Source organism: Aristolochia californica, unplaced genomic scaffold (genome assembly GCF_029961685.1).
Source record: "Aristolochia californica isolate CCGP_79_NKW_82.1479 unplaced genomic scaffold, dmAriCali1.0.hap1 SCAF_11, whole genome shotgun sequence".
Lineage (NCBI taxonomy): Eukaryota > Viridiplantae > Streptophyta > Magnoliopsida > Piperales > Aristolochiaceae > Aristolochia > Aristolochia californica.
In genome coordinates, this window is record NW_027181782.1 from 12,042,350 (window position 1) to 12,186,528 (window position 144,179).

The window sequence follows — 144,179 nt, forward strand, 5'->3', positions numbered from 1 at the left end:
CAAGTCCTTCACCTTGTGAAGTTTCATCACTGGCTTTCTTCCTCTGATGAAAGCCTAATAGAGCACTTGTGATTTCCTCTAATTCAAGAGTTTCTTTTCCCCACATCAAAGTCGTAACCAAATTTTCATACGTAGGAGAATTCGATAGGGAATTCAGCAACATTAACGTTTTGTCTTCGTCTTCGAACTTCACATCAACCCGCCTCAAATCACTAATGAGCTGATTGAAAACGTTGATATGCTGGCTCAGATCCGAGCCCTTTGTCATCTTAAGACCGTACATTTTCTGGTTAAGATAGAGCTTGTTCGTCAACAACTTAGACATATACTGACTTTCCAGTTTCAACCAAACTACCGCCGGTGATTCCTTATCCATGACGTGATACATCACATCATCAGCCAAACAAAGCCTAATAGTCGCCACAACCTTCATTTCCATTTCTTTCCAATCCATGTCATTTATTCCTACCAGTTGTTTTCCGTACAGTGCATTCAACATGCCCTGCAATACTAACAGGTCTTTCACCTTCCTCTGCCATAATCCAAAATTCCCAATGCCGCTGAATTTTATCATATCAAACTTGGCAGAAAAAACCCCAGTCATCATAGCCTGACTTGTTCTCTACAAGTCGTCAAAGGTGCACAACGTGCAATTGCAACCCTCGAAATGCGCCAACACACCTCGTTAGAAAAAAATTCTGACATGCCAAATGTCAGGTTAGACGTGTCGTGCATCAGAGTCTAGTTTTCTCCTCCGCAACGAGAGCAATGAAAAAAAAAAAATTACGGTCGTCCCGCGCTATGACGACCGTCGTCGTTCGTTCGCAGCGAACTCACAACGGCCATGTGCCTCCCGTCGTCTCCAGCTGCCTGTCGCCTCCCATCGTCTGCGACAGCGATGACGGGAGGGAGTGGTTCACGGTCCCGTCACCGGCAGAAAGACCCATCTTCGACGATTTCTCACAGGCTGCTATCGGACTACGCTTTTTCATTGACGATTTCGCTCAGCAGACCCGCGTTCTCCGTCGCCGCCCGTCGTTTCCATCGTTGTCCCCGGTAGCGACTCCGTAGGGTTGTCCGTCGTCCTCCTGCGAAGCTTCTCCCTCTTCAGACGAATTCTCACCGACAACGGGATTAAGCCGAGAAATCGAAACGTGGTCGTCTCACTGCGACCCCGCCTTCTCTGCGACCTCGTATCACTGTCGCCCCGCCGTCTTCGTCGTTATTAGAATATTATTTTTTATTATTTTGTAATATTTATATTTTTACCCTTTTACCCTTAGTCATTGTATTTAACCCTAACTTGTAAAATGTAAAGTTAGGAAACAGATATCAAATTTGATTTTTCACTGTTCGTCTTCCCGACTTCGCGTTCCCGACGACAGAGCTCAACGGCTCTTTTCCGTTTGAGATTTCAATATGGTATCTGAGCGATCAATCCTCATTCTCTGATTATCTCCGGACGACGGACCTCTACTCGTCCCTTTCCCCAAAAAATTTGGCGACTGGCTTCGGCCATCGGTTTTCCAGCAGCGGCTCACTCCATTGGTTATTTTTCCGTCTGGTTTTCCAGCAGTGGCTCACTCCGTCTCTGATTTTTCTGTCCTCGTTACCGAGAGGACGGATTTCGGCGAAGATTTCCGGCCTTCGGCGATCTATTTTCGGCCTTCGGCATTCTGTAGCGGCTGATTTCTCCCTCCGTTGGCTCCATTGGTTATCTCCCGGCAAAAGAGGTTAGCTTTCACACCTCTTCTAATTTTTTTTCTCTTCGTTTGGTTCCGCTGCCGATTCGATTTCCTGTCTGGGCGTTTCCGTTCTTGAGGAGATACGGAACTGTTGGCAGTGGTACTGGTAGTGGTCGATTGAATTTTTTTGAGGCGCTACCTAATTGGCTGGGAAAATATTTGGTTGGATCTTTTAAAAAAAATTTCTGGCTGGTCGCGAAGGTCCTTTTCCGCGCAGCATTCACGGTTGGCCTTGGGAAAAATATTTGGTTGGATCTATTGGTTGGCCGATTTGTGTTAAGATTTTTGTTGGATTGGTGAATTTTGGTGGACTGCTTCGGTCAGCGCTCCATGGAGTCTTACTCATCGACGACTGCTCCTGATTCTGGTCGTCGAACCAGTGCGTCTCGTTCCATTTTTGAAGAACCATCGAACTCATATTATATTCACCACTCGGATAGCTCCAGGCAAGTTCTTGTCTCGCAGCTGCTCACCAGTGAAAATTACATCAGTTGGAGTCGTGTTGGAGTCGTGCGATGTTGATCGCCTTATCCGTGAAGAACAAAGTGGGTTTTGTGGATGGTTCCATACCTGAACCTCAAAGTGTTGATCCTATTTTGCTTAACTCTTGGACCCGGAATAATAACATGGTCCTCTCTTGGATCCTAAATTCGGTTTCCAAGGAAATCTCTGCGAGTGTTATCTTTGCTACTTCTGCCAGAGAAATTTGGCTCGACCTTCGGGATCATTTTCAACAGCGCAACGGCCCGCGTATTTTTCAGCTTAAACGAGAATTGGTGACCTTGTGTCAAGACAAGGATTCCGTTAGCACTTATTTCACCAAGCTGAAAACCATTTGGGAAGAACTAAGCAATTACTGCCCTAATTGTTCTTGTGGGACATGCTCGTGTGGTGGCGTTAAATATCTTACTGATTTCCACCATATGGAATATACTATGTCCTTCTTAATGGGACTTGATGACTCTTTCTCCCAAGTTCGTGGTCAGCTGCTCCTCATGGATCCGATGCCCCCTATTAATCGTGTTTTTTCTCTGGTTGTTCAAGAGGAACAACAAAGGAAGACATCTCAAGCCTCGGGTTCGCATACTCCCACTGACACGATGGCCTTTACAGTTAAATATGGGAAGCCAAACATTCATAAACCTGGCTCACAGTCCTCTTAGAGATTCCAATCCACTTACAGTGCCCCCCGGAATCCGAATTACAATGCTCCTCGGAATCAGACTTACAGTGCTCCCCGGACTCAGAACAAGGAAAAATATTTTTGTACCCATTGCAAGATTGCTGGTCATACTATCGCTCGTTGTGTCAAGCTTCATGGCTATCCGCCTGGCCCAGCAACCAAAACCCACCAAAATCCTCATGTTGCTGCTCATCAAGTTTCTATTGCTGATGATAGCCAAGGCACCCCTTCTGTTGGAAGCTTTGTTCAGAATCTGGACCCTACTCAATATCAGCAACTCATGTCAATGTTTTCTACACACTTGCATAGCTCAGTAACAGTCACTACTACTCCGACATCTTCTACATCAAACTGCTTGGCAGGTACTTGTTTTTTTGTAACTTTAAATCCTCTAATTTCTTCACCTCAGTCATGGATTGTAGACTCAGGAGCCCTAGACATATCTGCTCTCATGCTCATGTTTTTGTTTCCTTGCATGCTATCCCACACACTACTGTTACTTTGCCCAATAACTCTCAGTTTTTGGTCCACTTTGCTGGTGATATTAAATTGCATTCTCACCTTATGCTTAAAGACGTACTGTTTGTTCCTCAATTCAAATTCAACTTGATCTCTGTTAGTGTTTTAGTTACTAACTCTGGCCTCACAGTAAGTTTTCTTCCTGATTGTTTTGTTATCCAGGATCCTTCCACCCAGAGGACGATTGGCAAGGGTGACAAAATCCAAGATCTCTATGTCTTCCGTGCTCAGAATTTGAATTATGTTTCTCATGCTTTTGTTAACAATATTTCTGCCCATATTTGGCATAATAGGCTAGGACACATTTCTTTTTAGAGACTTGATTTTTTGAAGGATCAATTAAACTGTGATGTAACTAGATTACATAAATCCGATCCTTGTTATATATGTCCTCTCTCTAAATAACGTAGATTATCTTTTGAATCTCATAATCATTTGTCAGCATCTCCCTTTGATCTTGTGCACTGTGATATTTGGGGACCATATCAAACTGTTTCCTATACTGGTCATCGTTTTTTCTTAACTCTTGTCGATGATTTTACTAGATTTACTTGGATTTACCTATTGAAGACTAAATCTGGTGCTGTCTCTGTGATACCGCATTTTTTTAACATGGTTTCTATGCAATTTAATGCCAAAATTAAGGTTTTTCGATCTGATAATGCACCTGAGTTATCCTTTGTTGACTTTTTTCAAACTCATGGAGTTTTGCACCAGTTCTCATGTGTTGAAAGGCCTCAGCAAAACTCGATTGTTGAACGTAAACATCAACACCTTTTGAATGTGGCTCGATCGTTGTTTTTTCAATCCCGCATCTCTGTCGCTTTTTGGAATGAGTGTATTCTTAATGCGGCTTTCTTAATTAATCAAACTCCTTCTCCTCTCTTACGCCATAACACCCCCTTCCATTTGCTCTATAACACTTCTCCTGATTATTCCATCTTCCGCGTCTTTGGCTGTTTAGCCTTTGTTTCCACCTTAGCTGCTCATCGCACCAAGTTTCACCCTCGTGCTCAGGTTTGTGTGTTCCTTGGTTATCCAGCTGGTGTGAAAGGTTATAAATTCTATGATGTGGAAACCAAACAAGTTTTTCTTTCCAGAGATGTCGTGTTCCATGAGGAAGTTTTCCCTTTCCATACTATCACACGTTTAGATCAACTTAATGATCCCTTTCCTGATTTAGTTTTGCCTCACTCCTCCCTCCAAGCTCATCCTTTTCCCGACCTCAATTCTTCCCCTATTCCCGCTACCCCCGTTATTTCTGATATTCCAGTTGCTGGTCATCCACCTCACGATCTTCCCACACTTGTTCCTTCCTCATTCGCTGGTGCTCTTCTTCGCACATCTACTAGGAAGACTCATCCACCTCATTACTTACAGGATTATCACTGTAATTTATTTGTTGGTTCTCCTCCATCTGTTCCACTCTCTCAGCCTTATCCAATCTCTAACTCCATCTCTTACCATGCCCTTTCTGATTGCCACAAACACTTTGCACTCAGTCTCTCTTCTCAGGTTGAACCTCAATATTATCATCAAGCAGTGAAGTCTCCTGAATGGAGGTTGGCTATGCGTGACGAGTTGGCCGTTCTGGAAGCAAACCACACCTGGACCGTCACTCCTCTGCCCCCTGATAAACATACCATTGGATGCAAATGGATTTATAAAATCAAACTTAACTCTGATGGTTCTCTTGAGCGCCATAAGGCTCGTTTGGTAGCTAAAGGCTATACCCAACAAGAAGGTTTGGACTTTGTCGACACCTTTTCTTCAATAGCCAAATTAGTAACGGTGAAGGTTCTTCTTGCCCTTGCTGCTTCCCATGGTTGGCATCTTGCTCAACTTGATGTCAATAACGCATTTTTACATGGTGATCTTTTTGAAGAAATCTATATGGATCTCCCTCTTGGCTACCTTCGACAGGGGGAGTCCTCTTCCTCTCACAACAAACTGGTTTGCAAGCTTCACAAGTCCCTTTATGGTCTCAAATAGGCTTTGCGCCAATGGTACTCAAAATTTTCTCACGTTTTAATCACCTTTGGTTTTCTTCAATCAAAATCCGATTACTCTCTTTTCACCAAAGGACATGGCTCCTCCTTTGTCGCCCTCCTGGTTTATGTGGATGATATCATTCTTACTGGCCCTTCATCTAGTGCTATTACTGAGCTCAAACAATTTCTGCATACTCAGTTCAAGCTCAGGGATCTTGGTTGTCTTAAGCACTTCCTTGGTCTTGAAATTGCTCAATCCAAGGTCGGTATTGTGCTTTCTCAACGCCATTATACCTTAAAATTACTTGAAGACTCAGGTTACCTAGCTTGTAAACCCACTAGTATTCCCATGGATCCCAAGCTTCCTTTAACTGCCATTGACGGTGACCTGCTTCCTGATATAACCCACTGCGGCTTGTTGCTAAACTTCTTTACCTTACTTTATCTCGCCCCGACATTACTTTTGCCGTTCACAAGCTCACTCAATTTGTGGCCCAACCCCGCCTTCCTCATCTCTAGGCAGTTCATCACCTGTTTTGTTATCTCAAGACCAGTCCTGGTCAAGGTTTGTTGTTTTCTTCTACTTCTTCCTTGCAGGTACGCGCTTACTCTGATGCTGATTGGGATCATGCCTTGATTCTCGCCGATCTACTACAGGCTTTTGCATCTTCATTGGTGATTCTTTGGCCTCTTGGAAGGCCAAAAAGCAAACCACTGTCTCCCGCTCCGCTGTCGAAGCTGAATATCGAGTTCTTTCTTCCACTGCCAGTGAACTTATTTGGTTACAACAACTTCTTCAAGATTTTCAAGTCAAAGTTGACTCTCCTGCGCTGCTCTACTGCGACAATCAAACTGCAATTCACATTGATTCTAACCCTACATTTCATGAGCGCACCAAACATACTGAGATTGATTGTCATTTTGTTCGTGAACGTGTTACTTCAGGAGTCCTCAAGTTACTTTCCATTCGTTCTCAGTACCAGCTAGCCGACATGTTTGCTAAACCTCTCCCTTCTACCCACCTTTTTTCTTTGTTGTCCAAGATGGCTCTCAAGGACATTTACAAGCCACCTTGAGGGGGAGTATTAGAATATTATTTTTTATTATTTTGTAATATTTATGTTTTTACCCTTTTACCCTTAGTCATTGTATTTAACCCTAACTTGTAATTTTTAAAGTTAGGAAACAGAAATCAAATTTGATTTTTCACTGTTCGTCTTCCCGACTTCGCGTTCCCGACGACAGAGCTCAACGGCTCTTTTCTGTTTGAGATTTCAATAGTCGTCCTCCCCTACATCGTCGCCGAACGCCGAAAAGAAATTTCTCTGCGTCGTTGCCAACCAGAAAAATTTCTTTCGCGTTTCTAGAGTTCCAGAAACAGCAAGTTCACCCGGAAAACCTCCTGAAGCTTTGATACCAATTGTTGAATGAAGAACAAAATTAAGAACGGACGAGACAAAATTTATGATGGTTCGGCTGAGCCTACGTCCATTAGAGCGACATGGATAATTTTCACTAATGATAATCAGGGTTACATAATCTTTATATAATATTAAACCCTAGAGGTATGTGTGTTGAAAAGACACAAATACCCCTATACAATAATACCCCCCAACCTTATAATATATGAGTCATATGCTCAACGAGAAGAAATTTATATTCAACATATGGATTTGTGGTTGAGGAGGAATCGGTATGTCGATTGTGGAAATCATTATGTGGATTGAAATAGTCTCCTCGTGCATGGTTTGATAAATTTAGCCAAGCACTAAAACGGGTTGGGTTTCACCAATTCTCAGTAGATCACTTCATGTTTATTAAAAACACTCTCAAAGGGAAAGTACTTTTGGCAGTCTAGTTGATGATATTGTCTTAACTGCCAATGATTTTGATGGTATTCAGGAAACCAAAAAGAAGATATGTGAAGAATTCAAGTAAAAAAATCTTTGACTACTTAAAATACTTTCTGGGTATTGAGGTGTTATAGTCCAAACATGGGATTATACTATCTTAGAGAAAATATGTCCTTGATCTATTAGAGGAGATATGAATGATGGGGTGTAGACCCATGGATTCAAACACTAAATTATATACATAAGTCAGAGAATTGTGGGAAAACTTATTTATCTTTGTGTAACAAGACCGGATATCTCATATGTAGTAAGTGTAGTAAGTTAATACATGCACAAACCACAACTTACTCATTGGCAAGCATTGGAAATAATATTGCGATATTTGAAAGGAGCTTCAGGAAGAGGGTTTCTCTATAAAAACCATGGTTACTTCAACATAGAAGGGTTCTCAGATGCAGACTGGGCTAAATTGCCAGATGACAGAAAATCCACTTCGGGTTACTGTACAATGGTTGGAGAAAACTTGGTTACATGGAGAAGTGAGAAACAAAATGTGGTTGCAAGGTCCAGTGTAGAAGCATAATATAGGGCCATGGTACACACAGTCATTGAACTTTTATGGATCAGGTCCCTTCTCACTAAACTGCGATTCTATAATAGAACGTCTAGGGATCTATATTGCTATAATCAAGTGGCGATTCATATCACTTCAAATCCAGTCTTCCATGAAAGAAAAAAACACATTGAGGTGGATTGTCACTTTATAAAAAAAATTCCAGACTGGCATATTATCTCTCAAACATATATCCTCACAAGGATAAGTTGCAGACATCCTCGCTAAGCCAGTCACTCCCAAATTTTTGTTCACTATTTTTGTAATTTGAGCATTTAATATATGTTCTCATCCCCAACTTAAGGGGGAGTGTTAGATGATGGGCCCAAGCTCACATGAGTATGGAGAAGGCCCACGCGTCCAAGAGAGGTGGCATGATTATAAATAAGGTGTCATCACAAGGGTGTAATTAGTCAAGGTGAACATGTCTACTTATGTCTTTTCTCAAGTAAAGCTTGTAACCCTAAGGGCATTGTAGGCATTGTAAACTCCTCTAAGAAAACTATAAATAGAGGCCCTTGGCTTGGAGTCGAGCATCAAGCTCTCTCCTCTTCTCCCAATTCGTGGAATCTCTCTCTCCTACCCTAAAGGCTCTCCCTCTCTCTTTTCCTTTCTTTCTTCTCTACCAGAGTTCTGTCTTTGCTCTCCTCCTTTCTTCTCTTGTCTCTTCCTTCTCTTCTCCCTCTCTTGTTTTGCTCGAGGTTCTAATCATGGGGTCCAAAATTCAACAGCTTGGTAGGGTCAACCTACTTGGTTAAATGGGTTTCGACCCAATTCAAGTCTCACAAATGGACAACGGGGCTCGAGGTGGCCTGTTGAACAACTTGGCTGCAATGTGGATGATAAGTTCTAATTTTAGGATTCCATGATGATTAATGAAGAACAATCAATCTTAGGAGAAGAAGAAGTTGAGGAGGAAGACAGAATGGGAAGAGAGGAGAGAAGAAAGAGGGAAAGAGAAGGAAGGTGACGACCTAGAGAACAAGGAAGAGAAGAGTGGAGCTCGTTGAGGAGAGAAAAAGGGAAGAAGAATAGGGTTGTAGACTTTTCCAAACCCTCCCCCCTTAAGTTTTTTTTATAGATGTTGAAGGTACCAATATTACAAGTATACTCTTCACCCTAGTAAGATTGAATAAAAGACAAAAATCATAAACTAATTACATCAATGATACTCCCACTTATTAATATCTTTCAACACTCCTCCTCAAGTTGAGAGGTAATGGAAGTGATCCCACCTTGAAACAAATAACATAGATATAGTAATGATTTCTATTGAAAGATATGGACAAGCATAGGTGTCATTATTGTAAATATCTTATGTTTTTTTTCTTTTCTTCACTCTTTGTAGGGTGAAAGGTATACTTATAATTTATGTACTCTTGATATCTATATATAAAGGCTAAGGGGGAGGGTTGGATATCTTCCACAACCCTAATTCTCTCCATTTCTTCTCTCCTCCACGTGACCATTTGTTTTTCCCTCTTATCTTCTTCTGCTCTCCTTCTCTCCTCTTCTACTTCTTCCTTCTTCACTCCAACGTTATAGGTTAAAGATCTTGATAATATGGAATCCTGAAATCAACATTGTACCAGACCAGTTATTTCAGGAGTCCAGATTTTTTACTCAAATCATGATTCATGAAGGAATCGTTCAGCATGGAGAAGTTGCATGACTAAGATAAGTTTTTTATTATTGTTCCCGGATCTCTGAACAACTTAATACCCCATGGTTTCCTTTGGTCTTATAACAGTTTATTGCTGTTAAGCTGAATCCTTTGACAATGCTTTACTACGGCTAATTTGTTGTTAATCATACGTAGGTATACTTGTTGGTATCCTAGTATTATAATTTGTTGGATACGTTGATAAAGAACAACAATTGCTGCCTCTAAGACCACTGCTACTTTGCTAAATTTGGCTCTCTTTAAGTTGTTGGCTAGAATTTCTGGAACCAGCAGTTGCATGTAACCGAAAGACATCTTGAGCTTGAGGTTGGGAGACAGAAACCGATCCCGGAAGAATTTAGATACTTGCCCAACTATGATCTCATCACCGGCCTCGGCTCTAGGCGTCTTCAGTCCTTCTGGCGTATAAAAATTGCCAGTATTTTCTCGTTCAACCAACAAGCACCCAGAATATGAAAACTATAAGTTCCAATTCCTTAAGCTTCCGCTGAAACAGGAAGCTTGGCTCTGCTCTCACATACTGCTATCTCCCGGACCATCTGTTTCCCGATCGGATTAACATTGCCAGCTATTTTTTTAGCAGCAGCTTTCCGTTGCTGAAATCGGCCGGCCTTCTAAAACTCGCCATCAGAGGAAGAGTAAGAAAACAGCTATATAAGGGGTAGCGGAGACTCTCGGCGGAGTGGTTGCTTCAGCTCGCAAAATCATATGTGCTACAAATCCTCTTCAAGCTGAACCGAGAACCATCCAAGGAGATTTAGTTGTTCAAATAGGAAGGAATGTTGTGCACAGAACGGCCAGCGTGAAATATCCCTCTAGTTCAAAGAAGGTGGAGTGTGCCAGTGGACGCTAACCATTGGGTCTTGGCTCCTTGGTGACACTGTACGTTATTGGCGTTTGAACAGCAGGATACAAAATTTCTGTACGTGATTGGCATTTGCATCATCCCCAGCTTGGAAACGCTGGTATCTCAAAGTGATTGGCGTCGATAGCAGGATATAACAGCTGGAAGATTTATTTCTGGAAGAATGCAGTAGTTGTCCTTCATCATCTGATGGATTTTCTGATCATTCAGGATACAATAGCTTGATGATTTATTTTTGGAAGAATACAATAGCTGTCCTTCATTATCTGACGGATTTCCTTATCATTCAGGATACAACAATTGAAAGATTTATTTTTGGAAGAATACAATAGTTGTCCTTCATTTTCTGACGGATTTCCTGATCATTCCAAACCTGGTATCATTCTGTTAAGATAGCTCTGATATTTCATCAATCTGCTTAACTTGATATTCCGTCAATCTTGAGGTACGCTGTTTTCTGATTTAGTCGATGGTATTCTTAGTCAGATTTAGTCAACACCTTGCTATCCATAGCCACACTATTCCAGCAAACTAATTTGCTATCTCCCGAGCCTGGTATTCTAATATTTCTGGAAGATTTCAGATGACTTCCTTAATCTCAGCAAACTATCAACAGTCTATTTTGAACCAGCATTACTCTATATCACTCATTGTGTCTCATTACCCTTATTGCTGCATATTGGGTACTTTTAATCAAAGCATTTTTGTTGAAGAAGAAAATCCTCAGTTTAACTACATAGAATTATTACTTTCTGACTGGTGTCAACTTGCACTAGGATGGCTCTTAAAAACACCCAAGGCTAAAAAACTTTCTCTATCAAAGAATTTGCACTACTTCAGAAGATAAAGCGTTTGATGGCTTATTCAAACAGCCAAGTCACCTCCAACAAGATTTCTCCTATTGCTGCTACTTCAATAATAGGTATGGTTTTAGCTACTCATCCATCTTGGATCATTGACTCTGGGGCCTTTGAGCACTTGACTAGTAATGGTACCCTTCTAAATTCTATATCTCCTTGTTTACCTGAAAATTTTGCTTTTATAGGTGATGGATCCAAAACCAAGGTACTTGGGGTGGGGCCATATTTGCTACACCTACTCTTCATTTAAAAGATGTCATATTTTTTCCTAAGTTTCTGTTAAACCTTTTATCCGATAGTTAACTCACAAAAAAAAATTAATTGTTCCCTTACATTTTCTTCCACTTCTTGTGTTCTTTAGGATCTGAAGACAAAACAGATTATTGGTAGACATTGTGAAAGAGGGGAGCTCTACTATCTTGATTCACTAGCAGTAATAGCCAATGCTAGTGCTCAACATACAGCCCTTCAATGGCACAATAGGTTAGGACATTCATCCATTCAATCACTCAAACAGATTAATCCTACATTATAGTCCATTTCTAATATCAATTGTCAAGACTATCAAATAAGTAAACACCAGCGGAGTACTTGTTCTCCTCATAGTGAAACCAAAAGTGTTGCCCCATTTGCTTTAGTTTATATTGATATATGGGGCCCTATGAACATCTCAAATGTTTCCTGGTCCAAGTATTTCATTACCTTTGTAGATGATTTTTCTTGGGCTACAAGGTTGTTTTTATTAAAAGAGAGATAAGAAGTCTTACCTCTTTTAAATCTTTTTGTGTCATAGTGTCTACCCACTTCAACACTACCTTAAAGATTCTTCGCTTCGATAATGCTAATGAATATCTATTTATAGACTTCCAATCTTTTTGCTGAGACAAAGACATCATTCACCAAACTTCTTGTATCTACACACCATAACCAAATGGTGTGGCTGAATGAAAAAATAGACACCTTCTTGAGGTTGCTAGTGTTTTCCTCCATCATATGCACGTGCCTCATTTCTACTGGCCTCATGCTATCCTTCAACTTATCTTATTAACAGGTTACCTTCTTTAGTGCTTGGGAACTAGACACCGTATTCTCATTTTTTTTATTGGTGATAAGTTGTTCTCTCTTCCTTTGAGAGTTTTTGGGTGTACCTATTTTGTTCATAATACTTCCCCCCATAGTACTAAATTGGATCCCAGGGGCCAATTAAATGTATTTTTTTTGCGGTACTCTCATACTTAGAAAGGATATGTATGTTACAATTCGTCTCTTCAAAAATTGTTTGTTTCTAGTGATGTCACATTCTTCGAAGACCAACCCTTTTATCAATCCACTGGTGCACCACTTGGTTTTTTCTGCAGCCAATGAGTTTCCAAACCCTATTGTGTGATTGATGACTCAGCAACTCACAATTGTATTGATGAACCTGCACGCCCCGTGAAGCATTGGCCAATACTACACCTATGGAGTCTCCAGATTCCTCTGAGGTAAGCTCTCCTTCTCCTCCCCCTATTTTTGTTCCTCCAATCGATACCCAACCCAATGCTCTTCGGAAAGAACCTAGGGCCTGCACCCGATCTTCTACATCTCACCCCATTGCTCTCTTTTTTTCCACCCAATGGTTATCATCATCTTGTTGTCAGTTTCTCACCTCTATTTCTTCTATTGTTATTCCTCAGTCTTATAAAAAGGCCCTATAGAATCCAGGATAGAAAACAACCATGGATGAAGAGATGACAACCCTTTACGAGATTCAAATATGTCAACTTGTTTTCCAACCATTTTGAAAAATAACCGACAGGTTGTAAGTGGATCTTCACTATCAAACAAAATCCGGATGGCACAATGGCCCGCCTTTATGGTTAAAGTCTATACCCAATGTTATGGGATTAATTATGAGGAAATTTTTTCTCCTATCGCCAAGCTCAACTTAGTGCATCACTTATTATCTCTCCCTAATAATTCTTGATGGCCTGTCTTCATAGCTAGATGTAAAAAATTCTTTCCTCAATGGCGATATTAAGTAGGAAATTTATACGTAGCAACCACTTGGATATGTGGTTGAGGGGGAGTTAGTGTGCTGCCTTAAAAAATCATTATATGGTCTAAAGTAATCTCTGCTGGCCTGGTTTGAAAAGTTTAATCAAACAACGATTCGATTTGGGTTCACAAGGTGCTCTGTGGACCATTCTGTATTTGTCAAACATACTGAGAAATGAATCAATATACTTGTTGTATACATGGATTATTTTGACGGGTAATGATATCAAGAGTATCAGTTAAGTGAAAAATAAGATATGCAATGAATTCAAGAGGAAAGAGTTGGGACTCCTTAAGTACTTTCTCGGTATTGAGGTTTTTTAGTCCAGGCATGGTACTATCCTCTCATAGAGAAAAATATGTATTTGACTTGCTTGAAGCAACAGGAATGATGGGATGTCTCCCTCATGACACCCTATGGAGACAAATACAAAACTATGTGATGGCCTAGGAGAAGAAGTAGAAGCAGGCAAGTACCAAATGCTACTTGGCAAACTTATCTATCTCACTCTGACTAGACCAAATATTTCTTTTGCAGTCAATGTGGTCAGTCAGTAGATGACATAAACCCCAAATGTCTCATTGGCAGGCATTGGAGAGGATTATCAGGTACTTGAAAAAGCCACCAAGACAAGGGCTCTTATATAAGTGTCATGGTCATCTCAATATTGAAATTTTTGCCTGTGCGGATTGGGCCGGATCACCAGATGATAAAAAATCTACTTCAGAATATTGTTCTTTAGTTGGAGGCAACCTTGTTACATGGAAGAGTAAAAAACAAAATGTGGTGGCAAGGTCCAATGCCGAAGCAGAATACAAAGAGATGACACATGTGGTAAGTGGGCTTCTTTGGATTAAATCTCTTCTAACAGAATTGGGATTCCACAAAGAAGACCCTATGAAACTCTATTGTGATAATCAAGCAGAGAGCCACATTGCCTCCAACCCAAGTTTTCATGAGAGAACTAAGCATATCAAGGTGGATTGTCACTTTGTGAGAGAAAAGTTGCAAACAAGAATCATAAACCTTAAATATGTCTCAACTCATAAACAACTTGTTGATATGTTCACGAAGTCAGTCAACTTCTTCAAAGTTCTCTCCATTGCATGCACCAAGTTGGGGATATACGATGTTTTTTCACCACCAGTTTGAGGGGGAGTTTTGAAAGACATAGACAAGCTTAGTTCTCATTATTGTAAATATCTTATGTTTTTTTGTCTCTTCTTCACTCTCTCTAGGGTGAAGGGTATACTTGTAATTTATGTACTCTTGACATCTATAAATAAAGGCTAAGGGTAAGGGTTTGGATATATTCCAAAACCTTAATTCTCTCCAGTTCTTCTCTTCTCCTCGTGACCACTTCTTTTCTCCTCTTCTCTTCTTCTCTTCTTCTTATCTCCTCTTCTCCTTCTTCCTTCTTCTTTCTTCTCTTCAACATTCTAAGTTGAAGATCTTGATAGTATAGAATCCTGAAATCAACAATCTCCTCTATCACGTTGTCATAATGATAAGTACGAAATCTCAAAAAGGTAAAAATGGGGATAAAACATAAGTTGAAACCAACCATAAAGGATTTCAAACAAAAATAGTGATAATACTCACTAAAGTAGGTAATGTCTGTCATTCACAAAACGACGATAAAAAAATCTAAAGGTACCAATAAAAATCTCAATGGACAAATCATTATAATGCACCAAAGGATTAGCCAAAGGGGTAAACGAGAGTCAAATACAAGATGGTAGGAGAAAGGTTGTCAAATATTAAAAGGGTAATCGGTAATGAAAGGAAGATAAGGTGAAGAAGTTGGGGTCATCATGTGCTTTATTTTTTAAAGTAATTCAAATTCTTCATCATATGAAATAATGAACTAATGCGGACAACAATTAGCAAATAATGAACGCAAGGCAAGCAACCGAGGATTTATTCTTCAATAATAATGTCTCAATCAAAGAGACAATATCAATTGCAATAATGAGCCAATCCCAAATAATACATACCAAATATGTTGTTATATAGCAGTGGATAATTAGTAAATAATGAAAATCTTTAACAGTAATAAGAAAGATAATTTGTTGCAAGTCCATCATTGAATAAAGAAGACGTGCACCAAATAACAAGCTAAAATCGAGTAATACGCTACCAATAAATTGAACTGAGTGTTGTTAATCTTCTCAAAAAGAATAATTGAATTGGTTGTTGCTAGTTCCGAGAACAACTGCAAGGTATTCTCAAAAACAAAAAAATGAGTGAATAAAACAATAATGAATGTTGCTTCCACGCTTACTGCATCAATGATTAATTCAAACACCAAACGTAGAACTACCCATTCCATAGAACCAACTAATTAGCAACCAATGACATAAGTGTCTTATTTCTGAATATAGTTCACGCTTAGAGATGTAATTACATAATGATACCGATGTTCTTCTGCTGTAACGAACCATAACTCAAACCGAGTTCCTCTGCAAATATATCTTAAAAAATCAAAGGAAACCAAACTCTTAAGTTGAGCTCATGTCAGAATCATTGCAAGAGCCTTTTCACGAAGGGAGAACAAGACAAATTCAGGGAAGAAACTTCTCCTAATTAATATATTTTTTATTTTATTTTTTATAATATTTATTAAATGTCCTAACTGTTCAACAAATATTCAATTCAGATAGTCGGGTTTTAGAACATTTGCATTTTTAACAATGACATAACTTTTGATCGTCTTTTAATACGTACCAAAGTGTGACAAAATTCAGACGTTACGGCAAAAGCTTATCGAGAAGGAATTCGGGACATCCATCTTCCGATTACACACGCTCAGTTGATCGCGTAGGCTGCTGACGTCCCCTTATCGCATTCTGTACCTGCCGGTGGGGAAGCTTGAGTACTCCGAATGGCGTTTGCGCTTCCTCTGCAGACCATCTCATTGGCTCTATTTTCTCCAGTTAACCGTTCTTCGCAGCGTCTTTTTGTTTCGTTTTCATCAGTTACGAGAAGCCCATTTGTCCTTCTTTCCAGAGAGGCAAAGAGCTCGGTTTATGAAAAGTTCCCAAGGGCGACGGAGGAAGGTATATGATCTATTCATCTGTTGCAATTGTTTTTTGAAGATAGACTGAATAGTTGTCGCTAGATTCTGTGCCCAAAAGCTGCTTATGTCATCGCCGGTTATTAGTGATGTTGGTGGACATTAATCTCCTTAAGAATCATTTGTTTTGTGATGCGCTCGCCTGAAAGAGAAGCAAAGAGCGAAAAGTAGCATGTACACGGTATATTGCTGTACCTGGTGGTTGAGAATGGTTCCGTTTACCCAATTCTCGTCAATGTCAAGCAAAATTTCTGTTCGACCAATTTACGTCGTTCACTATACTCAGATGAGATGAGACGTGGGAAATATTATGAAGAGGATGTACTGTGTCTTAGTTGTTAAGATAGTTGTGTCGTGAAAGAGAATATCTGCGACAAGCCCAGTCATAAACGAATTTTCAAACCAAAACTTTCCATGGTGGTAACTGACCATCTCATGAAATCAGTCAATGGGCCTACTTACCCTTTGTTGTCCTAACCAAACTTTATCCTACCGCGCGTCTAGCAAGCGCATCTGCTCTGCAGTTGACGCCTTCATCTTCTCTGGAATTGACACTCTGCTGACATGGCTCATCCCACGTCCTTTCAAGCTACTCACTCGTGGAAGTTACATTCTCAAAACTAACCTTCACCATTCCACTGTCTTTCAGATACATTTTCTTAAAGTGGAGAAGGCAATTGTAGTTGATCTTCATAGATTTGCAATGGTTTTATTGATTATGGCAGAAGTATTTGTCCTAAGGGCCATGGTTCTGTTTGTGTTCTGGTAAATACGGTAGCTGAGAGACTTGTTGCAGGGCTTCCGACTGAGCTGGTTGAAGACTCAAAATTTGTTCCTTTGAATGCTGAGGATCCTAGATATGGCCCACCAGTAAGTTCTCGTCATGTTCAGGGTATGCTTGATATGAATGACAGTGCAATAATCCAATTTCACATCTTGATGTATTTGACATTTTCTCACTGCAAAATTTCCATTTTTCAAAACATGCAATCTTGTGAAGATTTCTTTTCTCACAACTAGTTTCATAATAGGCTTTGCTGCTGCTGGGGTTTGAACAAGAGGAGACAGCAAAGGTAGCTTTCATATTCAATTTTGTCTCTCCTTGATGGAATTTCATAAATGTTGGTTACCATCTTTTAGCTTTCATTCTGTTTTCAAGTTCTTGGTAGTCAAAGTTTCAAACAACCAGGATGAGTATTAATCTTATTATTTCTTTTTGGTCCAGATACAACAATTAATACAAGAATTGGATGGTGATTTTTTGAAGGTCAGTTTGTGATACTGCCTCTATGGTAGGGAAATACTTAAAGATAAGTCCTAGCATAATTAAATAACCTAATATAAATAGAAGACTAACATGACTAAAACACCTTTGAACTGAAACTCTTCTGTGAGACCTACTTCCATAATAATTTTGGCTCTGTAAGACTTTTTATTGTGTAGGACTCATCATGCCACCTCACGTGATCATGGTGGGTCCCACCAGCTCCTGTGATCATGGTGGGTCTATATCTTATAGGCTTGGGCCCATCTTCCAACAATTCTATTTAACAATTGTCTTCTTAGAGTGTTTTTGTCTGTACATTTGCTTTGCCAATTGTATATATAGAATTCTTACTCATCAAATAGAAGAGCAGTAGTGGAAAATAAAAGATAGTGAAGATTACTTGTTTGAAGATTACTTGTGCATGACTGATATTGCAAACAATTTTATTCACATTGAACCATACAAGCTCAACTTGTGTGGACTATAAGTGTCAACATGTAGAGGTCGATTTGTGTGATCACTAGCTGCATATTACCTAATTAGCCATTGGGATGTTGGATGATGATCTTGTCAATCATTCTATTATGAGTTTGTGCTTCTTGGTCCATTTCAATTAAGTTGCTTAGTAAATTGACAATCATATTCTGACCACCCGAAGAGACTTCTGAAATTTTCTATTTCTGGCAGGTTATTTACTGTACTGAAGACATGCTTACCCACTCACTGTGGGATGCAATGAATACAGAGCAGTCCGAACTAAAACCAATGAAGGTCAAATATTTTCACGTATCAAAGATCTCATTTACATATCTACTGTTTTTTCAATATTGCCCTCTCCTGTTTTGGTTAACGCTGTCCATGAAACCAAAATCTCTACATTGAAGAAGAAACTATTTTTTTTTAGAGGGGTGTGGCGCAATTCGAACTCGCAACCTGACGCACTTGATGTAAAAAGAATACCACTAGACCAAACGGCCTTAGGTCATTGAAGAAGAAACTGTTGATTGAAATGATAGAAATTTAAATAGCTTACTGTACATGTGGTCCATTTCTGGGGATATACCACCGGTTGAGAGGTCTCAAGGATTGGATACTGCCCAAATATTTTCTGTTAGCTAGATTTTTTTATATATAAATTTTATTGGAAAGTATTAATCCTTTGTCATAAAGATAAATGCAGGGTAGAGCAATGCTTCCCTTGTATTTGTGAAGTGGGAAGTTGGTACTAAGAAATGTAGAAAAAGTTGGGACATGATAAGAGAGGAATAGGGGTGTGCTATCATTACCTTCTGATAGGGCAGTTTCACTTTCTTATATAGATTGTTGGAAAATATGATGTAATTAGGGTGACACTAATGTGATTAGTTTACGTTTTTTGTTTCTTTATCACTCTTACTAGGGTGAAGGGTATACTTGTAATATTGATACTTTTAACATATATAAATAAAATTTAAGGGGGACGGCTAGAACAAATTCATTACCCTATTCTTCCTCCTCCTTTCTCCAAATTCGTCACTCTTTTTCTTCTCCTCCTAAAACCTTCTCTCCACAACTCTTCTTCTTCTTTTTCTTCTCGCCCCTTAATCTTCTTCTACTATGATTATACATCATGGAATCCTAAGTTTCAACATGGTATCACAGCAGTGATTTCAGGATTCCAATTTCTCCTTTTTTTTGCTCGAGTTATAAGATATGAAGAGTTGTTCGGTTTGAAGACATGGAGTTTGCATGGGCTGTTCGTTTTTTTTGAAGTAGCTGCCTAAGTTGGTTAAAAAAAAAGTTCTCTATTGGTATTTCTATCTTCGGTATCTGAAACAATAGAATTATCATGTTGTTCTTTGTTATCTCAAGATGAGGGAAGATTACTCTGATATTACTTATCTTCATGTCTTGTTGCATCTGGAATCAAAATCAGAAGTGTTTCTTCGTTTTTGTTTCTGGAAAACAGAATGAAACTGTGAAGAATTGTGAAATTTAGTACAAATCTTGAGAAGGTTTCTGAAATTAAAGCCCCTTGTGGCGTTGGAAGAAACCTTCCCTGGACAGCAGCAATGGGTCTATTATCTACTTTGGAAAATTTTCCATCTTGATCTCCTTAGATTAAAGAAACCTTGTGCTTGCATTTTTTGAGAAAGGAAAATACTCTGGCAAGCATTCTCCGGTTAGGAAGTTACCATTATAATCTTGGAAAGTTGCCAAGTTGATGTTATGGAAAGTTGTCAAGTTTAAAATCTTGAGCCGTTGCCTCTCTTGCATGCTGTCTTTCAGCTCTATTTCCAGCAACTTTCTTTAAATTGAATGAGATTTCTTGCAATGATTCTGATGTAGGCTTAGCTTCAGAGCTTGCTTTCTCTGGTTTCTCTATTCTGAGTATATTTACAGCAGAGATTATCTTCTCTGCTCGGTAAGTCTTCTCGTTCTGCTTCTCTTATACCAGATTTGCAGGCTAACCATGAAGTAATCGCAAAGAGAGGAGACGAGGGGGATTTAAGCATTTTGATTATTTGATCACCTGTAATGTTGCAGCAGATTTTTGGGTTTTGAAATCCAGAACTTTACCTGGACGTATGTTGTTGTCTTTTTTATCTTCCATAATTGAAGAACTTGTTCTCATCTCTGTTTTCTTTTGAGATGTAAGTGCTGATGAAGATGATATGAATCCATCTACATGCCTCTGCTGTTCTGCTGCCTACAACGTTTGTCCTCTGGAGACTCCATCACATTGCTGATTATTCATCTAAGTTCCAACAGTTGGAACTAATTACTTGTGGTTTGTTTTATCTAGCTGGTGAATCAGCAACATTTCAGGTTGCTAATCATGAATTGAATATGTTACGGGCCTACCTTGCTAATACTTCAGGTTATCAATCTCTTTGGTATCTCTAATTATGAATTAAATACGTTATGGGCCTGCCTTGCTACAGTCTAGTGTATTTCTTTGCAGCAATAATTTCAAGCAGAAATTTCTCTCATGTTATCTCAAGCAGCTGTTGATTTCTCTTGTGATATCATTGGCTGCTAATCAATTGAATTAATATGGCTAGTTCTTGGGTTCTAGCTCTCATTATTATGTCTTGGCTCAGTATATGTTTATGTTCTAGCTCTCGTGAGTTCTCATTGGATTCAGCCGATGTCATTGGTTAAGTCCTTGCACTGCCGAGGGGAAGTAGTAGACCTTTTAACACGATTTGAGTTCTTGATTACATCAGAAGAGTATTATCATTCTGTTAGCAGTTAGACATCTTACCTTCATATGAGAAGTCCTTTCAGTAACTCTCGGATCCAGCAACACTCGGTTCAACTTATTATTGGCAGTGTATTACTCGGATCGAGCTTATTACTTGGTGCATAGCCTATTGTTACTTGTTTGTCAAGGATGGACTCGCTGCAAGTTATCTTATGTGTCCTTATTACTCTTAAGGACTTTCACTATTTACCGGTTATCTACTGCTATATATCCACATATTTGGTATGTGTTATTTGGGCATTGGCGTATTACCGTTGCTGCTATTATGTCTCTTTGATTGAGACAATTATTGTTGAAGAAGAAATCCTCGATTACTTGCCTTGATTCATTATTTGCTGTCTGTTGTCGGTTTTGGTTATTATAATGAAGATTTGAATAAAGCACATGGTGGTCTCAACATCTTATCTTCCTTTGATTCTCATTACCCTCTTATTATTTAGCAGACTTGTTTGGCAGACTTTCTTCTGCCGTCCTTTATTTGACTCTCACTTACCCCTTTGGCCAAACCTTTTGGAGCATTGTTTTTGTTTGTCCTTTTTATATAGGTGTTTAAGTCCTTTGAGATTTTTTATTGGTACCCTTGGGTTTTTTATCGCCATCTTGTGAATGACAGCATTACCCACTTTAGTGATTATTATCATTATATTTGGTCGAAATCCTTTAAGGTTGGTTTCGACTTATATTTTATCACCTATTTATTCCCTTTGAGAGTTAGTGCCTGGTCACCATGATGGAGGAGTTTATTACTACATCTATAATATTTGTTTCAACCTGGGATCACTGCAATTACCTCCCAGCTTGAGGGGGAGTATTGGAAGACATGATGTAATTAGGGTGACACTGATATAATTAGTTTATGTTTTTTGTCTCTTCTTCGCTCTTGTTAGGATATACTTGTAATATTGGTACTTTTAACATCTATAAATAAAGCTTAAGGGGGAAGGCTAGAACAAATCTATTACCTTATTCTTCCTCCTCCTTTCTCCTCCTAAAACCTTCTCACCACAACTCTTCTTCTTCTTCTCACCCTTTAATCCTCTTCTACTATAATTATATGTCGTGGAATCCTAAGTTTCAAAATGGATGACCTTCAGATAAATTGTAACCAATGGTTAACTTACCCTATTGTTCAAATTTCCTAGGTCCATGCAGATTGGAACCAAATATCATTGACTTCCATTACTGGTATTGGTTATGCGTATGCATAAGGTTAGTTAAATCAAAATGGTGGACTCCTTAGCCCCTTCTCCTGAGTTGCTCGAGTTCAACCCAGTTCACAAATTTTAGGAATGGGTTGGACCATTACGATGTTATAATATTTTTTTGTATCCTACTAGAAAACTCCAGCTACCTAATGTTCTTTGAGGTTCTTACTACATCTGAAAAGATATTGCTGCAAACTCAACATCGAAATTTGAATTTTAAAGCAAGTGGTGTATGGGTCACTGAACAGGTGGGTTTGATGAGACTGGTCTAATGCTTGAACTCATTCAGTTGCCAGATCAGCTGTTTTTATGGGATAATGACTTTAGATAAGACCCATAAAGAACCCTAGTTCTGATTGAACCCAGCTGATCTTTTCCAGGCATGAATTAGTTAGTGAGGCATGAAAAGTTCCAGGCTTCTAGGTTCTATTTTCTTAGTTATAATGGACATCCTTTTGGTTCTTCCAATATATTAATTGACAGAAGCTATAACTATATTACTTTGATTTCCAACAACAGTAAACGTAGTTTTAATCTTTTTGTTGAAACTTTATGTTGTTTTGTGTTTTGTATGATGGCTTTACTTCATCTTGTTTCAAACTACCTCAAAAATGTTTGCCATGCTGTCTATGTCTTCTAATGAGTCTTAATATATCTGTTAGTTATGGATGTGATTATACCTTTTTTTAAATTGCACAGTTTTCAGTTTCCTTATGTGTTGAAGAATCAATATAGAATTGCATCAATTTGAGGGTTGATTCTCCATCTAAGATAACTTTATCAAAAAAATTAAACTGATAAGCTGAATGGATTTATGTCAATAAATATATTAAAGCAGTACTGATTTTTCCTGACAACATCAGAAAGCTCCCTTTTCCAGGTTGCTAAGTCTCTACCTCAGATATGTTTTTTGTCTGGCTTAACTGGGGAGGAGATGATGATGTTCATAGATGCATTTCCTGAAACCGGTACTTCCTTTTTCTTATTGACTAGAAATTATCTGATGAAGTTGTTTAGTATAACCAGACTTTTCTATAAGTGACAATTTTACATTTGGATTTATAAGTCCTTGTTTGTCTAGATTGTTACTTCTGCTGCTCAAGGGTAAAAGTGTCAAATAAAGTGGCATCTACTTTAAACAACCCTATTTGATAGTTGAGGAAAAGAAGGCGGGATGAGGTCCAGCCAGAGTTGGCGCACCTAGCTTTTATTGTTTTTTTGAGTAATTATCTAGAAAGTCATGATATTTACAAGATTGAAGCTAACTATATGGTATTCACCAATGGTTTTTTTTTTTTTTTTTTTGAAAAGGTATAAAAATTCTAATATTAGCATTCTATAATCTTCTGGAACATACTAATATTTTTATTTGCCACTCTATCGGGGGTTTCCCTTCGGGAAAATTGGAATTTGATCGCTCAAATGTCTAGCCCCAGCAGAACTCCAAGTATGGCCATCTGGGATCCTCCCCCTTGCAATTTCATTCAGCTGAATTTTGATGGTAGTGCTATTGGATGTTCTAGGTCAGATGGAGCAGGTGGTGTGTTCAAAGGTCACAATGGAAACCCTATTCTTTCTTATGCTGGTCTAGTGGGCATTGCCGATTCTAATACTACTGAAGTTAATGCTTTATTGTTCGGCCTCCAAATCATCAGGGATCGTCTCCATGGCAAGTTAATCATTGAAGGCCACTCGAAGACAGTTATTAGTTGGTGTTCCAAAGACAGCTTCCCCCCTTGGCGCCACTGGCCCAATCACTGATAGTATTGCTGACATTATATCTTCTACTCATTGTAATTGGAATCTCATTCCTAGATCAACCAACTCTTTGGCTGATAAATTGGCAAAATTTGAAACTTCCCAACAATATCTCATTGTTTGGGAAGGCTTCCTTCCTTTGTAAATTGCTCTTTTGAGCTTTTGTCTTAATAAAAATCAGCATAATTAGTGCTCTGTTGTTCGGCTCCAAGTCTTTAGGGATCGTCTCCATGGCAAGTTAATCATTGAAGGCGACTCAAAGACGGTTATTAGTTGGTGTTCTAAAGACAACTTCCCCCCTTGGCGCCACAGGCCCATCACTGATAATATTGCTAACATTGTATCTTCTACTCATTGTAATTGGAATCTCATTCCTAGATCAGCCAACTTTTTGGCTGATAAATTAGCAAAATTCGGAACTTCCCAGCAATCTTTCATTGTTTGGGAAGACTTCTCTCCTTTGTAAATTGCTCTTTTGAGTTTTTGTCTTAATAAAAATCAACATCATTAAAAAAATCAACATAATTGAAAAAAAAATATATTTTTATCTTATTATTTAAAAGTGAGACAACATAGAAATGACCTTGAAAGGAACAATTCAATTAAGTCATCTGTATAGAATTTGATAACCAAATTAGAATATTTTGAAGGTATGAATAGGTTTAAGGACCTAATTTTTCATGTTATATCAAATTTGGAGAATTAGGGGTATTAACTAAGTATTAACATGTGATTTCAGAGTAAGCATCACATCTTATTTTCAAATATTAGAGGTGGTAAAATATGAAAAGGGCTACATGGTGCTAGAGTGCAAGTCATCTCAAAGGTGGAAGGGCAACCTGATCTTGCGTGAAAGCTGCCATAGAGTGAGCTTCTATGGATGTCGGCACGGAAACATGGTTAATAGTAAGATCTAGTGAAACCCAACCTAGGGTATAAACATTGGGGTGGACCAGTGAGAATGGCATCAGTGCCTGCTGCAAGTTGCCTGAGAGGGATCGAATCTTCTGGGGAGGAGTAGAGACCGGAGATGCTACTCCCATCACGTTGACAGGCTATGGAGGGGCATCTCGAGTCTCAACTGTGGTGGTAGAGACCACGCCTCTGAAGTCCTCCATGGCGTTGATGTCAATCCGGATCCAGAACTGGGCATTATCAACCATAATGCATCTGAAATGTTGTCCTTCACAAGGGCGAAGAGGATTGATGAGAATCTGGGCCTCATCAAAACGGTGCCAATGTTCTATGAGTGGGTCTAGGGCAATGATGGATCCAAACTCAGAGATGATTCTCGAGAACACTGCATTCTTCCAGAGCTCTGCAGGAAGGCCAGTGATGGTAGTCCATTGGCCGTACTAGTTGGAAGGTGTCGAGGGGAGCCACACCGAGATTCTAGTGATGCCCAAGGGGGTGTGGGGTGTGAGAGCAAGAGCTGCAGAAGACTGTTGTTGGGTTCCAAAGTGAACAAGCCATGTTTGTGTGTTGAGGTAGGAGATTCTAGGTGTGTAAGGGAGATGGAGTTCGTCAATCAGCCATTGAAGAATGCTAGATTTGATGATGTTGGGGGTTGTGCGGACTACGATGGAACACGCCAAGATTTTCCATCCATCGCGGAGGAGGTTTGGGGGGATTTGGATGTTTTCAAAGGTTTCTGTATGAGGGGGGGATTTGGTGGCAGTGAGGTTCAAAAAGGAGGGGTGGGAAGACCTGCGGGCATTCCAGTATAAGATGATCATTTATCAAAGGACTAAATACTATAGGACTAATTACAAATATGCCACCCTTGTCTTCTAACATACCTAAGACTTTCCTAAAAAAAATTCTCCTAATGATGATTGTAGATAAACTAGGAAACTAATGAAAGTGGAAACATGCTGATTTTTCCCATGTACAAAATACAGTATATTCCTAAAACAGTAACTTCCCAAAAATAGAAACAACTGTATTTTTTTGTTTCATCTTTCTTTTTCTTCTTCCTTATTTTATGTCTTCAATTTTTCTGGATGACTTTCTCCTTCCACAAGTGAGCCATGTACTATATCAGATCACTATAGGATAGCTCAGATTTTTAATAGATGTTTGGCCTTGAAATCGTCATGACGGGCCCTTGAAGGTTCAGTTATGCTTCTACCTATTACATAAATGCCCTTTAACCTGTGGGCTGTAAATAAGGACTAATACTATAGGACTAATTACAAATATGCCACCCTAGTCTTCTAACATACCAAAGACTTTCCTAAAAAAATTCTCCTAATGATGATTGTTGATAAACTAGGAAACTAATGAAAGTGGAAACATGCTGATTTTTCCCATATACAAAATACAGTATATACCTAAAACAGTAACTTTCCAAAAATGGAAACAACTGGATTTTTTGTTTCTTCTTTCCTTTTCTTCTTCCTTATTTTATGTCTTCAATTTTTCTGGATGACTTTCTCCTTCCACAAGTGCCATGTACTATATCAGACCACTATGGGATAGCTCAGATTTTTAATAGATGTTTGGCCTTGAAATCGTCATGACAGGCCCTTGAAGGTTCAGTTATGCTTCTACCTATTACATAAATGCCCTTTAACCTGTGGGCTGTAAATAAGGACTAATACTATAGGACTAATTACAAATATGCCACCCTTGTCTTCTAACATACCAAAGACTTTCCTAAAAAAATTATCCTAATGATGATTGTTGATAAACTAGGAAACTATTGAAAGTGGAAACATGCTGTTTTGTCCATATACAAAATACAGTATATTCCTAAAACAGTAACTTCCCAAAAATAGAAACAACTGAATTTTTGGTTTCTTCTTCCTTATTTTATGTCTTCAATTTTTCTGGATGACTTTCTTCTTCCACAAGTGAGCCATGTACTATATCAGATCACTATAGGATGGCTCAGATTTTTTATAGATGTTTGGACTTGAAATCATCATGATGGGCCCTTGAAGGTTCAGTTATGCTTCTACCTATGATGAGATATTGTGAGCTTCTGCATATAAAGGCTATCATCTTAAAGTAGTAGTTGGATTATGCATTAAGAATTGAACTGTTATTGTAAAACTCTTGTACATGGCTCCTGAAAGGCCCTTAAAGCTCCTGGTACTCCTTTGCAGGCCTTGAGCCAGCAATTTTTGCAGCTCTTGTACCTAACAGTGCAAACAAACCGTTAAGAGAGGTGATGGAAGAAATTTTGGGGGATCATGAAATGCTTGTGAGTGGTTTGTTTGGCCCAAATCTGGTTTAATTTCTTCTTATTTCATTGCCTTAGCTGTGTGCTAACTTCTTTGCAGTCCTCAAAACAGTCTAGCACATCATAATACCAGATGCATGGGAATGCTGCCAAGTATATTAAGTTGTAGATTGATACAGATTAAAAAAAAAAAAAAAAACTAAACAGAGAAAAAGGAGAAAGTGAGAGGAAATAAACTAGAGGAAAAGATGGAGACACAGCAAGTTGAGCTGTGGAGACAGGATGAAGCATTTCTCTTTCCCTTCTTATTTATCATAAATGAAAAGATGAAATTGCCCCTACATCACTTAAACATAACAGAATTACATCAATTTTCAACTTTGATTAGTATTTTGATTTATCAGAGTTTGCCGTCAGATCCTCCTAAAAGTTATTTGGCAGAATTTAATGGCTGTTAAAGTAGATCAGATATTAACTCTCGCTCATGTAGGGGTGGGCATCAGGTAGGGTTTTACGGGAACCCGACCTCCTGACCTAAAAAGCCGGGTTTGGGTTTCTGATTTCAGCCTGCCTGGGATGGGGTGGACAAAAAAAACTGCTGGGTTTCGGGTCGGGGACAGATTTTTCCAAACCCGACTCCAACTTGACCCGAACCTAATCCATAGACGAGATAAAGATATAAACCAGGGTTGAGATGAGTCGGGTTTATGGGAACGGGGCGGGGACGGGTCGGATTTAAATAGGGTGTATGAGAATGGGGCAGGGACGGGGTTACAAGGACGGTGATTGGGTTTGGTGATTCAAGTTTTTTCTAGGTTAAGGTTTGGGGTTTGGTAAACCCACCCTGACCCAACCCATGCCCATTCCTATTCTAATGGACATGTGGATTGGCACTGGATGCCTGATATTAAACTGGTTTATCTTAGATTTTGTTGTGCACTTTGCTGTGTGAACCCTTCTTTCCACAAAAAAAGTTTTGTTACCTTCACAAAGTAAGACCATGATGTGGTTGAATCATCCAAGAAACTCAAAGTAAGAATGTTCCGTGCAACATTATACTGCTTTCGGATTCTGCATCTGATTTTTTTTTTTTTTCATGTTCCATTATGGATATGGGCAATAATATGGCTTCTAGGGTTTATCAACGGTCTTTCATGTGAAACTTTTGAGACTTGTGGTTGCTGGAGTATTGGTTTTATCGCTGTGGCTCACCCTTCAATATTGCAAGCTATTTCTTCCGATAAGAACACTCTTCTCCATTTAGACAGAATTTGTGTTGTAAAATGAAGTATCAAGATTATAAATGACATTTAAAAAATGAACACGTCGAGCTGTGGAAAAAGAGAAGCGAAGAAGAAAGCTAGACTCCAGTCATATGACTCAAGAATTTTATTTGTATTCATTCAAGAATCTTATGTTCTGGTAACCACGTAAGTTTGGTAGTTTCCCTTGCTTGAACAAGGTGAATCTCTCTTGGAGTTCTGGTTACGTTATTTAGTATTTTCTAAATTTCATTTTAAACTTTGGAACTTCTCAAAAGGCTTGAAACATAGCCAGAAATGAACTTCATCTATATGGAAACTGGAAATGAGCTAGTAAGAGATATAAGGTGGCTTACATAAATGTAGGAATGAGAAATTTTAAGTCCAGCTGCGAGGTGATTTATGGGTCCTGTACACATCGCCCGTCACACCCTAGGAATTGGTTTCACCAGAAGCATCAGACCACTAGTGCCACAAAGGCTTTTGGTGGTCTTATTGGCGTATGTCTTCAACTGGGGTGAAGTCGTATTGTCATCTAACTTTGGTAGTCTTCACATAGAATTTCAGGTTCAGGTCCCATTTTTGAGTTGTAACACCATGCTTGTGTGCTCAATTTGAAGTACATAAGCGACATTGTCCGATGCATGAGCCAACTTGTACTGTGTGTAGCTTTTCAAGTTTTATTGGGTAAATATTCATGTGAGATAAGAAAAATGGTATGCGACTCGTGTTGGATACCTAATGCCTGTGTGTAGGGGTGGCTTTGAACCGACCCAGCTCATGAGCGGCTCGAGTTTGGCTCACTTCGATTCGGTATCTCTCGAGTTCAAGATCTGAAATCGGCTCATTTGAGTTAACGAGCTGAGCTCGACCGAATCAAGGTTCAGCTTGAAAGCTTGCGAGCCGGCTCGTTAACAGCCGAGTCGCGGGATCGGCTGGTTAATAGGGGGGGGGGGGGGGCGGGGAGGGAATGCCAGGCCCCTCTCGTCCGTCTCTCTGGCCTCTTCTGTCGTCGTCGACAGCTCCTCATCGGCCCCTACATCCCCTTCCCTCTGATTTTTTTCTCTTCCTCCGATTTCTTCACCTCCTTTGTTTCCGTCGTCGTCGGCATCGCACCTTCGCTCTGTGTCGTCTCGACGAAAAACCAAAGTGCAGAGAGATACCTAAGTTGGGAGAAAATAATTTCTCCCACCCCATCGTGAAGTCGATTTCGCACATGTGAAAGTCACACGTGCAAGATCATAAACCAATGAAACCCTGCACTAGACGATTTCGCACATGTGAAAGTCACACGTGCGAGATCATAAACAAGTAAAAAAAAAAAAAAAACTCTTTGTCCCTTCGTCATGGCTCTTGAAGAAATTGAAAAGACATTTTATTATAAATACGTTTCTAGAGATTATTAGTGGTTTTTTCAATAAATGTTGAAAAGACATTTTTAGTAGAAATATAGGGACCATTAGTGCCTCATGTTTTTTGGAAACATTTTTCTAATTAGAAATTTTTATTAAAAAATCATATAATTTTCTAAGTAAGATTTTCTTGCCAAGATGGGGTAGAAAACTGTATAGAAATTTTTTGAATAAGTATTTGCAGTTGATGTTATAATACTTTTAGTATGAGGCAAATTTTCATAGCAATTTTGTGTATGACATTTTATTTGATTAAAAATTTATCAATAAGTATAGTAATATATTAGATTGATTATTAATTTTTATTTATTTCCCTAGAAGTGGCAATAAGAGGTCCATTTAACTTTCCTAAGAAAATTTTAAAATATTTCTTGTAATTTTCTAGGAAGTCTCTAATAGTAATAAGATTTTATTTAAAGATTTTTTTTTTGGAAATGTGTATCCTAGGAAAAACATTTCCTATAATATAAATTTTCAATTAGGGCACTAAGGAGGCCATAGTAGATTTATGGCTAGATTCAAAAATTACAAAATAAGTTAGACAACATTTTGGGTAAAAAAGATTAGTATTGGTGGTTCTAATCTATTATCGAGATTCAATCCCGAACCTTCCCTATCATTCTTTTTTTAAAAATGTATGCATAATTTTATAGATAATTTATTTAACATATATTTTATGTAGAGTATTAAATGTAGGTTAACCTCAAACTTGGTTAGAGCTTGAGCTCGAACTTGAACTCGGTTAAAATTATTAGGCTCGAGCTCGATTACAATTTTAGACTCGAGGCTAGGTCGGCTTGAGCTCGAGTTCGAAATCTTTAAATCAAGCTCGGCTTGAACATAGGAAGGTTCAAACTCAGTTGGATTCGATGCTACCCTTATGCTCAATTTTAGTAGAGGTCATGCCCTATTTTATGTAGAGGTCATACCCAATTTTATGTAAAATATATGCCCTATTTTATGTAGAGGTCATACCCAATTTTATGTAAAATATATGCCCAATTTTATGTAAAATATATTTATAATTTTATATACAATTATTTGACACGTATTTTTTGAAAAGTTTTAAATATATGTTGGAGTTCGAACTCGAGACATGTAATTTTTAAAAGTTTTAAATGAATGTTGAAGCTCGAGCTCGGCTCGAACTCGGTTAAAATTATTGGGCTCGAACTCGATAACAATTTTAGGCTCAAGGCTAGGCTCGGCTCGAGTTCGAGTTCGAAATATTTAAATCAAGCTCGGCTCGGATCGATGCCACCCCTACCTGTGTGGTTGGATGTGGACTAACCCAACCAGTTAAATCAAATTTAGTGGAAAAAGATGTTTAAGACACCTATATGTACCTGATTTTGATGTAACAAACTCAACTATTTTATATTAACTTGAATGAGAATTTTGAAGAAAAGAAAGAGCCACCAATTTTAATTAAAAAGGATTCAAATCCATGCATGGATTCAAACCCATAAGCATGAAGAAAAGACAAAAAAAGGAGTCGAACGCCACTTACAATAAGTTTTAGAATTAATAGTAGCATTGAACCCACCATAGAACTTTAACCCATGAGGGAGCTGAAATTCAAATCCAAGGATTGGAGAAGTTATGACAAGAAGAAAGAATTCTACCCAACGGAAAGGAGTCAAACCTTTAAGATTTGTTTGGAATCCCTAGAAAAGAAACTTAGAATTTGACCATTATTATTCCCAAAAATAGCTAGTAAAAATTAGATAATGATCAAATTCTTCTTTTCACCAATTATTTTTAGGAATAATAATAGTCAAATTCTCATTTTCTTTTCTTTTATTTTCCGTGGGGTTCCTAACAGACCCTTAAGGCTAGTAGAAAAGAAAAAGGAGTTGAACCCTAGTTATAGAAGCTTTTGTAATTAAAAGTGTATTTGACCCTTATACTAAAGAAACACACTCTGGGAGTTGAACTCATGAGAGGATTTGACCTTATTTGTGAGAAAAACAACAAAAAAGGATATGAACCCAGCTAACAGAAATTTTTGGCACAAATAAAGAATTCGACTCCTATAGGAAGTAGAAGCATAGGATCATACAATTGGAAGAACATGGAGTTGAACCCATGACACAAAATACAAATTAATGTCGCAAAAATTCAAATTTTCAGAATGTTAGACCCAGATCTAGATGCTATATGTCTTCAAATTTTGTAAGTGACCTACTTATATGTTCAACAGTGAAAATAGGATTTATCTATCATTTTTTGTAATTTTGGACTTTTTTATATTTTTGAAAAAATGCTAAAAACAACCTTATTCATTCATAACGACTAATTTTTAGAATGTTGATAATCGTGTTATTTTTATAATGTTGATAATCATGCTATATATATATATATATATATATATATATATATATATATATATATCAAACTTGTCTAAGATCTTTAGATATCCTAGCCTATATGAATTCTAAAGCTTCTAAGTGCTCCCATAGTGATTAACAAGTCCTAGGATGCTCACCAGGAAGTGCTTTTGACAGAGTTTTCACTCAAAGCTAAGTATTTTTGTGTATTGATTTTAATTCTAGTTTAGAATACTTGGGTTTCGATTGGTGTAAGATTGGTCATGAATTTTTACATAACCATAGGCCTTAATTTTCATACTAGTTGTCTAATTCGAAAAACTTCCTACATTACCAACTTGAGCAGAATTGTTTTGTATGCATTTTTTTATAAGATATAAAACCTTAAGAGTTTCTAAATTGCTGGTAAATTCACCTCAAGATTGAATCTAATTTTAATTTTGATTTTGATTGTAATATCTGCCTATCAAGAGGCTCTATTAGCTGATTGCGAGTTATTGAAAATCCTTTAATTGGATTTAGGTGCTTGTACCCAGTAGTTGATCGCTATAAGTCCTAAGTGTTAGGTAGGTGTTGTAAACCCTTAGTGGGGTTTTTTGCTATAGATGTTGTTTGACTAATTATTAGTGGATAATTTACTCCATGGCAATGGCTCCTAGGGAGTAGAGTAGCAATATGAAATATTGATTGTGAACCACTAAAAAAATTTGTAGTGTAGCGGTGGATGATTGAATTTGTTGTTAACTTGAATGATTGTTGGTTAGATAGAAAAGAAGATTAAAACTTTGATAGACCTATTCAAATTCTCTAGGTTTATCCTTGTGGGACCTTACAAGTGGTATCTTAGCAAGTATATTCTTGAGCTTGGTCTAAACATTGATTGAGTATCAAAGATCTAGAATGGGTAGCCACAACTCTTCCCAATCCTTTGCCACAAGCATTTTTGTAATAAAACCTCTTTTGTTTGATGAGAATAACTATTTTCATTGGAAATAGTATGAAATGTTTTCTTTTAGGATATGAGTTTGGTCTATGGGAAATCACTACTCGAGGCCTTTCTGTTCCTATGAAATAGGAAGGTGACAAGGGAGTAGAAAAACTTCCAAGAGGATAGTCAAATGTAGAGAAAAAATAAAGTATTTCTAAATCACAAAGCATTGAACTTTTGTGTTCTCTTAGTGCTATAAAGCACTCCAGGGTTATTGGTGCATCCCATGCCAAGGAAGGATAAGACAAACTTGAACCCATGAGGATACCTTTCAAGTGAAAGAAGCCAAACTAAACATTCTACAAAAGAATATGAAAACTTTAAAATGAAGCTCAGTGAATTTATTGAGAAAGTGAGTGAAAGATTCAATAAAATCTTTAGCAAATTAGTACCATTAGACACTACATTCACCAATAAACAAAAAGTAGATAAAATTCTTAAAAGTCTACCTAAGGAATGGATGCCCACAGTTACAACTACTAATGAAACTAGAGCTAGAAAATCAGTGACCATTGATGAACTGATTGGGAATCTTCTTACATATGCGATGAACCTCAAAGAATTTGAAAAGGATGCTGAAAACAAAAGAAAATAACAAATACCTTATTGATAAATGCCATTGATGAGTCTGATTGTGAATTTGGCATATATGATGAAGCAACAACATTATTTGATAGAAAATTCAAAAGATTTTGCAAGTATATGAAGGGCACAAGTTACCATTGAAAGAAAAGACAAACAAGCCATAAAGACAATATCAAGTGTTTCAGAGTGGAGGAAAGGTCACTTTATAGCTGATTGCCCACTCAAGAAGAAAGAAGCCAAGAATGGAAAAATTAATATGGTGAAGTCTTATAGGAGTCTCATGGGAGGAAGTCTCACAAAAGTGTTATTATTTAGAAGAACTTTGGTTATTTTATTTTTTGACTTATATTATTTATTTAATTATTCTAAGAGTTATCTTTAGGAGTTTGACTTGGGTGTAATCGGAACTTGGATAGTTTAATTTCATTATGATTCTATGTATTTCTTCTATTGTAAATAGAAGACTAGTGTACTAAAATGACAATGACTAAATGTATTATTTTCTTTTCCAGAATTCAACTTCAGAGTAGATTATTTTAGTTCTGTTAATTTGCCTCACATCAATTTACAGAGACGATGTGTTTCTCCCTCAAAAATTTCTTACAAATTAATTTTATTTTTGTCTTTCTAGTAATTACCCTTTAGAACCTTTTTTTTTTTTAATTTGAAAAGTTGTTTTGTTTTTTTTTTCCTTCCTTTGAAAGTCTAGTAGCCATTAGATATCCTTCCTTTGTTCTATCATTAGTTTCCAGACACAAAGCATCAATCTAGATGCCATCTCAACTTTCTCGTAGAGACACAGGTTAAACGAGGAAGTCCCAACTTCTACTTCGATGAGTTGTAAGAATTCTTAAGAAGATTGATAATAGGTTAGAAGATTTTTTTGAGAAAAAAACGATGTTGCCATGAATAGGGAAGATGCAAGTAGGTATTAGCATCAACTTCTTGTTCCTAAAATACTAATTATGAGTAATGTTCACCATGTTGACAGCCATACCATACCTCTATGCACCTGCAATAAGTCCTTCAAGAGATCGATAGCGATAACCCCGTAGAGCATAGAAAAAGAAGTCATAATTGGAAAGAGGAGAGAGAACAAAGCACCAATTCCTCAACAACAAAAAAGTTGTTATGAAAATCTTACAACATTGACAAAACACCTAATGATACCCTTGATGGAGATGAAGAGGGAGTGTAGTGGGTCAAGTTCAGTTCTTAAAAAACTACTTGATTGTCTTACCTAAACAATCATAATAGAGTGTAGTTGACAACGGCTAGCCAATACAACCCAACAGACCGATCTGTTAGGTGCGGAAAACTATCGCCTACAAGAGTGGACGAAACCACTCTGACACCCACCCCGCCCATTCTCTACCACCTCTCACGGGATTCGATCGCGGGACGTGGCGTGCCCAGCTTTGATACCATGACAACGGATAGCGAATACTACCCAACAGACCAATCTGTTAGGTGCGGAAAGCTACTGCCTACCAGAGTGGACGGAACCACACTGACAGTAGTAACAATTTCAATCCTAAGAAAATGTAACAAATTCAATAATAAAACAATTTTAGTATGCAATATAATAGAATTACCTCAACCACAAAGTTATTGGCAACAACTTCGATGAGAAGAGGTGCGCAAATGAAAATACCCAAGTTGCCAAAATTATAAAATTTAACAACCAACCTAATAATGCAAACCATAGGAAGAATATTGTCAGCAAAAGAAAAGAAAAGCAAAGAAGAGTAAGCAGAGGGCTTTGCATTTGAATTGGGGCAACTTTAAACATAAACCAAGGTTCACAGGCCAACTGCAGCAACAATTTCTTAACTGTTGGCAGATCCCAATTTTCAAACTCTATAGTCAAGCAATTATCAAATATTACTGAAGATGATAATTGTGCCAAATATAATCTCTTATATATTCCAACACTTTGTACTGTACCAAGTAAGCATTTCAAAAAACATTTAAGGAAAAACAAGATGCACACAAAATTTCTTGAAAGTAGGACACATTTCAAGAAAATACAAATACCCAAAAAAAGATACAAGGAGTTCAATCTCACACAAAATAATCTTCTTGGTTGTGAAACCAATGAAACTGAGATCATAAATGGATGAGAATTAGAGACATGGAACAACTCTAATACAATGAACACATGTAAACACAAGTATTAACTTTCAAGGCAGGGTGAGATTAAAATAGGTTGGATTTGCAACATAAGGTGAACTCTCACTTGCCCTATAATCACAAGGGGAGGGTGTATGAAACAATTCGATCTCCAATATGATAATGATGTATAGTATTAAAGAGTAAGAACGAGATTGGAAATTTCTTCACAACTCACAGAAAGGGAGAAATGGTGAATGGAGAAATTTTTGAACATAACACTTTTTTCCCTTTTGCCATTTCCCTCTTCGCTAATCATGGAGAAATTGCACTTTTTGAGCAGATCACAAAACTTCTAAAAATTTTGCAATTCGCATCTAACATTAAAGTAGAAATTATGAACACCAACAACAAAAATTTGAAAAAAAAACGAGCAGAGAATAAGGATAAAAGGAATCAACCTAGGAAATATGACTAACCTGTGGTTGTGGTCTATTACGTGGCTTCCATCGACAACACACCAAACTTTCTGGTTGTTGTTGAGAGAAGATCACATTCCATATTAGAATCACCTACTCTTTAGTCTTGACGAAACGACTCTCCACGATATGCTCGAAGTCGAAAAGCCTGCAAATTCTGGATACTAGAGAGGTTTCGTCCTCCCATCTCGACTCCTGACCCATATTTCCAAAGAAATACTTTAGACTAGTTCAAGTAAACGAGCCGGTTTGCGAGCTTGTGAATCGAATCGCCACTCGTTCGAGTTCGAATCATTTACTTAAACAAGTTGGAAACCTGGTCTCGAATATAATTCGAGATCGGGTTTATTCGAACTAAACCGTGTCGAGCTCAAGCTATTTGTGAACCAATTCGGTTCGATGCCACCCCTACTTATGAGGCCTTAGGGAAGATGGATTTTTAGTCTCTACTACCAATATGGAAGAATGTACTCGTTGATCCAAGGGATGACAACAGGAGGTTCCTAACTTGCTTGTTCTGCTAAATGTGGAGATATGGTTGTTATTTGACACTGCAAGGTGAGGATGGGTAAAGTTTAATGACCTTGGGGTTCAAGCTTTGGGTAGGAACGTTGTCTTCATTTCCATTATATATATTTTACAATAATACCCTAAAAAGTTTTTAATTAATTTTTTTTAAATTTATTTAGTTTGTAAAATTTTAAATCCACTATTATGGGATGGATAAAATTATAAAATAAGATAAGATTGAAAAGTAAACCTCTTTTTAATAGGGATGGAGTTAAAAAAAATACAACCATTGGATCGAGCGAGGATGGGGTTATGATGTAGAGAACTTAAACAAGTTGGAAACTGGATCTCAAATATAATTCGAGATAGGGTTTATTCGAACTGAACCGAGCCAGATCCAAGATGAACTCGAGATATTTGTGAACCGGTTCGGTTCGATGCCACCCCTACTCATGAGGCTTTAAGGAAGATGAATCTTTAGTCTCTGACAAATGGAGGTTCCTAACTTGGTTATTCTACTAAATGTGGAGATATGGTCGCTATTTGACCCTGCAAGGTGAGGATGGGTAAAGTTTAATGACCCAAGTAAGCTTTGGGTGGGGATGCTGTCTCTCTTTCCATAATATATATTTTACAATAATACCCTAAAAAGTTTTTAATTAAATATTTTTAAATATTTAATTTATAAAATTTTAAATCCACTATTATGAGATGGATAAAATTATAAAATAAGATAGGATTGAAAAATAAACCTTGTTCTATTAGGGATGGAGTTAAAAATACAACCGTAGGATCGAGCGGGGATGTTGTTATGATGTAGAGTTTTTTAAAACAATCCGAACTCACTGCCGCCATGTATCGATTCAACAAATGATTAAAACCAATTAAATGGGGTTCAACAAAACCTGGTTACAGACCCAGTGGGTCGCGAAGTACGATATCAAATGGGTTGGGTCAGCAAGTCATTTTTATCTCTCGTAAGGATGTTTTGCTCACTCAAGATAAACCCAAATCAGAGTAGTTCCCGTTATTACTTTCTGAGAAGCCTCGGTTGCAGACAAAATGCAGGAAGTCTCCCTCCCTTTCCGACCACCCACACGGAAAAATCTCATCCTGGTTGAAAAGCACTTCGCATATTCATATACATAGCACCAAACTATAAAAAATCCAGCCCTCCAATTTATCTCTTCTTCCGTTGATTTCAGAATCTGTTTTATATCCTCATTTTTTTCATCTTTAGAAAGGATTGATGGAGATCGATGAAGCAGTGAAGCAGACCAGAAATCGAAGGCTTCGAACCAAATACGACAACGCAATTTACGTAATTCAGAGAGCCCTTGCTCTATACGCGTAAGCAATTGATTTGCCATTAGTTGCAAGCTTGGGAATCATTTGAATATCTTTCCATTCTGATAATCATTTACTTATCCTGGTGTTTAACGACTTACAGTTACGTTTATATAAACTAGACGAATTAGAAACTGAAATCAATTTATTGGTCATGTGGACTTCATGTATTGAGCAATGACATGTATATGCAGCTAAAAAGCCATATTCGGATCTTGTAACTTTTTGAGAGGTCAGTATATACTTAAAAGTTTAACTTCTTCACACTGTTTCAAAAAAATACAAAACGGACCAGTATTCTACAAACTGTAAGGCCAAGATCATTTTAAGAGTTTTAGCTGGTACCTGGATATCCTCTCATCTTTCGACTCAGAGCCAGGTCGGAGTGGTAGATGGTGCCTCTTTCAACATCTTGTGGCTCTTTTTCCATTTCTTTGCGAGAGAATAGAACATGTTACTGAAGCAATTCAGTCCCTCTTTTTGGAACGTTAAATCTTCATGTTGACTGAACCTTTTGAGAGAGAAGAGTGGGAGGTATTGGGTTTCTTTGATTGATTTCTACATATATGCTTTAAATTTATAATCTGTTTTCATAATATCATAATCCACTATTAAAGCCCTTTATATGCTGATGGATAAGCCCCAGTTATTCAATACGCATAATCTTTCTCTCCCTTGTGGGCTGAAGTTACCATCTTCATCTGATATGCAGCCTTATACAGGATTCTAATATCTGACTGTTAGATGAAATAGAACCTAAAATCCTAGATGTAGTACCCACAAAAGTACTCGAAAGCATAATGTGTTTTTCTTCATTGCAATTTCATACTTCAGATTTTAAGCCAGTAATTGTTTAAATTTTTCATGAGCTGGTTTTCCCCTCATTGGGAGATTTCTTTGTATCATTTTGTTCCTTTCTTTTTTACGCGTTAAATTCGGAGTTTGATGCCATAGAAGAGCTTCTCTTCTGGCAACGCTATCGAATTCTGGAGCTAGAATGGAAAAAAGGAGGATAATTAGAAGGAAGTCCTGCTAATTGATTTCATTTTTTTATAATGCTGGGACTAAGAATTCTTTAAGGAATCTCTCTGAGGAGGAAATATATCATGATGAGTAATGTACAACATATTTTCTAGGACAACAAGCTAAAAATAGGAAAACAGAAACAATCATAAAAGAAGAGAGGCGCCAACTATTAGATGTTGCTGGGTGGTGCCCCCCAAGTTAGTATGGTATTTGTTTCTTTTGATCATTGTGTCATAAGAAGCTAAAACCGTAAAAGATGATTGGTTGGCTGCTTTATTTTGGCAAACCCCAAAATCTAAGATTTAATGAAAGCTCTAATGGTGAGCTGGCCAAAAGCTTTTTGTTTTGAGAAAAGGTACAATTTTATTAAGCCTGAAGACAGAAACCACAATAAGTGGCGTCCCTAACAATGAGGGATTGAACAGAGACCCTCTCTTTTGCAAGGGAGGCAGCCAAGCTATTGGCTGCTCCAGGTACATGGCTCCAAGTACAAACAATAGATTTAGCTAGGTCCAGAATTTCAAAATAGCCAGACCAGTGCTGCCAGGGAGGTTCCTTCCCAGCACCAATTGGTCACACAATTGGAGTCACCCTTGACATGAAGGGGCTGCAGAATTTTTCTTTAAAGACCAGGATGCAATATCGTAAGGCTTGAAGCTCTGCTGTTGTAGAGTAAGCAATTTTAGGGGACCCACACAAGTGAGCTGGCCAGAAGATAGAACACGTAACCTACTAATTAAACTGAATTGAGTAATAAAGTTGTAGTAAAATGTGCATTTTCATATTAATACACAACCGGGTACAATTTTAGGACTCGGACACTATTTATGATCATATCTACTATTATTCATTATGGTTCTAAATTACTGAACTGTATACTGTAATTATTTTTATTTGACCTAAATTTGGGTGAGGAAAGTGCTTTAACGTAGGTGCTGTGAAGTATATCTACATTTATTTATCTATAAATACATAGATATGTATTTATCCATTTACCTATCTGTCTAGGCATATATATTATATTGAAATCTGTAGGTATTTTATTTTCTTCCTTGTTTACTTTAACAATGACCTGTATTTGGAATAATCCTGTTTTTTAATGGTTGTTTTATTTTTTATGTTTTAACAGGTTTGAGGAGGTTGCCTTCAGCTTTAATGGAGGAAAAGATTCAACTGTAATCTCTTTTATATCTTCTTAAATCAAATGTTGTCTATATCGTGTAGTTTTCTTTTTAATTGAATAATATCTTCTTAAATTTTGGGCTCAGAAAAGAATAAAAGGAGGAATGGAGGTGGTCAAGGAAGTCTTTTGAAAGAATATATTGTAATAAAAATTCGAGATGGAGGAATTTTCTAGCTGTTTGTTTTTAAGGAAGAAAATGAGGAGGTAGTATAACTTTTTATTTTATTTGCATGGAAAGATGGAAAATAGAATAAAAAATATTGCTCTTAGGTTTTTGCCTTTTAAAATTGAAAAAATAAAGAAACAAGAAGTACTTGCCTTAGACTTGAGCTGTGCCTCCAACCTTGAGTGGTTGGATATGGCAATTGAAGTCATGCAACTGAATTGGACAATGAATTCTATGTTGGTTGTCCATCTGTCTCTATTATTCCTTATGATAATTGGGACAGACTATGTTCACTAGTGCTTCTTACTGTCCTATTTTTTATTTTTTATTTTTATGAATGGTGCGTATATTGATAAAAAAGAAGAAAAAAAATTACAAACCTAGGTCCAGGGGCCTGACTCCACAACAAATTGTTGGAGAGAAATGCCCGCCTTGGCTTGGGTGTCTGCCAGGTGATTAGCAAAGCGAGGAATGTGATTCCATTTACAGCTTAAATGGGAAAATAAATTACATATTTCATTGTACAGATCCCAATGACGCCATGGGGGTCTAACGGAGTTTGCACACCAATTGAATTGATAACCACTTTTGTCAATGATTCCTTTTGCACTTATTGCATAGTTAGTTCTGATGAACATTAGTGAAGTTGGTTCTATGCTATCATGTGATATAAAGTTAAATATTTGGGGTGACAGTTAGGTGGGTTAGAAGGAAACCTACATATGTCGAGGAAAGGAGTAGAGCAACATGTCTGGGAAAAAGCACTTGCAAGAATTCTATGTTTATTTGTTGGTAAACATTCTCCTAACTTTGGCTAGTTTTTTGAGTGGAATAAACCCAACTTGTAGATAGTTTGAGCCAGTCCAGATCCATCGTTATATCTGTTTTGTGATCTATGTCTATGTTTTGCATGTCTTGGGTTGGGTGGGTTGTTTAGGCTTGGACATGAGGAGTGTTAGTAGATAATAGTGCCACTAGTTTTTTTCATACCATGTCTGAGGTTGGTAGTTTGGTTATGAGAGGAATTACTGTTAGGGGATACTCCTACTTTAGTTCGGTCTTTGAAGGTCTTAAGCTTAGTTGTTGGAAACCTATTTTGACTTTGGTTAGTCATTTAAGGAGGAACATGCCTGACTTCTACATTTCGAAAGAAAGTGGGTAATGGAAATAGCTTTTGAATACTTCAAAACGGGTAATAGAACTCCCTTTGCTCATTTTGTCTACATCATGTTCCCATCCATAAGCAAGAACTTGATTGAAAGTATATATGATTTATTTTCTTCTTTTTCTATTATCACTTCTCAATTTTTGTCTTTTACTTATTTATGATCAAGCTGGGGCCAAGCCCATTCTAAAATGACCAGTGGAAGTTATAAGGTCTTGTTTCAACTAATAACTGCAAATTTTTTCCTAACATTTGTTGAATTTATGGAAAAGAGAAATATTTCATTGACTTCATTATCTTATTATAATCAGAGTACATGAACCTCTATTTATAATTGAGGAAGGTAGTAGAGTCCAATTACAATAAAACTACCTTTGTCCCAATTACACCCAAACTCTAACACAAGGATAAACCTTAGCATAATTAAATAACTCAATATAAATAGAAGACAAACATAACTCAAACTAGAACTCTTCTATGATGTGACCATAAGATAAAGATGCTAGCTCGTGGTTATCTTTGTGAGTCCTTCTTTATCTTCCAACTTATGTGATAAGGATGCCAACTCGTGGTAATCATGGTGGTCCTACTTCTTATGTGCTTGGGCCCATCTTGTAGGCCTTCCTTGGTCATGTGGCCCATCTTATAATTTTTTTTTGAAATGATGCTGATTTTTATTAAGACAAAAGCTCAAAAGAGCAAATTACAAAGGAGGGAATCCTTCCCATACAATGAGAGATTGTTGGGAAGTTCCAAATTTAGCCAATTTATCAGCCAGAGAGTTGGCTGATCTAGGAATGAGATTCTAATTACAATGCAAAGAAGATACAATGTCAGCAATACTATCAGTGATGAGCCAGTGGCGCCAAGGGGGGAGGCTGTCTTTGGAACACCAACTAATAACCGTCTTCGAGTCGCCTTCAATGATTAACTTGCCATGGAGACGATCTCTGAAGATTTGGAGGCCAAACAACAGAGCATTAACTTCAGTAGTATTAGAATCGGCAATGCCAACCGGGCCCGCATAAGAAAGAATGGGGTCTCCATTTTGACGTCTGAATATACCACCTGCTCCTGCTAGACCAGGACATCCAATAGCACTACCATCAAAATTCAGCTTTATGCAGTCACTGGGGGGAGGATCCCAGATAACCATTCTAGGAGCTCTACTAGGGCCAGACATGTGAGCGATCAAATTCCAATTTTCCCGAAGAGAAACCCCTGAAAGAGTGGCAAAATCCTTCTTTGTATGAAGCCAACTCGAGATGAGGCCGACGGCATGAGAAACCGTGTTGTCTGGGGTACTAGCTTTGGAGTTGAATCTTCGGTTGTTCTGCTCGAGCCAAATGCACCATGGAACATGAGCAAGACTGGCTGAAAGAATTAACTTGCCCAGCCGAGGAAGGAGAATCCCTCGAACCATCTTAAAGGTGCCAAAGAGATCCTGATGTAGCCCCAGTTGGAGTCTGATTTTCTGAAATATCTTCATCTAAACTTGCCACAAAAATCCACAGTGTAAGAGGACATGCTGGACTGTCTCTTCACACTCACCGCATAGGGGACAAGAAAGATCGGGGGCAGTGAAGCCTCTTCTGTGAAGGTTGTCTGAAGTAAGAATCTGTTCTCTGATAGCTGACCACATGGAGAACTTGATTTTGCTTGGCGCTGAGAGTTTCCAAGCCAGATTTGCCTTGTGCTCATGAGGACTATAGTCTTGCTTTCTGATATGAGAGTAAGCCGAAGTGACAGTGAATCGACCATTATTACTAGGCTTCCAAATCATCTTATCAATTGAGTGCTCTTGAAGAATAGTACTGCTGAGTTTAGTAAGGAGAAAACAAAAAGCCAACGATTCTTCATCATTTAATCCCCGACGAAATTGAAGACTCCACGAGTGATTACTCCATGAATCGGCCACAGAGCAAGAGAGGTTGTTTGCCACCCTATGCAGCTCCGAAAAGTCCTCTGAGAGAGAACGGGGGCCACACCATTCGTCCGACCAGAAGAGAAGGGTCCTTCCGTTGCCCATGCGAAATGCGGTAGCATCTCTAAATACTGGAAGGAGCTTGAAAACTGATTTCCATATCGGGGATAGGAGGCGAGCAGCGCCACGCTCTCTCCACCATGCACCCAAACACTGAAGGTAGAATTTCACCATATTCTTCCATAAACTGTTGTGCTTGTTGTTAAAATTCCAAATCCATTTGAGCATAAGAGCTTTGTTCATTTCTTTTGTAGGCTGGATGCCCAAACCTCCCCTATTATGGGGCATGCAAATATCCTTCCAATTGACCAGATGGTATCTAAAGGTATCTTCTGAACCCCTCCACAGAAATCGTCGACGGATGGCATCAATTTTGGAGCAAACGGAGGCTGGACAGTGCATGAATGATAACAGATAATTTGGAAGCCCCGCCAGATAAGACTTGAGGGAGTGAGACGCCCCGCCGTTGATAAGAGTTTACCCCTCCAAGTGGCAAACCTCTTTTCAAATTTCTCAATGAGGGGGGACCATAGTGAAGCCGAAGGCCGAGAATAAAAAAGTGGGAGCCCAAGATACGTTGTTGACATATTTCCCACAGAGCATCCCAGATAGTCCGCCATATTCTGAAGTTCAGCTGGATCAATATGATAGCCAAAGAGAGTGGTTTTTTCCTCACTTTATTCTCTGACCAAAAGCCAATTCAAATAATCCCAGCGCGACACGTAATTTTTTGATCTGATCCATAGTACCAACCCCGGAGCAAATAGTGTCATCTGCAAACTGGAGAATCGGAATATCGAAAGCTGTGCAGTCCGTCGTGGGTAGGAGCCATCCCATGTTCTTGGCTGAGTAGATCAAGGAGGATAGGTATTCTGCCACCACATTGAAGAGCAGGGGCGAGAGGTGGTCTCCCTGTTTGATTCCTCTGGTTTCCTTAAAATACCGGCAAGTTGTGCCATTGAGAAGGATGGAGTAGCTTGCAGAGGAAATGCAGCTTTGTATCCAGAAGCGCCATTTTTCTCCAAATCCCATCTTCCCCAGGAGGGTATCTAGAAACTTCCAGTTAACTTTGTCAAATGACTTTTCGAAGTCAAGCTTGAGGATGAATCTGGGGAGCTTTCGGACCTTGAAATGATGACTAAGTTCATGACATGCCATGGCTGAATCAAGAATGTTTCTTCCTTTAATAAAGGCACTCTAACCATGGTGAATGGCAATAGGGAGGATTGCCTTGAGATGACTAGCAAGGAGGCGCGCAATCACCTTATATGCACTGGTAGTGAGACTGATCGCCCGGAAGTCGGATGGGAGTTCAACCCCCTCTTTTTTAGGGATGAGGGCGATGAAAGAGGCTCCGATACTCCTATATCTGGTGCCATGCTGATAAAAGGAGTCGGCCATGCTGGAAATGTCTTCTCTAATAAAGGGCCAACAACGACGATAAAATTCCCCGTTGAATCCATCCGGGCCAGGAGCACGATCCAAAGGAAGACCAAAGGCTGCAATTTCAATTTCCCGCGTAGAGAAGGGAGCTCGATGAGACTGGCTGCAGCTGATGGAATAACCTGAAGGTTAACCCCTTGGAAGAAGGGCCGAAGTGGTTGGTGATTATAAATATGCAAAAAAATTCACCAGTGAAACAAAAATAATGGCTCGGTCCGAGGTGGCCTCACCGTTGACGCTGAGCATGGCAATGCGGTTGGCCCTTCTTCGTGCAGAGGCAACTGCATGAAAGAATTTTGTATTAGCATCCCCATCGGAGAGCCATTTGAATCTTGCACGTTGCTTCTAGTGCATTAACTCGCTGTGGGCGAAGAACTGCAATTGCCCTTGAAGGGCGTACCTTTGTGAGACTTCCGGAGAAGAGAGACCTCTGACTTCCTCCTCCGAGTCGAGAACGGCTATCTGAGCAAGGGCATCGGTTCTCGCAATTGAGGAGGAGGCCTTCTTTTCAGAAGCCCAAGACCTCAGTAGCGGCTTTAGCATCTTAAGCTTGATTGGGAAGGCCCGCCCTCTTGGTCCTACAACGGTCATATTCTCCCAAAAGGATTGGAGAGATAGATCAAAAGAGGGGTCCGCCATCCAATTATTGTTGAACCTGAAAGGGGGGGGGGGCAACTGCCAAAATGGGTATCAATCATAATCAGCCAGTGATCAGAGACGACTCTATTGAGCACTTTTCCGGAGACGTTACTGTAGAGCTGAAGCCAATCATTGCTGGCTAAGAAACGGCCCAGCTTTGAGAGGACAGGGGGTTGCCTGCCATTTGACCAAGTGAAGGTCTTCCCAGATAGGGCAATCTTGTCCAGGTCCCAGCTGCCAATAAAATCAGTAAATAGCTTCATGGAGGTAGTGATTCTCCGGGACGGCGGGGATTTCTCGTGGCAGAAGCGAGTGACATTGAAGTCACCCACAAACATCAGAGGAATAGGCCACTTCTGACAAGTCCTCGATAGATCCTCCCAAAATAAGTGGCGCTCATGGTGTCTAGTAGGGCCGTAGACACCAACTAGGCACCAAACCTTTGTCTCGCAGCTTGATGTCAAGGGAGTAAGAGCCATTGCAACGGTCAAACACCTCAGTTATACTGGTGTCTCACATCAGTAGGATACCGCCTGCCGATCCCACTGCATCCACTGAAGCCCAACCGGGCTCCTTTAGCTGCCACAACTCACGGATGTATCCAAGGGGTAGAGAAGCCACCTTGGTTTCTTGAAGAACAACAACATTTGCCTTGGTAGAGGCAAGGAGGTCCCAGATGGAGGCGCGGTGACGCAAGGACCCAATCCACGAGCATTCCATGAGAGAATAATCATTGATCTTTTTTCATCTTTTTTGACTTCTCAGATGAGTGGTTATCTCCCAGGAGAGGCTCCGCGAAGACGGTGCCCATCACTTTGGCAAGTTCCACTATCTGGGCCCAAGTTTTTGGGTCGTATTTCTGTTGATATGACTGAAGAGTTTCCACAAGCACCTGAGCTCGTTCACCCGGCTCTGGAGTGATGAAATCCCCTGCCTCTGGGTTGCAGGGGTATCGAATGGTGGCACTTGGTCCTCCCTGTAGAAGTTGTCTCTGCTGCCCTCTAGCTCGACGTTGGTAGGTTACAATGGGAGGGGGAGAATTGTTTTTCTTGTGGGCACGAGGAGCGCATTCACTGCTTCCAGACTCTGCGTCGGAGAGGTAATTTCCAGGGTGGGGATTCCAATATCTGGGGGGATGTTAGTGGAGTGGGGGTTATGGGGAAGATTTGTAGGGTCTATGAGGGTTTCTATGGGGGGGGGGGGGGGCGCATTGTTGTTAAGGGTATTTCTGGAGTTAGGACAAAGGTGTGTACAACATCTGGATCTAGGCCAATGGCTTTTTTTTTAGGAGATTGGGTTGAGAGGGTGGGTGGTTATGTGTTGGATAAGTGGGGGAGGGGGGGGGGAGGGAATGCCTGGGGGTCAGCGAGTATAGTTCCCATGCCAACTATAAGGCTGCCTGGAGGGGATCACAACTGCAGAGAGGGGGCAGAGTTGAGAGATGCATTTCTTAGCTCATTAGGTGGCTGTGTGATTTCCCGAGGTTTGATAGTGCTTTCAGGGACCACATCTCTAAAATCATCCACCGCAGCGATGCTGATACAGATCTAGTAGCGCTCTTTATCCACCATAACACATCTGAAATATTGCCCTTCACATGGGTGAAGGGGATTGATGAGGATCCGGGCCTCATCCAGACGGTGCCAGTGCTCCGTGAATGGGTCCAGAGCAATGATAGTGCCGAACTCAGATATGACTCTTGAAAAGACCGCATTTTGCCATAGCTCAGTAGGAAGCCCTGTAACTGTGACCCATTGCCCGTATTGGCTGGAGGGTGCCAAGGGGAGCCATTCCGATAATGCCAGAGCTGATGTGGGGTATGATGGCTAGAGCCGCAGAAGACTCCTGCTGGGTTCCGAAATGAACAAGCCAAGTTTGGGGACGGAGATAGGAGATTCTAGGAGTGTAAGGGAGGTGAAGTGCGTCGATCAGCCATTGAAGAATGCTGGATTTGATGACTTCGGGGGATGTTCGGACGAGAATGGAGTGAGTCAAAATTTTGCGCCCATCATGGGGAAGGTTTGGTGGGATTTGAATGATTTCGGGTGTTTCTGTGGGAGTAGGGGGGATTGATGCATGGTTTTGGGGCAATACATGAATTTTTGGGGAGGGGGTGCTGATATGAGTAGGAGGGGATGTCGGGACGGTGTTTTGGTGGCATTGGGTTGCTGGGAAGAGAGGTGGAAATCTTACTCTGGCATCACTGAGGCGTATTGGCTCTTCTGTTGTGGCTAGTGCTGGGGAGAGGCTCTGGAGTGCATCGGCTAGCTCATTCCAGCCAAAACCCGAGTTTGTGGCCTCAGGTATGAGTAGCCTGGCTAAAATGGAGGTTCCTCTTCTATGGGTGTTCCTACATTCCCGGCGACCACGGAAGACAGTCACAGAGAAGAAGAACATCGAGTCCCGTGACCAGAGTTCACAGGATTTTTCAGTTTTCGAGGTAGCTCTCTGGAACTGAATCCTGAAGTTGTGAATCGCTTCCACTGGGACACAGATGAATGAAAGCTTTGATCCGTCGGCTGAGGAGATACGGGTCACCGGACCTGATTTCCGAACGACTCTCTCGACTGTAACTCTGCATTTTCCGTAACTGAAGCGGAAAATACTATTTCTTTTTTTCCGGTGAGAGACCGTCATCCAGCGAGCGTCGTATTCCTCCATCGGAGCCTCAGAAAGGTCGCCAGAGCGGTGGCTGGACGGATCCGACCATCTGTGATTTTTCCTTCCTCGTCATGGGGGGACATTTTCTCCATTTCTACTCGTCGCAGCATCGTCGAGCCCTCTGTCGGTGTCAGAAAGGCTCGTCGTAGCCTTGCCTGAGTATCGGTGGTCGACGGGAGTAGTCCGGTCGCCGGCCGTAGGGACGGCAGCCGTCGGGAGATTCTCTCTCTCATTTGAGGGTATTGGCGTACGTTAGCAATTTCGAACCAGCCGGCACACGATTGATTACTAACGGCGCACGTTAGCAATCGGCGAAATTTTGCCCGAAATCTCCCAAAATCACCCAAAATTGCCCTCTCGCTCGCTCAACTTTCCATTATAAAAAGGGTGGTGGTCTAGGTGAGTCGGATAAGCAGGGCGATTATGGACCGACTCGCATCAACTAGTTATCCTTCCACTGTCGACAGATGGAGGTTATCGCTGCTCTGTGAAACCAGCCTCACGCTGTGCCCTCCGATCTAAGAACAAAGTCACCCAAGCTTTCGCCAGGGAAACACGGCTCAACTGCGCGGCTTGGAATGGGCGAGTCGCATTGTTCACGCCAGCCCAAACCTTGTCCAACCAACCAATTATCCACACTATCTCATGGCCCCCACTTGGGTTATAAGCTCACGTTACTGCAGACAACAATATAATACTCTTAGATATATAGGTCTTCCTTGGTCGTGTAGGCTGGAGCCCTTTTTCCAACATTCCCCCTCAAGCTTGGGGTGAGAGAACATCATGAACTCCCAACTTGTTGCAAATGATGTATATAATATTTTTGTATAAAATGGCAGTCCTCTCATCTTCCAATGCTCCCCCTCACGCTGGTGCTCTCTTCCATGAGGCCCAACTGGAAAATTCAGAGGGGTATAACATAGATGTAATAATAAGTTTCTCCATCATGGTTTCCCAACCGTAATATTTTTTGACAGGGTATCCTCCGTCATGGTTTCCTAACTGTGATATTTTTTGACAGGGTATCCTCCGTCATGGTTTCCCAACCGTGATATATTTTTTTTTGACAGGGCTCGTCATGGTTTCCTAATCGTGATATTTTTTGACGGGGTATTAACTTCCTCCGTCATGGTTTCCCAACCGTGATGTTTTTTGACAGGGTATTAAATTCATCCGTCATGGTTTCCCAACTGTGATATTTTTTTTACGGGGTCAAATAAATGATGTATGAGAAAGGATACCGAGGCCACCACTTCTTCAATAATAATGTCCCCAAGAGACATAATAGCTATAACTGAATATAACACGACCATCTTCCAACACATATAACATGAATCAAAATAATAAACCTTGTAGGACCCATGAAATAATCATAATCTGATATAAATATTTTTTCTTAGATGCAAAAACTTCATCTTTTATACTCTCCCTTTCTTGAATATTTTGGTCACATAAACTTATCCACAACATATGGAATAAAATACCTCTTTCTTGTTCTTCTTGTACTTCTCCCCCTCAAGCTGGGATGTAATGGCAGTGATCCTAGCTTGAACCAAATATCATAAATGTAATAATAAGCCCAAATAACATAGATGTAGTAATAAGCCTTTAAACCAGGGAAAAGTGAGATATTTTCCTGATATAACAACTCAAACAGTGACGCAAAACAATCGGCTTAAATTCGAATTTTTCAATGCAACAGGATACCAGCATGACCTTTGATTCTTCCAATGCGAATATATCTTAAAATATAGATCATATTGACATGAAATTTTCTCCTTCTGAAACTAGATTTAAATACCTTTCATCCAAGTATAACTTCTCTTCATAAAATATAATTATTAGAAGATAAATAATCTGATATATTTTGGTCTCTGTCATCTGGCCAAACTAAGCATTGTTTCTCCTTTTTTTCTAGCATGACCATTGATTCTTCCAAGATCAATATCTCCTTATAAAAAACTTAGATCGAGAATTGGTTGAATAGGTAAGAAAATAGACTTATAGATCTTTCTTTTGATATATAATTCTCCATATAAAGTCTCATTCTTGATAGCATAAAAAACCTCAGAAGTTGAAGCTTTCAGCAGCTGTTTGAACCTCTTTTTTTCAATCTGACCTTCGCACTTCAAATATCGATTTCTTTTTGTAGATAAATCCGATTGAAAATTGGTTGAATATGTAAGAGAATAGACTTACAAATCTTTCTTTTGATATATATATCTCCATATAAAGTATCGTTCTTGTTAGCATAAAATACCTCAGAAGTTTAAGCTTTCTGCTGCTGCTCGAGCGTCTTTTGCAATCTGACCTTCGCTCATTCAAATATCGATTTCTCTATGTAGATAACTCCGATTGGAAAAACTCGTTTTTCCTTGGAAAGTAGTTTCAAATATCTTTCCGTCAATATATAATTTGCAATATGAAAATCTCAATATAGAGGTGCAAAGTAAACTATGGGTATAGGGACTGAAAAAAAAAACTACGAACCTAGACTTAGGGTTTAGGGTTTAGAGAAAAGGATCTCATTATCTCTGTGGGTTGACTAAGTCAACTCACAGAACCTGCTTTGATACCATGTTGAGTTTATGGAAAAGAGAAATACTTCATTGACTTCATTAACTTATTATAATTAGAGTAAATGAACCTCTATTTATAATAAAGGAAGGTAGTAGAGTCCAATTACAATAAAACTACCTTTGTCCCAATTATACCCAAACTCTAACACTTAAGGATAAGCCTTAGCATAATTAAATAACTCAATATAAATAGAAGACAAACATAACTCAAACTAGAACTCTTCTATGACGTGACCATAAGATAAAGATGCCAGCTCGTGGTTATCTTTGTGAGTCCTTCTTGATCTTCCAACCAGCTTGTGGTTATCTTTGTGAGTCCTTCTTGATCTTCCAACTTATGTGATAAGGATGCCAGCTCGTGATAATCATGGTGGGTCCTATTTCTTATGTGCTTGGGCCCATCTTGTGGGCCTTCCTTGGTCGTGTGGCTCATCTTATAATACTCTTAAATATGTGGGCCGTCCATAGTCGTGTGGGCTGGGGCCCATCTTCCAACAACATTAACATATATGGGATTATTCCCACTCACACTCCTTCTCATGTCCGGGTCTAAAGGACAATGGGCCTAAGACATGGACAACATAAATGTGGCACAAATGAGGCCCAATAGAAGAAATGTTTTGCTTTGAGGGCTATATCAAAGTTGGTTCTAGGTCTGTCCCAAAATGACTAGTCGTAGATAGGAAGTTCCCAATGACTAATCACAGAAACACTAACCCATGTTAGATCATTCCTACTAACTCTTTATTTGTAATCTCAAGCTACAATACTTATTGTAAAGTTGGGTCCAAGGCCCATCCTAAAATAACTAGCCAACTTAGGAAACCTTTCCCAAGTAATAAACTCAAGATCTTTGTACTCATTAATCCATGTGGGACTATTCCTTAACACTCCCCCTCATGTGTAGGCCCTCTTTTGTGGCTCTACAAGTGGATAATTTAGGTGTAGGCCCTCTTTTGTGGCTCTACAAGTGGATAATTTTAGGTGTAGGCCCTCTTTTGTGGCTGTACAAGTGGATAGTTTAGGTATAGGCCCTCTTTTGTGGCTCTACAAGTGGATAGTTTAGGTGTAGACCCTCTTTTTTAGATCTACAAGTGGATAGTTTAGGTGTAGGCCCACATATGAGTACTTGCTCTGATACCATGTAAAGTTGGGTCTAAGGCCCATCCCAAAATGACTAGCCAACTTAGGAAACCTCTTTCCCAACTAATAAACTCAAGATCTTTGTACTCACTAATCTATGTGGGACTATTCCTTAACACTTATTATTTTGTTTTGTAAGTAGAGCTCATTTGAATTGTAATCTCAAGCCGCAATACCTATTATTTTGTTTTGTAAGTAGAGCACCTTTGAATTTGGTTTATCAGACAATGGCAGCTGTCACTTGTCTTTGGAGATATGCCCAATGCTCAAACTTAAATGATGTTGTCAAAAAACATAACTTCCATGTGCAATCAGCATAACATTTTTCATTTATCAAATTTAGATACTGACGTATAGGTGAGAGAACACAGTTCAGGGTCAACAGAAAAGGCTACCATAAACATGTATTAGAATAGTTCGCACAACAGTTATGCTGTGGATGAATCTATAAGTCTAGGGTTCTAAAGTCAAATGTAAGAAAGTTTAGTTGTAGGAAATACAAAACAGAAATAACTTTGTCCTATGACTATTGATAAAATACATGTGACTTGCAGGTTTTGCTGCATCTTCTTAGAGCTGGCTATTATCTGCATAAAGAGAGGACACAAACTTCTAATGGGATCCGGATGAGCAATAAATCAGGATGTCCAATAAGGACTATTTATTTTGAGAGTCCTTTGGCCTTTCCTGAGATCAACTCTTTCACTTATGAAACAGCTAGCACGTGAGATATTGTTGACTGTTGCCACGTCTATTACATATAAATTTATTACATTACGTAAAAGGATTCTTGTTCAAGCTTATGAATCATATTAATTTTTTAATTTATTTATTTTTTCAGATACAACTTGCCGTTGGAAATTATCCGCCTGGACTTCAAGGCTGGTCTGGAGGCTTTACTAAATGAAAAACCCATCAAAGCCATTTTCCTTGGCACCAGAATTGGTGATCCTAATGCAGTATATGAGAATCTCTTTGCTTCTTTTCCTTTTATCTTTTATTCCAGTTTCTTCACAATTTTGTATGTAGAAGGCATAATACTTCTGTGCAACCTTTGCAGGTTGGACAAGAACAGTTCTCCCCGAGCTCCCCTGGATGGCCTCCTTTCATGAGAGTGAATCCAATATTGGACTGGTCATACAGGTGGAGTTTTACTATCCATTATGCACTAGGTTGTGTTTGGTGGGGCCTTTAAGAAGTTACATTCCAACATTCCTGGCTGCAGGCATATCCTTTTTGTGTGATGCTGCACAGTGGTGGTTCTTCAGGAGGCCAAAAATTTGGCTCCTGCTTTCTTCATTAAGAAAAGGATAGTGTTTTACATGAAGTCTAGCCTATAGGAGCAACACAAAAAACAAAACCTTTGTGATGCTTTAGGTTATTAAACTGGGGAATATTTGTCTTAGTTCTGTTCTGAATTGAATCAAAGATATTAACATCCTTTATCTGTTCACAGGGATGTATGGGCATTTCTTTTAACCTGCAAAGTTCGGTACTGCAGCCTTTATGATCAGGGGTAATTTTGTTTTTTCAAAAGATCCAAATGTTGTGTGAGGCTTTTCTTCTGCACAGTTTAAATCAGAAGGCCATAGTTCTCAACCTGAGATGAGCTGGACTTTTTCTGTTGAAGACAATTTATTTCCAAATTTGGCGGATCATAGGCAATTATTTTTATTAAATTAGAAAAAATATTCTCTTTTTTCTGAAATAATTGGTTCTACTTGACATGCCTGGTCCATTGCTAGTCTAGATTTGGTGTAGGCTTCTTTCTTCCTCCTATAATTTCTTATAGTTTTTAAAAAAGGTGAAAATTTCTTTAAAAAGAGAAAGGAATATAAAAAAGGAAGCTAGCAATGCTACAAGAGCTGAAGTCTAATGAAGAAAAAGCATTTGACGTACAATCAACTAAATGGAACTGGTCTCTGATAATCAAATGCAACTGAGTCTTCAGCCCGAGCTAATCGATCTGGCATAGATTTTAATATTTCCTGATCAGATATTTCAGAATCGATGCCTTTTATGTTAATGTTTCTTAATCAATTCTTTAATTTTCTGATTTAGTTGGGTTGGCTTATATAGATTTTCACTTGGTACTTCTGGTTTGGGTTTTGGTGAGTCATTGTCATCTATGTAGGTCTAACCCTACCTATCCATGTGCTCAACCCAAACGACACTCACTGCAAGTGATTGGATGGCATTATGCCTAATATCAATTTGTTATTCCTGCTTTAATATATTTTTCCCCCTTGAAAAGATTTTAGACTGTTATGCAATTTTACTAATGGTGGCTCTGGGTATGTTTGCATCAGTCTTCAGAGTCTCGACTATTGACCTGGAGGAATGTCCAGGTCCTTGTTAAAGCAGTTCATGCAGCTTGAACGTTTGCACCAACAATTGAATATTTTAAACTAAAAATCTCATCAGTATTATTTTATTCTAATAATTGGAGGTCTAAAGCCTAGATTACTTTGCTTGGGTCTATCAGTTTACCATTTGCCTTGCTGATTTTTTATGTTTTCTAAGATCAACCTGCCTCCATGTTTGGTCCAACCCATTTTGGGCTTTCAGTCTAGACAGGTCTTTTTTTTTTTTTTTTTTTGAAATGATGCTGATTTTTATTAAGACAAAAGCTCAAAAGAGCAATTTTCAAAGGAGTGAAGCCTTCCCAAACAATGAGAGATTGTTGGGAAGTTCCGAATTTTGCCAATTTATCAACCAAAGAGTTGGCTGATCTAGGAATGAAATTCCAATTACAATGAGTAGAAGATACAATGTCATCAACACTATCAGTCTGGTCAGGTCTTTCATAACAACTATTGCATTTGAATTACCAGTATGTTCAGGGATAAATAATGACTTTAGTTGTGGATAGCTCAGAATGGGGGAATATCCTCTGCACATTATTGCTAAAGATGCAGCAAATGTCCTAAATGGTGGTAAATATTTTTGGGTATTTTGTGCCTATGACCATGGGATATATAGGACACATTTGATTTTCTTATGTAAATAAGAATTGTTCATGCCAAATTTTAATTCTTATTTTATTTTGTTTTGTTACAGATACACTTCTATCGGAAGCATATATGATACAGTCCCAAATTCGTTATTATGTATCGGTGATTCATCCAATATCAAGGAAAATTTTAGACCTGCATATCTACTTGCAGATGGAAGGCTAGAGAAAGCAGGAAGAGCTAAAAGAATTGCTCCTCTAGGTGATAATTTTGTTGGTAATGGCCTTAAGAGCATGGAATCATGTCATAGTGGCACATTAACGGCAGCAATAATTGCGGTTGGTGATGAAATTCTGTAAGTCTTTGTTTTATATTTAAATGGTTCATAGTGCTTTTTAAGCTTTTTATTTGCTAATTTGGTAGATTAGGTATTTTTTGGTTCCGTGTTTGTAAAACTAACTTCATGGAACCCAATAATTGATAAAAAATTAAACGATCAAGAAGAGGTTGAGAAACAGATAGGAAGGAGACGAGGAGTGTGGCATAAGTTTAAGGGTTTTAGAGAGAACCACTTTTTTCTTGCCATCAACAACTTGTTCTTGGCGATTCCCTTCCTCGAGTTGATTGATTTTCTTTGTTTTTTTTTTTTTAGAAAGTGATGATTTCATTAAAACAAAAACAAAACAAGATTAAGCAGGCCTCCTCCTTACAAGAGGAGCATGGAGGGAAGTCCCCTGCTTAGCACAATCGTCTGCAACAAAATTTGCAGATCGGGGAACATGGGACCTGATATAGGTAATAAAGGGAAGAATGTCCAAAATGGAGTGGTAAACATCCCAGTGACGCCATGGCGGGGAGAGGGGGAAGAAAACCATCTGATGATCACCATGGAGTCTCCCTTAATGTGGAGTGGCCCGGAGAAATGCTCTCGAAAGATGATGAGGCCTTTGAGGAGGGCCTGAAGCTCAACAATAGTGGAGTCCGCTATGCCCATAAGGACGGAACAGGACAAAACTGCGTACCGGCCGAGTCATGGAAGGCCCCACCATAGCCAGCCAAACCAGGGTTGCTGAGGGAGCTGCCATTGAAATTCATCTTGATGTAGCCCGGATCAGGGGGTCGCCATTCCTGCATTTTTGGAGACTTTGACTGAACTTCCAACTAGGCAATGGTGCTCCAATTTTCCCTGAGCAAGAGCCCAGAGAGTGTAGAGAACTCCTTCCTGGAGTGGAGCCAAGTAGAGATGTGGCCTGTAATAGAAGAGATGCCCAAAGGGATGAGAGCAATGCAAACAAAGATGATCAGTCACCCCAATTTAGGGAGGGGGATCCCAAGGAGCAACCACCCAATCGCAAGAATGTCCTCTGGCAAGCAAAGTTGGATACCAAACCGGCTGAGGATGCTCATCCAAATAGACCAAGAATAAGGCAGGTAGCAAACAGGTGCTGAGAGGTCTCCTCCTCCAAGCCACAAAGCGGGCAAGAGGTGCAAATAGTGAGATTGCCACAACGATGAAGGTTGACAATAGTGAGTATTCTGTTGAGCTCGACACTCCAAAGAAAGAATTTGATCTCCAGGGGAGTGTAGAGACACCAAATAAATTCAACTTCATGCTTGGGGGTAATTGAAGTCCAACCCTTGATGAGGGTGTAGGTGGAAGAGACCGGGAAAGAACTAGTCGCCTCTGGCCACCAAATCATCGAGTTATCCAAAGAGTCACGGGACCTAGAGTCAGAAATCACCTCAAGGAGCCGAGAACTTCCCAAACAATGAGAGATTACTGGGAGGTTCTAAATTTTGCCAATTTATCAGCCAAAGAATTTGAGAAGGGGGATGTCAAAAGCCTCACAACTGCTAATCGGCCCAAGTCAACCACTCTTTCTAGCCCGATAGAAGCTTAGCGGCAATATCGAATAGAAGAGGGGAAAGCGGATCCTCTTGCCGAATACCTTTGGAGCCCTTAAAAAAAACCACAAACAGTCCCATTGAGAAGGAGGGGGAGAGAGGCCGATGAGGCACATGATCTAATCCAACCCCTCCAACGGTCCCCAAAGCCCATTTGACCAAGAAGGTCATCTAAGAGATCCCAGTTAACCCGTCAAATGCCTTCTCAAGATCAAGCTTCAAGGCAAACCGAGGGCAACTAGAGTGGGAGAAATGGTCGAGGAGCTCGTGAGTAGGGGTGGCATCGAGCCGAGCCGAGCCCGAACCTGCCTATGTTCGAGCCGAGTTTGATTTAAATATTTCGAACTCGAGCTCGAGCCTAGCCCAACCTCGAGCCTAAAATTGTTATCAAGCTCGAACCCAATAATTTTAACTGAGTTTGAGCTGAGCTCGAGCTTCAACATTCATTTAAAACTTTTCAAAAAATACATGTCTTGAGTTTGAGCTCCAACATACATTTAAAACTTTTCAAAAAATACATGTTAAATAAATTGTATATAAAATTATGCATACATTTTACATAAAATTGGGCATGACCTCTACATAAAATTGGGCATGACCTCTACTTAAAATTGGGCATAAGGGTGGCATCGAATTGAGCTGAGCCCGAACCTTCCCATGTTCGAGCAAAGCTTGATTTAAATATTTCAAACTTGAGCTTGAGCCGACCCTAACTTTGAGCCTAAAATCGTAATCGAGCTCGAGCCTAATAATTTTAACCGAGTTCAAGCTTGAGCACTAGCCGAGTTCGAGCTTAACCTATATTTAATAGTCTACATAAAATATATGTCAAATAAATTATATATAAAATTATGCATACATTTTATAAAAAGAATGATAGGGGAGGTTTGGGATTGAATCTCGATAATGGATTAGAACGCACTAATATTAATCTCTTTTACCCCAAATGTTGTCTAGCTTATTTTGTAATTTTTGAATCTGGCCATAAATTTACTATGGCCTTAGTGCCCCTGTTTGAAAATTTAAATTCTAGGAAAATCTAGAAATATTTTTTCTAGGATACATATTTCCAAAAAAAACCTTTAAATAAAAATTTATTACTATTAGTGACTTACTAGATAATTACAAGAAATATTTTAAAATTTTCTTAGGAAAGTTAAATGGACCTCTTATTGCCTCTTCTAGGGAAATAAATAACAATTAATAATTAATCTAATATATTACTATACTTATGGATAAATTTCTAATTGAATAAAATGTCAAACACAAAATTGCTATGAAAATTGCCTCATGCTAAAAGTATTACAACATCAATTGTCAAATACTTATTAAAAAATTTTCTATACGGTTTTCGCAGGAAAATCTTACTTAGAAAATTATATAATTTTTTTAATAAGAATTTCCAATTAGAAAATTATAAATCATCTTCTCGTGGGGGGGGGGGGGGGGGGGGGGGGGTGGGGGCGAGGACGAGGAACGACGCAGAGGGAAAAACTTCTAGCGGTGCCGGCGAAGAACTTTCATTTGGGATAATGGCTGCGACGGCGACGGAAACAAAGGCGAAGGCAGACGAGGGGGAAGAAATCGAGCGGCGGCCACAACAGCGGACGACGACGGAAAGGCAGAAGGCGACCAGTTAGGCAGCTGTCGATGACGACAGAGGTGGCCATAGTAGCGGACGGGAGGGGCTCGCCGGTGAAGAGGTCAGGAAGAATTTTTTCCCCCTCGCTCCCGCTCTGCTCGACGCTCCAGCTCTTGGTCCCGCTCCCTAGTCCTGACTCCCCCAAGTCCCCCGAATCCCGCGCCGCTCGTTAAATTAACGAGCCGGCTCGCGAGCTTTCGAGCCAAACCTTCATTCGGTCGAGCTCGGCTCGTTAATTTAAACGAGCCTATCCTGGATCTCGAACTCGGCTTGAGATCCAGGTATACCGAATTGAATCGAGCCGGAACCGAGCTGAGCTTGAGCCACTCGCGAGCTGGCTCGGTTCGAAGCCACCCCTACTCGTGAGCCATCATGGAAGAGTCAAGGATGTTCCTCCCTCTTAGGAAAGCACCTTGATCATTGTGGATGACCAAGGGAAGGAGGGACTTCAGCCGAGCAAGGAGCTGTGCAATAATTTTGTAAGAGCTGGAGATGAGGATTATGGGCCGACAATCACTTGACTGCTCAACATTGTCTTTCTTCAGAATTAAGGCAATAAAAGAAGCCCCCATACTTCCGAAGGTGATGCCATTCTTGTGAAAACCTCGAACCATATTGTGTATGTCCTTCTTAATACAGGGCCAAGTTCTTTGATAGAAATCTCTGTTAAACCCGTTCGGACCAGGCGCACGGTCACATGTCATACCAAGAACAACTATCTCAATTTCCAACTCAGAGAAAGGAAGCTCAATCAGGGAGGCGGCGACATTGGAGATTTTGGCAAAGTTGAGATGTTGGAACTTAGGACGACGTGGGCACTCATCTGAATAAAGATCTGCATAAAACTTGATCAGAGTATCAGTAATGGAGGATCTGTTCGAGGCTACCTCATTGTCCACACACAATGAGGTAATTTGGTTAGTCCTCGCTGAGGCAACAACATGAAAAAATTTGGTGTTGGCATCTCCCTCCTTCAGCCATTTGATGCTGGCGCGTTGCTTCCATCTCACTTTCTCCGAGTGGAGAAGAGTAAAAAGACGAGCCTCAAGAGCAGCGCGAGAAGAGAATTCAGTATTGGATAGGTACCTTTGTTCTTCAACTTGGTCAAGGACATCCATCTGGAAAGTGCTAGAAATTTTCTTAGCACCAAGGGAGGACTTCAGGTTGGAGGCCCACGACTTCAGCTTACCTTTGAGAAGCTTAAATTTTTGAGGGAGGTCCCAATCTACACGATGACCATCGGTAAACTTGGACCACTAATCAGCAAGGAGGTGATCAAAATCTGCCTCAATTAACCAAGAGTTCTCAAAGAGGAAGGGGGCAGGACCACATCTACCAAAAGATGTAGAGAGAAGAATCGGCCAGTGATTGGATCCCACCCGGTTGAGAACCTTGCCTGAAGCATCTTCATAGATCTGGAGCCAATCGCTACTCACAAGAAATCTGTCCAGCTTGGAGAGAATAGCTTGTTTCTGCCCATTCGACCAAGTAAATGTCTTTACAAATAGAGGGATCTCAACTAGCTCTGCACCCCCTATAAAGTCCGCAAAACTCCTCATGGAAGATAATATACCAATGACAAGAGGGGATTTTTTGCTGCAAAATCTGATCACATTGAAATCACCCGCAATGAGCCAAGGTAGCGACCATATTTGAAGGAGATTGTGAGGCTACTCCCAAAAGGATCTATGAGGTCGGTATCTAGTGGGTCCATATACCCTGGCAAGCCCCCACGTGCAACCAAGGCAGCAGTCATGAAATTTCAACCCAATCGAAAATTGGCCAAGGCAAAGATCCATGAGGTCGACCAGGCATGAAGTTCAGAGAACCATTAGACCACCGGAATGGCCCGCCACATCAATAGTACGCCACTCTAGGGTAGGGTAGGACCACAATTCCCGCGCAATGGTGTTAGTCATGCATTGACACATCGTCTCTTGAAGGATCACAAACGAGGCCTTGCAGGATTCGAGCACTCTGCTAATAACGGTGCGCTTTTTGGGCGAGCCAACTCCTCGAACATTCTAGGATAGAACAACCATTTCTAGGATCGTTTGTGGACTCCTGGGTCACCATTACCGGGCAAATAGCCTTTGTTGACTACTCCCATGAGTCTGGCAAGGTTCATAATCTGCTGCCAGGTATCATCATCATATCGGTGCCGCTCCGACAGGAGAGTGGCAGTTCCAATTTGGGTTGACCATTATTGCCGTTGCATCCTTTTCACGCAGCATTCTTCCTCGCACCAATGCGTCAAGGGGGAAGGAGATTTTCATCCCCCGCGGCAACTCAGCAGAGTTATCGAGCTCGGACAAGTCAACCGAGGCAGTATTTGTAATTTCAGGCAGAAATTGGCCATGAGGCACAGTGCTGGCCAAGGTCAGGAAGGTGGTCGTCGAGTATTTTTGTGGTAGGGGGAGAATATTGCTGGAGGTAAGTCTGGTTTGCGAGACGATGTCTTTCCCGAGCTGAGAGCTTGATGCCGTAGGAGCATACTCCTTGATTGTTGTTCGAAATATCAACCAGCCAAAGAAATCTTTCGATTCCGGGATGTTAATGCGTCACATGATTTGCTCCCCCCCCCTCTCCCGCTCTGGACGATTTTACATTCCCATTGATCTTGGTGAGTGAAAACAAAGAAGAGAAAGGAGATCTGACCAAGCTGGAGCTCACTGGATCTGGTTTGACAACTGTCAGTGCTTGTAACAGCATCAAACTGGCTGAGGAAGACGTTGCAGTCCGTCGTTGGAAAGGAAACAAAGGCTTTTCTTCTCTCGTTTCTAACCGTGAACCAAATCGACATTCCAGATCTGTCTTGCTTTTGCCCAATCGCCAAAGAGGTGTTGCCAAAGTTGAAGAAGGTTTTCGTAGAACCAAAGCTTCCTTCCTTCCTGTTTTTATTCGATCGAACTGTCTTCCATCCTGAATCATCCCAATTGCTGCCTCTGCAAGTTTCGTCAGCCATCGTCGTCTCAGAGGAGAGACATCTTCCCGTCGGAGGCTCACGGTCTGAAGCGCGGGGGTCAGGGATTCGAGCACTGGTTTCCCCCTTCTCGAGACGACGCTCGATTGGGAGGGGGGAGGGAGACGCAATATCTTCCCTTCTGATAACTTTCTTTTCGTGGGAGTCCCTCGCCGGAAGGGTTTTCGAAGGTCCGGCGAGGTCGCCGGAGCTTGTCGGCTGTCATCTTCCACCATGGGAGGGGCTCACGACTCCCCGAGTCACCGAGTCGCTGAGTCGCACATCTCTCTCGCTCTTGATTGATTTTCTTTGTGATTCTGTACTTTTGCTGCTCTCATAATTTGGTTGTTTGGCTGCTGTATTTTTGTTTCCCTTTTTCTTCTCTTTCATTTTTGTGCATTTTTAACCCTTTGGGGTTCCTCTCTTAATAAAATTTCTCAATTCATCAAAATAAAAAATGTTAATCATTAACCAGGGCGGCTTCTTTGCCCTTGGATATATCCGTGAGCTGTGGCCTCTCAAGGAGCCTGGATGGATTTTTGTGGATGCGATTGGATTGGCTGGCGGCATTCTGATTGTGTGGGACACTAATAACATTGAGGTGATTGATCGCTGCTGTGGCACTTACTCCCTCAGAATCAAATTGAGAGACAAAGGATCAGGGAACATTTGGTGCCTTGTGGGTGTGTATGGCCTACTAGACACCATGAGAGACATCTCTTTTGGGATGACCTTTTGAGGACTTGTCAGAGGTGGCCCATTCCTTTGATGCTTGTGGGAGATTTCAATGTTACCCGCTTCTGCCACAAGAAATCCCCGCCCTCCCAGAGAATCACTACCTCCATGAGGCTATTTGCAGACTTTATTGGCAGTTGGGATCTTGATGAGGTTACCCTATCTGGGAAGACCTTCACTTGGTCAAATGGCAGACAGTCCCCCATCCTCTCCAAGCTTGATCGCTTCTTAGTCAACAACGACTGGCTTTAGTTACACAGCAATGCCACAGGCTAAGTCTTCAATAGGGTTGATTCCAACCATTGGCCGATTATGGTAGATACCCACTTCGGCAGTTGCCCCCCACCCCCCCCCATCTTTCAGGTTCAACAATGCTTGGATAGCGGACCCCTCTTTTGACTCCTCTATCCAGTCCTTCTGGGAGAGGATGGTCGTGACGGGCCCGACTGGGTGGAATTTCCTAGCCAAGCTCAAGATGCTAAAGCCGTTGTTGCGATCATGGGCCTCTGCGAAAGGCTTCTTCCTCAGCCGAGAGAGGCGCCGTCCTTTCTCAGATTTCCACTCTTTGACTCCGAAGAGGAATCTAGAAGCTTCTCTTTCCCAGAAGTAACTCAGAGATACGCCCTCCAAGGGCAAATGTAGTCCTTCGCTCATAGTGAGCTCGTGCACTGGAAACAGCGTGCAAGATTTAAATGGCTCGTTGAGGGGGATGCCAATACTAAATTCTTCCATGCAGTCGCCTCTGCTTGGAGAAGAGCCAACCGCATCACCGCTCTCAATGTCAATGGTGAGAGTACCTCGGATCGATCCCTTATTTCAGACTCACTGGTGAACGTTTTTGCAGAATTATACTCTGATGGCTAGCTAGTTCGCCCTTTCTTCGAAAGGGTTCATCTCCAGGCTATTCCTTCGGCCGCAACTAGTCTCATCAAGCTTCCTTTCTCCAGTAAAGAAATTGAAAAAGCAGCATTGGGTCTTCCTTTTGATGGTGCATAGGGCCAATTCTATCGCTGATGCTGGCCCTTCATCAGAGACGATATTGCCTGCATGGTCCACTCATTCTATCAACATGGCATCAGATATAGGAGCATCGGAGCTTCATTTATTGCCCTCATCCCTAAAAAAGAAGGGGCAGAAATTCCTTTTGACTCACCACCAGTGCTTACAAGGTGCTTGCACACCTCCTTGCCAATCGCCTCAAGGCGGTTCTCCCTATTGCCATCCATCATGGCCAGAGTGTTTTTTTCAAGGGAAGAAATATATTAGACTCGGCCATGGCATGGCACGAGCTCATCCACCATTTCAAGGTTTTAAAGCTTCCCAGATTCATCCTAAAGCTTGATTTTGAGAAAGCCTTTGATAGAGTTAATTGGAAGCTTTTGCACACTCTCCTGGGGAAAATGGGATTCGGGCAAAAATGGCGCTTCTGGATTCAAAGTTGCATCTCCTCTGCAAACTACTCCGTTCTTCTCAACAGAACAACTTGCTGTTATTTTAAGGGATCCAGGGGAATCAGGCAGGGAGACCCCCTTTCTCCTTTTCTGTTCAATGTGATAGCGAAATACCTATCATCTTTGATCTATTCGGCCAAAAACCTGGGTTGACTCCTCCCCACGACGGACTGTGCAGCCTTTGATGTGCCGATCCTTCAGTTTGCAGACGATACAATTTGCTTTGGGGTTGGTACTATGGATCAGATCCGAAAACTGCTAGCTATATTGGGACTATTTGAACTGGCTTCTGGTCAGAACATTAACTGGAAGAAAACCACCCTCCTAGGCTATCGTATTGACCCACCTGTGCTTCAGGGTATGGTTGATTATTTGGGGTGCTTAGTGGGAAATTTGCCAGCTACATATCTTGGACTACCACTCTTTGACTCTCGAACTTCGGTGACGCTTTGGTCCCCCCTCATTGAAAAATTTGAGAAGAGACTAGCTACTTGGAGGGGCAAGCTTTTATCTACTGTTGGGCGGCTCACTCTCCTCAAGTCTTGTTTGGTAGGACTGCCAAACTATTTATTATCATTCATGCACTGTCCGACCTCCGTTTGCAATAGGATTGACTCCATCCGTCGACGTTTTCTCTGGAGGGGATCAGAGGACACCTTCAGATATCTTTTGGTGAGTTGGTAGGATATTTGCATGCCCCGAAATCGGGATGGTTTAGGCATTCGGCCTACGAAGGAGATGAACAATGCCCTTTTTGCTCAAATGGATCTGGAACTTCAACATCAAGCATAACAACCTATGGGGTGATATGGTCAGGTTCTATCTTCAACCTTCGGGTGCCTGGTGGAGGGAGATGGTGCTACTCAACTCCTATTCCCGATATGGAAATCAATTCAAAAGCTCCTCCCAATATTCAGAGATGCAACTTCCTTTCACACAGGCAATGGAAGGACCCTCCTCTTTTGGTCGGATGAATGGTGCGGCCCCCGCTTCCTCTCTGAGGATTTCTCAGGGCTCTCTAGGGTGGCAAGGGACTTCTCTTGCTCAGTGGCTGATTCTTGGAGAGATCGCTCATGGAGTCTTGCGTTTGGTCGGGGATTAAATGATGAGGAAACTACGGCCTTTTGCTCTCTCCTCTCCAGACTCAGCAACACTACTATTCGTGAGCTTGCAGTTGGTAAATTGACATGGAAGCCTAGCATTAATGGCCGATTCACAGTTGCATCCGCCTACTCTCACATTTGAAAACAAGATTACAACATGCATGAGCACAAGGCAAACCTGGCATGGAAGTTCTTAGCGCCTAATAAAATCAAATTCTTCGTGTGGACGGCCATCAAGGAACAAATTCTCACCTCTGACAACCTCCATAAAAGAGGTTACACCGCACCCGATCGCACTTGTCCCCTTTGTGGTGTGTGTGACGAGATAGTCCAGCATGTTCTCTTACATTGCGACTTTTCATGGTAAGTCTAGATGAAGATATTTTAGTAGATTGGTCTCCAAATGGGGCTACATCAGAACCTTTTTGTCACCTTTGAGATGGTTATGGGGATACGCCTTCCTAAGCTGGGCAAGATAATTCTCTTGGCATGCCTTGCGCATGTCCCATTGTGTATATGGCTAGAGCAAAACAACCGGAGATTCAACTCCAAGGCTAGCAACTCGGATAATATAGCTTATCAGGCAGTGGGCCTTATCTTGAGCTGGCTACATTCTAGGAAGAAGTTTGCTTCTCTATCGGGCATCTCCCTTTGAGAAAATTGGGGTTTGATAGCGCACATGGTGGGCCCCTGTAGGAATCCGGTTATGGCCACCTGGGATCCTCTCCCTTACGACTGCATCAAACTCAATTTTGATGGCAGTGCTTTAGGCTGTCTTGGGCTGGCTGGAGTAGGTGGTGTTTTCAGAGACAGTAGTGGAGACCCTATTCTATCCTATGCAGGGCCGGTGGGTATTGCTGATTCAAATACTGCTGAAGTGAGTGCTCTTCTATTCGGCCTCCAAATCTTTAGAGCGGCTCCATGGCAAGCTGAAGGTGACTCAAAGACTGTCATCAGCTGGTGTTCAAAAGAAAGCTCCCCTCCTTGGTGCCACTGGCCAATCACTGATTGTATTGCTGGCATTGTGTCATCCATTCATTGTAATTGGAACCTCGTTCCTAGACCAACCAATTATTTGGCTGATAAATATGCAAAATTCGGAACCTCCCAGCAATCTCTCATTGTTTGAGAAGGCTTCCCCTCATGTAATCTGCTTGTTTGAGTTCTCATAATAAAATTTGGCATCATTTAAAAAAAAAAAAAATCATTAGTGTTGAGGGAAAGCAAGGAGGATATTGCTTGGCCTGCCTTGTATTTATTATTAAAGCATAAGAGCACGCCAGCTGATTTCTTGGGGTGCGCACTAGAGAGCACGCCAACTACATATTTGGGTCTTCCTCTTTTTGACTCTTGCCCCATGGCAGCACTTTGGTCCCACCTTTATTGAGAAGTTCGAGAAGAGCTTTGCCACTTGGCGGGGCAAACTCCTATCCATAGTGGGTCGACTTACCCTATTAAAGTCTTGTTTGGTGGGGCTGCTCAATTACCTCCTATCCTTTATTCAGTGTCCGGCCTTAGTGTGCTCAAAGATTGATGCTATCTGCTAGTGCTTTCTTTGGAGAGGTTCCGAAGACACCTTCCAATATCATTTGGTTAGTTGGAAGGAGATTTGTCTAGTTCGGATTAGGGGTGGTCTAGGTATCCGGCCTATGAAGGACATGAATAATGCCCTCCTTCTTAAGTGGATTTGGAATTTCAGCTCCAAGCATAGTTTGTGGAGAAATATGGTGAGATTCTATCTGTAGCTCCCAGGCCACTGGTGGAGAGAGGGCGGCACTCCCCGCCATTTATCCTCGATTTGGAAACTCGTCTACAAGTTGCTTCCCACTATCAAGATTTTTTGAAGATTATTTTGATTTCCCAAACCAAGAGATCGATATTTCGATCCTGATTTTCTGTTCGATACATAGATATAGAAGTTTAAGACATAACATCCTCCCTCAAATTGATGTTGGTAAGTCAACTAACAACAATTTGCCAACCAAGAATTGATGCCGCTGTCGAGTCATTGCTTTGGTGAAGACATCGGCCACTTGGAGATCCGAAGAAATATAAGGAAGAGATATCACCCGACTATCCAAGGTATCGCGGATAGAATGACAATTAACCTCAATGTGTTTGGTGCGTTCATGGAAAACAGGGTTGGTGGCAATTTGGATAACACTAGATCAGCTTGAAGAGGGGTAGAAGTAGTCTGAGGGAACTCAAGCTCCGCAAGAAGACTGCATAGCCATACAATCTCAGAACAAGCAGTAGACATGGCACGATACTCAGCTTCAGTAGCGGATTTAGAAACATGATCTTGTTTCTTACATCTCCAAGAAATTAAGGCATCACCTAAAAACATACACCAACCCGCATGTATCCAGACACCTAGCCCAATCAGCATCACTATAAGCAATAAGTTGAAGAGAGGAGCCTGTAGGAAAGAATACCCCACGAGTAGGAGAACCTCGAAGATGGCGGATGATGCGTCAAACTGCAGCAATATGGAGATGACGAGGAGAGGACATAAACTGATTGACCTAATGAATGGCATAGGAGATGTCAGGGCGAGTAGTGGTCAAGTAGATGAGACTCCCAACCAGGCGCCGATAGAGAGTAGGGTCATCTAGAAGGTCCACTTCATCTTTCTTGTATTTGACATTTACCTCCATAGGAGTATCAACAGAAGAAGTGTCCTCCAAACTAGCCAAGGTAATAATATCTTGAATATACTTATGCTAGTTTAAGAAAATACCATTGGCCCGATGATGGACTTCCAATCCTAAGAAGTACGTGAGCTGGCCAAGATCTTTCATATGGAAAGTGGCATGTAACACCTGTTGCAGCTTGGTAATCAGTCTAGAGTCAGTGCCAGTAATAATGATGTCATCCACATAAACCAGGAGAATAACCATGCCCGTGACAAATTTATGATAGAATAGAGATGAATCATACTGACTCTGTGTAAACCTGTGGAGAATAAGGGTGCCACAAAATTTCTCAAACCAAGCCCGGGGGGCTTGCTTAAGCCCATACAGAGGACGACGAAGCTTGCAAACCTGATCAGGAGAGGAGGTAGTCATACCTGAGGGGAGCTTCATGTATACATCTTCCTGGAGGTCATCGTGGAGGAAGGCATTCTTCACATCCATCTGATGCAACGACCAGGACTGAGAGGCTGCAATCGCGAATATAGTACAGACCGTGGTCATCTTGGCAACCGGCACAATGTCTCCTCATAATCAATCCCATATTCCTGTTTGTTGCCCAGAGCTACGAGTCGAGCTTTGTACCGATCCAAAGAGCCATCAGAGCGATGTTTTACAGAGAAAACCCATTTACTCCCAAGAGGCTTAATTGTAGGAGGGCAAAGAACAATATCCCAAGTGTGATTCTCCTCAAGTGCTCGAAGTTCTCTTTGAATTGCATTCTACCAACACTCATGTGCCATGGCCTGTTTGTAATAAGTGGGAATGGAAATAGAGGATAAAGTAGCGACAGGAGAGACAGTGGAGGAGAAACCATACCAATGAGGAGGCCTAGAAGGGTGAGTAGACCGGCGAAGAGCGGTGGAAGCTGGAGCAGGAGTAGGATCAGGTGCCAAGACAAGATAGTGAGGGGGCACAGAGGAAGTAGAACCAGACTCATGTCCACTACGTTTTCCATGCACAAAACCAGGTTTGACCCTTTCCACAATTGTCGGAGAATCATCAAAGCAAGGTAGAAGGGATAAGGATGCAAATGGCTGCTCAACATGAGATGGAAAAAAATTGATTTTCAAAGAAAACTACATTCTGAGAAACACGTATATGACGAGCATGTGGATCATAACAAACATAACCCTTTTGAGGTATAGCATAACCAAGAAAAGCACACTTAATTGATTGGGCTGTAAGTTTATGTCGTTCATGAGCAGGGAGATGCACAAAACAAACACAACCAAATGTCTGAAGATCAGAATATGAAGGAGAATGGCCAAACAACTTAAAGAAGGGAGAAACATGATGTAATGTAGGAGAAGGTAAACGATTGATCAAATGAACCGAAGTAGAAAGCGCTTCACACCAAAAACAAGAAGGAACAGATAATTCAAGTAAAATGGTTATGACCACATCAAGAAGGTGACGATTTTTCCTCTTAGCAACACCATTTTGTTGCGGTGTCGAAGGACAAGAGCGTTGAGAGACGATCCCTTTGCTTTGAAGAAAGTCCTGAAACTCATTAGACATGTATTTGCCGCCAAAATCAGAGCGCAAAACCTTGATGCTTGCAGAGAATTGAGTCTCTAGAAGCGCAAGTAAATGCTTAAATACTAAAAAAACTTCGACCTTAACCCGTAGAAAGTAAACCCAAGTAAACCGATTACAGTCATCAATAAAGGTGACAAAGTACTTGTAATGCGCATGAGAAACAACAGGTGCAATCCCCCAAACATCAGTATGAATAATATCGAAACATTGTAAGGCATGAGATGCATGATGAGGAAAAGGTAGAACTTTACTTTTGCCAAATTTGCATGATGGACATTCAAAAGAAAGATAAAGAGAAGAACATGCTTTATGTCCCAATACACCTGAATTAAATAATTTTCGAAGTACATCAGAGTTTGGGTGGCCTAGACGTTTATGCCACATCTTAGGTCCAAAACCAACAACATTACATGCAAAGGAAAGGAAAGGAAAACTAGGACTAATGGTGGGAGGAAAAACATAAAGAGTCCTGCACAACACAACCAGATCGAGAGAAATGGACATTACAATTATTATCGACCAATTGACCAACAGAAATAAGATTTGTGGAGAGGTCAGGAGACACAAAAACATCAGTTAAACAAGAGAAAAGATCACCAACAGCACTGATAGGCAGAGAACTGCCATCAGCGGTGTTAATTTTCTGATTTCCATCATAATTTCTGACATTGGAAAGAGAAACAACCATATTGGTCATATGATTAGAAGCTCTGGAGTCAAAATACCATGCCTTAGAAGAAACTTTATGATTACCTGAGAGCGCAAGAGTAGAGAAAACAAAAATGATCATCTGTTGTACCATCTCCAGAGTGAGTATGTTCGGGTTGGCTAAAGTTGTAGGTGCAGCGGGAATAGGAACAACCGGCGAGGAAGCAGGCAATGCAGTAGAACTAGAGGCACCAGCGAAGGCATGATAAACAGTACCCTGCCTCCTTTCAGGTCGAATGGGGCACGTAGAGATGATATGACCCAGTTTCTTGCAGTAGTTACAGAACTTTCTAGGGCAATCCCGATCAATATGACCAAAAGCTTTACAACTATAGCACTGAACAACACGTATGTCTCTTCCCTTATTCCTCCCCTAGGTTGCATAAGCTACAGTAACAGGGGCACTAACATTAGCCCGATGTTCGATGCCAGCCTGAGTTGCTATACGCTGCTCCTCACAGAGAAGTTCACTGAAACAAGTAGCTCGAGATGGTACATGATGATGATTCATCAAATTAGACCGTGCAATTTCAAAATCGGAATGGAGCTTCATCAAGAATTGATCTCTCTTGCTGGTTTCATGCACTGCTTGAACAGTAGAGAGAGTTGCAACAGGAACAGTAGAATAAACAATGTAGGCATAGTCAGCCCAAAGGTTTTGAAATCCAGAAAAATATTCCTCGATGGATAGACTTCCTTGTGTGAAATTAGCCATCTCATACTCCAATTGAAAACGCCGAGCCGTGTTGTCTTGATGGTAAACCTTGGCGAGGTAACTCCACATGTCAGCCGCATTTCTATAAGCCCGCAAATTGAGAACAAAGTGAGGCTCAACGGAGCCAAGGATCCAGGTCATGACCCAAGCATCCTTGACTGTCCACTTGGACAAAGCCTCGACCTCTCGAGGTGCGGGATCAGTCCCATCTATATGACCCCATAACTCCTTTCCCATAACAAATAAACGAAACTGAAATTCCTAGGCAGAGTAATTTTTACCCGTGAAACGGATAGAGAATGAGTCTAACCTATTAGATGACATGATAAAATCCAAATGAGGAATTTCGTTAAACACCTAAACTGCACTGTTAAAGAACCTTACAACTTCTCACTGCGAGCCTGAGATGAGTCCGCTGGCCTTCCTCTTCCTGTCAGCTCTGCTTTGAAATATTTTTGCGATAGTCTCAAACCGCGAAAAAATCACCGATGCCAGAATCCTTGCCTGAACCGAACAGATTCGCCAGACCCTTGCCTCCCTTCCCACGGCCAGACAGCTTCGTCTATGATTGTCGGAAGTGCCAGTCGAACACCAAAAAATGAAAATCCGAACCCGAAACCCTCTCTGGATGTTCCCTTCGAACACCACAGAACCCTCCCCGACGATCAACTTGTGACGCAAAGGACTCCTTGAGAGTCCACCGAAACCAAATCAAGAACCGATAACCTAGATCCAAGATACCACGAACTGAGAAAGAGGGAAATAGAACTCACCCGAAAGAGCAGTCTCCGAGGACCTCCAACGCCGAACCGAGACCGCTGAGGGCGCCGAACAAGCTATGAAAAAAAATTTAGGGCTCGAAACGAAGCTTTGATACCATGTCAAGATTTTTCGAAGATTATTTTGATTTCCCAAACCAAGAGATCGATATTTCGACCCTGATTTTCTGTTCGATACATAGATATAGAAGTTTAAGACAGAAATTACAATAATGTCCTTATAAGATACAAATTTGCAATAATGCTCTTATATACGATAACACCCACCTTCAAGGCTGCAACCTCCTTCTATCTTGGGAATGGGATGATTCTCCTCTTCTGGACCGATAAGTGGTGCGGTCGTCGCTCCCTTTTTGATGATTACTTGGGGCTATCCAAGATTGCTATGGACTTATCATGCTTGGTGGCTGAATCATGGAGCAATCAGTCTGGAAGTCTTTTCTTCTGTCGCGGTTTGAACGATGATGAAGCTGTAACTTTCTGCTCACTTCTATCCATTTTCAACAGTACCACCATTCGGGATCGAGTGCAAGATAAGTTAATTTGGAAGCCTAGCATCAAAAGTATCTTCTCAGTGGCCTCAACTTATTCCCACATTAGGGAGCCTGAGGACAAGGGAAATCTTGCTTGGAAGCTCTTTGCTCCTAGCAAGATAAAATTCTTCATATGGACAACCATCAGGGAGCAAATCGTCATTGCAGACAACCTCCACAAGAGAGGCTTTGCTGCCTCTGATAGTACTTGCCCTCTCTGTAGCATTGTGAGGAGTCACTCCAACATGTTCTCCTGCACTGGTTCTTCTCTTGGAGAGTTAGGATGGCAATTTTCCAGAAAATTGGCATTCAAGTGGGCCTTCCAGATGGTGTTGGGGAGGCGTCTTCCTAGAATTGACAAGCTTCTTCTCTCTGTATGCCTTGCTCACATCCCATGGTGTCTTTGGCTCGAGCGCAATCACCAGAGATTCAATTCCAAGTTCAGCAACCTGGATAGTATGGTCTCTTGCACCGTTGGTATGATCTCTAGCTGGCGCCACACCAGGAAGGAATTTGCCCCCCAGGCTGGTGTTTCCCTTCAATGGAATTGGTGTCTACTGGACTGTATGGCGGGCCCTCAGAAGATTTTGGCCATGGTAGAGTGGGAGCCTCCCCCTAGTGATTGCATTAAGTTGAACTTCGACGGAAGTGCTTTGGGTTGCCCTGGACCGGTGGGTGCAGGGGGAGTCTTCAGGAATCATAGAGGTGAGACTGTTCTTTCGTATGCGGGGCCATTTGGTGTTGCTGATGCCAACACTGTTGAGGTGACTGCCCTACATCATGGACTGAAGATTTTTCGACTTCACGGGAAGCTGCTGATTGAGGGGGACTCCAAAGTTGTCATTAGTTGGTGCTCTAGTTCGTCCTCCCCCCCTTGGCGGCATCGGCCAATTATTTCCTCTATTGCAGATATTGTAACCTCAATTACTTGTACATGGAATCATATTCCTAGATTAGCCAATTCCTTGGTTGATAGGTTAGCTAAATTTGGAACATCCCAGCAATCTCTCATTGTTTGGGACGATTCCTCCTCCATGTAATCTTGCTCTTTCGAGCCTTTTAATATAACTCAGCACTATTTCTAAAAAAAGAACCAACTTTGCATACCTCATCAAATGGATCTGGCAATTCAACTTGTCACCTGATCTGATTTGGAGAGCTCTGGTAGCTGCCAAGGCAAACAAGAAGAATGGTTGGTGGATTGACGGTGGCCGCCGTTATTTGTTGTCACCTATCTTGAGGAAAATCTCTCTCCAGCTCCCCACTTTCTCAGAGGCGGTTAAGTGCTACCCGAGAAATGGGCATCTCACTAAATTCTAGACGGATTGGTGGTTGGGGGACAATCCCTTGGAAAAAAGTTTCGGCTCCATCTCGAATCTTTCTAAATTCCTGAATGCCTCCATTGCGGACCTATGGTCTTGTTCTGGCAGATGGAACCTCAATCTCCACAAAACCCTCATAGATTTTGAAGCATTGATGGCCTCCAACCTCCTCTCATGCCTTACAAATGTTAAAATCCACAACGACATTCCGGACTCCCTTATTTGGACCCTTGTCCTAAAGGTTCATTCACTGTGGCTTCTGCTTACAATCTTCTACATGGCCCCAACACCTCTCAACCTCACCACCCTGCTGCCCTAGCCTGGTCCCTGCTTGCCCCTCTTGCCAACTTTTTTAATTGGTGTGCATGCAGAAACAAAATACTCACCTCTGATGCTCTCATTATGCAGGGAACTCATGTGCCCCAAGCCATCTGGGCCAATCTCTTCAACAGAATTGGAATACAATACTCTGTTCCCCACAACCTGACATCTATGATCCACTCCATCACCAACTCTTGGCTCCCGACACTAAAAAAAATGCTCATCTTCAGTTGTGCGGGACACATCCCTTGGGCTCGCTAGAAAGAGAGAAATAACCTAAAATTCTGGTTCAAATCCTCTCCAATCAAGGTGCTTGCTGATAATATCACTGGCCAGGTCTCCTCCTGGCTCCTCACGAAGAAGGAATTCGTCCACCTTAGTAGCTCGGATTTTCGAGGAAACTGGCACCTAATTGCTGCCATGGCCGGGCCCTCTCGTGCCCTGAACATGACAATGTGGTCTCCTCCCCCGGGACACTTCAAGCTTAACTTTGATGGTAGTGCTTTTGGCTGCCCAGGTCCCGCAGGGTTTGGTGGAGTAATCCATGATGAAAATAGGTGCTTTTGCTACTCTTTCATTGGTCCTTTGGGTATTTCCAAATCCATAGCCTCTGAGCTTGCTGGGCTGCTCCAGGGCCTCGAGATCTTCTGAGATCGTCTCTCTGGGCCCATCATCATTGAAGGGGACTCCAAGGTCCTCATTAACTAGTGTGCTAAGAAAATGCCCTCACCTCGGCCATGCGCCAATGGACTATCATCGATTGTATCGTTTTTTTTTTTTTGAAATGATGTTGAATTTTATTATGAGAGCTCAAACGAGCAGATTACACGAGGGGAAACCTTCCCAAATGAATGGATGACACAATGTTAGCAATACAATCAGTGATTGGCTAGTGGCGCCAAGGAGGGGAGCTTTCTTTTGAACACCAACTGATGACAGTCTTTGAGTCGCCTTCAATAATCAACTTGCCATGGAGCCGCTCTTTAAAGATTTGGAGGCCGAATAGAAGAGCACTCACTTCAGCAGTATTTGAATCAACAATACCCACCGGCCCTGCATCGGATAGAATAGGGTCTTCACTGCTATCTCTGAAAACACCACCAGCTCCAGCCGGCCCAGGACAGCCTAAAGCACTGCCATCAAAATTGAGTTTGATGCAGTCGTAAGGGGGAGGATCCCAAGTGGCCATAACCGGATTCCTACAGGGGCCCGCCATGTGCGCGATCAAGCCCCAATTCTCTCAAAGGGAGACGCCCAATAGAGAAGCAAACTCCTTCCTAGAATGTAGCCAGCTCGAGATAAGGCCCACTGCCTGAGGAGCTATATTATCCGGGTTGCTAGCCTTGGAGTTGAATCTCCGGTTGTTTCGCTCTAGCCATATACACCATGGGACATGCGCAAGGCATGCCAAGAGAATTATCTTGCCCAGCTTAGGAAGGCGTATCCCCATAACCATCTCAAAGGTGCCGAAAAGGTCCTGATGTAGCCCCATTTGGACACCAATCTTCTGAAATATCTTCATCCAGACTTGCCATGAAAAGTTGCAATGTAAGAGAACATGTTGGACTGTCTCGTCGCACACACCACAAAAGGGACAAGTGCGAGTGGGGGCGGTGTAACCTCTTTTATGGAAGTTGTCAGAGGTGAGGATCTGTTCCCTGATGGCCGTCCACACGAAGAATTTGATTTTATTAGGCGCTGAGAAATTCCATGTCGGGTTTGCCTTGTGCTCATGCATGTTGTAATCTTGTTTTCTAATGTGAGAGTAGGCGGATGCAACTGTGAATCGACCATTAATGCTGGGCTGCCATGTCAGTTTATCAACTGCATGCTCACGAATAGTAGTGCTGCTGAGTCTGGAGAGGAGAGAGCAAAAAACCGTAATTTCCTCGTCATTTAATCCCCGGTGAAATGTAAGACTCCATGAGTGATCTCTCCAAGAATCAACCACTGAGTAAGAGAGGTCCCTCGCCACCCTAGAGAGCCCCGGAAAATCCTCGGAGAGGGAGCGGGGGCCACACCATTCATCCAACCAAAAGAGGAGGGTCCTTCCATTGCCTGTGTGAAAGGAAGTTGCATATCTGAATATTGGGAGGAGCTTTTGAACTGATTTCCATATCGGGGATAGGAGCCGAGTAGCGCCATCCTTCCTCCACCAGGCACCCGAAGGTTGAAGATAGAACCTGACCATATCACCCCATAGGCTGTTATGCTTAATGTTGAAGTTCCAGATCCATTTGAGGAAAAAGGGCATTGTTCATCTCCTTCGTAGGCCGAATGCCTAAACCACCCCGATTTCGGGGCATGCAAATATCCTTCCAACTCACCAAATGATACCTGAAGGTATCCTCTTATCCTCTCTAGAGAAAACGTCGACGGATGGCGTCAATCCTGCTGCAAACGGAGGCCGGACAATGCATGAATGATAATAAATAGTTTGGTAGTCCTGCCAAACAAGACTTGAGGAGAGTGAGCCGCCCAGTAGTAGATAAAAGCTTGTACTTCCAAGTAGCTAGTCTCTTTTCAAATTTCTCAATAAGGGGGGACCAAAGCATCGCCGAAGGTCGAGAATCAAAGAGTGGTAGTCCAAGATATGTAGCTGGCAAGTTTCCCACTGAGCACCCCAAATAGTCAGCCATACCCTAAAGCACAGGTGAGTCAATATGATAGCCTAGGAGGGTGGTTTTCTTCCAGTTAATGTTCTGACCAGAAGCCAGTTCAAATAGTCCCAATACAGCACGCAGTTTTCGGATATGATCCATAGTACCAACCCCAAAGCAAATTATCATCGATTGTATCGTTGACATTGTGCCCACAATGCATTTTACTTGGAATCAAATTCCTAGATCAGCCAATTCCTTGGTTGATAAATATGCTAAATTTGGAACCTCCTAGCAATCTCTCATTGTTTGGGAAGGCTTCCCCCCCTGTAATCTTGCTCTTCTAAGTTTTTGATTTAATAAAATTCAGCATCATTTCAAAATACAAAAAAAGAGCAATTATCTAATTTGATGAGCTTGGCAAGGAAGGCTGATGTCACCACGGCACAAACTTGGCAAGGAAGGCTGATGTCACCACGGCACAAACTTGGCAAGGAAGGCTGATGTCACCATGGCACAAGCTTGGCAAGGAAGGCTGATGTCACCTGGCACAAGCTTGGCAAGGAAGGATGATGTCACCTTTCCAGATGGGTGACATGGGATAAATGTCCTGTGTAGGCAGTGATTGAGAAAATCCCTATAGTCCAACACTCTAGGGACACTAACTTCACATAGAACTGCTCTAGTTAGCAGTACAAGCCATCAAGCCTAAGGTTATGGTATAGAGAAAAGAAAAAAATTCTGACCTCAAGCTTTAATTAGACGGAATTATGAAAATTGCTTTTTCTGGAGTGGGAGAAAAAACTCAGAGAGAGGAAGAAAGAACGCTTGAAAGACTTTGCAGCAAGATTTCACTGCTCTGATACAATGTTAGAAAATGAGCTTTAGGAAGAAAAAGAGAGAATAGAGAGTGGAAGAGAAACAAGAGCACGTCGATATGCACTCCTTCAGGGCAGAACTTGGGCCCTCTTTTTCTTTATATACAACGTAAGTTACAGATCTAGCAAAGTTACAAAAATGCCCATCATAGCTTAAACCCTCATAGCTCTTATAATACTACTCAGAATTCTGTTAAACTTGAAAACTAGTACTCCTCACATGACACCTATAATTCTGCTACATTACAAGGTACATACCAGTGTTTGAAAAGACAAAAGTACCCTTACACATATTTAACAATGCTTAAGCTTTAAAATCCAGATTATTTTTTGTGTTAGATTTATCTTTTCAAGAATTCAAGGGAGTATATTCTCTCTTTTTAGCTTATGCTTTTTCCTTCTTCAGCACATTGATTACTCATGTATTACGCTTTTCTCTCCTTTTATATGCCAGACTTGGTGCAGTCAAGGAACATTTTCCATCTTCTTTATGTAGAAAGCTCCAAGTTATAGGATGGGCCATCACACATATTGCCGTAGTCCAGAATGATGTAAGCAAGCTACTTGTACTTTGACATTGAACTTGTTAGTTATTCTGGATTCACAGGATTTATTTACACTAAGTAGACAAGAACCTTGGTTAGAATATACTAATTTCAGACAAAAAAAAAAAAAAAAGGAAGAAAACATCAGACTAGTGTGTGAATTGTCGAGTTCCCAGAATTGATATTATCCACTTCATGAGTTCCATTATGGGTCATCGAATTGTCTTGTCAATATTTTCTAGCCCAAGAGTGGCTGCTGGAATAGCGAAACTGAGTTGTTGAAGAGAGCAGCAACGACCAAGAATTTCCACCAAGAGGAGTTGCCGTGAGCAGCCAAAATAAGAGATCCAAACTCTGTATCTACAGAGAGAAACCTAGTTTCTGGAGGAAGCAGCAACGATAAGAAAATCTACCCAATAAGCTCCTGGAACAGCCACAACCGAGAGCTCCAAGCTCTGAGACTGACGACCACACCAACACACAAGAGAAGCTGAAAAATTGGGAGCCCCTCTTCCCTTCCTTTATCTTCTATTTAAACATAGGGTTAGGTTTAGTACAAGTCAGCCCATGGGCTTAATTACAATCCAACTCAACTCATTATTCCTTGCTTATTAACCTATATACATGTAAATATCTAAACAACTAACATTAATATAACTCCTAACTTATATGAATTCCAAAATATGGTAACATCCCCCCTCATATTGATGCTGGTAAGTCAACCAACAACAATTTGCCAACCAGAAAATTATGGCGGTGTTGAGACATTGCTTTGGTGAAGACATCAGCCACTTGGAGATCCAAAGAGATGTAAGGAAGAGATATCACTCGACGCTCCATGGTATCGCGGATACAATGACAATCAACCTTAATGTGCTTGGCGTGTTCATGGAAAATAGGATTGGTAGCAATCTGAATAGCACTGGTGTTATCCGCATGAAAAGGTGTAGAGGTAGTTTGAGGAAACTCAAGTTCCTCAAGGAGACTGTGTAGCCATATAATTTCAGAACACGCAGTAGACATGGCACGATACTTGGCCTCAGTAGATGACTTGGATACACAATTTTGTTTTTTACATTTCCAAGAAATCAAGGCATCCCCTAAAAACATACAACCAACTTGTAGTAGAGCGACGGGTATCGGGCACCCAACCCAATAAGCATTACTGTATGCAACAAGTTGAAGAGATGAGCCGGTAGGAAAGAATAACCCACGAGTAAGAGAACCTGAAGATAGCGGATGATGCGTCAGACTGCAACAAGATGAAGATGTCGAGGAGAAGACATAAATTTGCTGACCTGATGAACGACATAGGAGATATCTGGACGAGTCGTGGTCAAGTAGATGAAACTCTCAACCAAAGGCTGATAGAGAGTAGGATCATCAAGGTCCCTGTCATCATTCCTGTATTTCACATTCACCTCCATAGGAGTAGCAATAGAAGAAGTGTCCGCCAAACCAGCCAAGGTAATAATATCTTGAGTATACTTGTAGTGATTTAGGAAAATACCTTTTGCCTGATGATGTACTTCTAGTCCTAAGAAGTACGTGAGCTGGCCTAGATCTTTCATATGGAAGGTGGCATGTAGTAGCTGTTGGAGCTTAGTAATCAAGCCAGAGTCAGTACTAGTAAGGATAATATCATCCGCATAGACCAAGAGAAAGACTATGCCCGATGCCGACTTGTGAAAGAAGAGAGAAGAGTCATACTGACTTTGTGTAAATCTGTGGATAAGAAGTGTACTGCGAAATTTCTCAAACCAAGCCCGGGGAGCTTGCTTAAGCCCATACAGTGGACGGTGTAACTTGCAGATATCCTGAGGAGAAAAAGTAGTCATACTAGAGGGAAGCTTCATGTAGATATCTTCTTGTAGATCACCATGCAAAAATGCATTCTTCACATCCATCTGATGCAGATGCCAGGACTGTGAAGCAACAATAGCTAAAATAGTGCGAACCGTGGTCATCTTGGCAACTGGAGCAAATGTATCCTCATAATCAATCCCATATTCCTACGTGTTTCCCAGAGCTACGAGGCGAGCTTTGTACCGATCCAAAAAACCATCCGATCGAAGCTTTACAGAGAAAACCCATTTACTCCCAAGAGGCTTAATAGTAGGGGGGCAAGTAACAACATCCCAAGTGTGATTCTCCTCAAGAGCTTGAAGTTCTGTTTGCATTGCCTTTTGCCAACACTCATGTGCCATTACCTGTTTGTAGTAAGAGGGAATGGAAATAAATGATAAAGTAGCCACAAGAGAGACAGTGGAGGAGAAATCATACCTATCAGGGGAGCGAGAAGGGCGAGTAGACCGGCGAAGAGTATCAGGAGCAGGCGTTAGGTCAGGATCATGAGGGGGCACAAATGAAGTGAAACTGGGCTCATAAAAGCTAGGCAAATTAGATAAAGATGCAGATGGCAATGCAACATGAGATGGAAAGAAATATTGATTTTCAAAGAAAAACACATTCCAAGAAACACGTATACGACGAGCATGGGGATCATAACAAACACAACCTTTTTGAGATATAACATAATCAAGAAAAGCACACTGAACGGATTAGGCTGTAAATTTATGTCGTTCATGAGTAGGTAAATGCACAAAACAAACACAACTGAATGTCCGAAGATCCGCATATGAAGGAGAATGACCAAATAAATGGAGAAACATGATGCAATCTAGGAGAAAGCAAGCGGTTGATTAAATGAATTGAAGTAGACTGTGCTTCACACAAAAAAACAAGGAGGAACAGATGAATCAAGTAAAAGAGTTCGTACCACATCGAGAAGATGACGATTTTTCCTCTCAGCAACGCCATTTTGTTGTGGTGTCGAAGGAGTGAGAGATGATACCTTTGTTTTGAAGAAAATCCTGAAACTCATTAGACATGTATTCGCCGCCAGAATCAGAGCACAATACCTTGATGCTGGCAAATAATTGAGTCTCAAGAAGTACAAGAAAGCGTTTAAATACGATAAAAACTTCAGATTTAGCCTGTAGGAAGTAGACCCAAGTAAAACGACTACAATCATCAATAAAAGTAACAAAGTACTTATAATGCGCATAAGAATCAACATGAACAATTCCCAAAATATCACTATGAATAATATCAAAACAGTTTGAGGCATGAGATGCATGATGAGGAAAAGGTAGAACTTTATTTTTGCCAAGTTTGCATGATGAACAATCAAATGAAAGATCAAGAGAAGAATATGCTGTACTTTTTAATAAACTATAATTAAACACGGTACAAAGTACATCAAAGTTTGGGTGGCCGAGACGTCTATGCCACATCTTAGTTCCAGAACTAACAACATTACATGCAAAGGAAAGTAAAGGAGCATGAGGAATACTGGTAGAGAGAAAAACTTGAAGGGGAAAGAGTCGTTCCACTTTAGGCCCCTTCGCGATCATCTTCCCTGACGCTTGATCCTACACAATACAACCAGTTCGAGAGAACAAAACATTACAATTATTATCAACCAACTGATCAATAGAAATAAGATTTATGGAGATATCAGGGGACACAAAAACATCAACTAAGGTAGGAGAAAGATCACCAACAACACTGATAGGCAGAGAGCTGCCATCAGCAGTGTTAATTTTCAAATTTCCATCATACTTTCTGACATTGGAAAGAGAAATAGCAGTGTTGGGCATATGGTTATAAGCACCGGAGTCAACATACCATGACCGAGTAGAGACTTTATTCTTACCTGAGAGCCGAAAAGTAGAAAGGGCAGAAATGATCATCTGTTGTACCATTTCAGGAGTGAGTGTACTCAGATTTGCTAGGGCTGTAGGAACAATAGTCGGAGTAACCTGCACGGCAGGAGGCAATGCAATAGAACTAGAAGCACTTGTGGATGCATGATAAGCAGTACCCTTCTTCCTTGCCGTGCGAATAGGACAAGCGGCGAGGAGATGATCCATTTACTTGCAGTACTTATAGAACTTCTTAGAGCAATCCCGAGCAAAATGACCAAATTCTTTACAGTTAAAGCACTGGACAGACTTCATGTCCCTACCCTGATTTCTCCCTTGTGCTGCATAGGCCACAGTAACAGGGGTATCAGTATTAGCCTGATGTTCCATGCCGGCCTGAGTGGCAATACGTTGTTCCTCCCTTAGAAGCTCACTCAAACAGATATCCATAGACGGTATAGGATGACGATTCATCAGATTGGAATTTGCAATTTCAAACTTGGAACGGAGCTTCATCAAGAATTGATCTTTCTTGCTTGTCTCATGCACAACTTGAATATTAGAGAGAGTAGGAACTGGAACATTCTCATAAACAATCTCGGCATAGTCGGCCCAAAGGTTTTGAAACCCAGAATAGTATTCTTCAATGGAGAGGCTTCCTGTGTGAAATTAGCCATCTCATACTCCAATTGAAACCGCCGAGCCGTGCTATTTTGGTTGTAAATCTTGTGGAGGTAATTCCACATATCAGCTGCATTTCTATAGGGCCGCAGATTAAGAACAAGTATCCAGGTCATTACCCTAGCATCCATGGTTGTACACTTTGACAAAGCTGCAGCCTCTCTAGGTGCCGGATCACTTCTATCTATATGACCCTATAGCTCTTTTCCTATAACAAATAAACGGAATCGAAAAGCCCATGTAGTGTAGTTCTTACCCGTGAAACGTATAGGTAAAAAATCTAACTTGTTAAGCCACGCAGAGACACAGCAATCCAAGGGCTGAAATGCAAGCCTTGAGTCACCAAAAAATGCTGAAATCCACTTTCTGAAAATTGCTGAAATTGGCTTAAATCCCCGTGAGTCACCAAACTTTCTGAAAAGAAACTGAAACCCCTTTCGCTGAAAATTGTTTTCCGAGAACAAATGCTGAAACCCCTTCTCTGAAAATGCCAACTCAGAGTCCAAACTCAGTGTCACCCAGCAGCTCAAGCACGCCAAGAAAAATAATAGCAGCACCACGAAAATAATAATAATAATAATAGCTCCGATACCATGTCAATATTTTCTAGCCCAAGAGTGGCTGCTGGAACAGCCAAACTGAGTTGCTGAAGAGAGCAGCAACGACCAAGGATTTCCACCAAGAGGAGCGGCCATGAGCAGCCAAAATAAAGAGCTCCAAGCTCTGAATCTACCAAGAGAAACCTAGATGCTGGAGGAAGCAGCAACGACCAAGAAAATCTACCCAAAAGGCTTCTGGAACAGCCACAACCGAGAGGCTCCAAGCTCTGAGACTGACGACCACACCAACACACGAGAGAAGCTGAAAATCGGGAGCCCCTCTTCCCTTCCTTTATCTTCTATTTAAACATAGGGTTAGGTTAAGTACAAGACAGCCCATGGGCTTAGTTACAATCCAACCCAGCCCATTAATCCTTGCTTATTAACCTATATACATGTAAATATCTAAACAACTAACATTAATATAACTTATATGAATTCCAAAATATGGTAACATGTTTTGCATGCTACTAGGTAGTATGCAAAAATGAAAACAGGGATGATCTTACAGGAAATATATGAAAGCTAGAACTTGAAGACAAATTTTCATCTTTATGAGTATGAAAGTTGATATTATGGGTTCTTGGGCTATTGGGTTGTCGTGCATGCTACTGGTAATATGCCAAAATGGAAACCAGGGATAATCTTACAGGAAATATTTGAAAACTAAAACTTGAATCAAAATTTCATTTTTATGAGTATTAAAAGGTGGGTCAAGGTTTAATCCAAAATGACAAGCTGATTTAGGAGGTTGTTTTGCAACTAATAATCAGTGTTTTTCTTACACTCATATATGCAGAACTATTTTCACTAACATTCCCTCTTATGTCATTTAAAAAACCATTCTCTCTTATGTCCAATCTTAAACAAATGGACAATGAGCCTGATATATGGACAACGGAAACAGGGTAAAAACTAAACGGGGCACAAAAAAATGGGTCCAATAAGACAGACATCCTGCTCTAAAAGAAGGTTCTACACAAAATATTCTTGTTGAAATTTTCTGCTTTGGTCAACCATGCATTATTATGTGTTTAAGCCTGCCTTTTATATTCCATCCATTTGATTAATTTTGATTATGAAACCTTTAGGCAAATGTGCTTTACGAATGTTTTTTAAGTTAATGCAGATTGATGCTGTAGCTGACGAAGTTGAACTGAGAAAGTCTACAAATGATATGGTTTGTTTTTGTTGCTTTTCAATTAAAAGCTACCTTTGCAGTCTATTGTTGCTCTTGATAACATCATCTGATTCTTCAGGTATTCATGTTTGGTGGGCTGGGGCCCTTGCACTCAGACGTTACTGTTGCTGGTGTTGCCAAAGCCTTTGGAGTTCGACTGGTGTGTTATTTTCTATGTTATCACAGAAGTTCCAGGGAATGTACACTATCTTGTGCAATGTCCTTTATCTTACTGTCCAATAAAGACAACCTGCTCTATTGGAAGCCCTTGAACTGTAAATGTAAAATGTGCAGGCAGCCTTACTATTTGAAAGGTTCCAACTTCTTTTTTTTTTTTTTTGTGAGAAAGATTGAGCTGTATTTTTTATTTTTTTTTGAAATGATGCTGATTTTTTATTAAGACTAAAGCTCAAAAGAGCATATTACAAAGGAGGGAATCCTTCCCAAACAATGAGAGATTGTTGGGAAGTTCCGAATTTTGCCAATTTATCAGCCAAAGAGTTGGCTGATCTAGGAATGAGATTCCAATTACAATGCGAAGAAGATACAATGTCAGCAATACTATCAGTAATGGGCCAGTGGCGTCAAGGGGGGAGGCTGTCTTTGGAAAACCAACTAATAACCGTCTTTGAGTCGCCTTCAATGATTAACTTGCCATGGAGACGATCCCTAAAGATTTGGAGGCCGAACAGCAGAGCACTAACTTCAGCAGTATTAGAATCGACAATGCCCACCGGACCGGCATAAGAAAAAATGGGGTCTCCATTGTGACCTCTTAATATTCCACCTGCTCCTGTTGGACCAGGACATCCAATAGCACTACCATCAAAATTCAGTTTATGCAGTCGCAAGGGGGAGGATCCCTGATAGCCATTCTAAGAGCTCTACTAGGGCTAGACATGTGAGCCATCAAAGTCCAATTTTCCCGAAGGGAAACCCTTGATAGATTGGCAAAATCCTTATTTGTATGAAGCCAGCTCGAGATGAGGCCGACGACAGGAGAAGCCGTATTGTCTGGGGTGCCAGCTTTGGAGTTGAATCTCCGGTTGTTCCGCTAGAGCCAAATGCATCATGGAACATGCGCAAGACAGGCCGAAAGAATTAAATTGCCCAACCGAGGAAGGAGAATCCCTCGAACCATCTCAAAGGTGCCAAAGAGGTCTTCATGTAGCCCTAGTTGGAGCCCCATTTTTTGAAAGATCTTCATCCAAACTTGCCACAAAAATCCACAGTGTAAGAGGACATGCTGGACTGTCTCTTCACACTCACAGCAAAGGGGACAAGAAAGATCGGGGGCAGTGAAGCCTCTTCTATGAAGGTTGTTTGAAGTAAGAATTTGTTCTCTGATGGCTGACCACACGAAGAATTTGATTTTGCTTGGCGCTGAGAGTTTCCAAGCTAGATTTGCCTTGTGCTCATGAGGACTATAGTCTTGCTTTTTGATATGAGAGTAAGCCGAAGTGACAGTGAATCGGCCATTATTACTCGGCTTCCAAATCAGTTTATCAACTGAGTGCTCCCGAATAATAGTACTGTTGAGTTTAGTAAGGAGAGCAAAAAGCCAACGATTCCTCATCATTTAATCCCCGACGAAACGGAAGACTTCAAGAGTGATCACTCCATGAATCAGCCACTGAGCAAGAGAGGTCGCTTGCCACCCTATGCAGCCCTGGAAAGTCCTCTGAGAGAGATCGGGGGCCACACCATTTGTCCGACCAGAAGAGAAGGGTCCTTCCATTGCCCGTGTGAAATGCGGTAGCCTCTCTGAATACCGGAAGGAGCTTGAAAACTGATTTCCATATCGGGGATAGAAGGCCAGCAGTGCCACCCTCTCTCCACTATGCACCTGAAAACTGAAGGTAGAATTTCACCATATTCTTCCATAAACTATTGTGCTTGTTGTTGAAATTCCAAATCCATTTGAGCATAAGAGCTTTGTTTATTTCTCTTGTAGGCTGGATGCCCAATCCTCCCCTATTATGAGGCATGCAAATATCTTTCCAAGTGACCAGATGGTATCTGAAGGTATCTTCTGAACCCCTCCATAGAAATCGTCGACAGATGACATCAATTTTGGAGCAAAAGGAGGCCGGACAGTGCATGAATGATAACAGATAATTTGGCAGCCCCGCCAGACAAGACTTGAGGAGAGTGAGACGCCCCGCTCCAAGTGGCTAGCCTCTTTTCAAAATTCTCAATGAGGGGGGACCATAGTGATGCCGAAGGCCGAGAATCAAAAAGTGGGAGTAGAAGATATGTAGTTGGCATATTTCCCACAAAGCATCCCAGATAGTCCGCTATATTCTGAAGCCCAACTGGATCAATGTGATAGCCAAGGAGAGTGGTTTTTCCCCAGTTTATGTTATGACCGGAAGCCAATTCAAATAATCCCAGCACGACACACAATTTTCTGATCTGATCTATAGTACCAACCCCGAAGTGAATAGTATCATCTGCAAACTTGAGAATCGGAATATCAAAAGTTGTGCAATCAGTCGTGGGTAGGAGCCATCCCATGTTCTTGGCCGAGTAGATCAAGGAGGATAGGTATTCTGCTACCACATTGAAGAGCAGGGGGGGAGAGGGGGTCTCCCTGTCTGATTCCCCTGGTTCCCTTAAAATACCCGCAAATTGTGCCATTGAGAAGGACGGAGTAGCTTGCAGAGGAGATGCAACTTTGGATCCAGAAGCGCTATTTTTCTCCGAATCCCATCTTCCCCAGGAGGGTGTCCAGAAACTTCCAGTTAACTCTATCAAATGCCTTTTCGAAGTCAAGCTTGAGGATGAATCTGGGGAGCTTTCGGACTTTGAAATGATGACTAAGTTCATGACATATGGCTGAATCAAGAATGTTTCTTCCCTTAATAAAAGTACTCTGGCCATGGTGAATGGCAATAGGGAGGATTGCCCTGAGACGACTAGCAAGGAGGCGCGCAATCACCTTATATGCACTAGTAGTGAGACTGGTCGACCGGAAGTCGGATGGGAGCTCTGCCTCTTCTATTTTAGGGATGAGGGCGATGAAAGAGGCTCTGATACTCCTATATCTGATGCCATGCTGATAAAAGGAGTGGGCCATGCTGGAAATATCTTCTCTGATGAAGGGCCAACATCGACGATACAATTCCCCATTGAATCCATCCGGGCCAGGAGCACGATCCAAAGGAAGACCAAGGGCTGCAATTTCAATTTTCCTCGTAGTGAAAGAGAGCTCGATGAGACTAGCTGCAACTGATGGAATAACTTGAAGGTTAACCCTTTGGAAGAAGGGCCGAAGTGGCTGGTGATCAGAGTATAAATTTGCAAAAAAATTCACTAGTGAGTCAGAAATAATGACTCGGTCCGAGGTGGTCTCACCGTTGACGCTGAGCATGGCAATGCGGTTGGCCCTTCTTTGTGCAGAGGCGACTGCATGGAAGAATTTAGTATTAGCATCCCCATTGGAGAGCCATTTGAATCTTGCACGTTGCTTCTTGTGCATTAACTCGCTGTGGGCGAAGGACTGCAATTACCCTTAAAGGGCATACCTCTGAGAGACTTCCGGAGAAGAGAGACCTCTGACTTCCTCCTCCGAGTCGAGAACGGCTATCTGAGCAAGGGCATCAGTTCTCGCAGTTGAGGAAGAGGCCTTCTTTTCAGAAGCCCAAGACCTCAGTAGCGGCTTTAACATCTTAAGCTTGATCCCACCCTCTCTGTCCTGCAACTATCATATTCTCCCAACTATCATATTCTCTGTCCGACATCCAATTATTGTTGAACCTGAAAGGGGGGGGGGGGGGGGGGGGGGGGGTGGGGCAACTGCCAAAATGGGTATCAATCATAATCGGCCAATGATCAGAGACGACTCTATTGAGCACTTTGCCAGAGATGTTACTGTAGAGTTGAAGCCAATCATTGCTGGCTAAGAATCGGTCCAGCTTTGAGAGGACAGGGGGTTGCCTGCCATTTGACCAAGTGAAGGTCTTCCCAGATAGGGCAATCTCGTCCAAGTCCCAGCTGCCAATAAAATTCCTAAATAGCCTCATGGAGGTAGTGATTCTTCGGGATGGCGGGGATTTCTCGTGGCAGAAGCGAGTGACATTGAAATCACCTACAAGCATCAGAGGAATACGCCACTTCTGACAAGTCCTCGATAGATCCTCCCAAACTCATGGTGTCTGGTAGGGCCGTAGACACTAACTAGGCACCAAATATTCCCCGAACCTTTGTCTCGCAGCTTGATGCTAAGGGAATAAGAGCCACTGCAACGATCAAGCACCTCAGTAATACTGGTGTCCCATATCAGTATGATACTGCCTGCCAATCCCACTGCATCCACTGAAGCCCAGGCGGGCTCCTTTAGGTGCCACAACTCACAAATGTTTCTAAGAGGTAGATAAGCTACCTTGGTTTCTTGGAGAACAACAACATTTGCCTTGGTAGAGGCAAGGAGGTCCCTAATAGAGGCGCGGCGACGCAAGGACCCAATTCCACGGACATTCCATGAAAGAATAATCATTGATCATTTTTCATCTTTTTTGACTTCTCAGATGGGTGACTTTCTCCCTGGAGAGGCTCCGCGAAGACGGTGCCCATCACCTTGGCAAGTTCCACTATCTGGGCCCAGGTTTCTGGTTCATATTTGTGTTGTTCTGACTAAAGAGCTGCCACAAGTACTTGAGCTCGTTCACCCGACTTTGGAATGATGAAATCTCCCGTCTCTGGGTTGCAGGGGTATCGAATGGTGGCACTGGGTCCTCCCTGTAGAAGTTGTCTTGTCTCTGCTGCCCTCTAGCTCGGCGCTGGTAGGTTACAACGGGAGGGGGAGAATTGTTTTGCCTATGGGCACGAGGAGTGCACTCAATGCTTCCGGACTCTGCATCAGAGAGGTAATTTTTAGGGTGGGGATTTCTCTAGGGTGAGCTAGGGGGGGATTCCAATATCTAGGGGGGAAGATTGTGGAGTGTGGGGGTTATGGGGATGATTTGTGGGGCTATGGGGGGGGGGGGGGGTGTATTTCTGGAGTTAAGACAGAGGTGTGGACGACATCTGGATCTTGGTCAATGGTATTTTTTGTGGGGAACTGGGTTGAGTGGGTGGGTGAGTGATGTGTTGGATAAGTGGGGGGAATGCTGGGAGGTCAGCGAGTATAGTTCCCATGCCAACTATAAGGCTGCCTAGAGGGGATCACAACTGCTGGGAGGGGGCAGAGTCGAGATGTGCACTTCCCAGCTCATTGTTTGGCTGTGTGATTTCCCAAGGTTTGATTGTGCTTTCGAGGACCACATCTCTAAAATCTTCCATCACAGCGATGTTGCTACGGATCCAGTATCGTGCTTTGTCCACCATGATGCATTTGAAATATTGCCCTTCACATGGGTGAAGAGGGTTGATGAGGATCCGGGCCTCATACAGACGGTGCCAATGTTCTGTGAGTGGGTCCAAGGCAATGATAGTGCCAAACTCAGATACGACTCTCGAAAAGACCACATTCTGCCATAGCTCAGTAGGAAGCCCTGTAACTGTGACCCATTGGCCGTACTGGCTGGAGGGTGCCGAGGGGAGCCACTCTGAGACCCCAATGATGCCAGAGCTGGTGTGGGGTATGATGGCAAGAGCCGCAGAAGACTCCTGCTGGGTTCCGAAATGAACAAGCCAAGTTTGGGGACTGAAATAGGAGATTCTAGGAGTGTAAGGGAGGTGAAGTGCGTCAATCAGCCATTGAAGAATGCTGGATTTGATGACTTCGGGGGTTGTTTGGACGATAATGGAGCGAGTCAAAATTCTGTGCCCATCATGGAGAAGGTTTGGTGGGATTTGGATGATTTCGGGTGTTTCTGTGGGAGTAGGGGGGATTGATGCATGGTTTTGGGGCAAATGAGGAATTTTCGGGGAGGAGGGGGTGCTGATATGAGTAGGAGGGGATGTCGGGAGGGTGTTTTGGTGGCGTTGGGTTGCTGGGAAGAGAATGGAAATCTTACTCTGGCATCACCGGGTCGGATTGGCTCTTCTGCTGTGGCTAGTGCTGCGGAGAAGCTTTGGAGTGCATCGCCTAGCTCATTCCAGCCAAAACCCGAGTTTGTGGCCTCAGGTACGAATAGCCTGGCTAAAATGGAGGTTCCTCTTCTGTGGGTGATCCGACATTCCTGATGACCACGGAAGGCAGTCACCGAGAAGAGGAACATCGAGTCCCGTGACCAAAGCTCATGGGATTTTTTAGTTTCCGAGGTAGTTTTCTGGAACTGATGCCTAAAATTGTGGATCGCTTCTACTGGGACACAGATGAATGAAAGCTTTGATCCATCGGCTGAGGAGATACAGATCACCAGACCTGATTTCCGGATGACTCTCTCGAAGGTAACTCTGCATTTTCCGTAGCTGAAGCGGAAAATACTATTTCGCTTCTTCCGGCGAGAGACCGTTGTCCAACGAGCTTCGTATTCCTCCGTCGGAGCCTTAGAAAGGTCGCCGGAGCGGTAGCTGGACGGATCCGACCGTCTGTGATTTTTTCTTCCTCGTTGTGGAGAGACATTTCCTCCATTTCTTCTCGTCGCAGCATCGCCAAGCCCTCTGTCGGCGTCGGAAAGGCTCGCCGCAGCCTTGCCTGAGTAGCGGTAGTCGACGGGGGTGGTCCGGTTGCCGGCCGTAGGGACGGCAACCGTTGGGAGTGCTCTCTCTCTCTCTCATTTGAGGGTTTTGGAGCACGTTAGCAGTTTTGAAATAGACGGCGCACAATACGATCGCTAACGGCGTACGTTACGATGATTAACGGCGCACGCTAAGCGAAATTTCGCCCGAAATCGCCCAAAATTGCCCTCTCTCTCACTCACGTTCAGATTCTCTAGATGGAGTTGTATTAAAACACAACCTAGAACAAAAGATCAGGGGAGCTCTCCCTTTACAATAGGGGATTGGAGGGAGGCTCACTACTTAATAAGCTATTGAGCAAAGGAATTCGAAGATCTAGGGATGTGAGACCAAGTACAAACAATGCGGGGCACTATTGGAAGATGGGCCCAAGTCCACACGACCGAGGAAGGCCACAAGTCCATGTGTGTGGAAGATGGGCTCAAGCCCATAAGACCAAGGAATGCCCACACATCCAAGAGATGTGGAAGATGGGCTTAAGGCCCATAGACCAAGGAGAAGGCCCACAAGCTCATACAATGAGGACAAGATGGTAAATAGAGAGTCATCTCATAGAGATGGCATTGATGTAATTAGGTTAAAATTTCAGGGGCATTATTATAATATTTTTGGATCATTAATCTATAAATTGAGCTTTAGGGGAAGGGTTAGGACAACAAGTCCATAACCTCTTCTTCCTCTGTATTTCTCTCAATGGGTGTCTCTTGCTTTTTCTCCATGAGCTAAATCCATGGAGTCCTGAAAATCAACAGGCACAATATTCATAGTTTCATTAAAGATATCCCAATGTCGCCAGAGGCGGAAATGAGCTAGAGAAGGACCATCTAATCGCCACCTTGGAATCACCCTTGATGAGAAGTGGGCCATTGAGGTGATCACGGAATATAATGAGGCTGTGAAGGAGAGCCCATCTTCAAAAGTTTATGTTCTAATATTTTGACAAAATGGCAAAAAAATTAAAAAAATTCTGCAAAAAAATTTCAACAAAATAGCTTTCCGGTGATGCTGTGAAATTTTGTCGTGCTGTATGGAAACTCCATTGCATGAATCCATCTGTCATCCATTAGGCATGTTGAATCATAATCTCCCATGGCGGAACCTTTAATTTCTGGCATCAGATTTCTTAAATAAAGCCTAATTGTTATTCTTCTGTACAATTCTCTGCTGTTATTTCCATTAGTTGATAAGTTCACATGACTAAACATAGAGATCAGTTACTTAGAAACTGCTAAATTTTTGAATTGCAGGCTCCTCATGAAGAATTTGAAGAGTATCTTACACATCTTATGGGTGAACAGTGCACTGGAGATAGAAATGAGGTAATGTTCTGAACTGTTGAGCATTTTGCTATTGTACTGAAAAGTGCCATTAGTGGGTGAAAGTCCGACTTCAGTGTGGTTTAGGAAGATCCTGGACTTGCAGCTCACATATGTGTCCTAATGAGTTCTAGTAGTGTTTATAAATTGACCAAAAACATCTCCCTTTATTCTGACCAGAATTATCAAATAAATCACCATTGTGAGCCCTCAGTTTAGTATTTAAACCCTGTGATCTTACATCCCAGTAATTGAACTAGCACTGGGCTGATCGTCCATTAAGAGAGATTTAATAACTTGCACTAGGCAGTAACTTATTTTTTCTGAGTATAGTGAGGATTTCATTAAAGAGGATATAGAATTTAAAAAATTAAAAAATTATGTCCACTATACCATCAAAAATAAAATTGCTCAAGTCAACACCAGAAAAATCAACCTGTATCCACCAACATGAATGATTCTTACAAATCCAAGTCCTTTGTTTTTTTTTTTGAAAAATGGTGCATATATTGAAAACAAAGAAGAAGAATACAAACCTAATGTCGGGGGCCTGAATTCACAACAAAGTGTTGGAGAGAAATGCCCACCTTGGCCTGGAAATCTGCCAAGTGATTAGCAGATCGTGGAATGTGACTCCACTTACAGTTTAAAGGAGAAAACAAATTACATATCTCTTTGAATATATCCCAGTGACGCCATGGGGGATGGCCGTGGTTTGCACACCTGTTGATGACCACTTTTGAATCGCCTTCAATACAAAGAGGACCAGAGAGGTTGCTAGAGAAGATTTTGAGCCCGTGTAAGAGGCCCGAGAGCTCTGCTGTAGTAGAGTCTGAGATACCGAGGAGGCTGGCATAGGAGAAGAGGAGATCACCCTTTTCATCATGGATGACACCACCGAACCCTGCTGGGCCTGGGATGCCGAGAGCACTTCCATCAAAATTGAGTTTCAAGAACCTGGGGGGAGGAGGGGCCCAAATTGCCATAGTAGGATGGCAAGGAGGCAAGGAGGTCCCATACATAGGCAATAGGGTGCTTTAGGAGAGTTGAGGAGAGGTGGTCTAGGAATTTGTAGGCGGAGGATGTGGAGAAGGTACCTTTTGGACAGGGAGTCCAGATTAGCATGTCACCTGAGGTGTTTGGCTGTCTGATTGGGAGGAGGTGAAGGAGTTCAGATGCAAGGAGAGCTTCTGGGTCAGTGAGATGCCTTCTGAGATTTAAATTCCAGTCCCCATTTTCTAACCAGATGTCAGAAATGAGAGCTTCTGAGTTACCTAAGAGGCCATATGTTTCTGGAAAGCTAATGCTGAGTGGAGATTGGCCAATCCACCAGTCATTCCAGAATTTAGTTGATCCTCCATTTCCAATATAACATTTTGCATCCACTTTGAATTTGGGAAGGAGCCGAACGATTTTTTTCCAGACAAGTGAGAGAGAATAGATTCTCCCTCCTTCTATCCACCATCTAGAGTGAATATTTGTTTTTCTGCAACAAAGGCTCTCCAAATCAAATTTGGTTGCATATTAAATTTCCATATCCACCTAAGGAGAAGAGCAGAGTTTGTGTCGTTGATGTTCTGGATTCCCAATCCACCCAACAGTTTTGGTTTGCACACTTCCTCCCATTTGACTAGATGATATTGTTTTTCACCATTCGGGCCACCCCAAAGGAAACGCCTTTTTAGAGTGTCAATTCTGTTTCTGATAGATGTAAGGCAGTGGAACATAGACAAAAAATAGGTGGGTATACCATGCAGACATGATTTGATTAGAACTAACTTGCCTGCTTTAGATAAGAATTTCCCCCGCTAGGTGGCGAGTCGCCCTTCCAGACGCTCAATGATAGGGTGCCAGGAAGCTTTAGAGGGGAAACGGGGAGTTAGAGGCAGTCCCAGATAGGATCCAATAGATGATTCTATGTTTGCAGCCAAGATAATTTGCCATGGAGCTGAGTAATCCAGGTTCAATGTCGTAACCGGAGATAGAGGATTTCTCCCAACTAATTTTTTGTCCAGAAGAGACTTCGAATAAGCTCAAAAGGGCGCTCAAATTATGAATTTGGGTGAGGGAGCCATCACATATTGGAGGAGGCTAATATTGAGGGTAGGGTTAGAAGAAATAGGATTAAGCCATCCTGACATTTTTGCTAGACGGACCAAGGCAGCTAATTGTTCTCCAATGAAAGTGAACAGAAAGGGTGAAAGAGGGTCCCCCTGCCTGATTCCCCTGGAGCCCTTAAAATAACCACAGAGTATGCCATTTACCAGAATAGAATAGGATACATTAGAAATACAACTTCTCATCCAGAATCCATCGGGTGGAGAAACCCATCGTATCAAGGATGTGATCGACTAGCTTCCAATTGACTCTGTCAAAGGCTTTTTCAAAGTCAATCTTAATAACAACTCTTGGGTTTTTGGATTTTTTGAACGTGTGGAGGATTTCGTGGGTGGCCATTGACGAGTCAAGGATGTTCCGACCAGCAATAAAACCACTATGGCAGGGACTGATGATTTTTGGGAGGACAGATTTGAATCGTTTGGCTAAGAGGCGGGCAAGGATTTTGTAGGAGCTTGTGGTGAGGCTTATGGGCCTGTAATATTTGGTCAAGACAAAACTGGAGTTTTTTGGGATAAGGGCAATGAAAGAGGCGCCAACGGATTTATATGTGATACCAACTTGTTGAAAGTTGTTTACAAAATTATGCACATCATCTCTGATAACGTCCCAAGATTGGTAGTAGAGTTTACAATTGTAGCCTTCCGGGCCAGAGGCCCTATCTCTAGGCATTCCAAGAACTGCTGCCTTAATTTCTTCATAGGAGAAAGGTCTTTCCAGATGCATAGCCTCAGATACAGAGATCCTACGGAAATCCATCTGGTCCAGGACATGCCGGTTGAAATTTTCCTCCGATTACAAACCTGAAAAAAACTTGACAAACTCGTTAGCAATAGAGACACTATCCGTACATTCCTCACCATTTATTATCATTATAATTATTTTTATTTTTTAAATGATGCTGATTTTTATTAAGGCAAAAGCTCAAGAGTGGATATTACAAGGGAGGGAAGCCTTCCCAAACAATGAGAGATTGTTGGGAAGTTCCAAATTTTGCCAATTTATCAACCAAAGAGTTGGCTGATCTAGGAATGAGATTCCAATTACAATGTGTAGAAGATACAATGTCAGCAATACTATCCGTGATGGGCTAGTGGCGCCAAGGGGGGAGGCTGTCCTTGGAACACCAACTAATAACCGTCTTCGAGTCGCCTTCAATGATTAACTTGCCATGGAGACGATCCCTGAAGATTTGGAGACCGAACAACAGAGCACTAACTTCAGCAGTATTAGAATCGGCAATGCCTACCAGACCAGCATAAGAAATAATAGGGTCTCCATTGTGACCTCTGAACACACCACCTGGTCCTGCTGGACTAGGACATCCAATAGCACTACCATCAAAATTCAGTTTTATGCAGTCGCAAGGGGGAGGATCCTAGATAGCAATTCTTGGAGCTCTGCTGGGGCTAGACATGTGAGCGATCAAATTCCAATTTTCCCGAATGGAAACCCCTGATAGAGTGACAAAATCCTTCTTTGTAAGGAGCCAGCTCGAGATGAGGCCGACGGCATGAGAAGTCGTGTTGTCTGGGGTGCTAGCTTTGGAGTTGAATCTCCGGCTGTTCCGCTCGAGCCAAATGCACCATGGAACATGCGCAAGACAGGCCGAAGGATTTAACTTGCCCAGCCGAGGAAGGAGAATCCCTCGAACCATCTCAAAGGTGCCAAAGAGGTCCTGATGAAGCCCCAGTTGGAGCCCGATTTTCTAAAAGATCTTCATCCAAACTTGCCACGAAAATCCAGTGTAAGAGGACATGCTGGACTGTCTCTTCGCACTCACCGCAAAGGGGACAAGAAAGATCGGGGGCAGTGAAGCCTCTTCTATGAAGGTTGTCTAAAGTAAGAATTTGTTCTCTGATGGTTGACCACACGAAGAATTTGATTTTGCTTGGCGCTGAGAGCTTCCAAGCCAGATTCGCCTTGTGCTCACGTGTACTGTAGTCTTGCTTTCTGATATGAGAGTAAGCCGAAGTGACAGTGAATCGGCCATTATTACTAGGCTTCCAAATCAGTTTATCAACTAAGTGCTCCCGGATAATAGTACAGCTGAGTTTAGTAAGGAGAGAGCAAAAAACCAACGATTCCTCATCATTTAATCCCCGACGGAACAACAGACTCCATGAGTGATCACTCCATGAATCAGCCACAAAGCAAGAGAGGTCGCTTGCCACCCTATGCAACCCCGGGAAGTCCTCTGAGAGAGATCGGGGGCCACACCATTCGTCCGACCAAAAGAGAAGGGTCCTTCCATTGCCCGTGTGAAACGAGGTAGCATATCTGAATACTGGAAGGAGCTTGAAAACTGATTTTCGTATTGGGGATAGGAGGCGAGCAGTGCCACCCTCTCTCCACCATGCACCCGAAAACTGAAGGTAGAATTTCACCATATTCTTCCATAAACTTTTATGCTTGTTATTGAAATTCCAAATCCATTAGAGCATAAGAGCTTTGTTCATTTCTCTTGTAGGCCGGATGCCCAATCCTCCCCTATTATAAGGCATGCAAATATCCTTCCAACTGACCAGACGGTATCTGAAGGTATCTTCTAAAACTCTCCATAGAAATCGTCGACTGATGGCATCAATTTTGGAGCAAACGGAGGCCGGACAATGCATGAATGATAACAGATAATTTGGTAGCCCCGCCAGACAAGACTTGAGAAGAGTGAGACGCCCCGCTCCAAGTGGCTAGCCTCTTTTCAAATTTCTCAATGAGGGGGGACCATAGTGATGTCGAAGGCCGAGAATCAAAAAGTGGGAGCCCAAGATATGTAGTTGGCATATTTCCCACAGATCATCCCAGATAGTCCGCCATATCCCGAAGCCCAGCTGGATCAATGTGATAGCCAGGGAGAGTGGTTTTTCCCCAGTTTATGTTCTGACTGGAAGCTAATTCAAATAATCCCCGCATGGCACACAATTTTTTTATTTGATCCATAGTACCAACCCCGAAGCAAATAGTACCATCCGCAAACTGTTGAATTGGAATATCAAAGGCTATGCAATCAGTCGTGGGGAGGAGCCATCCCATGTTCTTGGCTGAGTAGATCAAGGAGGATAGGTATTCTGCCACCATGTTGAAGAGCAGGGGGGATAGGGGGTCTCCCTATCTGATTCCCGTGGTTCCCTTAAAATACCCACAAATTGTTCCGTTGAGAAGGATGGAGTAGCTTGCAGAGGAGATGCAGCTTTGGATCAAGAAGCGCCATTTTTCTCTGAATCCCATCTTCCCCAGGAGGGTGTCCAGAAACATCCAGTTAACTCTGTCAAATGCCTTTTCGAAGTCAAGTTTGAGGATGAATTTGGGGAGCTTTTGGACCTTGAAATGATGACTAAGTTCATGACATGCCATGGCTGAATCAAGAATGTTTCTTCCCTTAATAAAAACACTCTGGCCATGGTGAATAGCAATAGGGAGGATTGCCCTGAGACGACTAGCAAGGAGGCGCACAATCGCCGTATATGCACTTGTAGTGAGACTGATCGACCGGAAGTCGGATGGGAGCTCTGCACCATCTGTTTTTAGGGATGAGGGCGATGAAAGATGCTCTGATACTCCTATATCTGATGCCATGCTGATAAAAGGAGCGGGCCATGTTGGAAATGTCTTCTCTGATGAAGGGCCAGCAACGGCGATAAAATTTCCCGTTGAATCCATCCAGGTCGGGAGGACGATCCAAAGGAAGACCAAGGGCTGCAATTTCAATTTCCCGATTAGAGAAGGGGAGCTCGATGAGACTAGCTGCAGCTGATGGAATCACATGAAGGTTAACCCTTTGGAAGAATAGCCGGAATGGCTAGTGATCAAAGTATAAATCTGCAAAAAAATTCACCGGTGAGTCAGAAATAATGGCTCAGTCCGAGGTGGCCTCACCGTTGACATTGAGCATGGCAATGCGGTTGGCCCTTCTTCGCGCAGAGGTGACTGCATGAAAGAATTTAGTATTAGCATCCCCATTGGAGAGCCATTTGAATCTTGCACGTAGCTTCCAGTGTACTAACTCGCTGTGGGCGAAGACTGCAATTGCCCTTGAAGGGCATACTTCTGAAAGACTTCCGGATAAGAGAGACCTCTGACTTCCTCCTTAGAGTCGAGAGCGGCTATCTGAGCAAGGGCATTGGTTCTCACAGCCGAGGAAGAGGCCTTCTTTTCAGAGGCCCAAGACCTCAACAGCGGCTTCAACATCTTGAGCTTGAGCTTGATTGGGAAGGCCCACCTTCTCGGTCCAGCATCAGTCATATTCTCCCAAAAGGATTGGAGAGATAGATCAAAAGAGGGGTCTGCCATCCAATTATTGTCGAATCTGAAAGGGCAGCATTTATTAGAAGAGAGGATATACGGTTAGTTCTCTTTCAACCAAAGGCAATTGCATGAAATTTTTTTGTATTTCCATCCCCTTCAGATAGCCAGCAGAATCTGGCACGCAAAATCATTCCCAAATAATAATTATATAATAAACCTAGATAACAGAAAAGTCTATACAACTGTCAACTCTGTTTCTTCTAAATTCACATCAAAACCACAACACTAAAAGTTTCAAACTACGCTTGTGGAGTTGTTTCCAAACACTAATTAACAATATAGCATTGTTAAGTCACAAACCGGTAGAGAAGAGTCTCACATGGTGCTGTGTGGAGCGACTCGGGAGTCCCCCTGGGTGAAACTCCTCTTCACCCCCACGGTTCATCCCATCTTGGCCTCCCTGCCACCTCTTGAAGCAGACTTCAACGAAGAGTTCAGCAATGGAAAGACCCTTCCACAGCGGTAGAAGCAGAGCGACAACTTGAGGACAGAAACTCTGGATGATGACGATCTAGGCTGGCAAACTGTGACCAGCTGAGCCTCCCGAAGAATACTCCGTCATATTTCGCCAGGAAACTCCACCACATTCACCTTTAGATATAGGAAGATATTTATTTTTTGAAACGGTGATGATTTTATTTCAAAAGAGAGCAAAAAATACATCAAGGGAGGCCTTCCCTTACAACAAGAGATTGAAGGGAGGGACCCAATTTAGCACAAGATTCAGCAGTTGTATTGGCTGATCTAAGTACATGAGACCAAGAGCAAGGAATAGAGGAGATAAGGTCCATAATATCAAGAAAATGCTGCCAATGATGCCATGGAGGGAAAGAGGCGGTGGAACACTATCCAATGACCACTTTCGAGTCCCTTCCACAGTGAGCGGAATGCTGAAGTGATTCGGAAAAATGCGGAGACCGTGGAGAAGGCCTGAGAGTTCCGTCATAGTTGAGTTTGCAATGCCGAGAGGACTAGAATAGGATATAATAGCCATGCCTCCAGGATTGAAGATCAGCCCACCGAAACTAGCCATCTCAGGATTCCCAAGAGCACTACCATCAAAGTTGAGCAAAGTAACCGGCAGGGGGAGGGGGGCACATGAAAGGCAAATAAATTCTTTCTGAGTGAGAATCCAGTACAAATGATCTCAACAGCTGAGTGAAAGACACAATCAAAACATCAGAAGTTCCTCTCCTTCCAAAGCACGTAGGGATGTGAGCAACACATGATTCTATTGCAGCATGCGCTCCAGAGGAAGAATCTCACCTTGGGAGGATCCATGAGATGCCAAGCAATGGCAGCCGGGTGAGGGGGGGGGGATGTTCGCTGTTATCAGGAAGCTAGATCATCCAGTCAGCCACCTGAGCACGAAACTTAATACCGCTAAGTCCGTCAATCAAGACGCAAATGGTAATGGCCTCCTCGTTAGTGAAGCTGCACATCTGACAACATATTGGAAACTCTGGCAACATTGGACAGAGCAGCACCAAGGAGCATTGGACTGGTGAGTTTGTTTTCTACCTCGCCACTCTACTTCATCATGGCCACTTAGAATGTAGAATCACTTAATGCCGTCGGCGATCAATCATGGAAATCCTTTTTATCTCCCAACTCACCAACTCCAACTTCGGTTGGGATGCCTTCTGTAACTGCCTCCTCCAATTCCTGCCTGAAACACCCCCAATACAGCATGCTGCAGACCCCCCTCACCCACTTTCAGCCAGCCAACGTCCAACTCATATAGACAAAAACTGTCTTCCTCACATGAGCTTCTCTGGCTAAGATATTTCAAAACCTTGGCCAAAGAAACAATAACTCATACATCTTCGCCAATGGAAGAGCTAATGGACTGGTCCCCCACTCTCACCAATTATTCATTTGGTCAATGGATCACTGCAAAAGGAATTCCAGTGGAACTCTGGTGCCAACATTACCCTGGAAAGCATCACCAATATTTTTGGTACACTAGTGCACATAGACAACAACATCAAATCACTAGTTCACCTTTCTTTCGGTGCCCCCCCCCCCCCCCCCCCCCCCCCCCCCCCCCCCCAAGCAAACAGACACTCAGTCCACTTTTCAGAAATCTCTTCCACCTATCCCCCCTTCTGCTCCTGCCTCTATGACTCTGTCACAGATGCCAGATCCTGCCTCCGCATTGGTATCAGTGGATAACGACCTTGCCCTGACAGTCTGCCAACTTCTCTTCGACAGTTTCAGAAGTCACTGCAATTCCCAGATCTGTCATTCAGATAACTCTCACCCGTTGACCTTCAAAGAAAACTCAAATCCCCAACTGTCTCCCGACATTGAGTCACTGCTCATGTGGACCCATGCCAAATCCAGCTGTTTGCCCCCCCTGAAACTGGCCTCCTTCCAACACCTGGCAACCTCCAACCACCCAACATTTACTCCCATCACCAGCTCACTGTCCCCTCTATAGTCCAACTCTAAACTCTAACTGTCGAACCTTCTATATCTCACCCAGCTTCACCATTCCTTTGCCCTAATCCACTTTCAGTTATGAATCAGCATTCCCCCTCGACTTACCATTCTCATATGGATTTTTCTCCCTCCGTCAACACTGGCCATCGACCAGCCTCATCCCAGCACAAGCCCAACCAACTGCAACTTGCAACCCCCCTAAACACCTACAGTCGAAGAGGGAAGGCTCGTTAGCAACACTTTGCATCTAACAAATCAAGCGCTCCTCCCCTTGGAGATCGATTCCAAAAATTTGTAGAGGCACAATTAGAAAAACACAAATACCGAGCAGATGAATGGGACCAGATGATAGAACTTGCTGTAAAATTTGTAGTTGTCTACTCAGGCCAATTATCTGGAACTGAGGAGACTGCAGAAATCCCCAAGCTGCCCCTCCTAACGATTATCATCTCCTAGAACATCAGGGGAGTCAGCTCGCATTCTAAGTGTGCCATTGTCAGAAAGATCCTTGTAGATTGTAAGCCCTCCATTGCCCTACTTCAGGAGACTAAAGCTCAATCATTTGACAATTCAAGTTGTTCGTGACCTCTGGTACTCTCCGGAACCTGAGTGGACAGCCATTAACGTCAATGGTCATGCTGGCAGACTTCTCATCAATTGGAACCCCAATCATGTTGAAGCACTTCTTTCGGTTTCAACAACTTTCTCCATTGGAATTCAGTTTCAGGATCGCCACTCAGGTCACACTTGGGCCGTGGCTGGTGTCTATGGCCCCACCAGGTATCTTTTGGGTTTGTGCCGGCTTCTGGGATGAATTGTTGAACCTCTCCTCCAGCTTTGGGACCTCCCCTGGATTCTGGTGGGAGATTTCAATGCAATTCGCTTTTGCAGCAAAAAATCCCCCCACTAGCAGAATAACTTCTCAATGTGTGTGTTTGCCAACCTCATTGGCAGCCTTGAATTGACGAAGATCCCTCTTGGGGGGAAGGAGTTCACTTGGACAAATGGCCCACAATCCCCAATTCTCTCCAAACTTGATTGGTTCCTTGCCAATCCTGGCTGGCTCCAATTCCACAGAAACACCTCCGGAAGGGTTCTTAACTGAGCCTATTCTGACCATTGGCCGATTTTTGTTGACACTAATTCCTAGCCTTGGGATCGCTCGCCCTTCCGGTTTGAAAGTTGCTGGCTTCGGGACCATGATTTTGACGCCAATTTTACGGACTGGTGGCAATCTATTCTGCCTGGCCCCAACCCCGGCTGGACTTTTCCTCTTAAGTTGAAGATGCTCAAAGCCAAAATCCAATCCTGGTCCTCTATTCTGACTACGGGCCAGGTTTCGTTGGCTGTTCGGTGGAGATGGAAACACGTAATTCTTCCACTCCATCGCCTCAGCCAGGAGGAGAGCTAACCGAATCATCTCCCTCAACATTGAGGACCACGTGAGATTGGATAGACTCTCTATCACTAATGCTATTGTGAAGTTTTTCATAGAGCTATAGCGGTTTGATCGTCTTGTGTTCCAACACCTTCGGTACCGATGGAATAGCGACATTGTTGCTGCCAATCTGGAGTCCCCTTCTCCCACTCTGAGATTGATACTACTGCCCCTCAGGATGCCTACAGACCGTGCCCCACAGCCTGATGGTTTCAATGGGGAAATTTACTACCATTGCTGGCAAACTATTAGCGAGGATGTATACGCCCTTGTCAAAAACTCCCACCAATGCGACATTACATACCAGGCTATGGGAGCTTCATTCATGCTTTGGTGCCTAAGAAAATCAACACTGATCATCCTTGGGACTTCAGACCTATTAGCCTCATCACTAGTACTTATAAGATTATTGCCCGGCTGATGGCTAATAGATTCCAAAGTGTCCTACCTCAGATTATTCACCCATGTCTGAGTGCCTTATTTGCAGTTGAAATATCCCAGCTATGGCTGTGCACAAGCTTCTTGACTCATTCAAGCGCTCCAAACTTCCCAAATCACGATCATAGCTGAGCATCTCTCCTTGATGCTTCATCACGCTAAGCACATTGGATGACTCTCCCATCTCGAATCAGCTGGATCAAGACATTGCTATTTTGCAATACGCCGATGTTATGATCCTCTTTGGGGATGGCACCATGGAAAAATTTATCAAATTCAAAGAGTTGCTGAGTCTATTCGAACTCTCCTCAGGTCAAAAAGTCAGCTGGGCCAAGTCCTCAATCACTGCGTACAATATTGCGTTGGACACCCTTTATTCCATGGCTTCCTATCTTGGCTGTAAAATTGCCAACCTTCCCAGCACTTATCTCAGTCCCGCTGTTAGATTGCTCCCCAAATAAGTGTTGCTGGAGTCAAGTTATTGAAAGAATGGAGCACCGCCTTGCAACCTGACAAGGCAAGTTCCTATGAAAGGCAGGCAAACTTACTCTTATAAAATCTTGCCTCCATGGAATACCGAGTTACTTTCTCTCTCTCTTCCACTGCCTAGTTGCTGTTGCTAGCCTGTTGGAGTTTCTGAAATGGAGATTCCTTTGGGGCGGTCCCGATGGAGAATGGAAGTACCACCTTGTGAACTGGGCCGAAGTGTGTTTAACCAACTCATCTCAGCGGTCTCGGCATCAAAAGTATCTCCGACACAAACTCTACTTACCTGCTCAAGTGGCTATGGAGATTTAACACTTCTCCTTCGTTGATTTGGCGCTCTTTGGTTGCTACCAAAGCTGGTCAGCATAAGAGATGGTGGTTGGAGGGTGGCAGCTGACATCGACTCTCGCTAATTTGGAGGAAGATTTTTCTCCTCCCATTGTTCTCCGCCTTTGTTAAATGCTTCTCCGGCAATAGTCATCGGACAAAATTTTGGTCTGATAGGTGGCTGGGAGATAATCCGTTGTCGGTCTCCTTCAGCTCACTCTCTACCACTCTCTACCCTCTCCAATTACCCCACAGACTTGGTTGCTAATGTTTGGCAGCAGTCCGGAAATTGGAATTTACAATTGTGGAGGGGACTCATGAATGCTGTGGCAATGGAGGCCTCGAATCTTCTCTCCACACTTGCAAGCATAAAAATCAGAGCCTCTACTCTGAATCAGCTCATCTGGACCCTATGCCCAAAGGGCTCCTTCTCGGTCGCTTCCGCATACAATGCTCTTCTTGGCGACACTACTACTCACTCTAGCCACCCAACAGCTTGGTTTGGTCCCTCTATGCGCCTTCTCGCACTAAGTTCTTCGTGTGGTGTGCATGTAGAAATAAAATCCTCACATCCGACAACTTACTCAGGTGCAGAGCTCCAATTCCAGACCCTTCCTGCCCCTTTTGTTACATCTCTTTAGAATCAGTCAATCATGTGCTCCTTCACTGCCATTTTTCCCAGGAAATTTGGGCCAATCTTTTGAATCGGTTTGGCATCCAATATTGCGTCACTTGTGACTTCCCATCTATGATTCGCTCTCTCATTGGCTCTCGGCTTCCAAAGCTAGGTAGAATGCTCATCTCCAGTTGCGCGGGTCATATCCCCTGGGCCCTCTTGAGATGAGAATTTCCATGTTCTACTTGAAGAGTGATCCAAAGTGGAGTTGAACAACAGTGTACAAATAAAAGTATCTCTCAATGTTTTATTTTTTATTTTTCTTTTTTTGAGAAAAAGGTGGGTAATTGTATTAAGAAAGCAAAAAAGAGGAAAAGCAACACCCGTTTCAACAGAAAGAATGGGGATAAACTGCTTTAAGAAGGGAAAGGATGAAATTACAAGTCTGGGGAAGAAACAAATAAATCATTCAAATATCTCTTCTCTAGCCAGGGGACCAAGGAAAGTGGTGCCAAGAGATGGAAATAGTTTGTGCAAGGGTGCATGTCCCCATTGCAGAGAGCCACAATCAAGAAGGATAGGGCAATGATTAGAAGTCAGCCTCGATGGCCCACAAGCATTTGAATTTGGAAAAGTTTCTTACCAGTCTGTAGATACCAGAAAATGATCCAACATTAAGAAGTCTGCTGACCCTCTCATTGCTGGAGTGATGTGAGAAATGCTAGAACTTCTTTCATGAGTATATAAAACTGTATTAAGTCTCCGACAAACATTATCTCCATGATTGTGAAGTTCCTCCAAGATTTCACCTCTTGCGTTTATTTGTACCGTACACGTTGCTTAGAACAAATCGTTTCTCTTCTGTCTTCGAATAATATGGACACACAAATTGGCCAGCAAATATGACAATCATTTCAAACACTGCTTTGCCCCAAGTTGTCAATAACCCACTGGAGGCGCCATGTGATGGTTCCATTCATCTTCCATTTCTCTGTGACCAAAAATCACCATAATACTGTTAGAGCAGTTCAGAAGTTTGGACTCCTGAGTTAGGACAAGAGAAGGCTTATTGATTGAAAGAACATCCCTAATAATCTACTGCTCCCTCTCATCCCCAAGACCTCTTACATTCCGGGGTATGACTTTCATGAGCGATTAGGATCTCTTTGCATTGTCATTACCCTCAGTTTTCTGAGGAGTTAATTTTCTGATGAAGCAATGAAATAGTGATAGGTTTGCTTTCAGACCTCTTTATGTTTGCTTCCTTCCACACTTCTATTCTGGCTGAGCCCTGTTTGGAGATTTCTGAATCGTTTTCATGAGTTTTTCACCCCTTTCCATGATATTCTTATCCATGCTGACAAGGTTGGTGTTCGATTTTCTCCTACTGTACGTTAACTGGATATCTGATCTTTCTGGGTTGAGAGGTAATGGAGGCTGGGATGAAGAGCCAGCCTCCCTCACCGACTTCATGCCTCACTGGGAGCTTGATGTCTATCAGAATGATGCCAATCGCCCGACCCACCATTAGTTGATGCTCTGTGATCTTGTGATTGAGCAATTGACTGATCAGGTGGTATTTGATAAATAATTTTGTCATTTAATAAAGCACCAACTTGATTTCCATGGCCCACTGACAAGAGATCAACATGATGGCCAAGTGGGGCAGGATGAATGCTTGTCCCTCCAATGGCTGTCTCTATCTCTATAATTGGATCCACCATATTGTGGGTTGCACCACTCCACTCCATGTAACGTCATCGCCTGTACATCATTGTTAGTTGGGCCCACATGGCCTGCATTCCATTATCTGTGCAATGCTCATAAGGGTTAACTTGAATTTGATTTAAAATGGAACATAATGTGGGTGAGAACGGCTGATGGTAGTGGAACTCTTACTCTCCCATGTGGATGCTTGATATCTGAGGTTAAGATGGAGATCTGATTATCATCCTGCACAATCAAATTAACTGGGTCTGCTTGGTGTCATCTTCTACCTCTCCTGTGATCCTATTTTTTGCAACTTCTGCGATAGGTTTCGGGTGAAATTTTCACTCAGAGACACACTTTAAGTCAACAAAAGAGTCTTTGAAGAGAGAATAGCTTGAATCAATCAAAATTTGTGCTTGATCCAATCAACTTCCAAAGAATGTTTTCTCGTCCATTTGAACAAATCTGCATATCTTCTCCGACAGATCATAATGACATTATGACTCCATAATTGAATTGGAATTCTAGTAAGAACCATGCAATAGCAATTGTTACTGTTTCGCTGATTCTCCCATGGCTTTATGTCTATGAATACAGTGCTCAACTGAGCTAGGCAATGCTTTGATTCTTCAAGTCTATCGACGGAAGAGAAATGGACCAACATCTGTTGCCAGAAAATGCCACGTGTAATCCTTCCACTAGGTTCCACCAACCAGCTATCCAATTGAATAACTGGATAACATCTCATTTGTCTTCTACTGTTATTCCCACTATACATCTCTCCAGACAATTGAAATTATTCCGTTTCAATTCTGGGTTGACTGTGGCGAAAGTAGAAACGAAGTTGTGGAGTAACGAGAGGAATTCTTACAAATCTTCTCCTATCCTTTTCCTTTCATGATATAGCTTTAATCTCTCCTTATCCCTGATTTATCTATAAATTATTTTAGTGTAGTATTTGTGTCTACTAGGTATGTTTAAATTTATTTTTAGTTGATTTCCATTAAGACTTGGAATTACATTTTAATTTGCTTTCAGTTGGCTGTCGCTCATACTAGATTGAAAAAGATCTCAAGAGAAGCTAACATTTAGTCATCTTATTTCAATAAAATTAATTCAGTTCAGCCTGGGAACCCTTCCAGTGAATTTTTATCCGAAAATCTACTTCATCAGGCCTTGTTAATAGAGATTGATTACATCTGATTCCAACGGTTTGATATGAACAGATAGTTATTTAGGTTATTGTTTCTTTGGATCAGTTTTGAGCACAGGCTGCTGACAGACTACTCTTTTGACGTTAAGCATGTTGCCTTTGTTTTTTCAGATGACTCAGCTTCCAGAAGGTGTTACTGAATTATTGCACCACCAAACGCTGTCTGTCCCTTTGGTATGTTGAAATCTAGCCAGTGTTACATATTTCTTTCAATTATAACTTCATTACCAAACCTGATAATGCAAATGCACTAATTGTAACCAGTAGTTGTAATGCTGCATTTTTCTTGAGATGGAATTTATCTGTGAATGACAAAAAGGGTTTTCTTACAGAGCTATTTCATATTGCATTTGGTCTTGTAATGAAGTTAGAAACCTTATTGTTGATTTCTAGGGCCAACATATAAACAAAAGAAATCTCAAGGGAAGGAGAGAAGAGAGGAACTCTAGCTCTTGGGAGAGAGGAGAGAACAAACCAAGGGAGTGAAAGAAGAGGAAGAGAGAGAGAGATGTAAGGACAAATTTGAGCCAAGAGGAAGAAGCTCAAATGCTCTACCCCATGCCTTGAGGCTATATTTATAGTTGTGAAAAGGTGTTTGCAATGGCTACAATTCCCCTTAGGGCTACATGCTTCAAAAGGAAAAAGCCATAAGAAGATATACACTAGCTTGTGTAATTACAATTCTATACCATATCTATGAAAGTTCTCTTTATTTACTAGCCATGTCACCCCTACACGTGGGTGTCTTTTAAAACTCCCCCTCAAGCTGGTGTTTTTAACTCCACTTTTCAAATAATCTTGGTAAAAAAACTTGTGTACTTGAAAAAGAAATTTTGATTGTCTTTTTTTCATTCATCTTGTTCTTTTTTTTTTTTTTATGAAATGTGATTTTATTAAGAGAACAAAAAGGAGGAGCAAACTCCTTACAACAAGAGATTGTAAGGAGGCTCCTTGCTTTGCTTAAACATCAGCCACATAATTTGCTGATCTCGGAATGAGAGACCAAAAACAGTCAAATAAATTGACAATATCCATAATTTAAAAAAAAACGTCCCAATGGCGCCACAGAGGCGCAGAGGAATTCTCACCAACCAATCACCACCTAGGAGTCTCCCTCAATCAGGATGGGCCCGGAGCAATGATCGTGGAAAACACAGAGCCCATTAAGTAGACTTTGAAGCTCAGCCGTCATGGAGTCCGCAATACCGAGAGGGCCGGAGAAGGAGATGATCTGGTTCCCAAGAGAGTCACGAACCATGCCGCCAAAACCCGCTAAGCATGGGTTACCGAAAGAAGATCTGTCAAAGTTCAACTTAAGGACACCAGTAGGTGGCAGGGTCCACTCAGAAATAACTGGGGGCTTCGAAGAAGTGTGGACCTGGGCAAGACATCTCCAATTATTTCTAATGGAAGATCCTGAGAAGGGGGTGAAAGCTTTTTGAGCGTGGAGTCATGTAGCAATATTGCCTCAGATGCTTTCAATGACTCTATCTTGAGTGTTGAACTTGGTATTGAATCTCCTTTGATTGCACTCTAGCCAAAGGCCCTAGGGGATGAATGTGGAGCAAACAGAGAACATCAATTTTCCAAGACCAGGGACAGGTGTCCATGCAAGCATTCGGCATGCGGCGGGTAACTCCTCTGGGAAGCAGAGATGGAGCCCCCAATTCGGCTAGTAATCGACGTCCAAATCTCCCAAGAGAAAGGGCATAGGAGAAGCAGATTGTTCACATCTTCTTTGTAGTCTTCATCTTGTTCTCCCCCTTATTTGGATATTCTAGTCACATAAAATTTGATTACCACGACAAGTGGAATTCTAAATTGTTAGTTACCTCTTTCTTGTACTTCTTCTTCTAAATATGGAATTCGGAAGGAGGCGCAACCACTGCAGCACTCAACTTCTAATCTGAATTCTTACACGTAAAGAAAACAAGAGAACGTACATCAAATTAATAGAGTAATGAATGTGACTAGACATGATTCAGCTTGTAGAATCTTTCATGGTAGATTTTGTCACCTACTTCATCCTTCATACTTCTCCTTCTATTCTCCCCTTTAAACTGGGAGGTAATGACAATGATCCCAGTTTGAAACAAAAAAAAATTGTTGTAGTAATTATCTCCTTCATCAAGGTGTCTCAAGGATGAGTACTCAATCAAACACACTCTAACAAAGTAAAAAAAACATGGATGATAAAGCAAGAGTTGAAACTAACCTCAAAGGATAGAGAACAAAATAGTGATAATAATAACTAAAGAGTGTACCAATAAAAAGTCTAATAGGACTTAAAAACACCCATATATATAAAAAAAAAAGGATCAACTGAAGTAACACACCAAGTGGTTGGCCTAAGTCGGTAAACAATACTCAAACAGGATGGTAGGAGAAAGGTAACCGAGTAAAAGGGTAATGGGGGGTTAAAGGAAGAGAAAATAACTACTGTTGTAATAAGAAGGAGATTGTAACAGTAGTGAAATAACTTAAAAGAAAATTTGACCAAATCTGAGCCAAGTGGGAGATAAAAAAAAGTTCCTCTATGAATATGATGATTGAGGAAACACTAAAGATAATCTCTAATAAGAAACTTTTGAGATGGAATAGAATAATGGAAACTTTCTAAACATAGACTTCTCATATAACCCAATTACTTTTTAACACAACCAGACTAATTTGGAAAGAAAATATTGAAGAGATAAACTCTGGAATAAGGGAGATTTAGAAAATTAATATTTTGAATTTAGAATGAGGAAACAAGACTTTCTAAATAAAAAATTTAAAACTTTGTCAAAAAGGAAATTATACTCATATAGGGAAAACCTTATCTTAAGGAAACTAATGTAATGTGAGATCAAAGACAAAAAACTTTTTCAGGAAAGATACTCAAGTTGGTAAAATCTTGGCTAGATGAAATAAATAGGAAATTTAACCAACATTAGCAACTCAAAAAGTGAATAAAAAAATTGCTTAGATTCTGTTTTTCGCATGCAATAAGCTACCAGCATGACCTTTGCTTCTTCCAATGTGGTTATCTCTCTCTAGAAAGATTAGATTGAGAAACGGTCTATTGGGATAGAAAGTAGACTCGCGTAACTTTCTTTTGAGTTATAATTCTCAATATGAATTCTCAGCCATGTTGATACAAATTGTTAAAAAAATTGAGGCTTTATGCTACTACACAAATTTTTTTTGTTGTTTGACCTTTGTTGCTTCAGATGTCGATTTCTCTTTCTAGAAAAGTTTGATTCCAATAATTCATTGTGAGTAGAAAACTATACTCAAAGATCTTCTAACGGTATATAATTTGCTATATAAACCGTATGGTAAAAGAGGTAGGAAAACCAATAAAAATAGGAATTGGGAAAGAAACTAAAGGGAACGAGAAACTCCTCTTTTTTCTTTTTCTTTTTCTTCTTCTTCTTCTTCCTCCCTTTCTTCTCCATCTTCTTCTCCTTTTCCATGTTAGATCTTTACCTGCTTTGATACCATGTTGATTTCTAGGGTCAACACATAAACACAAGAAATCTCAAGGGAAGGAGAGAAGAGAGGAATTTTAGCTCTTGGGAGAGAGGAGAGAACAAACCAGGGGAGAGAAAGAAGAGGAAAGAGACTTGTAAGAACAAATTCGAGCCAAGAGGAAGAAGCTTGAATGCTCTATCTCATGCCTTGAAGTTGTATTTATAATTATGTGAAGGTGTTTACAATAACTACAATACCCTTTTAGCTACATGCTTTAAAAAAAATGGACATAAGAGGATATATACCAGCTTGCATAATTACAATTCTATGACATCTCTATGGAAGTTCTCTTTATTTACTAGTCATGCCTCCCCTACACATGTGGGTGTCTTTTAACACCTATTTATCATACAAATTCATACATGCTACTAGAAGGTTATGAAGTTTAATCATTTGGTCTCTGAGATCATGGATTGTAACGGGGAAAATAAGAAATATGTAGAGCTTTTGTTTTCTTTTGTCTCCCTACTTTCCAACCATTGACCAACAAAGTTACTCACTTCAGAAGTTTTTATGATGGAAGTAATGGACCTCAAACTCACACTTTAACTTCTCTTAACATTTTTATTTGTTTACCGTATTTACTACCTAGGACAGTACTGTGATTGACTGAGCATGCAGTGTTCCTTTTCTGCAGATTAAATGCCAGAATGTTGTGATTCTTTCCGCAACAAATATGAGTGAACTTGAGAAAGAATGGAATTGCCTCCTAGAGTTAACGTGTTCCTCTGGGCCCCTCGTGCTTATGGCTCCCTTTATAACAAAGGATCTGAGCACAACACTCTCTGATGTATGCCTCTGAACTCATTTTTATATAAGCATTTATATAATTGTTCATACATTTGTGGAATGTTTTGTTCAGGTGATGTTTATGTAGTCCGTAGTTTTTTTTTTTTATTATGACATGTTTCAGTTATTCTCTATCGCTGTCAAAAGACACATGATTTTCTAAACCTAATTTTAATTATTGTCATTGTCACAATGGTAGAGTAGGTAATTAGGACTTCTAGTGAATATGGACTTGAGAAATTGCATAAGAGAAGTTATAGAGAAAGTGGAAGGGAAGAGAAAATTTTGGGAAGAAGGGAAAAAGAAGGAAATAAAAGAGAGAGCCAAAGGAGAGAAGAGTGTTGATATCCCAGGAGGAATTGTGTTTGTTTATGATTTATCTGATTTTTTTTGAGTTTGTATGTTTTTTTATTTCTTGTATTTCCTTCTCTTTTCAGTCCACTCTGTAGTGCTAGCTTTTATATTCATATTGGATTTCAACTTTGTATTTCTCGTTATATTTGATGAAATTCCATCACTCTGGGAAACAACTTTTTTTTTTTTACTGAATGATCAGCAATGATGTTACATCCCTTGTCTCATCTCAACAGAGCCATAACTATTCCCACCTCAACTGGACCTTGTTTGTTTTTCAATAGGTTTTATCATTGATAGTATAAAAGTAGAATTCTGTGACAATATGAAATACATTTTAAAGTTTTCTTCTTAATGTTGTACTAAAATATGCAGGTGAAAATCTCTCGAACTTTGTCAGAATTCTGCCTGGAATTTCCAGATCTTTACATTGGTAAGAATACTATATTTACTGGTACACTGGAGTAACAGACATCTATGCAGTACTTAAGTGTGATTTTTGTGTGCATTGTGTAGGTTGTTATCGCAAGTCTAGAACTGGGCCCCTCATTGTCAGTTTTCAAGGAAAGGTAAAATTTCATTACATTTCAAATGATATAAGACTAGCAAGTGCTGCTGCTGAAGTCAGGTCTGTATTTAAGGATTCCCGCTTAGTTAAATAGATAATTCAGCACAACTTATTATCCGGTGATGGCATGTATTTGGTCTAAGCTAAATCAATGCCCCTATTCACCCGATTAATACCATCTCAACTGTAAGCCATGGACAGCTGTTCTCAGACTTCGTGGTCAACTTAGCTTATTGAATGTAAACTTGCTAGCATTAAGTCTATGCTCTTCCTCTATATAGGTTAACCTTTTATATAGTAGTATTATGCTTCTCTGCTTCATAATTTGTGGGGGCGCTCAAGGTGCTTTGCTTTTGTAGGATGAAGCAAGAATTGACTTAGCTAGGCAAAAACTACGTCAGAAGTTTGGATTGGATATATTTTCTGAAGTAAAGAGTGGGTGATTCTATTGTCGTATAATTCATGCCCAGACAAAATCACGGTGGGGGGAAAAAGATTGATTCCTGGACTCCATTCAACACCTTTATATCTGGAATATTGGTTCAGACTGTTAAACATGAAAAACAAACAATTATGGGTGTAGATGGAGGGAACAAGAGTGGTTCATTTTAGTGTTCAAGTTCTTGAGCAAAATATTCTTATACAACCAGATGGTAGCTACTTCACTATATGATGAAAGCACAGGCAGATGGGATTTTATGGCTCTCCGAAGTCTTGAGGTAGTGATCTCGGCCTTCATATTAGCTCAATAATCTGTTATAGGGTGAACTGTCTCACACAGGTTTCTGACCCTTATAAATGTTGAAGTAAGCCATGTTCGACTCCAAGATCTTAACAATTCTTTATCATCCTATGAGCAAATTGTTCCTCAAATAATCCTAACAAAATCTCCATTCTCACCTCTGGTGTCGTCTCCTTTTTTGTATTGTTGTTGAATGTAAACAGAGGACGTTAGAGCTTGGTAGATGGGACGTTATACATCATACCCAATCTGAAATTGCTCTTTTACATGTCCAAGTGAAACAAAGTAAAAAAGTTCCTTGCGTAATTATGATACGTGGTTGATCCACTAATAAACTAGTAACTATTGAACATTGTTAAAAGATATCCAGGGGGTGTTTTGGTCATTTTTAATAACCAGTATATATTTCTAATGTTAGTAGTAGAGTGTATATATCTTATGAGGAACATACGGTTCAAATTTGGTTGAATTCTGATCTGTTTACTTTAAGTTATATGAGTAAGAGCTATGATGGGCATTGTTATAAACTCTCTTATAATCTATTTAAAAAAAAAATACTCTTATAATCACTTGAGTGAGATAATAAAAGAGGAAGGTCAATTTTCTTAGCCTCCAGTGAGTGTCTCTCGCACTCTATACCCTTATCTCCTTATTTTCTATTTTCTTTACTCTTTCTTCCTCATTTTCTTCCTTTTTACAAGGTATCAGAATAATAAGATCATATTTCAAGCCTTATACTATTTGTGTCATCCTTCAAGAAGGTGATGTCATCCATAATTTGTCCTAATTTAAGAGTTGTTTGTAGGTATTAGGACTATTGATGGTGGAATTGATCTATTGTATCTGTTCTTGATATTGTCTTGCCTTAATTGCCTATAGGAGATCCACTTAACCTGCACATATACTTGTTACTGTCATTTTGTGTTGTTCGGTATGTTTGATGATGGTGATTACACCTACCAAGGAGAGAAGTTATTCAAATGGGAAAAATACCATTGTGATTATTATTGAAAGATTCAGTGGTCAAAACTATATGAGTTAATCTTAATTAGTCAGGTCTATTTAAAGGCTAAGAGAGACACCTAAAGGATGATCCTCCGAAACAATTGGATGATGATTGGGAAATTGGCCATTGCCAAGTCATGACTTAGTTATTGAAAATATGATGCTAAGCTATGACATCATGTTTTGAAAACTACTAAATAGATTTGGGTATCTCTAGAGTTTATGTATGCATAGGGGAGCAATTTGTTAGGTGTTTATGAGTTTTTTTTTTTATTATTTGGCTTTAAAAGGAGAGAGAAAGATTCTTGACTATTATAGTAAGTTACAAGGCATTCCTATTGGAAATAAATATTTATCATCTGTTTATGACTAATGAAAAAGAGTAGAGGAAGTAGCAAAGAGACATATTTGTTACAAAGTTTTTTGAGGCTCTTGGCTCAGAGTATGACGCATACGAGCTCAACTACTTGCATCAAATAAGGTTCCTTCACTTCCTAATGCATTCTAGAGGGTGTTACATGCAGAGACAACTATGACATATGTGCTAGTAAGGAAGCATTCACTGTTCATGATGCTACTGTTAATAGTCATCATGGGTCTACTCAATCAAAAATGACTCATGGTAGTGGCAATAGTAGCAGAGGTTGAGGCCGAGATGGCTCAAGTCATGGCAAAGACTGAGGTGACCGTAGGCATGCCCATTGTAGCGGTGCCAGCTGTGTTTCTGACAGATGTTGAGAGAAGTTTAGTAAATTAGCATGGACGAATACTAGTGTGTTTGGAAGTAATGAAATTTCTACAACAACTCCTGTGGGTGATATTGTTCTTGGGGCTTTAAATGAGATGCAACAATTAATTTAGAGGATGGCCCAATTGACTTTGCTTCTATCTCTGTAATTGAATCCACTCCTGCTACGACACCTACTCTGGATAAGTCAAGTGAGTTTGTTTTGCATGTGCGCCTAGTGTCTTCTTCTTGGGTTATTGACTCTGGTGTATCATCTCGTATGTTAGATATGTCTTCCTTGTTTTTTAATCTTAATCAATCTTTGCCATGTAAAAAAGTTACACTCGCAAATGACTCGTCTATTAGACCTACTTCTTCATTGTGTCTTGATTCTGGGTCATTAGTTCCTATTCCTGTGAATCTCCTCTCAGTTAGCCAAATTCCAGAGTCTTTGAATTATTTTGTAACTCTCTACCCTTCTTATTGCGTATTTGAAGACCTCTAGACAAAGGGCATGGTTGGTTCAGGGTGTGAGAAAGATGGATTATATCACCTAGAGGGATCACCATCGTTTGCACTTCATGTTCATGGTACACCTTTCTAGTAGCATCTTCGTCTTGCTCATCCATCTCTAGTAAAACTATCATAGTTATACCTTATGTTGTCTTCATTCTTCTAGTCGTAGTATGTTTTAGATTGCCCCTTCTAAATGTATGGGGACAATATCTAGTGGTCAATATGTTTGGTCATGAGTATTTTTTTATCATTTATTGATGATTTTAGTATATCTACCTGAGTATATCTTTTAGGAAGAAATTTGAAGTTTTTGATGCATTAAAAAAATTTATAATGAAATAAAGACTCAATTGGTGCTTCAATCCATGTTTTGTGTACCAATAATTAACTTGAGTTTATGAACCATAAAATTAATTCTTTTTTCAATCTACACGTATTATTTATGTCTTCATATATGTACCTCCTCATTTGCTTGAAGGTGCACACACTACTATTTTTTAAAACACCTCCCCAAATTGTTTTGTCGAGATGCATTTTTCTGTACTTGGTGGTAATATTTTATTTCATATTATTGAGCTTGATATTGAGCTATTTCTTTTGTTTCGTTTCGCCTTTGGTTGTGTCCATTTTGTCCATATACTCGGACCCATGGGTGATAAACTTTCACCTAAAGCTGTCAAATTTGTTTTCTTGGGATACTCCTAAACACATAAGAGAGTTATAAATGTTTTTGTTCATCTAAGAGAAAAACTTTGTGTCCTCGGATGTTACATTTTTTGAAGACCTTATTTTGGTTTACCTAGTTCTTTCCCGAGTGGTGCAATATGTCCTACTCTTGTTGCGCCCAATCCTGTTGATGATGTGCTTAGTTCGCTGCCATTCATTCCAAAATGTAAACCATTAATAGGTGTATCAACACAAAAAGCATAGGACCGAACAACAAAAGACTCTCACTTTGTGACTTCATTCAACAACTTCATGTTCCTTGATCACACCTATTACACGCTGTCTTATTTAACACTTTTTTTTTTCATTCCTTATTGGTGCCTTTTTAATCTTTTTCCCTATCACTATCTTCTTGCGCTATTTTTCTTCGATTCATGAAGCTTTGTCTTCTCCTTTTTGGAAACAGGCTATGGACATAGAAATGGAGGCTCTAGTGGATCATGAGACTTGGACTCTACGTGCATTGCTTCCTAGTGCTTCTGTTGTGGGGTGTCATTGGGTCTATACCATCAAATATAATCCATTGAACAACATAACGCACATCTTGTGGCTAAAGATTGAGACATTTTCTCTTATCGCCCGATTATCTTCTGTTTGGATTTTTGTTTTAGTAGCAATGACAAAAGGTTGACCTTGACTCCAGTTGGACATTAAATGCATTTTAATATGATGATCTGGATAAGGGAGTATCTATGGAGCAATCTCTTGAGTCTATTGTTTAGGAGGAGACTAGGAAGGTATATAACTTGAATAAGGCGAATTATAGTCATAAATAGTCCCAGGGCATAATTTGACAAGTTTAAAAAGGTGGTTATGGCATTGGGTTTTTCTAGAAGTCATTATGGTTATTCCTTGTTTGTAGAGATCTACAATCATTGTGGTAATACTTGTTTATATGGATGATATAATAATATCCGGAAGTGGTAAGCAAGGAATTGAGGAGGTGAAGATACATCTTGCAAAACATTTTCAAACCAAGGACTTGGGTCTCTAAAAAGCTTTTTGGGTATTGAGGTTGCAAGGAGTAAAACTAGAATTGTGTTAATTCAAAAAATATGTGACATATATGCTTGGGTTACTAGAGGTGAAGCATGTGGAAATTCTTATAGAAGTTGGTCATAACCAACATGATGTAATAGTCCAGAGCTTAGGGACAAGATTGTGTATAGACAACTTGTAGGTAAGCTCATTTACGTTGTTGTCACTCGTCCAAATATATCATTTGTGATCAATATGGTTAGGCAATCAATGAAATATCCATGAAAGATTCATTTGCATGCAACCTATAAATTTTAAGATAAAGGGAGCACTAGGACAATGTGTTTTATGCACCCCTGTGGTTCTTAAAGATTGAGGCATACTCAGATTTAGATTATACTGGATAAAACTAGATAAAAACTACTTTTGGCCATGGTATTTTTATTGGTGGAAATTTGGTTAGCTAGAGTAAGAAATAAAATTTAGCAGCTCACTCAAGGGCGGAAGTTGAGTATCGTACAATGGCTCATAAAGTAAGTAAACTTATATGGGTCAGATTGATGTTACAGGAGATTAAGTTTTATTACTTAGAGGCTATGGCTATGCATTGTGGTACTCTGGTTGTAATTTTTATTGCTAGCCACCCTATATTCTATGAACATATAAAACATGTAGAATTTGATTGTCACTTCATTCATGATATGTTTATGGGGGCCCGAATTTTTTTCTCTCCCACTCGCTTCTCCCTCTCGGTCTGTCCTGGCGTCTCCATCGCAGCACACAGTTGTACTTTCTGGCCTCCCAACGTCGAACATTGTCTTCATTGAATCACCGCCTCCGTAGCAGCCCTCACAATGCCCCCTTTCCTTGTCGGTGCGCCTATGTTGCAGCGCCTGCGACATAGTGTCGTCTCCGTCATATGGCCGCTTTCGTCATAGAACCTCCATCGTAGAACCTTTGTCGCAACCCTCGCAACGCCTCCCCAAGGCCGCCTCCGTCGTAGAGCAGGAAGAAGATGCCAATTTAAATTTTCCTAAGTTAAGAAAAATTAAACCAACACTGGTTCTGCCCGAGTCTCGAACTGGACCGCCCGAGTTCAACCAAATTAATCCGGGTCAACTCGGTTTCAAAACAATATATATATATATATATATATATATATATATATATATATATATATATATATATATATATATTAATTATTGTGGAAATATATTATTAATACTACGTAAAAAATCCATCTTGTGCTATTAATAAAATAATATTTTTATTTATTCATTATATTTATTTTTTTTAATTAACCCATTTTTATAATTAATAAAACCAATGGTTTTAAATTTAACGAAAAAATATAATTAATTAATAATACATAAAAATATATTGTGTGTTAAAGTTGACATTTGATCAATTCTTTTTTTTTAATCATTCCTTTTTATGTTAAAGTATATCCTATGTTATTAATAAATTAATAACTTAATTTATTATATTCGTTTATGTTATTTTTAATTTTATTTTTATATAATTAATCATGTGCATAGTTAATTGGCTCACATAATTACTGTATTAATGTACAATAAATTGCAATCATTATATAATATAATATCTAATTTAATTAATTAGTATATTAATATATTTTAATTATACATTAAATTAGTTATTTGTGTAGTAATCATGTTTGTTTTACCTAATTTGGAGTTTAGGTATTATGTTTTGTTTATGTATATTATTACAACTTACTCATTCTTTTGTTTTTGTCATATTTTTCATTTTAGGGCACTAACACTAGAAACTATTTTCCAGTGTACATGAACTCATCCACACTAACACCAAATATGAAGTTGAAGTTCATGTAGATGATTGAAATGAATTTGAAGTTGAAGTTCATGTGCTAGGTTTGTTGTCTAACCTCCCTATGAGTGGAGCAGTTGTCACACTGTATGTTTGATCAGCTGACTAGACTAGTGACATTTTCACTAAAGCTTTGGTTGACCCCGCTGCCGCCGTTCGCCCCTCCGCCCACAGCGCCGACCGCTCCCGTCTGCCGTCACCGCCACCCACCCCCCCCCCCCCCTCGCCACCTATCTCGACAACACCGAGACAACCTAAGATCAAGGGGGGAAATTATTTCCCCCCTTGGACGCGTCGTCCCGTGCACATCATGCGAACTTGCACGTGGACTTTCACATATGTGTGTTTTCGCACATTTATTATAAATAAATAAACTCTTCTTCCTATCCAGACGATGTGATTTCATCCGCCCCAACTGCTGCCCTTCCTTTGGACGATGCAATTCCGTCCGCCTCAGCCGCCTCTTGTGCCATTGCTATTCCACATGATGAGGCAATTCCATCCGCACTAACCGTTTTCAGTGCGGCTACTCTGCCACCTGACGATGAAATTCTGTCCACACCAGCCGACTCCAATGCAACTGTTCTTCCACCTGACGATAAAATTCTGTCTGCACCAGCCGCCTCCCGTGCCGCTACTCTGCCACCTGAAGATGAAGTAATTTTAATATTTTTAACGACATTAAGTAACTAGTAGTAGAAGAGTATTTTCATGTAGGGACGTATATTATTTTCTAGCATGAAGAGAAACAACTATAGTTTATAAATTTATAATGGATTTATAGATTTTATTTGGGTGATTGTAAATTGATAGTGATATTTAATTTAATTTTGTTGTGTTTGATTATTGTATGGAGTTTATTCATATGTTATGCAGTGTTTAGACTATTTTATGGAGTGTATGGAGTGTATAAACAATTTCATGGAGTGTTTATGGAATGTATAGACAATTTTATGGAGTGTTTATGCAAGTATTATGTATATAGATTATGCCTAATTGTAAGTGGAGGTCATGCAGAATTTTATATAGGTATTATATATATAGATTATGCCCAATTTTAAGTAGAGGTCATGCCCAATCTTATGCATGTATTATATATATAGGTTATGCCCAATTTTATGTAAAATGTATGCATAATTTTATATACAATTTATTTGATATATATTTTTTGAAAATTTTTAAATGTATGTTGAAGCTTGAGCTCGGCTCGAACTCGGTTAAATTTTTTGGGTTCAAGCTCGATAACAATTTTAGGCTCGAGACGAGGCTCGACTTGAAATATTTAAATCAGGCACGGCTCGGCTCGATGCCACCCCTAGCGACGAGGTTTCGGCTATGGCACTGACGACAGTCGTAGAGAAAAAAATAGAGGTCGTCGGCTTCCTTCGGCGACCGTAGTGATCCTTCTGGTTTCGACGATGACATGGTTTTCTGGGAGGCCGAGTGGTGGCTCGGGTTCGGCAGCTTTCAGAGCTTCCGCCGGTCTTCTGTGATGGCAATTCTGTTCACGACAATGGCAAAGAATGTTCTTCCTCTTCGCCGGGTTGGTGATGTGCCAGAAAGCCGAGCGGTGATTCGGCGACAGTTCGGCAGCGGTTTGGTGGGTTCCAGCGGAGTTTGGGTGGCAGAATTCGGTGGTGTTATGCGACGACTGAAGGAGAAGATATAAAACGTACACCATCTTCTTCGTTCACGGTGACGACATAGTAGACTTGCTCTGTTTTGTTTTTTCTCCTCCGGCGACAGAGTTGTTGCTCTGGTCTTCAGCTATACGACAGCTTCTTCGTCCATGGCGATGGCAGAAAACTTCTCTAGCTCTGATACCATGTTGAACGGAGTAACCAAAGCAACAACAAAGATTCAAATAATTTTTTGATGATATTTCTCCGTTTAGGAGGCTATTTATAATACAATACATATTGATTTTAGGATCAATTTAGATCCAAAAATCAAGGAATAAAATCACAGGATAAGGAAACAATCCGTTTCCTACAATAACGCTAATAGACTTTTTCGTTTTGATTCTACGGAAGATTTCTTATTCTAAAAGGAAGCTCAGACAGCTCACGCCAACAACAACGGAAGCTAAAGATGAAGAATCCTCGACTAGGCCATGGAATCTCTGCACCAGGAGGGCAGCCCTTGGGGAGGCTCAGATGGTGTAGATTCAGGAGAGAGATAAGAAAAAGGGTTAGAAAAAACATGTTAAATTTGTGAGCAGCTGAATTGATAAACTAAATAAAGATAAAATAATTTTAGAAAAATAATTGGGATTAGGGACTAGGGAGAGAGTCGTACAAATGATAATTTTATAATTAGAGGCTATGGTGAGGGGTTGATATAAGTTTGCACGTTGTGCTTAGTCGGATTCTATTTTGGGCGCGAAACTTCCCCTATTATTATATACTATTAAGCTTTAATTTATTCAAATGATATTAATAAATTTTAAAATAATAAATTATTTATTATTATAAAAAAATCAGTAATATGATATACGAACACAATAAGTATAGTAATCATTATTTTAGTAGGAAAATTTGAATCACTATAAAAAATTTAAGGCTTAATTTTATTACTAAGTTAAATTATTAATCTTTATTTATTTTTTATGTATTCTTTAGTTAAACTAAAAGAGTATAGTAGAAGACAACGTGTGGTAGGGGTGAATGGAGCAAGTATCTAGGGTCGGGTTTTAACTCTGAAAGAGAGACTTGTAAGGGGTTTTCCATTTCTGGTCAAACCCACACAAGTGAATAGTGATTATTATAAATTGTCTTAACGTGTGAAGAGTTTGCAAACAAAGATCTGATTTTATATAAGTTAATGAACAATAAAGACCGGAAAACACAGAAGTTGATATCAGAGTTCCTCCAAACCCATTCAAAGGCTCTACTTGAGATCTACTTAGCTAGTAAATTTGGTTTACAGGCCTCCAACAGCCATACAATTTACAATCATCCAAAATTTGCATGTACATGAGAGCTAAACACAAGGAAATTAGTCCTAGCAATCAATACAAACTAATTTTCATGACTCTAGTATGAAAAATACTACAAGATTTTACTACCAAATGAAAATGATCGAGAACTTATCTGGAGCTTTTCTGGTGTTTGATCTAGTTCTCCAAAAGGATTTATCCATTGGGGACCATTCGTACCGCCTTAAGAAAACAAAATGACGGAAAAAAAAATTACCTTTAACTAATTTTCTCATTGGAAATTTTTTTCTATAGTTTTCGATTGGAACAATAGGATACTCATTTTCCAATCCCTTTTAACATTTCTTATAGATTAAGAGGTGATAGAGATAAACATAAAGATAAAGATAATGATAAATATAATGATAGAGATAAACATAAAGATAAAGATAAAGATAATGATAAATATAATGATAGAGATAAAGATAACTAGTGATTAGATTAGAGACAGACTCAAATTGTAGAGTTGTAATCATCTATTGTCTCTGTTGTAACTCTATAAATAGTGTACACCTGATTAATAATAACCACGATAATATTATTCTTCATTCCTATATTCTACAAGAGAAACCAATAAAAATCAAGAAGAAAACTTTTCTAATCCCCAAAAATGGCACAAATGTTAAAAAAATTTGGTTAACAGAAAAAAAATTCTTTGACATTTTTCCATACACTTTCTTATTGTCCCAAACACACCCTTCTCACTTTGACAACTCACAAGTTCAAATACTTGAGTAGTTGGGAGCTTCGATTTTGTTAGATATATGAAAATAAACAATGAAGTTCCTCCGCTTGTATTTATTACCTAGGCCAAGATGATGTTATAGTTGGGAGCCAAAAACTAGTCATTGGAGGGCATCCTGGCATTTTTGAGAGAGAGAGTTCTTGTTGTCTTCATTTTTTAATTTGAACAGACCATAGGAAAAAAATTATAACATAAAAATGGTTGTTTTTATCACCATCGAAGTTAGGGGGATTGCAAATGAAATATAAGACCTTGGGCAACATTTAGTACCAACCTCGTCCATATTGAGGAAGGCCACTTATTTGTGGTTCAATTGTAGATAATTAATTTTGTTTTCTTCCTTATAAGCTTAGCTATGTTTCGACGCACAAAATATAGAACAATTTGACAGGTGATAGTATCGTTTGCAGCGTGGGTTCACATTAGTACTTATTTCTTTTCCTTTTATTTGCCGCATTAGTCATATGGAACAAGTTTTTTACCTACTATTTTTTTTAATTTCTTTAGGGTCTGTTTGGAGCCCATAGAAAAGAAAAGAAAATGAGAATTTGACCATTTTATTCTCAAAAATAGTTAGTGAAAATACGATAATGATTAAATTCTCCTTTTTACTAATTACTTTTTGAAATAATAATGTTCAAATTTTTATTTTTTTTTCTTTTTTTTTTCTATGGGGTTCCAAATAGACCTTTAAAGTCGTTTTGGAATATGCTTTTTAACTTCATATCCTCAAATTAGAGGCTTATTAAATACAAAAAATATTATTTTTATTTATTTAGTTTCCCATCTCTTCCTCAACTCGTATTCACATGTTATATAAACCAATTTCTTGATCCATTGATATTATAAATGTTTATGAAAGGAAGAAATTGAGGAATGAAGAAAAGAGAAGAGAAGATAAACTAGGTGAGAGTGCAGAAGACGTACTCATTGGAGGTTTACAAAATCATTCAAGTGATTACCAGAGAGTTTACATAAATACCCCTTATACCTCTCACTCATACAACTTCAGGTACACATCAAAATTCAACGAAATTTTAACCATAGGTTTCTAATAAGTTCTATATTCTACTACTAACATCATAAATATATATTGTTATTATAAATTACCAAAATACCCTTATATATCTTTCAATACTATCTTTCAAACAAGAACATATTTATCAAGAGACCTCAACTTATTATAGAAAATGGGCGACGAGAGAAGAGAGAAAGAATATCGGGGGGTTCTGTGCGGCGCCGGCTGGCTGGGGGCGGTCGGCGCTGTGGCAGGAGGGGGCGAACGACCCCCCGCTTCCGGTCCTGAGACAGACTCCCAAAAATTTTCCAAATCCCCCTGATTCCCGAATCGCCGCTCGTTAAAGTAACTAGCTGGAGAGCCGAAGCTGGCTCTGGTCCAGCTCGGCTCATTAATTTAAACAAGCCGATTTCTGAACTCGAGCTCGAGAGATAACGAATCGAACCGAGCCGAACTCGAGTCGATTGCGAGCCGGCTCAGTTCGAAGCCACCCCTACTCGTCGCCAACGAGCGCCGAAGATCACCGACGACCGCACCATCGCCCCTGTTATCGCTGCCAACCACCGCCATCATGGAAGGAAGCCGACGCTCCATTGTCGTCGTCGAAGGAGAAAGGTGAATTTTTTTCTTAACTTCGGAAATACTGTTCCTTTATTTCTCTGCCGATCGAACTGACCCAGACCGGTGGGTCAACTCAGGGGATCCGAATCGGACCACATCTGAATCCGAACCAGAGTAGAACCAAACCAGACCCGAACCATAATCGAACCGGACCCGAATCGAACCAAGGTTAGAACCGAATCAGACCAAACCAAACTACTGACCGAACCGAACCGTGATTACTAGCTGTAGGAATGTTTCCAGGAACCTGAAAATGACCTTGTTTTTCCTGATAACGATGATCTTGTCCTCCCGGAGATAGACGTTGTCTTTGATGGCTATAAAGGGGCAGGCGAAGAGAAGACCGCGAAGGAGATTGTGTCGGTTGGGGCACTGAAGTGGCAAAAGCTCCGAGTCTTGAGTGAAACGCCGAAATACTTTGAGAATGTGTGGATGAAAGCTGACGGACGACTGCCCGCGGTGCAGTGCCTAACCTACCTGAGCGTGGTGGACACGATCGGCCAGATGGCGAAATCAGAGAGGTTGAGAATCTTCTGGCGAGGTTCAGGTTTCGTCGTTCTCTGTTCGGCCGCGGGGGAAGGTGACCCATCGTTGTCGAAGAAGAAGAAGAAGAATATTACCGTAAAGTCGAGGTCTGTTTTTTCGAAGATGAATTTGCCATTGCCGGAGACGATGACATTGCTAAATAATAGCGATGGAGTATCCCTAACTATATCAACATCCTCGGGCTCATCCATCGGGACATGTTCCGATTCACGGATGACTTCATCACCCTGATCTACAAAAGTTTCACCTCCTGAGCCTACAACTATTGCGTTTCCCACCAACACAGCTAATTTTTTGTACAGGGGGCAACCTTCACGTCTGTACTTCTCAACATCTTTATGCTCCTACAAGAATACAACATCCTTCAGACGTTTTGGAATAGAGTTATACTAACGCGGAAAACATAAAAACTATTTTATAGTACATTGTGATTTACTGACCTTTATGTAGTCAAGCCATACAAAATTACATGCAGTAACTCTTTGTGCGGTTGCATCCCAACCGAACCCACTAGTCTTAATACAGCACGTTACCGTTTGGTATGTTCTCTTCCATGCTCTTGTTCGATTCTTCACCTGCTCAACAATTTTTTTATTGACTGCGTCTTCATTGAACTTATTAACATAGTCCATATATACCTCATGCTTCCACACCCCATTAGGCAACTTGTTCCCTAGATTGACCTGCTCGACCAAGAAATCGATCATTTTACTATCATCATCGAAGGTCCAAATGTCATATGGTCGACCAGTTGGTTGTCTTTTACAGCCATGTATAATCTAAATCCGGGACGGTCCTCATGAAAAAAACTTTATCAGACAACTTTTACCCATCACGGAAACACAAACCATAAAAAATAGAATACCACGTGGTGGGTATGTATAACACCCGAATCTCCTCACCACATAGCAAAAACATTCCATAGCACTTCAAAAAATTTCAACAACATTCTAAAATAGAATAGCATGTGGTGGATATGTATAACATCTGAATCTCCTCACCACATGGCAAAAACATTTCATAGAACTTCTAAAATTTTCAACAACATTCTAAAATAGAATACCATGTGGTAGATATGTATAACACCCGAATCCCCTCACAACCTGGCAAAAATATTCCATAGCACTTCAAAAAATTTCAACAACATTCACTACTGCATATGCACTAAACAATGAGAAAACACACACATCAAGTCCAAATTCACCGAACACCCCTAGTAGAGCCCCATCTAACTTCGCAGTCACTACGAACTGTACCTCGTCAGTGATGGGGGTCGGGTTTCGTTGGCTAATGGACGCCCATGTAGGCGACTCAGCCTTGTTTGAATTGGACTAAAAAACCCCTAATAAAACCATAAAACCCTAAAGTCAAACCCTATCACCAACTAAACTCTAAACCCTAAACACTAATTCCATAACATAATACCCTAAACCCTAGACCCCCTAAACCTTAAAAGCCCTAAACCCTAAACCCTACGCCATAAGACCCTAAACCCAAAAAACCCTAGAGCTTAAAAACACAAAACCCCCAAAACCTTAAAAACCCTAAACCATCAAACCCTAAACCCTATCACCTACTAAACTCTAAACCCTAAACACTAATTCAAGAACTTAATACCTTAAAATCTCTAAAACCTAAACCCTACACCCTAATTACAGACTCTAAACCCAAAAAACCCTTGAGCTTAAAAACTCAAAACCCCCAAAACCTTAAAAACCCTAATCCCTAAAATACCCTAAATCCTTAACCATAAACCCTAAACCCTAATTCTAGGTCCCTTTTACCGAGCACCAAACCCTAAAAATAATCCCTAACACGAATCAAGAATTTAGACCCTAAATCGTAACCCTAAATCCCACAATTATGCACAAATAATCCCCAATTAGGCACTGAAAATAAAATAAAATAAAATAAAATACTAATTTAATGAAAAAAATAGGGTTTAGTCATACCTTCTGAAATTTGGGGAAAACTGAAGCCGAAGGGTGAAATTGATGCCGAATGGGGAAATCGATGCCTAATCGAAGTAGAAATTAAGCAATCGATACCCAAATATCAAAATCAAAGAAAATCAAAATTGAAATGGGGAAATCGAACGAAATCGAAAGGTATTTTAGGGAAAATGAGAATAGCCAGAGAGAGAAGGGAGTGAGAGGCTGAAATGGAGAAGAGAGAGAAGAAAGGGAGGTCGAGAGGGATAAGAGAGAGAGAGAGAAGCAACAGAGAGTGAGTCCGAGAGAAGAGAGGGAGGCACGGAGACGAGAGAGGGGGTGCGAGAGAGAGGGTGAGTCCGAGAGAAGACCGAGAGACGGAGGCCGGTGACGAGAAGGAGCAGAGACGAAAGCCGGAGACGAGAATCCGAGAGAAGAGAGGCAGCAGCGACGTCGGGGGCGCAGGGAGATGAGAGAGGGAGTGCGGGAGAGAGGGAGGAAAAAAGAGAAATGAAGACGTGTGAGAGAGGGGGGTGCGAGGAGAGAGGGGGGAAAAAACAAGGAAGCCCGCACGCATCCTTCATCTCGTTGAAGACCAAAAATGGTCTTCAACGAGATGAAGGATTTTAAACCGTGGAGATGAAGGACCGCTTCATCCCCTGCATCCAGATGAAATGTCATTTGTGCTCCATTAACGACTTCATCTGTTGAAAGGCGTCATGCGGTTAAAGATTATCTCGGATTCTAAACTGGTATTGGCTTGACAAGAAAACATGAAATTGAACATATGAGAGTTGAGACGCTTGTGTTGACTGAAAAGAGAATATCACGGTACCACAATACCAACCAAGTTCCAACAATAATTGGTATCATTTCAGCTTCAACCGGTTTGGATACACAGATTTCTTGCGAATAGGAACGAGGTATGGTAGGAAGAATCTTACCGTCGGAGAAGAGCTCGTCCGCTGAAGATGATTCGTCCTGGAATCTGTTGTTTATGCAGAAATTGAAATCGGGGGCAGAATCCAGCGGTCGATCTGAATGCCATCCGATTGCGCGAGATCATGAGAGAAAGATATTCTTGGGCACATCGTCCATCCAGGACTCTCTGATGACGATCAAGTGGTCATCAAGATGCTCCTCTCCTCCGAAGAGTGTGCTGGGAAATTTTTGGAAGGGGCCAAGGAGAATTCTGATGACGATCAACTGCAAATAATTTCAAATTCCCCAAGCCTCAATTGTGAAGTCCTCTAAGATATCACACGTTGAAAGGAAATCTAACCGCCTGCCATGTCTCTATAGTACAAACCTCTCCCTCTCAATTAACTCGAGATTCAATTAAAACTACGATTGAGACACTGGGATGGGTCGATAGCATAAGAACCTTCCTTAAAAATTAAATTTTTGAGTATATAACTCAGGTTAGGGTATAATTGTACATAAATATTTATGTCTTTTCGATACAAATATCTCCAAAGTTTAATATTATATAAATACTTTATAACCTGATTATCATTATAGAAAAATTTATAGCCTTCCCTCCTTTGGTCGTAAAATTGGTGTCGTCCTTTCTAATTATCGTTATTCCGTTCACAATCGGTATCTGAGCTTCAGGCTACTTGCTTTCAGCAACGACACATGGTCGGCGACGTGTGGCCGAAGAGGAAACCGGAAGAGGGAACGCGCGGAACAACGGAAACGTGAACCGTCGCGCGGAACTTCTGAGGCTCGGCTACGGGGCCTCTGCCGCAGACGACGGCGGAAATCGCAGGGTCGTCGTGAGTTGGCCGCGGGAGGACGGGGGAGGACGACGACTGTCGTCGTCGTGCGGGACGACCGTGAATAAAAAAAAGGAGAAACGTCGTTCGAGACTTCTCTGCTGACGACGCTTCGCCGTTCGAAGATAACCTCAAGCTGTCGCTGCCGAGGACGACGACGGTAGGCGAGGGGCCAGAAATCGCAGGCGCGGGACTTCTGAGGCTCGATATACAACCCTACGGCGTCACTGACGGCGACGGAGACGACGGAAAAACCGCCGTGTGTTTTCGTCCGAAGCGGGAGAGGAAACGTCGCCGCTGTAGGAGACGACGGGCCGCTGTGATTTTTCCTACGAATCGTCACTGGAGGACGACGGAACCGGGAGAGGGACCTACGCCGCCGCTTCCGCGGACGACGGGCGGTGACGGAAAAAACAGGGCCGCCGTGAGCTTTCATCCGAAGCGTCGCGGGAGGACGCCGGAGCCGGAAACGAGAAGACGTTGAAAACAACATCGGGTTCTAAAATATCGATTTCGGGAAATCGCACAGGTACGGATGTCCTAAGACGTGACGTGCGACGCGTCTGACATGACACCATAAATTCTTTCTGACGGTGTGTGCCCATCTGTCGAGGTAAGTGTATTATTATGCACGTACGGCCGGATTCGGACGAATCCGAATCCTCCAAAATCCAAGTTAGGCTACCATTAAGGGTTTCTTCGCCAAATTTTATACGATAGAATTCTACTCTACGGAAATTTTGGATTATGTGAGAGGGTGATTGTTAGTGCAGCATGGCACGATTGAAGGTGATGATGTGATGTATCATGTCATAGATGAGGAATCACTGGCGACAGTTTGGGTCAAACTAGAAAGTTGATATATGTCCAATTCGTTGACGAATAAGCTCTATCTTAAGCAAAAAGTTGTATAGTCTTAAGATAACAGAGGACTCGGATTTGAGCCAGTATATCAACATTTTCAATCAGTTCATTAGTGATTTGAGGCAGGTTGATGTGAAGTTCGAAGATGAAGACAAAATGTTAATGTTGCTGAATTCTCTATCGAATTCTCCTACGTACGAAAATTTGGTTACAATTTTGATATGGGGAAAATAAACTCTCGAATTGAAGGAAATCACAAGTGCATTAGGCTTCCATCAGAGGAAGAAAGTTAGTGATGAAACTTCACAAGTTGAAGGACTTGTGGTGAAGGGTAACCAGGAACATGGAAAAAAAAGTCTCGGAGTGGATCGAGTAACAACAAATCTCAGTCTAAATCCCGGAAGAGGAAAGACATCACGTATTTTAAGTGCAGGAAAAAGGGGTACATAAAACGGGATTGTCTAGAGAAAAAGAAAGGGAACGCAGAGAACAGAGAGGGTCCATCAAAGTTTGCAAATATAGTGGAAGAAGAAGACTCAGAGAGTGGTGATGGGGATATGCTTTCTATTTCATCCAGTTCAGATCATCTCAGAGATTCTTGGATTCTGGATTCGGCATGCTCTTATCACCTGGCGCCAAATAAAGATTGGTTTCAAACCTACAGGTTAGTAAATGCCGGTTCTGTTCTGATGGGTAATGATACTTCATGCAAAATTGTTGGAATAGGGAGTATACAAATTAAAATGTTTGATGGTGTGATTAGAACGTTGTGTGATGTTAGACACATACCTGATTTAAGAAAAAATCTAATTTCATTGGGCACTTTAGACTATAATGGATATAGTTACAAGTCTGCAAATGGAATAATGAAAGTTAGTAAAGGTGTCTTAATTGTGATGAATTGATAGAAAATATCTGACAATATCTAGACACTGCAAGGTACCACAGTTGTAGGTGGAGTTGCAGCTATAGAGTTTGAGTCAGACTGTACAATCTTGTGATATATGCGGTTAGGTCATATGGGAGTGTGTGGGATGATGGAGCTTCATAAGAGAAATCTATTGAAAGGTATCAAAACGTGCAAGCTTGATTTCTACAAGTTTTGTGTCCTTGGGAAACAGAATAAGGTGCAGTTCAAGGCAACCTCACACAAGACGAAGGGGATTCTAGACTATGTTCACTCAGATGTTTGGGGGCCAGTAAGAGTAGCATCCCGAGGAGGACACGTGTATGTCATTACCTTTATTGATGACTACTCACGAAAATTTTGGGTGTATTTCATGCAGCATAAGTCAGAAACGTTTACTAAGTTTAAGTTGTGGAAAGCTGAACTAGAGAACCAGACAAGGAGGAAAATTAAATGCCTTTGATCAGACAATGGTACTGAGTACACAAACTCAAAGTTCAAGGAGTTGTGTTAGCAACATGGAATTAAGGGACATTTCACAGTACACAAGACACCACAACAGAATGGTGTGGCGGAAAGGATGAACAGAACTATAGCTGAAAAAGCTCGATGTCTCAGGTTGAATGCAGGGCTTGCAAAGAATTTGAGGGCAGAAGAGTTAATATGACATGTTTCTTGATCGATCACCTAGAGCAACACTAGATGGGAAAGTATCAGAGGAGGTGTGAACTGGCAGTGAGGTAGACTACTCTAGCTTGAGAGTGTTTGGTTGTCCAGCCTATGTACATATTTCTAGTGAGGAGAGATCGAAGCTTGATGTTAAGTCTAGACAATGTATCTTTCTGGGTTATCAGAAAGGGGTGAAAGGCTTCAAGCTCTGGGATTTGAAGGCAAACAAGACGGTGATCAATCAAGATGTGGTTTTTGATGAAAAAGCCATGTCGCAGCGTGCTTATGAAGAAGAGAAACAGGTGCTAGAAATTGTTGCACCAATGAGCATGTGGTGCAAGTGGACCTAGAGAACCATGGTAGAGAAACGGATACTCAGCATGTAGAAAGTTTTAGCTCAGGCAAACAATAGCATCACCGTATAGCCACAGACAGACTCAAACGCACTATCAAGCCACCTACTAGGTATGGTTTTGAAGATTTGGTTTCTTATGCACTTATTACTAGTAGCGGGGATCCTACTATTTTTTAGGAGGCAGTACAAAGCCAGGAGAAAAGTAGATGGATGGGTGCCATGGTGGAGGAGATAGAGTCTCTGCATAAAAACCAGACATGGGAGTTAGTGGAGCTTACCAAGGGGAAGAGAGCGATAGGGTGCAGTGGGTCTACAAGAAGAAAGAAGTAGTATCAGAAAAAAAAGAGGAGGAAAAATTCAAGGCTCATTTGGTAGAAAAGGGTTACTCACAGAGGAAAGGGGTTGACTATGATGAGGTCTTCTCCCCTGTGGTCAGACACACCTCCATTAGGGTAGTGTTGGCATTAGTAGCACATTCGGACATGCAGTTGGAGCAGAAGGATGTAAATACATCTTTCCTTCATGGTGACTTGGAGGAATAGATTTACATGGTACATCTAGAAGGTTTAGTCACCCTGGACAGGAACATTTGGTATGTAATTTGAAGAAATCACTTTATGGGTTGAAGCAATCTCTGAGGTAGTGGTACAAGCGATTTGATTCTTACATGGTCCGGATTGGCTACAAAAGATGTGAGTGTAATTGCTGTGTTTATGTAAAAAGACTTGATGATGATTTTTTATATTTTTCTACTACTTTATTTGGTTGATATTTTGATAGCTGCAAAGAATATGAGTGAGGTCAACAAGTTGAAGACTTTGCTGAACAAAGAATTTGACATGAAAGATTTGGGTGCGGCCAAGAAGATTCTTGGGATAGAGCTTCTAGAAGATTATGGTTATCTCAGCATAGCTATGTTGAGAAGGCATTGGACAGGTTCAACATGGCTAATGCAAAATCAATAAGTACACCTTTGGCGAATCATTTTCTATTGTCTACTGTTCAGTGCCCAAAGACAGATGATGAAGTTCATGACATGTCAAAGGTCCCATATGCCAGTGCAGTGGGGTTATGGTTTAGACGAAACTAGATTTGGCACAAGCTATTAACGTGGTTAGCAAGTTTCTTTCAAATCCGGGTCGACAGCATTGGGATGCAGTCAAGTGGATCTTCAGATACTTGAGGGGTACTACAGACTATAGCATCATGTTCAGCAGACAACAATGTTCCTTCAGTTATGGGATATGTGGATGCAGACTATGCAGAGGACTTGGATGATAGGAGGTCTACCACAGGTTATGTATTTACTCTTGTGGGAGGACCTATTTGTTGGAAGTCCATGGTACGGTCTATAGTTGCACTATCTACTACTGAGTCAGAGTATATGGCAATAGCTGAAGCTGCCAAGGAGGCTTTGTGGCTTACAGGGTTAGTAAAGGAGCTTCGTGTTCAACAAGGTGGATTTCGGTTGCATTGTGACAGTCAAAGTGCCATTTATTTGGCAAAGAACCAGGTGTATCATGCGAGGACCAAACACATAGATGTGAGGTTTCACAAGATCAGGGAATTGGTTTCATTAGGTGAACTACTGCTTGAAAAAGCTCACACTTCTGAGAATGTAGCAGACATGTTGACAAAACATGTTACTACAGATAAGTTCAAGCACTACTTGGACTTGATAAATGTCTCCAGTTGCTAGATGAGAGACGAACCCCAACCTATTATTCCAGGTGGAGTCCTTAAGTTTGCTCTCTTTTCTTGAGGGGTATAATTCGCCAAGGTGGAGATTGTTGAGCATATGGCTCATATAATATAAGGTTGGGCGGGGTGGGGGGGAGGTATAATCGTATAGGGGTATTTGTGTCTTTTTGATACAAATACCTCTAGGGTTTAATATTATATAAAGACTATGTAACCCTGATTATCATTAGTGAAAAATTTATCCCTGTCACTCCGGTGGACGTAGGCTCAGCCAAACCACCGTAAAATTGGTGTCGTCTGTTCTAAGTTTCGTTATTTCGTTCACATAAATATTTGCAATTCCTTGCATCTAAAAAAACTTTCATATAGGAGGCAACAAAGATGTCCAACTTTGGAAAGGGTAGCAAGGATTTTGGAAAGGGAGGCGTCAAGAAAATCAGTGATCTCATCTACATAGGGACCGGGGGTGTCCTCATCTACGCCAGTTAGGCCCTTATATAGTTTCATAAGTCGATAAGGAGGAGCTTCATCATGTATGGGCTCAATAGCTCGTCTATGTTGGACAAAAAAGATTGCTCTATCTTGCGTGGTGGTACCACATTGCCGAACCAGTGGAAGTTGATCCACGCCAAGCAGAGTCTTCAATCAATCCTTTCTGACACCGGTGAAACCGAAGGAGAGCTTCCGATTGAGACACACCGAACCAGGACTTTGTTTTTTCTGATTTATCTGCCACCTTCGGAGAAGACGAGTTCTATCGTAACCCTGCCGAACCCTCTCGCCTTTCACATCAACTATTTGAGTAGTTTCCCTCCAACTACTGACCATGTTACAAATTTGCATCGACCAAGAGTCTAGTGTGAGGATCCTGGGATTTAGGATAGACTAAGGAACTTTTGGAAAAAAATAGAGCAAGCTGCTAGTTAGGTGGGAAAATTTTGTATCAAAGACGATAGATTTACTCAATTGAAAAGCTAACTCACAAAGTGAGAAGGGAGATAAATCACATAAATAAATAAAAAACCAAAAAATTAAAAAAATAATTGAGACAAATGAGAGGAAATCATAGTCTCTATGGTTGATTGAGTCAAATCACAAGACATGCTTTCATATCATGTTGAAATGGTAAGTTGGGAAACTAATTCATTGATGGTGTGTAATTTGACTACTTTGGGTCTATATCTATACTAGAGAAAAAATTATAGAATCAGAGTTAAATTAAAGTACCTATGACCGTGTTATACCAAAAATAGTATTCCTAATAAGAAATACAATGAATAACTAATACAAAGAATTGATAAAACTGAAACACCTCCTTTTGTGAACTTTCTTCTCATGAGACTCAAGTAAGGCTCTGCCACTTTAGTTCTTCCTCTAGAGATTCCTTTACCATGACAATCATGTAAGAGTCATTCGTACATATTTTCTCCTTAACACATATTTACCAAGTATTGAACCAAATTGAGATGAAGTTTCATAGAGGAGGCACAACATCTTTTTTTTAAAAGGGTAGAAAATAGTTCCATATGCTTAATTACCTCCCTTCAAGGGAAGAGATGATGGAGGAACCAACCATGCCAAAGGCCTAACTTTCAAAGCTTCGTTACTTATGGTTTTCCTTGGATGGCAACAAATGGAAATCAAGTCTTTTCACTGTCTAAGAGACTTTTATTTTAGAAAACTACTTAAAATAAACCATGTTAAGTTGTGTGGCATTTTTCTTCGTGTTTTGGCTTTAAGAATCATGTATCATATGCTTTACTAGACTTAAGCTCTCTAATTGATGTTGTTGCCTACCTCCCATGCTTACATTGCTTAGTGTTTACTTTTATTTTTTTTATATAAACAATTTAAATGTTCAATTAATATTTTATCCTTACATTTAAGAAATCTAGTGGCTTTATTTGGATTTGGGCTATGTAAGGAGTTCTGACATCTAGTTGGCCATATTTGTAATTACCACATATAAAAAGGTTGTAGATGAAAAAATGATAAAAAAAAGTTCAATTAAACCCTCAAAAGAACCGAGATAAGAAGAAAAATGAAAAAAATAAACATGCAAATAGAAATAGGAGGAGAAGCCACCAAAACTTAAGGAGGTGCCACCAAAACTTAGCAAGTGGAGATGGCACACATCCGAAGGAGGACGGGTGCGGGTTTGGGGGAAAAAACTGAAAAATTTCCACTTGCATGAAAATACAACTCAAGGATAAATCTAGAATTTTAAGAGGTTGGTCAAAGAAAGTCCTACTTCCCTTTATCAAATTAACAATTCCCTAATTTTTTTTTTGATTTATGCAGTCTGAGAATCCTAATTGATTGTGGAGTTTCCAAAATAATGCAATAAAAAATGTATACATAGGAGTGTTGATTAAGGATGAAATCCCCCAAAAATTTCTCAATTTCTTCTTATCTAGCTCTCTCTCTCTCTTCTCCCCAACACCTCTCTCCTCTCATTCTCTCTCTCTTCTTATCCCTTGGAGCACTCTTGCTTCTTTCAAATTCTTGCATGTTGTCAACTTCTCCTAAAGAAACCCTTGCATACTACTCCCACCCCTCAATTATATTCTCTCCCACTAAACATCCCTCTAGCATCTTTTAAGCCTTGTGCCTAACAACTTCCAACACTCTTGAAATTATCTTTTCTTTAGTTTCTCTACTTAATAGCTGAAGGAGATAGGACCTTAAAGGAGGTTTTATCAAATTACTTTCAGAGTGTTTTTTTTTTTTTTTTATACCTCTTGCCTCATTATGGTCAACACAAGGAGAATAGGGGGAATTACAACAAGAAAAGGTGACTACCAAGAATCCAACCAAACAAATTGAAAAGATCATTAATTTGGAAGGGTGAGTTCTAACAAGTATATTCCAATCCTTCATGGAAGAAAGAGTTGCAAGACCCCCTTCCCCTGGACAAACAATGGATCATGAAGCTTCAACAAAATCTTTTTTTAGTATGTAATCCTTATCACAACCATTACTACCGACACCCTTCCTTCCTAATATTTCCCCATACTGCAATTTTTCTTCCTTTCATAACACCACCCACTACAAGATAATTTCATCCATGTCTTTGCCTCCCTACCCGGTCAACCCTAAGAATATTCTTAATAGGTTTAGGGTGGCAGGTGTATGCAAATCTTGTATGGCTTGAATCTTATCAGTTTAGCTGACACCCCCTCCTGGATATCACATGCCCTAGATAGTGGACTTTTGGAGAAGTGAAAGTGAACTTGGATAATCTAACACGGAGATGGTAGTATTGGAGTATGCATAAGATTTCATGTAGATGATGCAGATGGTCCTCAAGATTCTTACTATAAATTAAAATATTATAAAAAAAATACTAGCACAATTTTTTGCAAGAATGGTCGGAAAACATCATTCATTAGGTTTTGAAAAGAAGTAGGAGCATTGGTTAGCCCAAAAGGCATTACCAAAACTTTATAGTGGCCATTGTGAGTTCCAAAGGTTGTTTTTTATGTCACTATCAGCTACCTGGATTTGATGATAACCTGAGAGGACATGCAGTTTGGAAAAAAATTGTGCACCACACAATTAATCAAGTAATTCTTCAATAACTGGAATTTTGTACTTATCTTTGATGGTAATGTCATTGAAGGCCCAATAGTTCATATAAAACCTCCAAGATCCATCTTTCTTTTTCACCAACAATACACAGGAGGAGTGAAGGCTATTACTCAGTCTAATGATACCTTATTGAAGCATTTCTTTGACTAATTGTTCAATTTCTATTTTTTGAACATGAGAGTAGTGGTAGGGCCTCATGCTAGTAGAAGAGGGACCAAGCTAAATTGGAATCTGGTGATCATGAAGCTACCTTGGTAGTAGGCCTTTTCGTTTTATGAAAACATCATGAAAGTAGTTAATAGATGTTATAATGGATTTGGTAAGTCTCGATAAAATCCCTTTTTAGTATGTTATCCTCCCCACCACCATTACTACCTACACCCTCCCTTCCCAATATTCCCTCACACTACAATTTTTCTTCCATTCATCACACCTCCACTACATGACCACTCCATTTATGTCTTTACCGCCATACCAAGTCAGCCCTAAAAATCCTCTTTAATTGTTTTAGGGTGGTGAAAGTGAGCCAATCTTGCAATAATTGAATCTTATTATTTTTATCTAACACTCCCAACCTTCCACCTTCAGGGCAATGTTGATCTTTAAGAGGGGGTAGAATGATAGAAAACTCAACTAAATGTTCAAAAGAACCAAGATAAGAAGAAAAGAAGGAAAACAAAAAAAACAAAAAAATAGAAAGACGAGGAGGTGCTACCAAAAATCAGTAAGTGGAGGTTGTTAAGTTGTGGAGCCTAATTAACACCTTATCATTGTATCACAAATCGACTTTGTCAGAGAGTTGTTTGGGGATTTTACTATTTTCTTGACTATATTGAGAATTTTAATTAACACCTTGTAAGGTCCATGATGTATTGACTACTTTTTCACTAAGGGTAGTTTGAGGATTTTCCACTTGTAATTCAATGGCTCTGATTTTCTCTTTATATTTGGGGGCACCGTTGTTAGGGTTTTTCATTCAGAGAAGGATCATCAATTGCAACTGAGACACATTAGAGAAAAACACATGTGAGTGTGTGCTATTTTTCTTATAAATTATTCCATCTTTATAGTGGATTATTACAAAGGCGGAAGACAAGACGTAGTCTCATCTTAAGGCAAACTTATATAAATCTTGTTATATTTTCGTGTTTTCTTTTTTTATTCTTCTACTATTATTATTGTTCTTGCTAGTTTTGAATTATGATGTCTAATTCCTAACAGAGGTAGCGTACATCCCAAGGAGCAAGGGGGTGCTAATATGGGGCAAAACGGGAACTTTGCCACTTTTTGCATGAAAAGACAACTCAAAGTTAAATATGGAATTCCAAGAGCCTGGCCAAAGAAAAAAACTACCTTCCTCTTCTTGAAAAGATCTCTAGAGATAGGATTTTAATCAAATTAGTAGTTTCCTAAACATTCTCCTTGATTTATGTAATCTTTCCCATGCTTTATTTAATTGGAGAATCCCAATTGATTGAGGTGTCTACCATATAATGCAATGAAAAAAGGGTAAATAGGGGTGTTGGCTGAACAAAAAAATTAGTCAAGTCTTATATCAATTTTCTCTTGTCTATCTCTCTCTCTCCTCTCCCCAAACTCATCCCCCTAGCCTTTCTCTCCTCTCCTTCTCCCTCTTTCTCTTCTTGTCCCTTGGAACACTCATTTTCTCTTCCTCCAAATTCTTACACGTTGCGTCCTACTAAAGAAGTCCTTCCATATTGTTGGATGATGTTCACATGCCCACATGACCAAAGAAGGCCCATACATCCAAGTGTGTTAGAAGATGGGCTCAAACCCATAAGACAATAGAAAATCCACACATCCAAGAGATGTGGAAGATGGGTCCAAGACCCATAGGCCCACACAGTGATGGCAGGATGGTAAATAAATAATCATCTCATAGAGATGGCATTGATGTAATTAGTTTAAGTTCTAGACATATTATTATAATATTATAGTTTGATTAATTTATAAATTGAGCTTCAGGGAGAGGGTTAAGACACAAGTCCATAACCTATTTTTCCTCTTATTTCCCCCAATGGTTGTCTCTTTCTCTTTCTCCGTGAGCTAAATCCATAGAGTGCTGAAAATTAACATCCCAGGAATGGGTTTTAGGATTCCAGAATCCTATTTTTTTTTCTTTCTCGCATTAATAGTTCATTTTTCTTAGTTACTATAACTTCGTTTTTATTGCTGCTCATTTTGCTTCTGCTGCTTGGCAATGTGAGTCCAGTCCGGCTTATCTTTTTGTCTATGTCCAGTCTGAGTTAAGAATGTCAACTTTAATCTTGCTTTCAAATATGATACATGTTATCTAGTGATTGTACACAACAGAAATGCCTCATGCCCTTGTTGATTTTCGTCTAATGGCGGCCAAGAGGAAAACATATAATCCTTTTGGTGGCCCAATCATTTTATCGACTCAATGTCCTTTTTCAAATCTTCTCAATTTAACCGGCCTTTGATCTTGTATCTACCATGTATTGTTCTCATCGGGTTCTGGTCTCGGCTTCTGATCTCCGCTTCATTATTCCCAAAGAGATGAACATCGCTGCGGAGAGAAACTGAAATATTGAGAAAGGTCGGTGGCATTTTGCTTCTTGGCTTGGAAACGCAAAAAGAAACCAGGCTGGGAGCTCTTGGGTTGGAGGAGTTGGGAACGGAACTTAATAAAGAAGTGGTAAAGCATCGGCGGTGGTTCTCGGTGCGTCTCTAGGAGCATTCTCTATTACTGCCACTATGGGCTCCACGGAATCGAAACCAACCATTGATTGGAGATCGGAATGCTCCACTTCTTCGTAAACAGTGCAGGTTCTGTTATCCGAAGCGCCATCGAGGAAGAAACTCTTGACTACTGTCTCCGATTTTCTCCGAGATCTCCTGCCATGATTGTCGTCCGAGAATATATTTGCTGCTATTTCCTTTTCGAATAATTCTCTGGCCCATCAACTCCAGTAATCTTGCAATTGTCTCTCGAACCTGGAATCTCAACTGGAATAACGACACCTTGCTGTCAATGCGGGAAGACAATTATTTGGGGAAGAAGATTACTTTTCGGTGTTGGTTCTAATTTTGGAAAGGTCTCCGCTGGACAGATTTATTTCTGGAAGTTCTTCGCCGGCAACCAGAGGTTCCTTCCGTCTATCATCACGGAAAACACGTTGCTGTTATCTCTACGTTTTTTTTTTCTCAAAAAGTCTCGTGGCCTTCCTCTGTGTTGCCATTTCTGGATGAACATGCTGCTGATTTTTTTGTTCTGTTTCTTATTCTGAAAACTCCTCTCATAGCTGAAGCCAGCCTCACAAAGCCGATGACAATGTTGCTGAATTAAAAGTTTCTTTAAGGGGGGGTTAGTCAACATGACTCAGGACATGAACTTTAGGCATATTACTCAGTTCATGTCCTAATGTCGTTAGGGAGCGCCAAACTTCATATCATGTACATGATCATCCATGACTCAGGAGTTCATGTCCCAAGAATAAACGGCAAAAAGTGTTTTTCACCCAATTTTGAGAATCATGTACATGACACTATCGTGGGGCTCTCTCTCCCGCACACCCTCACTCATTTTCTGCCATTTCGTTCCTCCCGCTCTCATCTCCACCGTCCCTCTCTGGTCTCCCTCTTTACGGCGTCCATCTCTCGCTGCGAACGTCCTTTCGGCGTCCTTCTCTCCATCTCGGACTCGCTCTCCTTCTAAATCTCCTGCTCGCTTCTCCGTCTCTCCTATCCCTCTCGGCCTCCCTCACTTCTCTCTATCTCTTCTCCCTCTCATCTCCCTTTCGGCATCTCACTCCCTTCTCCCTCTCGCTATTATCTTTTCCCCCAAAATACCTTCCGATATTTTGATAGTGAACCGGCAAACTCAGTCTTGCAGAAATCGGGGAAATTTTGATAGTGAACCGGAGCTCCCCCAGCCAGGCGTTCAGGTCCGTCATCAACGCACTACAGTCGAGTAACACCACCGCTGCTGCCGCCGACGGAGTGGGTACCAAAACGGTGCAACGGCTTAGCGAGAGCGGGTCTGTCAATGGACGGTCGGACGATCCCGAGGATACATCGGCGGTGGTGTGCCAGGAGAGCGTTCACACCGTGAGGGAATTCCGGCGGTTGTATGGGCTGTTGAAGATGAAGAGCAACGGTAGCCGAAAAAACACATCCTTCGAGCTCGACAAGGAGGCATCGTGAAAAAGTAACATTCTTCGTTGCGTACCGGTACAACTCTTTTTCAGTAATTCGTGGAGACCGGATCGTGTAAGGGTAGAAGTAGAATTCTAAATTTCTATCCATTATTTTTTAAAAAATTAATTCCAATTTACTATTTTTGTTGGAGGCGGATAATGCCTTGTATTTTAATATTTCTTGTAATGTAAGTGTAGGAAACCCTGTAAATTTACAATATTAGCATTTGATCAATTGATTAATTTCAATTTTTTGGAAATATATTATTAATTAATATTACGCCATATTACATTTTTAATAAAATAATTCTTTATTTACTCATTATATTTATTGTATTATATTAGTGATTTAATAGTGGTAATATTACGTACAAATATATAGTGTATTAAAGTTATGATTAGATCAATTTTTCCTCTTAAATCATTCATTTTAGGCTATAGTATATCATATGTTATTAATAAATTAATAGCTAAACATATTACTTTCGTTTTTGTTATTTATAACGTTATTTATTTATTACTTGTAATTAATCCTGTGCATATTTCATTGGCTCACGTAATTACCATATTAATGCACAATAACATATCTAATTCAATTAATAAATATATTAATATATTTTAATTATACAAGTTTTTCGTATAGTAATAATGATTGTTTTACCTAATTTGGGGTTTGAGGAATATGTTGTAATTATAAGTGTACTGTACAGGTTTAGGGATTCTCTTGTTTTTTACGTTTTTCAAATGAGTGGGCGCTATTCACTGGAAACTGTTTTCCTGTACATGAAGGCGTCAACACTAACACCAAGTGCGAAGATGATCTTCATGTACATGACTGACATGATCTTCATGTTGGACATGAACTTGAACTTCAAAAATTCATTTGGGGGACTAACCCCCCTAAGTTAGGAAACTTAATTTAATTGAGTGTCGATTCAGTGCCTGGCGAGGCTCAAACCGGAGGATCACTTGTTATGTTCCAATCGAGACAACCAGAACCAACTCAGACCGAGTCAACCCGGTCTGGGTCAAGTCGGTCTCAACAAAAGATAAAATCCCCATGTAATGCTCCGAACCGACAAAAACTAGTAAGAGTCTCTCCAGTTTGAGGAACCGGAGTTTGCACTTCATGTGGGGGGTTACGATGAGGAGACGAACAGCGGCTTCGACGCCCTTCTGTTTGCACTGCTTGTGACAGACGCTAGAAGGCAGAGCCGTTGACTCGAAATTCTTTTCCTTCTTGTTGCCATCATCATATAACTATCACTCACTTCACAAAGGTTGTGAAGCTTGTTATGAAAAACGACGATGATAAAGTAAAATATAAACACGCACGACAGAAATTTTACGTGGTTCGGCAAATTGCCTACATCCACGAGAGCTGCAGAGGATTTTATTAAATCAATTGAGGAATCACAATACAATGGGGACAAATTAAAACTCTTGCGACGAATCTCTGTTTGACGTTGTTCTCTGCTCTGGCAGAGGCGTCACAACACCTTCTCTTCCGGCAAAGACGTCGAGCGGTAGTGCTCACGGCATCGAGTCCCAAGCCTCCACAGTTCTCTCTTCTTCGGCAATAGCGTCGGTGGTAGTACCGACAACAGCGACACCTCCTCTCTTCCGGCGAAGTCCCGAGAGGCTCTCGATTTCTCTCACGACGCTGAGACCAGAGCTTTCACGACTCTTTCTTCTCCGGCAACAACGTCGGCGGTAGCACCGGAAACGGCGACGCCTTCTCTCTTCCGGTGAAGTCCCGAGAGGCTCTCCCGACAAAACCTCTCTTCTCTCTCGGCCGATCCAAAGATATTTGTGCCCTAGATTTATTTTCACCGCGTCGTATCTTAATAAAACTCAAAACCCTATTTTCATAAGAGCCGTGATTCAATTCCCGTGTTTCAGGGAAACATGCATAAACCAAAGAGAATGCCCCTTGGGCCCACCTCTTTGACGGTGGCCCCTACTTGAGTGTTGTGGACAAACTCCACCACTCAACAATTCTCCCACTTGGAGACTGGTACACCAACTGCATCGTCCTCTTCCTCAAACATAATATCCTCCGCCTCTGCAACTCACTGCCCCTGTCTTCATGCTAGAAGACAAACTGAAGTTGTGCACAACTTCAGTTTCTCAAGTGTAACACCCTTTGTCAACATATCAGTAAGGTTCTTATTTCCACAAATTTTCTCAAGTACCAATTGTCCATCATCTAACAATGACGTATAAAATGATAGCTGATCTGAATGTGGTTAGTCCTGGAATGAAATGTTGGGTTCTTGGCAAGGAATATGGCACTCTGACTATCTCTGTAGAGAGTGCCCTTCTGATTCTTTTTGCCCAATTCTTTCAAGAAACCCTGTAGCCAGATCATCTCCTTTGTAGCTTCTGATACTGCAATGTACTCAACTTCTGTGGTAGACAAAGAAAATATTTTCTGTAGATTTGAACCCCATGAAACTACAGTACCACCCAGAGTGTAAACAAACCTTGTGGTACTTTTTCTGCTATCAATATCTCCAGCTAAATCAACATCAACATAGCACCTCACCTCTAAGCTCTCTCCTGAGAAACACAAGCACACGTCTCTGAGGAGCCTTTTAGGTACCTCAAAATCCACTTCACAACTTCCCAATGTTGTTTTTCTGGGTTACTCATGTATCTACTCACAACTCCCACTGCATGAGCAATATCCGGTCTAGTGCAAACCATAACATACATAAGTGAACCAATGGCTGAGTGTTAGGATCCTGGGGTTAAGTACCTATGTCTTCCGCTCCTAACAGGCTGGTCTTTTGGGTAGTATTGGCTAGGTGGACAACACTGAGGCATAAGGAACCTTACTCATGTAATCTAGTTCCTCCTCTGACTTGGGTGACTGATCTTTGCTGAGTCTGAAGTGACTGCCCAAGGGTGTGCCAACTGGTTTGACATTATCCATATTGAACTTGCTGAGTACCTTTTTCACATACTCAACCTGCGAGAGTCTCAACGTACCTCTGACTCTGTCTCTGACAATTGTCATACCAAGGATTTGCTTCGCAGCTCCCAAATCCTTCATTGCAAAGTGCTCTGACATCTGCTTCTTCAAATTATTGATCTCATCAATACTAGCTCCTACAATAAGCATGTCATCCACATACAAAAATAGAATAATGTAAGAATTGTCAAAATACCTAACAAAGCAACAGTGATCTGCCTGACATCTGATGTACCCAACACTGCACATAAAACTATCAAATTTCTTGTACCACTGTCTAGGAGTTGGCTTCTGGCCATACAAGCTCTTCTTCAATCTGCAAATCTAACCTTCATTTCCTTGTACTACAAACCCCTCAAGTTGGTGTATATGTCTTCTTCAAGGTCTCCATGAAGAAAGGTTGTCTTCACATGTAACTGCTGAAGAAATAAATCTTCAGTAGCAACCATGGACAGTACTAACTTGATGATTGTGATCTTCACCACATAAGAGAAAATCTCAGAGTAATCAATACCTTGTTTCTGCTGAAAGCCCTTTACAACAAGTCTAGCCTTGTACCTCTTACTGCCATCATGTTCAGTTTTCACCCGGTACACCCACTTGTTGTGCAATGCCTTCATCCCTGGTGGAAGTTTTGTCAACTCCCATGTCTGATTCTGTTAGGGAATCCATCTCATCCTTCATGGCCAGCTACCACTTGCTAGAATTTTCATCTTGAAAGGTTTCTTTGTAACTCTGCGGTTCTCCACCATCTGTCAACAAAATATAATTCAAAGTAGGTGAGAAACATTGTGGAGGATGAATAGTCCTAACTGACCTGCAAACTGTAGCTGTAGGAGTGGACGACTCT

At 40.9% G+C, this 144,179-nt stretch overlaps 3 protein-coding genes across 5 annotated transcripts; all 3 read left to right on the top strand.

The window, feature by feature from the left end:
• Positions 1–2,260: 2,260 nt before the first annotated feature.
• Positions 2,261–2,908, top strand: LOC137943624 (uncharacterized). The gene has a single exon (XM_068789080.1). The coding sequence runs from the start codon at positions 2,261–2,263 to the stop codon at positions 2,906–2,908; it is 648 nt and encodes a 215-aa protein (XP_068645181.1).
• A 13,249-nt stretch (positions 2,909–16,157) lies between these two features.
• Positions 16,158–27,491, top strand: LOC137944712 (uncharacterized). Its single transcript, XM_068790434.1, has 8 exons — positions 16,158–16,410; positions 17,224–17,297; positions 17,459–17,500; positions 17,653–17,694; positions 18,382–18,465; positions 23,027–23,114; positions 27,015–27,112; positions 27,192–27,491. Exons 1-8 carry the CDS (start codon positions 16,236–16,238, stop codon positions 27,216–27,218), a joined length of 630 nt encoding a protein of 209 aa, XP_068646535.1. The 5' UTR covers positions 16,158–16,235; the 3' UTR covers positions 27,219–27,491.
• A 10,303-nt stretch (positions 27,492–37,794) lies between these two features.
• LOC137944132 (uncharacterized) lies at positions 37,795–112,794 on the top strand. 3 transcript variants are annotated; one of them, XM_068789672.1, is made up of 16 exons: positions 37,795–38,119; positions 40,272–40,317; positions 52,660–52,829; positions 52,947–53,064; positions 53,166–53,248; positions 53,562–53,621; positions 55,166–55,414; positions 77,403–77,499; positions 83,601–83,660; positions 83,740–83,820; positions 91,535–91,606; positions 106,811–106,873; positions 110,853–111,005; positions 111,734–111,791; positions 111,875–111,927; positions 112,286–112,794. In XM_068789672.1, exons 1-16 carry the CDS (start codon positions 38,019–38,021, stop codon positions 112,367–112,369), a joined length of 1,548 nt encoding a protein of 515 aa, XP_068645773.1. In that variant the 5' UTR covers positions 37,795–38,018; the 3' UTR covers positions 112,370–112,794. The 3 variants fall into 3 exon arrangements, with proteins under 3 accessions (XP_068645773.1, XP_068645774.1, XP_068645775.1); XM_068789673.1 differs by having other exon boundaries at positions 83,610–83,660; XM_068789674.1 differs by having other exon boundaries at positions 38,020–38,090.
• Positions 112,795–144,179: the final 31,385 nt, after the last annotated feature.

Excerpts from the sequence above, each read along its gene's own strand:
- LOC137943624 (XM_068789080.1), top strand. The coding sequence starts at position 2,261 with ATGTTGATCGCCTTATCCGTGAAGAACAAAGTGGGTTTTGTGGATGGT.
- LOC137944712 (XM_068790434.1), top strand. The coding sequence starts at position 16,236 with ATGGCGTTTGCGCTTCCTCTGCAGACCATCTCATTGGCTCTATTTTCT. Across the intron at positions 16,411-17,223 it reads CCCAAGGGCGACGGAGGAAG|GGCTTCCGACTGAGCTGGTT; the intron begins GTATATGATCTA and ends GACTTGTTGCAG. Across the intron at positions 27,113-27,191 it reads TGGGGGATCATGAAATGCTT|TCCTCAAAACAGTCTAGCAC; the intron begins GTGAGTGGTTTG and ends ACTTCTTTGCAG.
- LOC137944132 (XM_068789672.1), top strand. The coding sequence starts at position 38,019 with ATGGAGATCGATGAAGCAGTGAAGCAGACCAGAAATCGAAGGCTTCGA. Across the intron at positions 53,249-53,561 it reads ATATTGGACTGGTCATACAG|GGATGTATGGGCATTTCTTT; the intron begins GTGGAGTTTTAC and ends ATCTGTTCACAG. Across the intron at positions 106,874-110,852 it reads AAACGCTGTCTGTCCCTTTG|ATTAAATGCCAGAATGTTGT; the intron begins GTATGTTGAAAT and ends CCTTTTCTGCAG.